This window comes from Leptosomus discolor, chromosome 2 (genome assembly GCF_034619465.1).
Source record: "Leptosomus discolor isolate bLepDis1 chromosome 2, bLepDis1.hap2, whole genome shotgun sequence".
In the NCBI taxonomy this organism is placed as follows: Eukaryota; Metazoa; Chordata; class Aves; order Leptosomiformes; family Leptosomidae; genus Leptosomus; species Leptosomus discolor.
Window position 1 is genome coordinate 27,892,810 of NC_141392.1, and position 143,214 is coordinate 28,036,023.

Here is a 143,214-nt window from a genome sequence, read left to right on the forward strand (position 1 = left end):
ATAAAACTGTTATTAAAAAAAACTAAAGTCTTTCTACATCATGGAAACTACTTGGTTTCTGCAAGCTGATGTATGAGAGTAGGCAAATCCTGCTGTGCAGTTTCTTTGGCTTGTTTTGCGCTCTGTTTTGAGAAACTGCTAGGAATCTCATCTGCACATTAATTGCCATGAGGACAGACTTTGTTCTCTTATCCTAATACTTGGGCCTTCCAGAGTTTCTTCTGCCTGAGAAGTTCAAAGCTTTTTGCAGATATTGTAGGAGTTTTCTGTGTCAAGACACAGGTCTTGTGAGAATGGTGTGGAAAGTGCTTTGCAGGTCTGAATGCTGGAAGGCCCTCTGTGTACCTGGACATTCCTCACTTGGGTTTCCTGCCCCTTCAGCTACCAGTGACAGGATGAGGCAACTCCATCCTGGAGAAAGGAGTTTTGAAGAAATTCATTTCACAGAAACATCTTCCAGGGTGGATTTTCTTTTCATTTAGTGTTAAATGGAGTGCATTTCACAGATAAACGGTGCAGAGCTCAGATGTGTGGCCTAAAATGGAGTTTGGCCCACATTTTAGAGTTGCTGGCTCTGCATTAGGGTAAGGACGGCAAACAGTAGACTTTGGTATTTTATTGTCTGTGAGGTGTCTAAGCTACCTGTTGAATAAACAGCAACTTTTTTCTAGTTACCTTTTAGACACAGTTGAGTAATACCCAGTATACTTACTGCCTCACCAGTGCTGACTGTGTCAATGACTATGGGTATTCTCTAGCTCATCCCATTTGGAATTAATGATGTCTCCAGCCAATGTGAAGTAGCTTAATTGTGCAATATCCCTTTGTAAATATAACTTCAGAAACATAACAAGCTTGGTGGATAGTGTTTTCTTTAATGTGTTAATGTATTACCACCTCTGTTTTGTAGATCAGCACAGAGAACAGGTGACTTCTGGAGAAGGTGGAAGAGCTACAGAAAGCCCTTGAGAAAGTCTCCCTTGTGTAGCTCACCTGTTCATTAGAGTGCAGTGAGGTTGCCAACTTCCCAGCGTAGTCCATTTGATGTTGGGTCAGATATGCATATAGGCACCATTGCGTTTGGAAACATGTGCCATCGCTGAGGTAGCTTCATTCTTCCCCAGACTCAAAACTGTTGGCATGTGATTGGTGAGTGTAGGCTTGTGAAAGCAGCAGTGCAACTTGGCTGTCTGTTTTAAACAGTTTCATTATTTTATGCATGCACTTCTATTATCCAGTGAGGAATGGGCGTACACAATAGCTCTAACTATTATGATCGATTAGAAAAGTTTAGATACTCCTTTCCGAAGCCTCTTAGCCCCATGAGTGAAGCTGCATGCCTGGTTTGAAGCTGAAGGCTATTTCTGTGCAACACTAAGCTGCCTTTCAGTGGCACCTGTGTGAACAGGAGGGCCTGCATGCTACAAGGGTAGCATGCTGGTTCTCATGGTTAGAAACAAGCTGGAGCAGGCAAACAAGTACCCAGCCAGCTACACAAGGAGAGTTAAGCTCACCCCCAGCTTGCAAGGCCTGAATGAAATCAGCATTAACAGAGTATGAGGGGGAAGGTAGGTTTCATCCAGGAAAAAACTATTGATGTAGTTAACAAGCAAGGGATATGGGAAATTTTCACCAAGGAAATGAAATGGAAAGGGGTTTGTGGGAAGTAAGTTTTCTCTAGCCTTCAAAGTGGGCAAATCTCCAGATTTATTTTCTGGTTTTCATTTTAAGTCTTGATTGCCTAATATCTCAGCTGTGACATTTCATGTGCTTCTTCTGGTCTGACTGCCTCAGGCAGTATCACAGTTTTGCAATATCATAAATTTTATGAAGCCATTGATAGGTGTTTCTTAATAATGGATGTTTTGCAGTGGTATGATAAGCAGGCCCTTTGTGTCAGTCAGATTAGCCGTAGCACTTTGTGCTGCTATTCTGCTGTGTAATATTTGGAGTTTCTGCTTTTTTTCTTAGCAAACTCTTTGAGTTCAAAACCCCAAATTGGTTAACGCATACCTAGCTGCTTGTGTGGCCCCTTCAGTATTAGATCTGAGAGCTCATTGCTTGACTAGCTGTGATGGTGCTCTTGGCAATTCCAGTACCTACAGGGATAAAGGCATTACTAGACTGAGCTCTCCAGAGCAAAACTTGATCAGAATGAGACACACAGATTAACAGCTCTGAGCTGATTTTTGTTTGTTTTTACTACTAATGACAAATGTAATTTGTGCGTCTTTTATTATTTTTAGAGAATGTAGGATGGCATGAAATATGCATTAAGAATATAGCAAGTTAACAGAAGCCCTTCATGAGAACCGTGTGTGTGTGTGTTTTAAGTGTGGAAGGCTGTGTTTGAAAACAGTGATGATCTGAATAACGTGGTAACAGGATGATTTGTAACAACTCACTAGGTTGGCAACTAGAATTTCCTAGCTATGGTTGGTAGTGTGGTCACTTATTATTAGTCAGTAACGTGCTTAATCTTGCTAGCCTTCTTATTGTTAACCTGTGTATCTATTGTTAGTAATTGGCTTATTGTTAGTAAGCCCTAACTATTAGTAGCAAGATTTGAGCTCTGCAAACGCAAATATGCTCGTTTTCCACCCTGTTAACAACTGGCTTCCACAGTACCATTTGTGCTCAAGACATTAAACGTGGTCTCATTTATGGTGCTCATTATCAGAAAAGAACCATATTTCCTGCATGTAAACATCTGTCGTCTTTGTACTACAGCTACTTAAGCACATGGGGGATTTTCTCATGTGGCTAATCCTGGGATGCAGTTCTGTGAGACGCTGATCATAACTGGCCAGCACTAAAAGGGTGAAATCCTGCTTGTCCCTGTCACCTCTGAACCTTACCCCCTCCTTTTGGCTGGGCTATTTTTGTGATCTAATCTGACTCAATGGAAGGGTCTGAAAAACAAGGAGGAAAAGAAAGGATAGGGGAGGACAGAGCTTGTGCTCTTTGGGCACAAGCAAGCTGTTTTATATGCTCAGCTGTCTGAAAGGATTTACTCTGTGAGTAAATATGATGTGCTTCCTGTGAAGTATGCAGAGATGCCCCCTAAGACTGACTGGGGATTTATTTCTATGTGTTTGTGCACATTTAGCACAGTGGAAGCCTCTTAATGCTGTTATTTCTTAATACAAAACTAGTATCTAAAGCAGTACATCAGGTCCTACAACTTTCTTTGTATCTGTGCAGTTTGCCTTGCTCATGTGATCCCTGATTTCTCTGCTGCTTCATCTGGCTGCTAGGGTTGTTTAGTATGCAGTAGGGATGGAATTTTTCTGATACTATTGTAAGTCTTAGTTCTGATCTGGCATTCCTCAGATACCTGGAATTCCTATTGAAGAAAGAAGCAATTTTGAGTTTGCTGTTGTGGTTTTTTTTTTTTTCCTAAAGCCAAGTAATTCTCAAAATATTATACAACCAGAGATGCAAGACTGAAATTCCACTGAAGGCTGACGATGACAGACCTTAAACTGTTTCTAATTTTATCTGCATGTTAACATTTGTAAGCATGCAGCTGCCATATCTTGTGATAATGGACTAGTTAGTATTCCTGGACAAACGGATTCTGCATACAAAACTGATGTTTGACTTCAATTTGTGGGCAACTATATAGACATACTTTTAGAAATAATTTTTAATATATGTTTTGATCTTTAGAGTGCCTATTATCTGCTAAGCTCAGGTAAATATTTTGCTTTCTGTCATTCCAGAAGCCTGAGGATTCTAAATGAGACTAATTAAATAATTTCAAAATACTGTTGACTTTAAACATTTTCTTCAAGAAGTTGAATTCTTTTGGTATTCCCTGCATTTGGAGCGGCTGTAAAACGTAATGATGTAATTATTTTTTCCTGTGAAAACAAAAGAGAATGTAACCTCCTGCTCGATGTTATGGTAATTATTTTCATGAGAAGATGGTTTCTAAAGTGGTATTGTAAAAGAACACTTGAGAAACACAGGGAAGTTTGGAAGGCGAACCGAAAGATAGGAGCACCCCCTGAAGAGAGGTGGTTGTCTGGCTAAAGCTCAAGATGTTGTTTAATAGTCCACAGTAGCAACTCTTCTTGCTCCTGTGGCCTCCCTGCAGTCCAGCCAGGTATCATGCTTCTGGAGCCTGTTTTTCAAAGCTGGATGCTTTGTTTTTAGAAGTGTTCAGCGGCACTGTTATATTAGCTTTCAAAATTGTTATTGACTTCCCTCAGGACAATACCACAGTGTTGCACTGCACCCCGAAAAAGCATGATATGCAAAACTTTTGGCTTTTTACTTCAGAACATAGAAATGTAAATAATTATCTATATATAAATAGGCTTTATGTACAAGTGGTCAATATTAACATTTTAGGAGTGTATTCAGTGCAAGTTAGATGGGTGTGGGTTCTGAAAGGTCACAGGAGATGCTGGCTGTAACTTAGTTTTTTATTTTTCTGTGGGCCTTGTACTTCTATTTGGTTTACTTGGCAGAGATTTCCTGTGGAACTTGCTACTGCTAAAACCATATAATTTCTGATGTGTCTAAACGTCAGTAAACGCAGCTGGCTTAGTACAGTGTAGGTCCTATGACGTTATGACCATTTTCAGTCTGGGCTCACCAGATATTAGACCCTTTCCATAGCAACTGCGCCGCCTGTGAGCACTAAACTTCCAGAATCTGTATCCTCTACAAATCACACACGCTTGCAAGCCAGTGCCTTGCAGCCAATAACGCTGATCCTTCAGACTGCCTGTAACATCAGCCTTCTCCAGCGTGGTGGATATGGCTACAACGTATCTCAGTGGGAGCCTGTGGCAGATGGGAGCAGACACACAGCCAGGAAGTTTAGTACAGAATTTCCAACCATTGCTCACATTCAGTACCATAGGAATCACTTAGAAACCTAGAATGGGATCTGTAGTGTTTGTGGACTTAAAAGTACCATTTTTCCAATCCTGCTGGAAATACTGTGCCTGGCACATCCTTTGATTCCATTGCACTTTTTTTATGATCACATTTTGCGGTTTACTATCTGTTGCTCAACAAGTCATCTGGCGCTCTCTCCTTACAGCTTCAGGTGATGAATTCCCATTAAAGAAATGTTATTCTGGCACTTTTAAATTCTTAATTTATGCTACAGTCTACATGCAAAGTTATCCTCTGCTCCCCATGTGGTATTTTTAATCCTTTCTTTGTATACACCTTTCTCATTTTCTTTGCAAATTTTTGAACATGTTTGTAATTTGTGCTTTTGCCATTGATTAAAATATTAAAGACAGAATATTCAATAATCTGTGAGAAACTTTTCTATTCATCTCCCTCCTGCTAGGTAGCTTCCCTGAAAACATAACTGATCATCATTTCTCCTTTAATGAGCTTCTTACATTAAAACGCTTCTATTATATAATCTTTTGTGAATCAGATTACTTTTTTTCCCCTCAACATTAATTGCATCAAAATGTTTTGAGTTCTGACAAAGTACTGCATATTCTATTCTCCTTTCCTATGGTACTACTCTGCAACTTTGTAATTTACCAAAACCTTTCACCTGGATTTGGATTTTCATGTTGAGGTCATTGGGTTTTTTCTTTAAATATAGTGATTTTCATTTCGGTGCCATCATCCCATTAGTTTCTTCCTGTTTCATCTACATTTTAAAATCATCTTCCTGACAAAAAAAAATGATTTACTAAAGAGTCAAATATCAGTAGTATGTGACTATGAATTCAATAACATTGTACAACTCCTCAGAATTACAGAATACTGACAAGCACAAGCAAACCAACCTTGAGTTTGTATTGTGGGGTTGTCGAGTATTACTGGAGATTGTAAACTGATTTTCCTTGTGAAGTAATGATTAATACTTTCAGGTATGATACATATAGACAATGGATATTTTATTTAAGTTAAAAAAAAAGCTTCAAATTCATATTAGATATGCTTACACTTAAAAAATAAATAATAGTAATAATGACAAAAATCTTCCAAACATTGCTGCATAGTTTCTCAAAGTCAGGAGGAAAAAATAGTAAGATTTAGTTAGTGCTCTTGCATGCAGTGTGGAAGAAAATAATAAAAAAATAAAAATCCTTATTGTTAATCATTTCAGATACTTTTGCAAACCTGGTAGTTTTACTATTCAATGAACTTAGAGCAGCTGTGCAATGCTGTGTTGTACTCCACCCAGACAAAGCTTGTTTGAAATCCTTGTTTGTGGTCTGTCATTATGTGGATGCATTCTTTTATTTGTTATCTCCCTTAACGTTGCATATGACAGGCTAGTGGGAAAGCTCGTAATAGCAGGAGAAGGTACTCCTGATATAAAGAAGTTCTTTGTATAGTAGCTGAGGTCCTGAGTAGCAAGTGTGTAAGAAAAGGTACTAAAGCACTTCTTTCCATACTTGCATGCACCTAGAGTTGCTGGGCTACATTTTTATCTGACGCAGTAAGAGTCTCTTTACAGTGTACGTTTACTGTCTCAGTAAAGAAATTTGAAGATAAATGTCAGCATTTGTTATTATGTTATCAAGAATGATTTTACATGATCACAGGAAGAGGTCTTCAAAACAAAACAGAGTTGAAAGAACAGTTTTGGGGCTTGGTTAGTAACACAGGATCTGCAGTGGAACATACTATTCTGCTGACTCTTCTACCTTACTTGTCTGTTAAGTGTTAAAAGTCTCTGTGAAAGCTTAAGTGGCTGCTCTAAGTGTATTCTAGGCATTTTCTCCTCTGTAGAGAGAGCCTTCAGTGACTGCAATACTGTTAATATTTTAGCTGGACAAAGTAGTTGAGTTCATATAACAGCTTGTTTCCTCCAAAAGTAGTAATCTTGTCTGGCCCTGGCACTCATTTGAGCCATCTCCGAGCCAGTTCAGCTCACTTAAGTGGGCAGAAGGCAAACCCCATGGGACAAGGAGGGAGGAACTGAACAGATTAATTTGGCCGTATTGTCTAACTGCACAACAAGTTGTCTTCCTAGCAGCTGCTCTGCTAAAAACAGAGGTCTTGCACAACAAACCCTGGTCTGTTCATTGCCATCCTAGAAGATACTGCAGGAAGAGACCCCAGAAGTACCGAAATGTTTGAGACTACTATAAAATCTTCCCTGGCTTTGCTAGCAAGCAGAAAGAGCTGGACATGTTAAGACCTCAGTACTTGGCAACACAACATGCAAGACATTATTATTCAACAGTGGTTGCAGTTCATTTTATGCACTAATGTCACAGAAGAGTAGAATAAAGAAGATTGATATAAAATTAAATTATTTTCTTGGTGGAAATTAGTAACTTGATCTTTCTTACTGGAAAATAGACAAAATTTATGCTTTGGAAAGACTGTTAAGCTGAGAGGTTTAAATTCACAGAATTTTGTATCAGTAGCAAAGCACCAAGTTTTTCTTTGCCTGTTTCACTGCCAGCAGTGAAATAGGTTCCTGAGCCCCAGGCCATCCTGTCTGCCTTCCTTTCAGTCAGCTTCATCATCGCTGGGTTTCTCTTCCGAGTCATCACTTTCATATTCCTCATCCTCATATCTGAAGGCACCCTCAGCTTCAGGGTCAGACTGACCTTCCTCTTCACTCTCATGGGACTGCTCAGATCGAGAGCTGGGTCTTGACTGATCATCCTCCTCCTCCTGGGAATGGCCAAGCAACAGGTCTGCCTTTGCTTCCTCTTCTTCCTCCTCCTCCTCATCTTCACGGTGCTGGTCAGACGTGGGGCTGGACCCAGCCTCCCCTGCATGGCAAGGCTGATGAGCATAAAGGCCAGCCTCCTTCTCATCCTCCAGCTCACTGGTCTGGCTGTTGTGGGTGGAGGTTTCGACACCTTTTCTCTTCTCTGCCGCCTCCTCCTCTTCACAGGATTGCTCAGATAGAGGACTGCTGTCAGCTGCTTCCTCAAAGGATTCCCTTTCTTTCACTTTATTCTTGATGACTCTGAAAAGAGAAGTTGCATGTATGATTTTATTTTCACGTAAGATGCTTTCCAGCAGGTTTTACACCACCTTCAGGTAATCTAGAATAAATCCTGGTAGACTTGGCTGGGGTGGAGCTGGAGAAGGAAAAGGGAATGGGGGACACTAGAGTCTCCTTTTATGCTAGAAAGTAACTCAACAGTATTGCTTATATATTTTAAATTTTTATTTCTGATTCCTTTTAAATCATAGCACCTAATGGATACTGAAAAGTGTTTTTTATAAGGCTTATTTTAAAAATTCAGTAAAGGTAACGCAGAATGAAGTGACTTACTAGCAACCTGCCAGAATTTTTGGTGAAAGGAACAAATGAAAAATGTTTTTCCTCATTTTTATTTGAAGTGCATTACTTAACATATCCAGTGCTTGCCTCTGTTTTAAGAAGTAACATTTAATTCAGGAAAAACAATAGAAAGTACATACTAATGCTAACATTAGTAAAGCTAACTACACAGTCAAATATTTACTTGGGAAATACTACAAATAATTAAAAAACAAAATAACAACCCACACCTACATGTCAAAAATTACTAATTACTAGGTATGTAGTGGCAAAAAAAAAAAAGCCTTCAGTAATCTCTACCTTCCTCTGGCATCAGTGGAGTTAAAATCTTCAGCACTGGAGCATTGTAGCAATTTAGTTGTCTGTCCTTTCTTTGAAACAAACTCTGGGCATATCCCCAGCGCTCTCAGTCTGTTAGAATAATGCTTTTCTGCAGCTATTCTGGCATTTTTCTGTAGGAAAACCACAATGGTTATATGTTACCTAAATGCATTAAATGCTTGTCTTTTGATACTTTTATTTATATTAGTACTCTGTTTCATTTCGTAACTGGATCTGACAAGTTGAATGATTATTCACTGCAGGTAAGAATGGCAAAACAATACTTGAAAACTTTACACCAGATTTTCCTTTTCTATACTAGTTTAAATCTGGTTTGTTTCCTGTGCTTACTGGCTAATGAAGAGATAGATAGTCTGTATATAGCTGTTGAAGGAGGAGAGGGAAGATGTGGATGTGTAGAAAAAAATGCCCTAAAAAAAGTACTATTGAATCACCTTCTTACAGTGCTATTTAACAAATGGCATAGAAGTGTATTTCTGCCTCTGAGGGTGTAAATTCTGTTCCTCCAGGTAGTATCTGAGTGAGGAGGACTTGTCCTCCAATCCACACAGATGCTCCTGCCCCGCAGCGATGGCAAACCAGGTAACACACACAGACAGAAGGGACAAGGGAAGCAGTGATCTATGACTTGCTGCCCGTCTGGGTTTGGAAACAGGTCAGGGACCACACTACCAGCACATGGTTGTACTGAAATGGAGAGATAAAAATATATGGCATCCAAGTGTTACAGTAGATGCGAAGAATACTTGAATTTTCTTATCACTTCTATCCCAACTTAAGACCTCTCACATTTTTGCTGTAATTTTTTGTTGTGTTTAGAGTTACTTACGTTGTAACTGAATCAGATGACACGTTTACAACAGCCATCTCAGTTCCCTATGCAAGCATGCCATGAATGCTTAGTCACAAAAATTAGTAATATTTATATGGAGATGGGGCAACAGAGATTAAAGAGACAAATACTGATATGAAAAGTATTTTTCAGGTATCTTATAAAAATGGTTGACTACAAATATCTTATGCAGTATCTGAAGATAAGATTAAGTAGTAATACAGAAGCAAGACAACCTGAGCGACTCTTTCAAAAAGCAATGGCCTTTGTTTTACTCTTTCTTCCATTTCTTGCAACTCTTGCAAATATTCCTGCATCCTCTGCTTCTCATAATTCCTAAGGGAAACAGAGTACGAGAGAAATATTATTAATTTATAATACAAGATGTAATTTTCTACAGCAGTTACATTGCTCAAAACCAACTTACTGTCCTACTTAAAGATACATAAAAAGTAAATTATTTAATGGTGGTTACAGGGTCTGAGGTATATTATCTCATTTTCACAGCAATTGCTTGCCTGTAAGTACTGAACAAAACTGTGTCTGAAGTAGTTGCTTTGGATAAGCAGAGAGAAGTCCTGGCTAGGGAGGTTAAGGAGAGGCTGTCTGAGTTTGGATTCTTAGGTGTTTTTTGGATACTTAGATTTTTAAAAAAAGTTAGATACTTAGGGGTTTTTAAATGCTGATTTCATACAGATATCCCATTTATTCTAAGCAAAATTAAACAGAATACACCATAGGAAATTAATATCATTAAATAAAACCCAGTACTTAAGGTAAAGTTTGACGATACAAATCTTGCTGCTTTGCCAGTGTATCTCACAAGAGGGGTGGCCACAGTCTGGATCATAGTACCCTTTTTTTCTTAGTTGGTTTGTCAAGGGTCCAGTCAATATAGCAGGATGATGAAACTGTTGATTCATCAGCTGAAATGGTATCTCAGATCTTATCAAGCACTAGATAATCCAGGTAGCATGGGTTGTAATCCTCGGTGTGCGACAAAGACACCTCTTTGTGATGTTGCCTCTGTACTGGGCCAGCTCTAGCATTACAAAGTCAGATGCTTACGGGCAAGTATGAGAGTTAGGGAGGCATTTTACACTTCTGTCTCCTCCTGCCTCCTTCCTTTACCATCCTCTGAATTTCTGCAATGTGGCTGTGCATTAAGGCAAGTTATTCACCATTTTGAGGGAGTGAACTTCATTGTTGCTACTTGCTTGTTCTCTCAGGCAGCTTTCTACAAACCTAATTAATGTAAGTGCTCTTCTAACAGATAATGTACCTTATTACCCAGCCTATGCTGAAATAAGCATTATCAAGTTAAGCACTTGTACCAGCCTTAATGCATCAGCACTAGGGAAGTAATCTTGCTTTGTAATAGCATAATTTTATGTCCAGACAAGAATTAAACATGAGTGTTTTACAATACTCCTGAAATCTGATTAAGTACTGTAATGTGAAGTTCATCGTTGAATGAACTCAAATCAAATCCATAAACACACCCGCTGTCTCTCTTAATTCTACACCCTGCAACTGTGACTCAAATTGTTTTCTGCTTCTGTCCTAGAGTCAGCAGATCATCTGCCCGAGGGCACTTACATTATAAAGCTCCTGTTATTGACGGTATCTGCTGCTCATGGTGCAAAAGCAATTGCACTTGAGCTCTGACTCTTAACAAAATCGTTAGAAGGGACTGCTCTCTTTGACCTGCACCTTGACCACTGCATCTCTGCTCTCTAGCACCCTGTGTAAGCCCTGCTTCTCCTAGACCACCGCTGTTTCCTATGTGTGCTTTGGCTTCAGCTGTCTTTGGGGGAGGGCATAGGTGGGCATAGATGCATGCTGGATAGTCAGTTGCCCACGTGGCCTAGCAAAATGCTTGCTGCAATGCTGCTTCTAGCATATGCTGTCTGAGCCACTGCACTTCATGCTTTCAGCATGTGAGAGTGCACATACTCCAGTTTCTGCTGCATTTTCTCTTTCTGGTCACAGTGAAGCAATGTTGGTGGTCAATAACCATCACAAAGTTTGCTGGTGGAACAATGTGCAGTATTGTTGCGCAGGTGGTGCTGCACTGTTTTAGCAAATTTGTTTGTAACAGACCAGAGTTTAAAGTCTATTAAGAATAAATCCACAGTTTATTTCAGCTATAATGAAAGAAGAGACCCATGTAAAGCAAAAAAAAGAATGAGGAAACCTTATTTGTTACCTTTCAACTCGCAGCCATAAAGACAGACCCAGCTTCCACCCTCATTTCGGAAAGATCTCTACCCTGGACCATATTCTAAGTGCCTTAAAGTTTAGCGTGGTAACTTAAAAGTTGCTAGTTCAAGCTATGAATCTTGTAATCAGGCATATCTCATGATCATTCACCCTTGTATTGTTTTGCCCTGCTGCTGGCAGTTACTGGCAATTTGCCTGGTAACTGGAAATTAGGATTCACAGTTGCTGCCCAAGAATCCTGCCTATGCATGAAGCAACAGGGGCAGAGCAGGCAGTAGGTCTCACCGTCTCCACGTAACAGTGCCTTGAATGGATGATACTGCTGTGGTGCCATCATGCCAAGACAGATTATAAACCTCGCTAAAGACTCATTCAAACAGGACTGACTTTTTTTTTTTTTCCATAGGATTCAAAAGAACAGGAAGCAGAAATGGTTAAAGTAGCCACAAACCCAAGGTCAAACAGCAATTCTGGACTTAGATCAGCATCAGAGAGCTAGAGCCATCTGGACTGCTACATAGAGCACACTGAGAAGGCCCTGAGGTTTTTCTCAGTGTACTACTTTTCTCAGTCATGTAGAAACAGTCTTTGAATTTGTAGCTCTGCTAAAGGTAACTTTGGATCCCCTTCCTCCTAAGCACCAGCAGCTTCCTGGTTAGCTGCTGATACGTGTGCTGAGTTAAAATAATATTCCTGCTCTAATTTTCCCTCAAGTGGGAACCTGCTGGGACAAAGAAATGAATTGTGACATGTTCCCTACTTTAGGAGACAGCTTATAAATACCAAAGTTGTACCAATGTCCATCAGTCCAGCAGTGCAAGGATATTCTGTCACTACACTATTCCTTTTCCTTTTGATATTTTGTAAACTTTTCCTCTTTAGTTGATGTGTCAATTGAGAAAACACAGGAGTCTCCTGTTAGCTAATCTATAATACTATATATGGTGGAACACACAGATCAAAGTCATTAAAAAAGGCAACAATTTCCCAGTTGAAATACTAAATTTGGCCATATTCTTTACTAGCTGCTTGTACAGTGTATAATTTATCAAATGAGTAATTATGTAAAATTAGACTATGCTATTTTTTACATTGTATGTTTAACATACAATGTAGAATGAGAGGTTCAGGATTCAGGGGAATGCAACAAAATACCTGAATGTTTTTAATTTAGATTTAGACATCTGAGCTAAGCTCTGATGTGGGTCACTGGCCTCAGCCCGAGCTGTTACAATTTTCTGGAGTTTTTTCGTTCTTTGTTTCTGCTTTGTTCTCTTCCTTTTTTGTTGTTCTTCAAGCTTTCTCTTTTCCTCAAGTGAATTCCTGGTGGAAAAATAAACTAAGGCTGAATTCATTCTAAATCAAGAGCAAGACTTCAAAGGAAGCTTTGGCAAAGGAGACTCAAAAGAGAAAAACGGGGTGAAAACAGGGTTGGCATAAGAGGACACAAGGTATGGGCCACTTTAAGGGATTCAGGCATATCCTGGGGAACAGCAGTCGTTTGTCCCGTTCCTATTGGACATTCTGAGAAAAATGCACTACTGTTTCTTTAACAATCAGAAATACTAATTAAGTCCTATATTTACATATTTTAAGTTTTATATTATAATTAAGCCCTTATATTAATGTATTAAGTCATATATTCACTGCATGGAAGAACTGAATACACAGGTAGAAATACAAAAGAAGTCTGCTCTTAAAGTATCTATAGAAGATAGAGCATCACTGAAGTCGTCACCTTATGGCTTGTAGCCGTCGTCTTGTGGATTCTGTGCTTTTTGGTGATTTAGATTCTCCAAATCCCGAGAGACGCAAATTTGCACTTAAATGTCTCATTTGAGGTTTACGTCTTGGAGAGGCATATGGCCAGCGTGTTTCTTTCAACTTTTCTTCATCCTCTTGAATGTCCTTCAAAATCTTCCCCTTGTTTGAGGGAATATATGGAGTCCGGAGATGGAAAGGCTCACAGACTGTAAGGTGTTTCAGTTGTTTTTGTTGCAGGAGCCGTTTCTGAAATTTCTGGTGTAGTAGGTCAAAATCTGGAACACTTGATTTGATCTTGGGTTTATGGTCTGTTTCCTTTGGTTCGGTGCACTTGTGTTTCTTCTTTTTATTGGTATTTGTTAAAGCCAGTCTGCTGTTGGGTAGAGATGAATTACGTAGCAACTCTTCGGCTCTCATTCTGATCCTGATTTCTCTGTAGAGCTCTTCCTCCTTTAGCTTGTCATTGACAGCTGGACTATAAACACATCTAGGAACTGGTTTGGCTTTGAACAGTTTTGTTTTCTTCTCAGGTGCAGAAAGGTCTCTTAATTGCATTTTCCTAATTTCACTCCTTTGCTTCTCTCGTTCAATGAATTTAAATGGCTTCTGAGAAGCCAAGAGCTTGAGCTTGCTTCTCTCTTTCACAGATCTCCTGCGCTCTTCGTTTCGTTGCACAATTTCATGGTAGAGTGGAAGGAAAACAGCAGCAGGCACTGGATTGGCTCGGAATTTTTTCTGACACTCTGCTTCTTCCTCTAGTTGCTTCTTCATTAAGTTATTTTCCATTTCAATCTGTGACTTTGATTTGACATTCTGTTCTTTTTTTCTGGCTTCTCTGATAGTCATCTGGAAAGGCTTGGGCACAGTAACTTTTGGTGACCATGCTTTCTGTTTCCTCTGTATCATTCTGAAGGCTGGTGAGCTTGGTAAGCTGTGTTTGGTGTGGGAGATGTAGTCTTCCACAGAGAACCCATCCCACATTTTTTCAATCCGTTGCTTAGCAAATGCAGATGATCCAGTTTCACTACCATTTTCTTCAAGCGCTAATTCTCTGTCAGACCCATCAGATACACTTGAGCCGAAGGGATCACTTAAGTCAGAATCGGAAAAGGATTTGTGCAAATTTAGAGGCCGATACGAGCTCTTCTGCCAGGTTGGCCTTTAAAAAAGGAAAAAAAAGTTGGTTTGAGTCCAGTCCCACATTGATGCAAAGCCAGTAACTTCCACTTTAAGATATCATCATGAGAAACAAAACCAAACAGTGCTAGTGGGGAAGAGGAGAGGGGAAGAGAAGTGAAGAGAGAAGCACATTGGGCACTTGCACCAGACCATAATTTTAAGTCAGTGTCGATCATGATCAAGTCAGCACTTCTTAAGGAAAGGCACTGTGCTTTACTAAACACGTTGCCCCATCTCTGCTGCACACACACTTGGAAATCTCGCAGTCTGTTAGCAAGGTGAATAAACATTTTTATTATTAAAACTAACTTTTCTGTGATTATCTGCCTGTGGGAAATGGGGAGAGTAATACTTTCCAGCCCCAGAAAAAAAAACAAACCCTGCTGTTTTACAGGTATCTGCAAAGCATTTGAGAATCTCCAGATAAAAGGTACCACCAAACTCACCTACAACACACATAAGAAGCAGTGTTTTTCTTGTCCAAGGGTTGTACTCCTTTTAAATACAGTTTATTCTGATACATACTTTCTAATTTTGCCATGGTCTCCAAGTGGGCATTCTTCAACTCTTCTAGTTTCAGGTAATATTCTTGATTTGAATTGCACATTTTGGAAAGGTCTATCCACTTGTCACAGTCTCCGTTTAGAGAAAGGGTCTGTTCTCTGTTGGTATTTGAATCCAAATCAAAACCATCCTAGAAGAGAGGTTTGTAAAGTTTTCTGATGGTTAGAAGAAAGGGGAACAAGGTTCTTAATATTGCTTTATCCTAATTAAGTCTAATGAACGGTAAGTAATACTCAATAGAGAGACCAATATACAAATGTTAATGCAGAGTTACATGGAACAATCTTACTGCATAATAGTTTATATCCTTAGGGCTCTATTTAGAGCATGTGAAATTCCTAAGTCTGTTGCCGTAATCAATATACTTATACCAGGAAATATGATCAAAAGGACTTACCGAAAGAAAAAATGTAACTATTTTGTAAAGTCCAATTTTTCCTTGATTACTGTGCAGCTCTAAAAAAGCCTTTATCTGAAAGCAGACAAACCCACAACAGAACCTTCTGTGCCTCCCATTTCCATATGCATTCTAAAATCAAGTCATAGCTATCTTGTGCATAAATGTTTACTCCCATTTCCATAGCTTACTGTGAAATGACAGGGATTCTGCACAGCTTATAGTTCCAATACTGTTTGGCAGCTTGAAGCTGTGTGCAGGTAGGCACATTCTTTGAAGCTTACACAAGTTAGAGAAGTTATTAAAACCAGGTTAGTCTGCATGACAGCAGCTTCCTTTATGTTATTTTTAAGCACCTTGTTTTAAAAAATTACAGGACAGATTCTTTATCCAAAAATTAGAGTAACACTTTTCCACACAGAGGTATTTTAATAAGCTTTGACACTCCAATGACCAGTCTTGTTTATGTAAAACTGTAAAAATATCTTAACTCCTTTTTTTCATGGCCTAGTGACTTAATGCAACAAGAAGGAAATTTAAAAAGCCGTTACCATGCCCAGCGAAAGGCACCATCCACCTCTTCCTGAGTCTGCCTCCTACACCTCAAACGTACAGCCCCCCTTTCAGCTCTTGGTCCGCAGAACCATCCACGGCTCTTCCCTGGACTCGGGCATCGCTGGTTCCTACATCTGCGCTTTAACCCCCGGCGCTTAACAAGCGCATTAAGAGCTCGGCGCTGCACCAGCTGTCAGGTTCTTCTCCATCGCGGTGTGTGCGCGCACTTGCACCACAGGTCGCTGCCCTGAGGCTCTGTGGGCTCCCGGTGCAGGAGGAGGGCGGCGGCCCCGCTCCAGGGCGGGCTGGCGGTGCAGGGACACGCACCGCTGCGGGGCAGGCAGGGCTAGGTTAGGGCGAGCCCCTCACCCAGCCTCCGGCCTCCCGCTTGCCCCACAACCCCTAACGCCGCTTCCTGCCCACCCCTAGACATGCGCTGGGGCCCAGGACACACCACACCACCCCCCCCCCCCCCCCCCCCAACCCGCCCTCCCCCTCCCCGGCCGTACCTGCGCGGCGGCGGGCGGCGGCCCCCGCTCGTACAGCGCGGCGGGCGCCCGGGTGCGCGGGTCGAGCGGGGTGCGGAGGCAGGAGGCGGCCAGCCGCGCCGCCCGGTGCGCCGCCTCCATGGCAGGCCGAGGAACCGAGCGGGGAGGCGAGCCGCGGCCGCGCCGTGGGGTGGCTGCCGCTCCGCCTCCGCGGCGTGGCCGGCCGGAGGCGGCCCGGCGGGCGGAAGGGGAGGGCTTTAGCCGCCGGCGGGGCCGGCCGGTGCTGCGCAGCGCAGCTCTGGGCTGGGCGCGGGCTCCTGCCCTGCCCCGAGCAGCGGCCGGGAACCAAGACGACCCGGCTGCCAACCGTCCTCGGGTGCCCGCAGGGAGGTGGCGGAGGCCTGGTCCGGGGCTGAGCTCCATCCCGCTCTGCTGTGCTCCTCTGCGTGCTGTCCGTACCCCTTTCTGGGTAACTTTTTGCATGATTTTGTTTGGAACTCTTAACTCGCTCCCTGACAAGCCCCCGTTTTTTACCCCCTTAAGTTATTGAAGAATCTTCTCCTATCTTGAAGATAAGCAATTACAGAATAAGGACAAACCGGGATCAGCAGAATATTCTTCTGCCTCTGTGGGGAGGTATTAATGATTGCTGGACCTGTTTATTGTAATGAATTACAAACATATTTCTTATATAAAGAAAGGGATGAAAAAGTTAAATCACAGGCAGTAGTTCTAAGTCGTCAAGAACTTTAAGTTTGTGATGATGGGGAAGGAAAGCTTTGATCAGTTCCTAACTAAACTAAGAGATCTTTGTTGGATGTAATCCTGTGGGTAAGGCAGCACTTGTGATTTTAAATAGCCAATAAATACTTAATGCAGAGCATTAATGTCTAAATTGTCTAATTTATTTATTTTTTAGTAGTTGAATTATTCTGAATGTTCTACTTAACTACGTCACAGGAAAGTATTTCAACAGCTAGTCAATGGAGTAGTGGAAGTTTACTCAAAAGCTACAGCTCTGACCAATCATAAATAGAAATGCAAGTTAGTCGTGAAAGAAACCCTCTCCTTTAAACAGCAAGAGGGATCTAGTTATCTCAGTAGAGCAATCATCTTCAGCTGAGCACCCCCGCATTACAGCTCACCCTAACACGGGGACTAGCTAATGCACTCAGAGGCAGCGATACCAACAAGGGGTACCATTTCCTCATGTGTTAACAGAGTGGAATGTATATTCTATGACTATCCCTATTAACACAGATAAGCCTAGTTAGAGTAGTAGTATCCTCACCTTTTTAGAGCTAGGTTTAGTTTTGACACCTGCATTTCACTGTTGGATGAAGTACAAAGAACTGCATATGAAGACCACCCTTTGTAATACTCTGCATCACGTGATGGCACCAGAAAGCGCTGCAGACTTCAGGAGACAAAACAGGAGGGGCTGTAACAGCACTCCTCAGTGCTCCCTGCAAAGAGACTCCCTCACTCTAGCCAGTCATAGTTAAGGGAAATAACACCACTCCATTATGGAAAACTTTGAGAGAAGCAGCTCTAAGGTAGCTTAGAGTGCAAATTCAAGGGTGTGTTTAGAATACATTACAAGAGCTGATTATTTACTGTTAAACTTTCCAGAGGTACACAGGAGCACGTAGCACAGAAAAGCAAATGTAACAGTTTCCTTATTTCTAGAAAAATGAGAGAGCAAAGACTGGGGTAGACTACTGCACTGTTTATTGATAAACAGCATTTCCTTTTTTGAAAACATTTTTTTTAAATTAATGTGCTAGAAGTACATAAGCCTTTGTGGACTTTAAGACAATTCACACAGGCGCTTTTGGTGAGGAACCCATATTCCAGACCGCAGGGGAGGAGCTCTAGGGCACAGTCCCCACCTTCTTTGTTCAGCTTACCGTGTGTTCACCTGCAAAGAAAGAGTTCACACAATCAGGGATAAGTTCACAGGACACTTAACAATTACTTCTCTGTTTAAAGAGCCACATTTTTTAATCACTTCACCTCCTTACTTTACAGTACAATATTTACAAAGCATTCCATTTGGTTCCAATTGCAGTTATTAGACCATTTGGCCTTCGAAGTAGTACGTAAACTGAGAGCACTACCTGGTAATTTTATTTTGAAGCACAGCAAATGATACGACAGTAACTACGCTGGAAAAAAGATAAACCACGATGCAAACACTACTTACCACATCATCAATCTTCAGAATACTACGCACAGTTTCTGTTGCGAGAGTCAACGCGCTCAGAGACACCAGCAGTGGCTGGACAACCAGCTCCTCCAAGATGTTGGAAATGCCGCCCTACGAGAACAAGTAGCTTTTACTTTGTGCAAGTCAGACTACAGTTAGACTTGGCAAGTTTTCTTTCAGCAGAATCCTGAGAAGGACAGTCAACTCTAAATTAAGACTATCAAAGGGCTTGTATTCTTCCATCCTCCACAGGAATATCATGCTATGCATCTTCTCCCCTCAAGCGCTGGACAGATCCAGTCAAAATTAGTCAAGAGAAAAGATAACTGTATTTATGCCCGTTTAAACATAGTGACAATTGAAAAGAAGCTAACCCACTGTGCTGCTCATAACATATGAGCACCTTCCACTGTGGGTAATACTGATGGATCTGTTTCTGTAGCTGAAACAGTGGTTTTGAACAGACACAGGAAGTTTCTTGTCCTGTGGGAATGGCATTTAAGCATCAACTATTATCAATACCCAGCATAAGCTGTTACCTGCCTACCTCAACGTAATTTTAGGGAGAACACCATTATGATACACACTTTCCCTCTCCTTAGTTTAGCTCTAATGCTAAGCACTTGCCCTTTAATACCCAAGTATTTTTTTTTAAGCTATGCTACACATATATGCTTCCTTGTTACCTTTCTGACGTTAATGCCAGCTGTTTTCTCTCCTTGAGCATGCCTGTTTCTCAGCTCTGTTACTGTTGAAATAGGATTGAGACCTGCGTTTTCAGCCAGCGTAGATGGTATGACTTCCAGCGCGTCTCCATACGCACGGACGCAGTACGAGTCCATCCCCCTCAAAGTGCGAGCGTACTCGTTCAAGCGCAGGGCCAACTCTATCTCAGGTGCTCCGCCTCCTGCAATTAAAGCTCTGAGGACAGAAATTACAATCAAACCTCATTTCACTTAAGTGCATAAATTAGCTTTCTGTATTATTAACATACTAAGTTAACCAAACCGAGACATTACCTTTTCTTAACTAAGCATCTTATGACACACAGAGCATCATGAATTGAACGCTCAGCTTCTTCTAGAACAAGTTTGTTGGATCCACGTACCACGATGCTGACAGTTTTTCCAGGGTTTGTGCAGCCCGTAATCTAGAACATAAAACCAAATACTAAGACTGAAAAAAAAAAAAAAAAAAAAAAAAAAAAGGGTTCTGGACAAAAAGAGACTTCAGTTGGTATTTCCAAGTTCTACAACAGTTCTGGTTAAGCAAGACCACACACTTGCCAAGCTGGTGGCTACTCAGGGATTACAAGTACGTACTTTAATTTTTTTTTTTTACTACTGACCTTATTACATTTCAGTTAGCAGTTGTTATTGAAATAACTGGCAGATGTTAAGTAGGTATTAACATTTTGTCACTCACTCACTCACTCACTTTTATTAGCTTCCCAGAACCGTTCAAGTTGACCTCCTCTGCCAGTTCAGCAGACCCCAGCATGTCAGGAGTAAACTGGTCAATATGAGCAACAGGCTTAGTTCCAATGGTCTGAAAAAATAATAGAAAATAAAGTAACAATCCAGAACCTGAAGTGCAGTGTCAGCAAGTATGCTGCTTAACGTTCTTCTAGAAATGTGACTGCACAACAGAACAGGAACATTTTTTAGGGAAACATCTGCTCTTACATTAGTCAGAACATGACACTTGTGAAAGTGTCATAATAAACAGGCACTGGCTGGGTACATAGTTTTGGGGTAGACTTTAAACATCACTGCTACTTTAACAGCCATTTATGTAACTCACTTTACCTTACATATAAACTCAATGTCATCTCTTTCAATGTCTTTCACCACCATGATCTTCACTTTGTTCAGAAAATGGAGGGCTAGGTCACTAAGAGCATCCCTAAAAACAAGAGGGAAGTAGTCAGTTCGCAGTGCTGCTACTTTAGTAACCGGGTCACGCTAGCCAGTGGCACACTTCTGCCAGCAGTGCTGTAGTTCTTCAGACTACGAAGCAGGGATGTCATTGAACTCAAAACACAGACACCACTAGTGCTTTCTAAAGGTACGGCCACTGTTACAGCCAGTCTGACACTCTGCCAAGTGTGACTGTTAGTATTTGCCTTCAATTTCTCCAGGTATTCCAAACAATTCCAATTATTCCCCCAAACACACAGAGCGAGCCAGCACATGGGTATTAACGTACCGCAGAATAGACTTCTGAATCAGCAGCACATTGCATCCAGCCTTCTTGATTTGCTTCACTAAATTTAAAATATAGGCTCTTTCTTCACGCAGTACTCTGTCCATCTGAGCATAATCAGAAACAACTATTTGGTTGTCCATCTATTAAAAAAAAAAAAAAAAAAAGAGAGAGAAAGAGAAAAGCAAGCATTACGAACAACTGCTGACTTTAAAAGCAGTCTCAAGATGTTTCACATCGTTAAACTTCAGAGCCTGTGATTCAAAGCATGACAGTAAAATATGTCTATTAGACACTGTTTAAACAATGAGAAATACTGGACTTCTGAACTATTCTCTTTCTTAAATCCAACTGTAAGTTCTTGAAGAGTTCCAAGTAGCTAAGCATTACCTAGCAGACCTTCATTAGAGCTGACATCACAACTTCTTAAAGAAACGTGTTATTGTTACATCTCCCAAGTACTACAGCAAAAGGTTCACTCATAGTTTAACTTACATCTGTCTTTGGAGCAGACAAGCAGAACTGAATGAGGCCAATTTTGGCTTTTTCCACTCTGGTTACACCAGTATTTGCCACCTTCTGAGTCAGGACTAGTCCTTCCACCAGTTCACAATCATCAATTGTGCCTCTGGAAACAAAACCAATCCATGACTCTAGCACTTTGGGAAGCTGACTTCACAAAGACAAAACTCTAGTTAAAAATTGTTTCTTACCCCAGCTTCTTAACAATTTTAATATCTCTAAGGTCCACGCTGCTAGCTGTAGTTGGGTCAATCACCTTCATCACTGCGTCCACACTCATTGGAGAAAGTAAACTAGAATACTGACACACAACCTGAGGGATTGAATAGCAAAGAAAAACAAATGGTGACAACAGTAATTTTAAAATGATAGTAATTGTATTTCAGTGTCTGACTTCCAAATTGTGAAAACAAAGCTTGTTTTCCAACCCTGTCTATCAACCAGATGTCTTAACGTGCTATTTTCTTAAGGGCTACTCCACTTAAAGGAACGAGCAGCTACGTTGGTGGGAAAACCTATGCTTAAGGACTTATGGGAAGAAACCTGAATTTCTCTAATTCTTAGTCTCTTAAAATAAGAGTTTTGAGAGCTTCCTAGGTTATTCCGCTGGAAGGGAAACCAGCACACTTCTCCAGATTTTGATGCTGTTTTAGGAGTTTCTGCCACAGGAATACGAAGTGCCTACACAAACCGCTGGCAAAAGCTCTCGGTATCCCACCTGATTTTTCTGTTGCTGTTTTCAGTTGAAGCTTGTTTTTACACTTACAGTCGACATCTAAGATCACTAAGTATTTCAGACTGCAATTCAGTTTGAGTGCTTCAATTTAACTGGAATCAACCACGGCTTTCTGAAAAGTCAGTCTAAGAGAAGGTAGCCAATGCCTGAAGACCAACTAGATTTGTGATGTGCAGGGTATTCTTAGTAAATGAGCAGCAGCACGAACTGGGAAAAGCTGAAAGGCTCAGCTAGTCTGGAGGCACATAGTTCAAGTATCAGTCACACCTTTGAATTCAGGGAAGTGGTTGCACTATTCAGCAAGGTTTCTCTGTCACTCAGTTCAACCGGCTGCGCCATGCTGGTCAACACTTCGATACCTTTATCCAAAGCTTTCTGGAATGACTCCGAAATGATGGTGGGGTGAATTCCTGTGCGTGGCATAAAAAGGCTGTTAGACAGTCGTGCTTTCAAACCTGTGTATTTTTTCCCACCCTCTCTTCCCATTTTAAGATTAATTTAGAGAGGCTCTCCTGTCAGAAAAAAATGAAGACACTTTAGCAAAATGTGTTCTTCGAGAGTAGATGACTTCCCTTACAACTTTCCACTGTTAAAGCTGAGGAAAAAAAGCTGTAATGTTCCTAACAATTTGTCCTCACAGACAAGCACAGCACGTTTCCCTGCAATGTCTGACATCCCAGAAACATGATTTCTCAAAGTTTTCTTTACCCTTGACATTTTCAAAGCTGCTGCTGTTCAGGTAATACCTGCAAGGGGCCTGACAAGTGATTTTATTTCAGATTTTCCAAGACTGGTTACCCACAGTTGTGTACAAAGTTCTCCTATTTCTCTGGAGTGTACAATACGTCCTTTATCTTTTCAAAGCAGGCAGCTTATGGGCAAACGTTAGACAGGCAACTTCTGACCACCCCTTATGGCAGACGATGCCAGGCTGCTGGACCAGCAGCACCACCAGTACCGCAAGAGGAAGTAAACATCAGTCAGCTGTTGGCAGGGGCCAGAAAAGAGGACAACGAGCAAAACTGTGTGTGTCGAGATGAGGCAAGTGCAGGTAAATCACCATCAAGCCCAGATCTGAGACAGAAGAGAACCCTGCAGGTCAGGTCCGATCATCCTCGCTCTATTGCCAGTGCACACAGAAGCCTAAGTGTAACCCGGCTGGAGAGCTAACAAAGCTCCTGAACTGCACGGAAGCTGATTACGAGAGAATGTCCAGAGCTAACGGAACAGGACCTACATTAACTACCGTGTTCCACAATCCATGTCTCTCCTGACCAGACTTTCTCAAAGTCCCTATATTGTACGTGATGAGAGGTGATAAATTTGCTGAGTATAAAAAAACCCATGTAGAATCACTGGTCCCAAATTGAATTTCTAACTTCTTATGCCATCTCTCTGTCCACAAGAGAGGTACAAGTATAATCGAGGTGGGTTTTTACAAGGCAGTATTTATCACACCATCTAGCCACTAGTTCCTGTATCAACAGTAAGGCATTCAATTAAAAATAAAAAGCTAAACAGATTTTTAACTGAAAGTGGGACACAAGTCACCTTCCATGTTTCAGTGGAAACAGCTACTTTAAGCTTCATTATACACATGCAAGCGGACAGAGAACTCAACTACCACCAGTCATGTTTTTATATTAAATATACAATTTACCTTTCTGAAGAAGTCTGGAACAGGCATCCAAAAGAGCTCCAGCAATGACAACAACAGATGTCGTACCATCACCAGCTTCAATATCTTGTGCTTTTGACAGCTCTACCAACTAAACGACAAATTACGGCAAAAGTTACACATAGCGCTACTTAACTGTGAGCACCGACAATTTAAAAAAAAAAAAAAAAAAAGAAAGAAGAGATACTCAAGAACGTAGCACTACTGAAATCAACCTTAGTATAGGGACGAATCATGCCTTTTCTAACTTAAAGTTGGTACCTCTTGCGCCTTGCTTCCCATACCTGTACAGCTATTTGCCTGAAACACAACTACAGTAAAACAGATCACTTACAGAAGCAAAGAAGCGTCTCTCCCAAGCTTAAAACTGATCACACCTATCTAACAGGTCTACCTTTGCTTTGCCTTTAGGAGGGTCACAGGAGCTCATTTCCATCTCCAACCACAATCAAATCTAAGAGGTCTATATTTAACTTCCCAAAAGACCAGGCTATTGTGTCCTCGGACCACCTGACCATCATGTAATTCATTCTTTTCTCTCATTCTCTTCTGCCCCGGCAGTTTAGGACATCACTGACCTACTTTCCTTAAAAGACAGAAGGTGATTTGGGCTAGATTCTTCAAACATGTCCAAAGGGATTGTGCATAAGGAATAGCAGGTAAGAAACACGGACTTAGAACTCTTCAGCACATCTTACCATCACAATAAATGTTCTGGAGCATGCTGCACTAAATTTCTTACTCCCCCACTAGTGGGTAATGCTCCTTAAATCCACACAAAATGTTACTTACTACGGTGCTTTGTCCCAGAAATTAAGTTCCAACACAAATCATTGTCCAAGCAACAGAAAAAAAGAAAAACCCTTACCATTTTGGCTGCAGGGTGCAGAACCTGCATTTGTTTCAGAATAGTAGCACCATCATTAGTGATTGTCACATCTCCTTTAGCATCCTGAATCTGAGAAGACAGAGAAACACAGTTCTGATCAGTAACAACAAATCTTTAATTTAATTTGATACTCAGTGTACAATGTTTTTCCTGACATTGTTTCTCAAACGAGATATGCATTTAGCTCACGTTCTCCCTCAAATAACTAAAACTTGGAAAAGACATACAAGGGAAAAGATGGCAACCTATATAAAACGTGTTGATTTCACAGTACCTCCAGGAAACTTAAAAGTTTTCAAAATTTAAGTACAAGGTTTACCATTTTATCCATTCCCTTTGGTCCGAGGCTTGTTCTAATTGCATCTGCAACAGCTAAGAAGAGAAAAAAAAAATGTTTGCAAGTTCATCTAAAGAGCTGCAAGCACTCACTCCATTCTAAACATTTCTTCGGAGAAAAAAGCGACTCCCAGTATTAAGCAGTTCCACGTTATCTTGCCAGCACTAAATCATCCTTAATACCAGAACGATATAAAATGCTTCAGTATCACTACCGATTTCCATACCTCTTTTTTTAACCAACTAACACCTCATCACTTCATTACAGCCACTTTAAAATTAAGTACTAACACAGAAATATCATATGCCAAGTAACCCGACCAAGGCTCGTGTCAAACGCCCAATACAGCACCCCACAACACGCACCGGGCCCCGGCCCCGGGGGTTTCCAGCCATAAACCCCGCACCACCACCTCCCGCTAACGCATAACCGCGCTCCTAGTGCAGGGGGGGACAAGGGGAACGTCCGCGTCTCAGCTGCGCTCCCAGACCAGGGCGAAGCACCTTCACCAGCACCCAAAGACCCCGTCCCTCGCCCCACCCAGACCGGTGCGGGCCCCCTCACAAAGCGGGGGGTGCGACCCCCTGCCGCCCTCCCCCCCCCCCCCCCGATGGCTGCTTCGGGGCGGGAAGGGCCGCCGGTCTCCGAGGGCTGCCGTCAGCTCCGGCCCCAAGCGGAGGCCGCTGGCCGCCTCCCCTCAACACAAAGCGGGTGCGGAGCGCTCCCGCCTCCCGCCGCGCCTCCCCTCACCTTTGCCGGCGGAGATGTTGCTGAAGCGGATCTGGGAGGGCTTGTCCCGGTCCTGGTAGGTGCCCTTGGCCCGGCTCCCCGCGCCGCCGTGGCCCTTGGCCCCTGTGTTCTCCGGCATCGCTGCCCGCCGCCGATGGACACGGATGGGCCCCGCGGTACCGGCCGCCGCGCCAGGAACCTTCCAGAACGCACCGCCGCCACCCGCAGGACGCGCCCGGGTCCTTCCGCCGGCGCCAGGCGTGACGTCATGAGAGGGAGCTGCCCAATGCGCGCCTGCTAACCGAGAAGGGAATCCCCTTCCTGCGGGGAACGGCAGGGACACCTAAAAGCACCGTCGCCGCCTTTAGAATGAGCGGCGCAGGGGTCCTCGCCGAAGTTTCCCGCTCCGCTCCGCGGGGCCGTGCTCCCGGGGCGGCGCAGCGCCAGTGGCGGGGCTGGGCCCGCCCCGCTCCGCCGCTGGGGGGCGGAGGGGCGCGGCGGGGATGAAGCGTGAAGGCGGGAAGCGGCGCTGTGGGTGACGGCCCGAGGGCGGGGCGGCTGGTGTCCGCCTGAGGCGCCGCAGTCCGGGTGGCCTCCCCTCCACCTGCCCCTCAGGGGGACTGCCGGGGCGCTGGGGAGCAGAGGGGTTTGGGGAGGGGTATGTGGGCTTTTCGGCTGTGAGGGGGCTGGTGGGAGGGTCCGGCTGGCACGGCAGGGCTCTGAGGGAAGGTGTTTCCTGAGGACGCCGGGGCTGTGAGAAGGGGCGGCTTTCCTGGCGTTAGGACTGTGAAATCACTCAGTTGGTCTTGCTGGTCGCTGCACGGCCTGTGTGAAGTTCAGCTGCGTTAGAAACGCTTGGCTGGTGACTGTTACACAGCAGTTAATTTTGGTGCTGCATAAACCACTAGCGGTGGATGGGAGCGTAGCCGTAACTGGCTGCCCTTTCTGGTCTGGCCCCGGGATAGGCAGGCCCTGGCTTTTGCCTCTGTTTGTCCTCGTGTGGCATCTTGCAGGTTTTCCCTGCTAAGCCCAAGACCTAGTAGGCCACCCTAGCTGTTTTAGATAGGTTTTGAGCACCTGTTTTCTTGTGTTTTGCAGAACCTCTTACCAAAAAGGTTTTTAAGCAGCAGCTTCCTCGTGAGTGGAGTTAGACCTGAATTGCAGGAAAAGCACAGAAACAATGTATATTTTCCTGTAACGCCCTGATCTTCCCATGTGTCAGGGACTCTTATTTCAGCTTGTATTACCATTGTAAAACGGTAGGCTTTATTACTAATAAAAATAACACTAGAGTTCAAAGATAGCTTATACCTGTTAGCTTGACCTGGCCTCAACTACCGTATTGCTATAAAAGCTTCTGTACACTTGTCTTTTGGGGGATTTTTGAATAGCTATTTAAATTATTTTCTTCACCTTGAACAGCATACAAACATAAGACAGTTTAGATGCAAAGCATATACTTGAATCCACAAAATGGATTAATTTTGTGCTGTGTTCAAAGGGAGACACAGCAGCTCAAAAGAGCTCTTGACTGAAACAAGAATGGCCAAATAATATCTTAAACCATACAATTTTTATGGCAACATCTTTTTCTAAGCGGGTGTGAAAAGTCAGGATTTATAATTGTCAAAGGTGAGCAATTTAGATCACTTAAAGAATCACTGTCAGATGTATTGGCAAAAGTGATTTTAATGCAACTTAATAAGGTTCTATGGCAACGTTTGCTCTATTACTTACTACATGGAAGAAACATGCAGAGGAAAATTGAGTTAGAATCAAGCTAGAATGATTTACACGGGTGCAAAAGGGTAAGGGAGACCCTCCTGTTGGGTCAAGAGGTTCAGAGTGGACCCCCTTGCTTTCTAAACTCCTGATGGAGCTTAAGTGCGGCTAGATCCAATCTGAGTCTCAGACTTGGTCAACGGTTTATGTCTAATGGAATTAATACAAAGGGTAAGGAAAGCTTCCTGTTGAGTCATGAGGTTCAGAGTGGACACCTTTGCTTTCTAAACTCCTCCTCAGAGAGGAGTCTAGGTGTGGCAGGATCCAGACTTAGTCCCAGACTTAGACAATGGTTTATGTCTAATGGAATTAGCTACATGGCTTTCCCTAGTATTGATTCAGCATGCTATCAGTCACTTACCGAGGGTCTGTTGTGAAGAAGGGGTCTCTCTGCCTTGGGTAAGGAAAGATCTCTTAGTCTTCGGTAAGGAATCTCGAAACTTGAGAGGCGTCCCTGCTCAAGGGGAGGTCACCGCCATGCAGCCCCGCTGCCTAGCAGGGAGAGGTCAAAGGAGGCTCACTTGGGCTGCCATATTTATGGGATAAAGTGGTTGGCTCGTAGTCAAATTGCATACAATGGGAAGGTATGCACGAGACTCCTTCTACCCTTTCTTTATTCCTTGATAAACGAGCCTTGGAAAAACCACTCTCAATTCATGTGTTAATTTGTGATCCAAGCTCATGTGCATCGATGCTCACTGGGGTCACTGCTCCTTTGTGGGGGTTTTAAAGGAGTTCTTGGCCTGGCTATGGCTCAGGCCTTTACCTCCTTTGGAGCCTCTACCAAACTACCGCGAGTTTGGTTAAGGGGGTCGAGTGCGTCCATCACAATAATGTGGCAGTGCCGGTAAAGTGCTCTCGTGCAGAGACAGTCATACAGCAAGAAATACGTCCCTGCACTAGTAAGGTGCTGCTGATGTGAGACAATACATTGTAAGAAACAGGCAAAGGATGCGAGCTCTTGAGCTTGTTTTCCATTTCCAAGTATCTGCATCAGTATCAGGAGCTCACTGCAAGTGAAATGTGTCCTCGTGGTGACCAATTTTCTAGTGCCAGCAGCAGGTTTGTATGGTGATACATAAAAATCAAGCGTTTGGACTGTTCTGTTGTCAGGAAAAAAAAATAGGAAAGGCGGCTCCACAGTCACATGCTTTCATCATCTCTCAACCATTTTTAACAGTTGCTTTTGTTTTTTTTCACTGGATTTACGCACCACTGAAACATAGATAACTGCTCTTTGTTGGAGGCTCTTTATAGAGAGAAGGTTTTGAAAGTGAATGCTCTGTGCCTTTTTATATTCAATTTTTAACAGGCAGAGAAGAGAACAGTTTTAAGTATAAAGGCAGAAATACGTCCAGGTCATAGACAGGGGAAAGGTCTACAAGTAAGAGCCTTGACCTGGGTTTGTATCACCTTCAAAATCATCAGAAACACATCCTAATTGACTGAGATCATTGGGGTCTCTGACCCTGATCTTAAAGTACATCAAGCAGCGATGTCAACAGTGCTAAATCCTGGATGTTTAACACTAATGCAGTGCTAAAGCTAGAATCAGTAGAAAGCCAAGCTTTTAATAGAGCTATTGAGGTATGTTTAGGCTGTCGTAGCTGGCCAGCTCCTTGTCGCCTCAGGTTAGGGATCATGTAGAGTTTGTTGTGGTATCACAGGAGGTTCCTGGTTTCTCCCGGGTATGTCTAGTAAGTGGTATAGCTACATTTAAGGGTATTGTGTCAATTTGGGCAGTGGCAGATGTTGCTTCACTGGTGCCAACCTGGGCTTTGGGTTTGGTCATGCTGTAGAGTGGCACAGAGGACCTGGTTTTCTGACAGGAAAGCACAGATAGATTGTGTGCTATTACCATCAGTGAGCACATGCTGCTCAATGTTGTACTAGGGTTAGGAGCAAGTTTTTTTCCAGGATTTTGAGGGAAACAAAAAGGTTAGATCTTATGCTATCAAAGCCACCTTGTTACACATAGCTCTGTGTCTGGCAAAACCAGCCCCTCTGGTGTTAAGAATCATTCAGAGTTGGAGTTTGTTCCATTGCTGGGTGGAGAGCCTGGATTTTTACTTGGTATGCAACAAGCTGCTGAGCTAAGTTTAGGGCTGCTGTGGTTAGCGGCTACCTTCTTACTAATAATTTTGGTCTGGCGGGGTTGATTCTCTGGAGCAGGGCTCCAGGGCAGAATTAGGATTAAAGGTTTTGTAAGCGTTAGTCTGTGCAATCAGGTTTGCACTGGATGTAAAAGGAGTTGGCTGGCTAATTTAAAGCTTGTCATCCACTGCCACCTCATCCAGAAACTCCTTGGGTAGGGTTTGGTTTGATCTTAGGTCACTGCAGGTTTTAAGGTGTCACTTGGGTGGAGACTGATGCGGTGTTTTGTGTCTACTATCTGTGTTTTAGATGGGCAGACATGTAGGGCTATCAAGCTGTTGGTTTTTGTTGAGGGCTTTGGCTACTACTCAGTTTTTTGCTTCATTCTATGTGAAATAGAGATTATTTTTTCTCTTTTTACTAGTGCTTATTTAGGGGCAGCCTTGTGGTTAGGCTTCCTCCTGCAATGTCCCATTGACCTGCATGTCAGTTGTTAATGTTGATCCAGACAGAAGGTTGTGGAGAGACATTTCTTAGGTATTCATAATTTAGTGTTGTTGGTGGGAGAATTATCTGGGGTGGCTTAACATCAATCAGACTTGCTGTTGAAATTCACCTCCATGTCAGGGTGGAGGCTGGTGTTTGTGGCAGCAGACCCAAAGGACCAAATTTGTTGTTACGTTCTGTTTAGTGCCAGTGCTCACAGAAGCCTTCCAGGCTTGTTTTAGAGCTGAGTTTAGACTCAGAGTTGCCTGCACATTATATTGTTTTTCTTACCCTCTTATCATCATTTCTGGGTGTTCTGACCTTTTCCAGCTTTTCCAAGGAGCAATGAGACGATAACAAATCGTACAGAAAACATCCACACGCACGATCCTGGGGTCATAATATTTTTTTTTTTAGCTTCGTTTCTTGAAAAAAATGAGATTTCTGTACTTACTACTCTGTCTTTCAAATAGGACTTGGACCTATAGCAAATTTTGGCTAAATCTAGTAGAAATTCTGTGTTTTCTGGCTTTGTGTAAATAGGCAGCTGCACCAAGAAGAGAGATTTTTAGTTAAAGGCACACTGAGGATGGAGCTCGGTCCTTCTGGGATGTTTGTTCGTGGCACAGTGTTTCTGTGGCTTTCAAAGTTTTATTTTACTCAGGCAGAGGCAATGAACTGCTATCAATGTGAAGCTTTTTTTGATAGTGACTGTTGTACAAGGTGGTTGTGATTCTGGGCAGATCACGTCACCTCTCTGTCTCTCAATTTTTCTTCCCAAGCTATTTCTAGGCTGATGCAGTCAGATGATAAACTTTTTTACTAGCTGATTGTGCAGCATCTTGTCAGATGGATTCCTAATATCAAGTAGACCTTGCTAGTTCTACTGCTATATGAACAGCATGAACGACCTTCACACCATAATTATTGTCAGTGGACACTTAATTGTGTGATTAGGACAAAATGGGGCTTCTGGGAATATTTGCATCTCTGTCCTTTTTACAAGGTGAAGAATGCCCGGGATGTGCATCTTTACTACTTACTGCACTTAGGTCGGGTTAGATACAAACGTTAGTCTCACTCAGGGTCTTTTTTTCTTTTTTCCTGGAGATGACTTGCTGAATATTCTCAAGGCAGTAGTGATGACAGCATAACGAACGATTGCCAAAGAGAGGTGACATCATTTCACCTAATGGCCTGAGATAAGTTATTAAGTACCATTACTTGATCATGCTCTGATAAAAGCAAGTAGCTTCTAAACATTTAATAGATGTAATACTACTGCCTCCCCAGCACAAAATATTTTACACAGCAGGTAGATTTTTGTTTTTCAAAGAAGATGAAAGTCTCTACCTAGTGCTGAGTGTATGATTTTTTTTTTTCTCTTCTATTTGGAGTTTCACCCCAGAAGTTATCGCTCTTGGTGTCTGAGCACTGTGCCCTGGTTAGAGCCCAGCAGGAGCTGCCAGCCCTGTGCCCGCCCGCATGGCAGGGATAGCTGCAGCACTGCTTCTGGAGGAGACCGTGAACGAGGCAGCCTGGGTTTTAGGGATTTTTCTTGGGATTCTTTTACTTGATTTCTTTCGATTTTCTTTGGTTCTCTCTTGCTCTGGGTATATGCAATGGGATATGTATTGTGAAGACACTTTGACCCTTTTCCCACACTCCATTTCTTGTAGTATTTTCTGAGTCTTCAGAGGTACTATATCTGGGGCATGCAAAAACCTATATTTTGCATACAGGCAGATCAATTATATGTGTCAGTGGGCCCAGAGCACCGATCTGCTTGTGTGCCGAGTAACCAGAGGCTGCAGAGGCACCGTGTCTGGCTGGACATACTGCCCAGGTACGGAGGAACGGCTCAGTGCGTGCTCCGTTTGTCTGCCCAGGGCTATAAAAGTTGCTGCTGCACCCTGGACCTACAAAATCCATAAGCATCTGTTGAATCATCGGTGTTTTTTGAAGCAGATAAGAGTTACTTAGAAGATTTCCATCCAATTATTGTAGCAGTCAACAGTAATATTATATGCAAAATGAAATTCAAGATTTTTTCTCATTTACCCAGACAGTAATCCCCTCCTTGCTCTTAAGAAAAATTTTATAATTTTTCCTTATCAGTGTCAAGTTGGCAAAGAAATTCCTGGGCATAAGGCTACAAAAAGAATTAGAGACAGGGACAGATGGGGCTGTGACTGTTGCTACTGTTAATTCTTAGCACTTCTGCTTTCTTTCCCCTCAAATGTTAATAGGTAAAGATATACAGATGTACACAGGCAAGCTCATGGGTAGTGTAAATTAGTGAGCCTTGGTCTGTAGGGTGCAGGCTGAAGTTCTTTGGTGAAAGAATGAGTATTTCCATGTGGAGAATACCTGGAGAGATGATTCTACCCTCTCCCTCTAGGTGACAGCAGAACACTAGCCTTGTTGTAAGGGATTGTTTCCTGAATATATTTCAAAAGAATGTTGTTATTTATTGTCCTTCTTGATTACTTTTTTAAAGAGGTTGGAATTACTGTTGTAATATATTGCACTGCTTCAGAATGTACTCTGCGTACTTTGGACAGCTGATAAAAAGAAAAAGCACTAGGCGTTTAAACATGTTCTTTTATGAATATCTGTTTCCACAAACACAAAACATGTTCTCGCCTGTGATAAATATCTCTGTAATTCACAGGTAAAGCACAAATCAGATGCTTCTTGACAAGCAAGATCCTGAACCCTCAGAGGCAGCCTCACACCACGTGAATGCGTTTTTCTGGAGATCATTGCGGAGGAGTACGTCTGTGCTGGTGCAGTGCTTGCCGAGTGAGCACGGTGGTTTGATTTTTGCATCCTTCCACGAAGAGGCTGATAAAGGCAGTGGTATGCTGTGAGGTCCCTGCCTTGGGCTGTGTCGTCTCCCAGCTAGCCCCTTAAATGCCTCTCATGCCTCTGGCCAGGGACAACTCTCAAAAGCAGGCTCCCTTCTGTCTCCGAGGCAGATCAGGGTGAAGCACCTCATCCTGCTGCTTTGGATTTCCCACCCACCTGCTTCTGCTGCCCAGGACAGGGCTGTTGGTGACAGCTTCTCTAAATGGCATTTGTTGCACCGAGGCCAAGGTGGTCCCTCTCTGTTCCCTCACAGCCAACAAGGCCTTTGTCTGTGTGGGTTCTGGCCCTTAGGCAGCTGCTTTTTTTCCTGTATGGAGGCCCTTTCAGGGATCAACTCCTTTTCCCAGAGTGTTTCTGCTGGGAGACTCCATAAGACACAGTGACTGATTTTCAAACGCTAAGTTAAGAGACGGGGCAGCATTCACTTCTGCCATGACACCCAGGGGATGCACCCATATGCACCACTGCCTATTTTGGACTTCTCTTGCTTGAACTTGGTCCTGCAGAAAGAAGAAGAACATTGACAAGAGAATGGAGAAGGTTCTTAGGAATGCAGATGACAAATTCTTCTTAGGAAGAAAAGCTGGGGAAAAAAAAGACACAAACTCTTCAAAAAATATATTTAAATGCTGTCTGCACTTCCCTCAAGTCATCTTCCTCTCACAGGGAAAGAGGACAAGTTGAACTGTGAAACAGTAAGTGGATTATTAGTTGTTTGGTTTTTTAATGGATTTGCTTTTAAAATTGTTTCAGAGATGTGTGGGTATCCCAGTCATGCTGCCAAGGGTTCATGTCTTTGGAGTTCTAGGTACAAACAGGATTTGCTGTTGGGTGCAAGCAGGAAGAACAACCAGGCAGAGCAGAGCTAGGCAACTTTCTAACATGGCTTCACGTGTGGGTGGGAAAGTTTCTGTTTAGCTCCCTGGCTGCTCTCCTTACTGCCGCACTCCCAAGCAGCACTATGAGAGCTGGCTCCACTGCTTGTGTCGATCCACGGTAATGAAAATATAGAAAACGCCCAAACTGGTTGTTAGTTGTGTTTACAAGAATGACAGCTCTGGGTTTTGAGGTCGGGGAATGGAGATGACATTAACTTTTTTTTGCAGTTATCTTGCATTTCTATTATGTAGAAGCCAGAAAGTGGGCTTCAAGATAACTTTACCCTATTGATTAAAATACTGCTTGCTTTTTTAGGGTTTTCTTTCTAAATCAGTAGATGCAGCTACAATAAAAAATCTAGAGGGGACAATGTGGTGATTCAGCTTTTCTGGAAGTACACATCAGTTTTAAGAAGTACCAATGGGCTGTGCTTTCAATGAAAAGTTTTATACTTGAGTATTTACTTTGAAAATATTGTGACTTACTCAAATGAGAGTTGTCCTTTTGAATAATTGTCATTTTACCTGCTCTCAGGCTGCACTAGCTATTTACAAGACACAAGAGTTCTGGGTGGGAATACAGGGAGGGACTTTTTATCCAAGCTGGAATTTTTGAGGTATGGCAGAATAAAGCCATTAGCTTTTGTAAACTGAAAATTGTTTCAGAGTGTGTAAATAATATAACCAAGGAAGAATAGTTGTAGCTTAGCATAAATATCATGAAAAGGTGAAGTAGGAGAAGCACTGATTCAAACAGAGGAAAAAAAGATAACAGAGTGGAGTTGGTCATTACTAAAATCAACTCTGGTGAAACTGTAAAGTGGTAGTGGGGGGAAAAAAAACACTTCTGCACCTGAAGCACTGAAACTTACCATAGGTGTCAATAAATAAAAAATCCCATGTTTTGAATCCTGCTGCCAAATCTCTTACATCCCACGTATGAAAGGGTAGTGTGTGATCGGGCAAGACAGAGGCACTACCCGTGGCTGGGGGCTCTGTGCTTCAGGGCAGTTCATCAGCCCCCATCAGTTGAAACTAGGCTGTTCAGGGTTACTTAAAATTGGAGCAAGTGGAGGATGTGGGAGTGGGACTTGTATATTCGTTTGGCTCCCAAGGGCAGTTTTAAAGAATGGGAGGCTCTGGTATGTTACCTTGGCTCGAAGGCAGTGAAGACCTGTGAAAAGTCAGGAGAGACTGGAGTGAGAACTGGTTGGAGAAATCAGTTGTGATAAGCCTGCATGTCACAGTGGGGAAAGGTGCGAGAGACTGATGTTGATACAAAGTTGTGCTCCTGGGTAGTGTCCCCTGGTCACTCACCCTCAGGGAAGTCAAACCCTGTTACTGGCAGGTTTTCTGCTGAGCTTTGTGGCTTTCTAGTTGCGTGTTGCAGTGACTGAGTTGCAGTGTTATAAAGGGTAGTTAAAGGTATCCTCTCAAATACTGATTTTAAATGATGTCCTGTTGCTTTGGACTAACTCACAGTTAAGCTGGAACAATCTTTATTTTCAGTTACAGTATCTTTTTTGTCCTCCTCTAGAGCTAATCTTCCAAGACTATTTAAATTGCTATCCACAAATCTCTTATTTTGCTCCACTTTGTTTGTTTCTGGCAATACCAAAGACCCCAGTCAAGGTCTCTTAGGGCTATGTGGTATAAACAGAAGGGAGTATATGATCTCTGCCACAGTTTGAATACTGATAAAGACTGAAGGTTCCTGCTCACTTCAAATGAAGTTAAAGTATCATCTGCGCCTGTTCACTAGACCTTCCAGAAAATGCAGGAAATAAACATGAAAAACTAAGTCCAAACAAGGAAAGGTCTGAAATACCAGAATGTGAAAATGAAAGAGATTTTCGAGTGAAAGGTGATGCCATCCTGGCTTTTCCATTTGCATTTCAGTTCTATTGTGAGTTTGAGTCATGGGGCTCAGCCAAGCTCAGCAGCTCAGGACAGACACGGCAGGAATTTGCAATGAGCGTCTGTCCAGTAACGGTGTCATTCCCAGCGCTGGTGGAGGAGAAAGGACAAACTTGCAGGAAAGGGCTGCAAGCCCGCAGTGGTGAGGGTGGCACAGGCCACCTTGTGCACATACAAAATGACAGTTCTTGTAACACAAATTTACTGTAACAAAAGCATTGCTTTACTATATGCTGGAAGTCTGTTCCAAAACAACAAAGTGTTTAATTTCTCAGCCTAAATGAGAAAGATCTAAGATCTAGGTCTTAACAAAGAACCAGAACTCAACTCTGTAGCTTTTATTTCCATTAATACTGGAAGCATTAAAAAAAAAAAAAAAAAAAAAAAAAAAAAGAAAAGAACCAAACAGAGACTTTTTTACACTGTATAGCAGCTTTCACTCTCTGAGACCTGGGGGGATTTTACATATTGTGTCTATACAGCAGCAGAAACACACAGCTACAGGAATAGGAAATATTTGATTGGGACAAATGCCTCCCCTTACAAAACATCTCCTTGAATTTTAATAGCAAGCTCGAAACTGCTGAAGAACTGTGATTGTCAGCATCTCTTATTATTTTTGTAGCAGAAATCAGCACTGAAAAGCACGCTTGGAAAATGTCCACGACTGTCTGCTGCTAGTGGATGGGATTTCAGATTCTCAAGTCTCAGCAACATACGCATTATATTGTTTCATTACTTGGCTCTTTGCCTCTGTGTGAGGTAAATCATTGGCCTGCTAAATCTGTAGATGGGACTGAGCAATCATCTCTGCTTACAACCAATTGTGAAGCAAATGCTGATGTGCTCCCTGGTCTGTGGGTTACCGCTGTACTGCAAACTCCTCACTGCCTGTGTAATTGGTGTTTGTGAGTCTCAGTTGTGGAAAACAGCATACAAAGTCAGAACAAAACAGTTATCCCTGCCCTAAGGATCCCACAATGTCCTTTTTTACAATTACTCTTCATGTTTCTTTTTCCCGATGTGAAGCTGGGCTGAGCAGTTGCAGTCACTGGAGTTATTTAATGGATTTTGGTCTGCACAGCACCTTGCTACTGAGACCTTTTTGTCACTCCTTCCAGTAATACTGCTTTTTGGATAATACCTTTGTATGGACATTAGAAGAAATTGAAAACCCAACTTCACTTATGCAAATAAAAGCAGCGTCTACCTTGCTTAGCTAGATGCATCTTGGAACATGGCTCCCAGCAGACTGTACCTGTCAGAGATACCAGAGGCAGACAGCTGGCAAGGCAGCCCCTCACTGTGTGAAATGTCTGCTAGTGTATTTGCAGGTGCTTATAAAAACAGCTTTTCAAGGTTGGTGTCCAGGTTTGCTGCTGCTTAGCACATGAACAAGGGTCCAAGGCCTTTTTTCTGTTTGACTACCTTCATTATTAGTTTTTCTTTGTGTTTTTCTCTCCCTTGGAAACATAAGGGCTCTGAAGTTTCATAGTTTTGCTGAAGGACATTTTAAGAGTCTCATGAAAACATACCAAGGTGATAGAGACAGTGAGCTTTGAATGTGTAGAACAATCACCTAGAGCTAATTAGTGGTTTGTAGTTTTAAAGGATAATCAAATGCTGGGTTCTTGTAAGAGACTAAGTGTGTACCATATTGCTCGCTCTGAGGCTTTTTACATGCCTTACAGAGACATACAGACAAAATGATGGTGGAAATGAGAAAGAGTCCACTTGCTGCAGACAGAGCAGCAAAGACAGACTTGTAGCTGAGTTTTGTTTTAAATCTGGTGCACGAACTACCTGGTATTCCCTGACTTGCTGTCTGGCTTGACCCTGCTTTGTTTGAAGCAGTCACACAAATGTGGTAAGTGGTGTACGGTAATAGATTATACAGAGTGTGCTGCCTTGCTGTGGAATAAATATTGTCCAGGACAAACCGTCTCTCCTCGTTGCCTTGAGCATGAAGCATCAGCTCATAGGTGTGAACAACTGAATTGGGGGCACACCAGCGTATCTGAGCAGAGCTGTCTGTAACCTCAGACACCTCTCTGAGCCTTGGAGGATCTGGAACCTCGTCTTCCCTCGACATGCCAGGACATAAACATCGGGATTCACTCTGAAGTTCACTGCACGGCTTCTGAAGGTGCCTGCAAGGATTGTAGTCACAGGAGGTATAGGCCAGTTGCACTGGGGTTCTCGTTGACAGTTCATCGTAATCGTAGTCATCTACATAATGTATCAGTGATTTGGTGGATGCAGGCTCTGACTGAGCATTTGTCCTTGTGGAGTTCCGCTGTGGCAGGCTCGTTTGTGGTGTGCCTTCCCCAGCGTGAGTGGCAAAGGAGTGAATAGAATGGTCAGTGGCACTGGGGTTTCCTGTTGCTTTAGTAGAATAATCACTGGTGGGCTGGTTCGACGGGCCTTCCTGGTGAAATGTTGCATCAGTTGTTCTGAGCTCTCTCTTTAGCTGATCTGTTTCAGTTTGACTCGTGGAGCTATAATCTGAGGACTGACTATAGAGCTCCTTGAGAAAAGCCGGGGAGGTGGTTACGGATGCGAAGAAAAGAGGACTGTTCGTGGATTCAGAAACTGCCTCCTCCTCATGGGAGGAACTGTTGGCCTTTGTGAGCATCGGCTCAGCTGGGCTGGCTGCCATTGTGCTCATTACGTTGCTCTGATTTCGGGAGCTGGTATAGGTGTCTTTGGTTAGTGGAGCAGAGTCTGTTGTTACTACAGTAGGGGCATCATAACTGGTAAGGCTGAAAGCATCGTGTTCGGGAGAGAGGGTGCTTGAATCAGGCAGCGTAACGTTTCTCTCAGACTGGCATTTATCATAGAGCTCTAGCAGTGAAAAAGATGTTGAAGGTCGGCCCCAATCTTCCTGGGATGTGTTGCAAAAAGTCTCTGAAGCCCTGCAGAGGAGACAGGTTAGAATAGATTGGACCTACAAGAGCATTACTGGCTCCTGTAAAGCTGTTTGGAATAGTCTTTATACTAAAGTAGACATGAAACCTAGAAAAAGCTAGGTTGTCTTAACAATAGTCCTGTGCTTGGCAGATGGCTTTCCACACCACTGGGAACTTAGCTCACTGGCTTTTTGTTTTTGTACGGTGCAGGAATATCTTTGTCTGAGAGGAAGCAGCCTTTGGTACAAGGACTGTGAACCTTAGCAAGAGTGTCAGGGTTCAAGGCAACTTGTCGTAAAGGGTCTGACTTTAATGCCATACTAAGAGGGGAAGACATGCAGAGAGATGCAACAGGGTTCCCAAGATCCTTAAGCCAGCTGGTTTAGGCAGCTGGAGTGGTGGTGCTGTCACGGGATGTGCTTTTAAATGACTAAGCTCGAGTTCTTTCTTTACTCAGACATTGCATGTTTTTGTAAAGAATGCAACTGCTAAGCCCATCCTGATGAGAAACAATCTAGTTTTAACAACCTACTTCCCCCACTCTCTCAGCCGGGGATGGCCAGGGATGACAAATCTTTTTGGTGGCCTTTCAAAAGGAAAAGAGATCACACATATGCAAAGTACTACTTTTAACTAAGGCTTATTGTAATTAGTCTGTAAACCTGTAGGAGAGCATGAAAACAACAGGTGACAAGTGGTGCTATTTGCAAGGGGTTTTATTGACTGCCTGTGCTAATGTGGGCTTTGGGAATGCAAGGGCAAGGAGGAAATAATCTGCCAAATTCTTGCAAAGTCTTCCAGTTCCTGCTCCCAGTGCTGGCCCATCAAGGTTACCTAGCCAGTTCATTTTTTATCTCCCACTAATAGAGTAATATGAACCAAAATAGAGAAAAAATAATCTGTTCTCATCTTAAATTAGAATCCACAGCTAATAATGCTTTATACTGTTCTACATGTGCCCTTTTATACTGTTCTACATGTGTCCACATTCAAGTATAATTCATTCATGCTTTGTCCCTGAAGGTGACTTTATTTTGTATTTCCCTCTTGTGGAAGGGAAGAACATAGGAGGAATTTGAATAACTTAGATGGTAGTGAATGTTTGGTCCCCAAATAACTTACATGTTTAAGTTGTGTCTGAAAAGCATTACTTTTTCTCCGTGAACTCACTTACTTTTGCAGAACAACTTTCTTGGGCTTGGAGAGCAGCCAGGAGAGCTGGCAGTCGCATAACAGAGGATTTCCGTACAAGCTGATGATGATGCTATCTGATGAATTGGTATTCCAAGGATTAAAGGAACTCAGGTTACAGCTACAAGACGACAAATGCAATAATTAGCAAATGCTGAGCTACCTTCCAAGGACTGGAGTGTGCTTAGTATCCCAGCATGTGTAAGACCCAAAGCAATATTCCCAGTTCCCTTGGCAGTAGCCAGTTATCCACACCACCATTCTGCACTTTAAAGTCCAGGCTAATACCTGCCCATCTCTCCAGTTTGCACAGCGTAGCTGCTGTGTGTCAAAGCATAACAAAAGCATCATAAGGGGATAGGACCTTTAGAGATGGCAATTGGAAGGGAAAGGACCTAGCAAGGGTCTTCTGTGAAAGATTCTCTCCTCTCTGCCATCATACATTCAGCCACACTTTTTACTCCACTATTTGTCTAGCTGCTTTCTCAGTCTGCTTGTAATGGCTTGACTTTCTCTATGCCAAGCATCCTCTTCATGTTAATTGTCTCTCATAATAAAGATTCTTACCTACTAAAGTCAAACGACTAGTACAGGAAGACCTTGCTTGCCTTTGCTGTTAAGCTGGCCTAGCTGCAGAAAGAGCATGAGCTCCCTGCAGTCTGAGTGCTCAGAAGATGCTCTCTTTTGTCTCTGACTTGAACTGCCACTCCTTTGTTTTTTGTTTGGGTCATGATTTTTAGCACTTGGAACTGGTATTCCTGCAGGTATTGTAAAGTGCTGTGTAAATTCAGTCTCAGTCTAGTGGGGGATGGAATCTGTGAGGGTTTTTTTGCTTAAATGAGTTTATTTTCCTGAACTGGTTCCTAGAGCACAGCCAGTGCTTTAGTGTTTGTTTTGTGATATGCTATATCTGGGCCTATATTACAGAAATCTTTTAAGGTGCTCTCCAGATCTTTTTCTTTATGCTGACTGGTCTCTGTGCAGTTTACCTACTCTTATTTTGATACATCACTTTCAGACTTTTGTTTCCCTTAGTATTTCAACAGGTGTGTGACATACCTCGTAAATCACACTGGGGCGTTACCTCTAGAATAAGGACTAAACCATTGGTTTTACTAATCTGACCAAGGAACTATATTAATCTCTCGCACTAGAAGTAGGAGGGACAGGATTTTTGACTGCTTCCAAGGTGCAGATGTTAGGAAACTGTCAGCATTCATCCTTTGTAGAGCAAGGAATCCTCAGTGACCAGCTTCTTGTCTGGTGAGGCATCTGGGAGATAAGGCAGAAGAGTGGGAGCACAATGGATGCGATCTCAAGCAACCAGTAACTGTGCTATGAGTCTCATGCCATTTATTTGGGCTGTATCAGCTCTTCTGCTGCATCAGATGGTCTACATCACAGGCTTTACATGGCAGATCTGAGTACAAGACAGTCTGTTTCTTCATGGCATGCAAGCCCATACCATACCTCCTGCCTAAATATTTGATAACAAGAAAACTCTGCATAAAAATCATCTCCCAGGCACCGTGGTGCTATGAGGCAAAGGCAATATTATGTAGGGAAGAACAGAAAAGAAAACAACTCACTTCTCAAATGAGAGATGGCTCAAATGAGGAGCACTGTCAAACATCTCTGTCCTCACAAAACCCAGTGAGCGGGAGTCTTGACAGTTCAGCTCTCTGAGACCTGGCATGGACTTGAAGAAGTCAGTATCGAGGCTTCTTAATCGTGACATCTTTCTCAGGTGAAGTGATCTGAGGTTAGGCAAGTCTCTGGTCCACTCTGGTTGAACTGAAGCAGAAAAAAAGATTTATATTCATTGCCTAAATAGAGAATTCCTGTGGATTTCTGCCTAGAAGAAAGTTTTGAATTCATACAGGTATAAAATATCTCTGTGGTCTTCTGCAGTATCCTCTTTGGGAAAGGAATAGAACAAAAATCAATACACCAGTGTATAAACACTCATGCAATCAAATATTACCTGCAGGTCATGCTGTCGTAGGGCAGAGTAAAAGAGGGAAAGATAGAAGGGCAATAAAGCTGGTAAGAGATAAGGAATAGCTTTCCTATTAGGTGAGATTAAATGAACAAGGATTTCTCTGCTCAGAGAAGTGGTGAGTGGGGGGAGATTAGAGAGGTCTACAAAGTCCTGACCTGTGTGAGAAAGACAAGTAACTTCTATTTCTCTTAGCACGGGAAAAAGAGCTGAGAGGCATGAAACTGAAGGAATAGGTCTTACACAAAAGTGCCTTTCCATCCCATGACTGAATCATGTAACTCACTACCACAAGAGGGATTCAGGCAAATTCATGGAGAAAATTTGGTGGCATATCTGTTAAATGTGAGTAGAGGTGAAACCTCTAGCTTGAGGAGTCCCTAAGGTCCTGGCTTTGCCCCAGGCTGAAAGCAGCTGGGCAAGGCATCTAACATCTGTCCGCCTCAGCACCTCAGTTATAAACTGAGGCTAGCAGGGGAGGCAGACAAAAGAAAAAAAATCATGCTGTAAATTGCTCAGGGCAGGGATTGTCTCCCTGTGCGGAAGTATTTGGCCGGTTGTGGTCGACACAAAAAGCCTTTCTCTGTGCTACTTCAATACAGCGGTATAAAGCCGAGTGTAACTGTGGCCATAGACAAAGAAAGATTTCAGCAGTGTGTCTGGAAAGAGAAAGGAATTTCCTCCTGCATGTCCCAAAGCTAATTTCAGGGCTGACAGTGGAATTAGGACAGAGGTGGGGGACTACAGTGGGACGAGTAATCCTGCTTGGTGGTGTCCGTCCTCCGCCTTTTGAGAGGCTAGTCCCCCCAGCAGTTGCATCATAGCTGGAGAGTGCATTGCATGCTTGGACCAGCTGTTTGCAGCTTTCAGCACCCCAGGCTCGGACAGGATGGGAGACATCGTCCCAGCAAGGCTTCTGCGCTCCCCGGCCTGACCAAGCCCCATATTTACAGTGGGAAATCCAGAAACTTACTTTTCTCAAGAAAGGTCCCGCTCAGATCGAGCATGTTGATGGTGTTTCCAGGCCCATTTGTGGCCTCACTGGGAGATGTGCTGATGGCAAAAGCAGACTCCCTAATTCCTCTGCTGTCATCGTGCCCAAGCAGCGTTGCAGAGAGGTTCAAAAACTGTAGTTGAGGGTAACAGGAAAAAGCCAGTGGCTGGATTTCAATCAGTGGATTTCCAGCCAGGGACAACCACCTCAAGTTAGGCAGGGCAGAGCTGTGGCATGGTGGCACAGACGACAGCTTATTAAAGCTTAAGTCCAGGGAGAGGAGGCTGCTGAGGGCTTCATGTCCCCATCTGACTGACCAGAGATGGTTCTGCCTCAGCGAGAGGACGCGCAGCTGCGGGAGGTTTGCTATCTCCGTGCCGTTCACCTCTTCTAAGAGGTTGCTGCTGAGATCCAAGGTCTCCAGGGCCTCCGGAAGGCAGATTGGAAAAGCTGTCAGGCTGCTGTTGGTCAGCTGTAGGGTGATCCAAGTCCTGTTCTTCCGATCCTCACAGGACATGCTGGTGAGATTAACGTTCTCCCAAGAGTCTTCCTGAGCCAGCTGGAAAAAGGTGGTGACGTCCCTGGATGCCGCAGGCTCTGCTCTGCTCACCGGGCCCGAAGCTGTGTTCCCCACCAGCAGAGAGAGGATGAGCAAGTGTGAAAACATCCTTCTCCTTGCAACTAATTTGCAAAGTGGCTTGCAATTAATTTTCACGATCTGTTTATTTTGTGTTTCAGGGAGAGGAAAACAAAATGTCAGCATTAAGAGCTAAATTAAAATCCCTCCAGGCAGCTACAAGCTATTTAAAAGTGAAACATTTCTAAGTCCTTTCCTATTGCATCCGGGACAGTGGAAGTGATAATTAATGTCTCTTCTGTGATTAAGCCTAAGTGAACATGAACCCTTGGGGACAGAAGTATCATTTGATCTTAGTCTAAGTGTACCTTCAGGCAGAAACCAACCAAGTTTTATCACATGCCTAGTTCCCACCCCAGTACCCTCAGTACCAGTCTGGCACCCAGAACAGCAGCAGCATAGGAGGTGGGCTCCCCAGCAGCACAAGGGTATGAGGGAATGCCAGTGCTACTCCAGTATAAAAGTAGCAGTTGGTACTATATTGGACAAGCCGCAGGAGAGCTGCACTTTGAGACTTGTCCTCCTCCTCTGCTCCTGACCCGCTGGCAGTGCCTGGGAGCCTGTCTGCCAGGCAGTGGCAGGGCTGGGGCCCTGCTGTAGGTGAATGCCACAGACATGCTACACACTCCAGCTCCTGGGGAAAGGATGTCCTGAAAATGCAGCTCCTGAACCACATTTCAGTGAAAGTGGTCAGAAACTAAGAGTATGCTCCTGGATCAGGGCCCCAAAGGCCTGGCTATCAAAAGGCATGTTATTTCAGTGTTACAGTTCCCGCTGTGCTCCTTCCTCATCCCACCCCAGCTTTGACTTTATCATTAAAAAAAAAAAAAAAAAAGTCCTAAATGATTTGTCCAAGGCTGTCCAGGTAATCTGTGTCAGAGGAGGGAATTAACCACAGGCCAAAACTAGTGCATTTCTTAACTGAGGTGTCTTTTGTGCTGCCAGGCATCATCATGATCATTCCTCATCCAAAAATATATTACAGTGTAGGGATGTGACTGAAGCCCCATGAAATATCTCAGACTTATTCCAAACCTTAATGGCTACTTGCTGTTCCCTGAATGGTGCTAGGTCTTGCCCAGACCATCATCTGTTGCTGCCGTCCCATGTTTGAAGTAGGAACCAGCAAACCAGTATAATTTGGTTGCCTGTGTCCTTTTTGTCATCTGGAACTGGGCAAGAGACGAGCAGCCTTAGGGCTTCCTGGTCACTGGAGCTGTTGGATTCCCAGCACATGGCAGGGAGAGGATGGGAGGAATGGGACTGCTGGATCCCGATCTTAGATTTAATCTTAGTCCCTGGCTCTAAACCGCAACCGCTGGCACGTACCTGCCCAGAAGTCCTGATGCCTTGTGCCTCCGCTCTGCGTGGCTCCGACTGCCTGGCCTTGATTTTATACACTTCGGTGACTCAGCCGGGAGTGTGAAATGCCTCTTCTCTGTTCCCAGCTTTCCCTGCTCGCGGCTCTGCCCACAAGCGCAGGCGAGGTTTGTTCCAAGCTGGCTCCCCCGCATCCAGCTTTCCCCTGCCTGGAGAGGGGGTGGCTCCAGGCAGCTTTCCCGCTCCCTTGGCCCTAGCAGGAGGTGGGTGGGAGGGCTCTTGTTTCCCAACGCTCAGGCAGGGCTGTTCTGTCTGTCTAAGCAGAGGGGGGGAAAGGGAAAGGATCAGTATGTTTAGTCCCAGCTCTCACGTCTTCCACTGACAGGGGGGAAGGGAGAGGAATTAATGTGTTTCTTTGCTGACAGGTCATGATGATGTAAAGTTAAGGCTCTGTCTGTTGACATGGGCTTTGGTCACTTTCTAGGCGCCAATAAAAGGCCTCAAGTGTTTATATTTCTCTCTAAAACTCTTGCACGTGGGAATAAGTCTTGGAAATGTTCATGCAGGACAAATGACTTTTCTAAGGGGGGCCTTGGGAAGTGTCAAAAGCGAAACTCTCACCTGCTGCTCCTGCAGAGAGGGATTCTCTTGGTGGATGGAGAGGGCCTGCAGCATCTCACACTGCGTGACAGACTTGGGAGACCTCTCCTGGTCCAGCTATGCGTGGGTTGTGTTTTCTGTTCTGCATCTACTGTACTGTGTGGCTTGGGAGTATTCCCTTCCTGCTCCTTCTCCTTTGCTGGGTAAGTAAGACTGACAATCTCCCACCAAGGGACCTGCCCCGTGCTGGGTTTCTCAGCATTCCCGACATTCAAATAAGAATTAGGCTGGTCAAGGGCTGAGAATAAAGCTAGAAACTGGAAAGGGATGAATCGATAGAGAAAAGTAAAAGCAAAGGGGTGGTTGTTTGGTTGCTGCTATAAGACAATTAATGATTAAAGTTTCTGGGGAGAACAGTAGTCAGTGCTTTTCTTTTGTCAGGACAACAAAACAGTTCCATGACATGAAGGCAACACAGACCTGTATGCTTTGGTGCTAAAGTGCAGATAAAGGTCTTGCTTTCCCAAAAACCTTGAGTCTGCGTGTACGCAGACCTTATCTATCAACCGTGTCATTTATTATCTGCAGGGGGGAGAGCCTTGAAAAACACCAGAACATCCAGAGAACAAGATACGGTCTTTTAGTAGGACTCTCTGGAGCCATTGCGGTTCCCTTGGAGGCTGGGCAAGATGTACATATTGTTCCTGTGTGGAATGGCTCTAAGGCAAGACAAATGGTTTCCTAAATGAGGGACTAATCCCCCAGATTATCCCTGGTGGAGCAGCTCACAGGCCTGCTCTTAGGGCAGTGTGCAGGCCGGGCACGTGCGCACCACCAGGTACCTTCAGACATCTGCACTCTCTTAGGTTCAGAGGGCAAATTGGAGCAGGTTAAAAAAATCTGAAGAATTTGGTATAATAGGAGGAAAGTCCATCCCCTGCTAGGTCGGTGGAAACTTTGCCTTCCCTTTCTCTTTGCAGACCTGCTGGCTGCAAAGCTGCTCTTTGAGAAGCTGGGGAGCAGGGAGGTGGCCTCGCTTTCCTTGGGCTATTAAGTATCCATGTTGTGTTTGCTGCTGTTAGCTCAGTATTTACAGACAGTTAATTTTCATTGGTTATTTTATTGGTTTTAATCTCCTGAAAAACTACCCCATGAAACCTGGTGAGCCAAACGCTGCCTTGCTTTTAGTGTTCAACCTTACTGACTTTATTTTGGAGGCTGAGACAAGCAGTCAGCAAGCAGAAGGCAGAAGGGAAGTGGAGTCTTTGCCCAGAGGCACTTGATTTCTGAGTGATAGAGAACCTGTTGCAAGAAGAAGAGCACCCTTGGAAAATGAGCTTTTGTTATTTTTATTTTACACCTTTGTCTCTGCTTTTTGGATGCCCAGTTTTTGAGGTAGGCGTATTTTCCCAGCTCTTTGCCTAGCTGCAATCTCTAATCATCAGGAATATTACTGCTATGGTACTACATCTCAAACAGCTGCTCAAGTGCTGGTGAAGATTTCCCAGAGCATCCCTCTTCACCAGTTTCTTTGAAATCCTCTGATAGCAGCAAGCAGAGATTTCCCCTTTGTGAGTCAATTTGGCCTGTTCTCACGTCACTGTATTTCTTCAGTTTGTTCTTCTCCTTTTTTCTGCTTTTCTAAGAGTTTCAGTGGCAACCTGAGAGAACACTTAGTAAAGACAGGCATTTTTGTCAGCCTTTTCACATGGGTGATGCACAAAGAGCTGAACCAGATGCCCCCTCCCCGGGGCTGATTCAGTGCTGCACAAAACCCCTCTGCCTGCAGGAATGCTAGGGGTGAGCCCTGCATTCCTTAGTGACACCGAGACAAGCAGAGCACAGGGAGAGCAGGAGAAGGCGAGGATGGTACCAAGCTGTAAAGTTTAAGAGATGAATGTTTCTCACTGGCTGTAATCCAAGTGATTGTTAGGAATGAAAATATCCCGAAAAAATTTGGAGAATGGCTTTTAAAGCCAACAAAAGAAAAGAAGTATTTTGCAGGTCAGTTAACAGAGCAAGCACAAGCAAGACATTTTCCTACAGAGAACAGGGAGAGGATGCAAGAACAGGATTACTTAGCCTGGAGTTTCAGAAAAAAACTAGGAGGGGCGGTGTGTGTTGTCTGCTGCAGTAACATGCTGAAGGCAGCGGTGAAATCCCCTATGGAATTTGTTCTAAGAACAGACAGCAGCCATCTGACATCCGTAGTATTTTACCCTCACCTGACTTTGGTTTAATTAAGCACAATGGACAGAATAGGGTTGCAGCTGAGCCAAGGTATAAGTTTCCTAAAGGTTTTTGTTTTCATCTAAACAACATTCCTGCCCTGGATTTTGTCTGCCTTGCGAAATTTCAGGAGACGCCCTTGTCCTGCTTTCGCTCTCTGTAAAGCCTCTCGCACATCTGGCACCGTGCAATTCATAACTTGGTTACTGCAGGCCACTGAGCCTGTGGTCTTTAATGCTATGTGTAAATCAGGTGGTACGAACAAGCAAAAGCCAAGTCTAATCAGGTTATTGCATGAGTGAGGGTAGGCATGGTACCCCATGTGCCTTAAGGGGAGCGTCTGGAATCTGGCTGGGCTGGGATGGAAGATGACCCGATGCTGTGGCTGGCCCCGAGCTGGGCTGGTGCAGGTGCAGGCAGAGTAGGCTGGTGCAGGCCTCCTCTGAGGAGCTGCCGACTGTATCCAGCCTGGAATTACAGAGGTGCAGGAGTGCCCTGGGTCATGCCTTCCTGCTCTGACCTCTCCAGGGGCTGCTTGTAGGAAGCGGAGGTACAGTCACATGTAGCACTGAAAGCAGACGGATAAAAACAGATTCCTTTCCTAAGTGTTCCTCACCTAGATGGAAAAAAGCCTTGCAAGGTGGATGGAGCAAGGAGAAAAGACAGCTGATGATCTAAAGAAGCATGGAGAGAGGACAGAAGTGAGGGATCGTTCCCTTAAAGCTAAAATGACAGAGTGCCAAAGGGTGGGATTTCCAGCCAGCTGGGATGAGCTGGCAGAGCTCCTCTGTGCAGAGCAGCAGGAGGACTTTACTTGGAAGCCAGTGACACATGGAGTGAGACTGAGGGAGGGGCAGGAAAGGGAAATATTTGGTAGTTCCTCTTGAATCCCAGTCCAGAAAATTTGGACTGCAAGTAGGTGTTTTTGCTTAGCAGTAAAATGAGCTGCATGCTCTGCTAATGAGAACTACATTTGAAGTTCCTGTGTCTCTGCCTTCATGTCTTCAGATAATTTAGAAAACAGGTGGCAACTACAGAGCTTCCTTGCAACAGTCATGTGATGAGCTCTGCTCCCAGTGTGGCAAGCAGGGGGCCGTGCTTCCTGATGAAGTTTATGGGAGTCCATCATTGCTGAATGAGGGGCTGTAGCGTAGGCACGGTCACCATTCTGACTGCAAAGCCCAAGTCGAGGCTGAGTCCAGAAGTCGGCTGGCTGTGGAAGAAGTGCTGGCACTAAAGTGTGCATTCAGTTCTCCCACGGCACCCTTGGCCAGGTTTTAAATATTGCAAGTGCTTGGACTTGGACTATCCGTTATAGGTGGTTCTCACACTACAAGGAAAATACTTGGCCTGCATCAAGCAAGTGAGAAGTGGGTAAGTCCTCTACTGAAGGAAAACTGGATGGTCCCTCAGCCCCTGTGTAGGAAGTGCTGAGGAGAGGGAAGTACTGAGGCCTGGGAGGCAGGCTGTATTGGCTCTTTCTTTTGCAAAGTGTAAAGCTATAGTTTGTTTAAACTGGCACAAATTGGGAGTGATTCCACTGCAGCCTACTGACAGGCACTGGAGAAAAGCAAAGGATGCGACAGAAAAATCAGGGCTATCCAGTCCCAGTGATGGTTAGGAATTATGCAGTGATTTCTGCAAATCTCTTGGTGATATGACAACACTTGTCTGTTGTATTTCTTTAGCTATGTGAAACCAGTTTTGGTTTGTCCAGCAGTTTCACGAATCCTCGCTTCATTCTCTCCTTCTTTTACTGATCACTATGCATTGCAGGGCAGAACTGGATTTCTTTCAACTCGGTGGATGTGCAGCAGGCACATCCCTCCAGCAGGCAGAGCTGGCTGCTACAGACCTGGTTCCTCAGGCACAGTATCACCGAGTAATCTCATTGTATTCTGCACTACATACATCAGTAAGATCATTTCTACAGGCATTTCAGCTCCTTACTCAACTTAGGAACAAGTTTAGTTCAAAGTTAGATGTCACAGTGAAACAGAGTAACAGGGACAGAATAGAAAGGCCTACGCTCAGTGGCCTTTTTAACAAGCAAGTAATTTTAAATAGTACCTAAAGCATTTTTTTCAACCTGGAATTAACAAAGTTCCTTGAAAGATCCACATTTTTAATCCAGTTTTGCAAAGTTTAATGCTTTGGTTTAGGTGCCTGATAGCTTCTCTGGCTTTAAGGGAACTACTAAGTGCATGAAGGTAGACACGGGTGCTACATTTTTGAACAACTGTGTAATCAGTACTTGGGTTGTGATAGCTCAGTCTGCAGGACTTTGGAACACCAACAGAATGTTTTCTGTTTCCAGTGCAAGTGTTAGACAAGTAATGTAGCTTTAAAATATGTATTTATTCAGCTTTAGTTCTGTTGAATGCTGGCCTTTTTAACAATGGTCAGTTTAACAGTGGGAGTTGCACAGCTGTAACAGAGAAGAAAATTTGGTGTACAATATCCTCAAGATACTTGTCCTGGGTGCTGAAACAGATTGTTGCAATTAAAAATACTAGATTCAAAAATGCCCAGTGGCTGGACCCTGTTTAAAAACTTCAGGCTGTACAAAAGGAAAACAAAGACAATTTAATTTTACTAGTGTTGATGATGGAGCTGCCATACTGCATCCAGAGACTTTGGCTTCAATATTTAACAAAAACTGTAAATAGTCCAGTCATATTACAAGATGGATTGATGTGTACAAGATTTATTAGTCAGCAATTAACAGTCAGAGAGATTTTTGTTTAATCTCTGGTGGTCTTAGCTGTGGGGAGAAGCAGGCAGAGGGAAGAGAGTTTACTTCACTTCACTCCTGACCTCCAGTTAATTTATGGAACAGATCTTCGTCCAGCGTTTCATTCTGGTCTTTGGAGCGGGTTGACAAGAAGATGTAGCCCCCAATATACTCATGGATGATTTTGCAGTCTGCACTTAGACATGTGAAAGCGATAGATACATTCTCATCAAACTCGATTGCAACCTAAAGAAAATACAATTGGCAAAATCAGGAACAGAGATAAGCTGGGAAAAAAGAGCAAGTGTGAGAGCACAGCTGGATCACAAATATTGCGATAAAGCAGTACCTGTCTCTGCTAACCAAGATTTATGGGTCTGCTGGATGTTGAGGGCGTTTGGCTGCTTGTTTCTTCATTTTTTGCTATGGCAGGGCCCTCTTGTGGTCAAAATCTTTTGCTTGTTCCGGCAGGCAACAAACCCATGCTTTTAACTAGATTTTTTTTCCTAATGGCGTATTTAAAGTGAGCAGGAATGGCACTCCTGACTCTTTGTACAATTAACCAATAATGTTTAATGCTGTCCATTGTTATGTGCTGACCTTAAATCTGCTTCTGGGGTCCAGGTTTCGATTTCCAACTACTGTCAGTTCTAAAATCTAGCAAACTGAGCTTAGTGGCTAGCTGTGGATTCTGCCTTTTTTTGAGAGGGATTTAAAGCAAATCTGGCAGCTTTACCAGAATTACAGGCTCTGGCACAAGGATTACTACAGGAGAGCAATAGGGGTTGTATCTGATCTCTCCTGGCTCCTGCAGATGGATGCAGAAAACTGCATATGCAGGAACAGTTTCCAGGCTGCTTGAACTTACATCAGGTCATGCTAGTTCCACCCCAGAAATCTACAATTCACAGAGCTGGCTTCAAGCTTCCAGACCCAAACTGGACTGCTGGGCAACAGCTGGCCCCTCTGAGCAGCCTCCATCAAGGTCCAGAGCACCCCTGTATAAATCACACAACAGAGCTGCTTTCTCAGGACTGGGTACTGACACAGTCCTCTGTCCCCAACCTTGCAATCTCAGTTTGGGATTTGAAAGACAAACTGTGTTCCTGTATCTTCAGCCTGTAATAGAGACTGAATCATTGCAATTGAGAGGATGATGTGTGAGCTAGACTATACAGAGAGTTAAAATGAGATTTTTACTGTGACAGAGCAGTAAACATAGGTTGGAATTTACCTTTGAGTCTCTGTATTTCACCCCATCAAAATCAAGGGCAACTTATAAAGAATAAGCTTGGTAGGAACCTTTTAAACTGGAGATCTTTTAGTTTCTGACTTTTGACTACAGACTCCATTAAGAAAAATTTTAGACAGCTTATTTAATAACATGTCACAACACATTCAAAATCTTTTCACTCTGACATTTAAAAAAGATTTTCTGAAAGCATCCTCCAGTCTCTGAAATGCAATGACAGAATGCAGAGTGCCGTTCCAGTTTTACCTGGCGTATTTCCCAGTTCACATTCCACTGCTTCATGTTGGAGAACCTCCATGTTGTGATAGGATCTCCTGTGGCTATATCTATTCGTATCAGCCTGTTGTAGGACACCCCAAGCACATCATCCTTTTTGCTTCCTTTAAACCTGAAAAAAAAACCAAAACAAAACCTTTGAGCAGATCTTGCTTGCAATTATTTCTGTCTAGAGAAATATTTCACCTGCCCGCCTCTGAAAGTGCAAAAAATGTGGGAAAAGTCACAACAGCCTGGGATTGAGGAGAGCTTGGACCCTTCTTTAGAACAGTATTTGTTATAAAGCAAAAACGTAGGCTGGTGAACCATGGTATAAGATGGAAGATAATCAGGCAGGTAGATCTGGCTGAAATCTTTCTAATTCATTGTTTTCTGCTAAAAAATATCGCCCTGCCAAAATGCACAGATTTGATTATATTTTTACCAGAAAAATGTCAATAATAATTTTCCTTGCTTCTTTTCACTAATGTTAAAACACATTCTTCTAGTTATATTCACCTGAATTACACAAGCATATCAAAATAGATTTACTATTTTATATTATATGTCACCATTAACTTATCAAAATAACTGTTAGCAATATATGCTTGTTTCTGAGTATAAATTAGATTACAAAAATAGAGACATTTTAACATTTCAACTTCCTTCTGATTAGAGATGAAAAATAAATACAGAAGTATCAGAACTTTGGGGAACAGAAATTTCTGAGTTGGGAATAGCTAGGAAAAGATTACTCTGGTAAAGAAAATACTTTCCTCTACCTTAATGCTGAAAGCTGGAAGAATTCTCATCTGTCTGCCGTTAATATTTTCAATATTTTTGATCCTGTTTCTGCGCCTTTTCTCCTTAGATGAAGCTGTCCCTTAGGGAAAAAAGGTGGCCTGGACCACAGTTTGTGCCTTACTTAACACCCCCATGGAGATACTGCCCATCAGTTTGTAGAAATTCACCACAAGGTGTCTTGCTCATGCTACAAAATGCTATTTAGGTGTTGGGTTTGTTTGTTTAATGGAATTAGTGGAGACAGATAGGGCAAAACATCTATATCTATGTTAGTGAATTAAATAGTGACAGGGAACATTCCTGGGCACTGAAGTCATGTTCTGTTCAATTGCTAGAAGAGTCCCAGGCAGAATTCTGGCTGCAACCAAGCAGCGTGCTCTCAAATGACTCCCAGGTACGGCTGAGGAGCTGAACATCCAAGGACCAACACGATCTGGTAGTTCACATGAGGCTACTGGGCTTTGGGAAATATTCCAGATGTGGGCTGTTCTATGCTAGCTGGCCTCTGTGCCAGAGAACAGTTCCCAGCTGGTTCAATCTATACTGCAGATGATTCCTAACTAGCCCTGGAAGAGGTGTTAGACACAAGTTAAGGAAGGTGCCTCCAAGTATGGTTATGTCCATACTTTTCAGGTTTTTTTGGTGTTTTGTCAAGAAGGAAGACAGCAGGTGAGAACCCTGCCACATTCAAGGTAAATGTCCAGGGAAACTGCTGTGAACACAACAGGACCTTTCTTGTGCTGACTGCTCTTCCAGAGTCACCTAAAAAAGGGATGAATAGTGTTTGCTGTTTTCTTAATGAAATGCCAAAGAAATTAGAAAAAAGCATTTTGTCATAAAATCTGATGCAATTTATCATAAAATGTATCATAACATCTGATCCAAAAGGAAAAAACTCTGCTCATAAAATCAGATCAATCCAGTGAGCGAGAATTGGAACAAACAAATATATTGCAAACCCGAGAACACCAACAAGACATGCATTTTTTACATTTTCGTGAGTTTATGTCAATAAGGCTTTAATCCTAGTGATATGTCACTTCAGGCAAAACCCAACAGGTCTGTATGAAGGCAGACATAATGGAGGGTCTCACTCCAGGAATGGAGCTACTGAGTGCTAATGCTATAGAAGAAACTAACGGTATGAAAGTTACTTGAATTAAAAAAGGTCTGTAGGGGAAAAAACAGGGAACGTTTCCAAAACAGGGAGTCAAAGAACTTCCTGCAAACCACCAAGCATGAACATGTGATGGCAGCTTGACATCGCTGTAACAGTGTGATTACCTTACAATGTAGTAGGACAAGCCAAACTCAGGGAGGGACTGCCATGCTTGAATAAAACGCAGCTTGGCCTCCACTAGGGGCATCTGGGATACATTTTGGTGGGCTTCCAGAATACGAGCAACCAACTGGGAAACATAGGAAGAGAGAAAAGTTTCAGTTGACTGGAGAGCAAAAATAACTGTGCTTTCACTAAATCAAACATCATTAGCTCTGATGCCATGTTCAGACACTTAAGTCATCACCATCCATGCAGATGTACTACAGAGAGCATCTGGGAACAGATCCTGAGCTACACAGGCAGAACAGCGCGGTAGGGTCTCAGGTCCAGGTTTGTGCTGCACTGGGTCTAGCTCCAGCACGCTGCTCTGGAGACTGCGTCCTGAGGACAGGTAGGCTGAACGCTTTCGCAGCAAAAGCAGTGGGCAAGGAATTAGGTAGAGAGGAAGGAGAGCCACCCAGGCCCAGAGGACAGGAAGACACTGTTGTTGAAGATGCAGCCAATAACTTCCTGTCCTTAAACACCTTCCTTTCCTATTCTGAAGAGAATTTCAGGAACAGTGTTATCAGGAGGAGAATATGATGAGTGACTTAGGAGGCAGTGTGGATGTAGGAGGAATACTTAGAAGTGCCGGGAGAGCTGTCCCTGTGTTCAGTTTAAAGAAAAGGCCTCCTGCAAAGGGACAAGTAAGTATTGCAAGATGATTCTATTGTATGGTTTCCAAATGCTGCTTCGATCCAGCCTCACCCCTAAGCAATCATTGGCACCACTCATACCCAACCATCACGCCATGCTCTGGATACCTGCTTGGACTTGTATTTTTTGGTATAACGTAGTGAGACAAAGCATTCTGGTTTCATATCTATGCTTTCTGGATCAGAGACAGCCTGGGGAGACATGGTCCAGTTCTTCATCTTGAGAAATGAAAGGATCTTGTGCACCTCGGGATGGTAAGAGCTATCAGCCATTGTTTTGCCTTTTGAGGCTAAAACACAAGCAGCCATCCACCGAGCGTATTGATTCTCCTGCAACACAGACAATTGTTTGATATTTTTGGACAAACCATTCATGAGGATGGCTACTGCTCACATGTCTTTTGCTGCACAATAAAACCACTCTGGAGTTATTTGGTTTAATTTGCCTGAATGCGTAGTTACCATAGTACTGTTGTTCTTCCCTGATTGGGCTAGTTCCACCTACAGGACTGCCTTTGCAGAATAATTAGGTTTTAAATTTTCAAAGAAATCAAATACTTTAGAACAGATTCTCTTGGAAATTTTATTGCATGACTATTTTCCACCTAATGTACATTTTTACACAATTTGGATTGATACATTTCAATACAAATGAAATAAACTGAAATTGAAAACTAATGTAAGATCCTTATCACGCTATGCTCATCTGAATGGGAGAAGTTCTAAGAAAAAAGAGAACAAAACCCAAACCTCAGTCCTCTGAAATCACTGGAACAAAATATTGCAACTTCTTTTTACTTTCTTGACAGTTTATTCTTTTTTTTTCTTTCGAGCAGCTTTACTTGGAAACTGGTGATCAAGAGGGAATTATTGTCCTTTGGTCCCCCCAACCATTAAATATTTGCTAGACCACCACATCATTCTTTTTTTTTTAGATTTTACTAAACATGCAGATAATGAAGTCTCTGCAGCACACTTATTTTTCTATACAAATTCTAGAAAACAGCAATGGGCCTTCTAGACAATCTGCCAATCAATCTGGAATACAAACTTTCCCTTGTCTTATTACTCACGTTATCGCATCTTAAGTATACTTCATTCATGCCATCAGCAACGGGAATTAGTAATTTGATTCCAAACTTCCTTGCTGCAACATTTACATCTGGTACAACTTCACATCCTATATCACAGAAAATCAGAAAGAAATTAATTTATTTAATTACTACATCACTAACTTTAGGTACTGATTAATACTAAAGAACAGTACTTAATCGTTGGTTTTGTTTGAGATCAAGGGCCAAGACTTTCAAAGCTTAGGCCTAATGAAAGGTTTCTGTTCTAGTTCCCTGCCTGGTCTGGTCTGCCAGGGTGATGAATGCTCTGAGCTCAAAGAGCATGTTACTCGACCTGTAAGAGAAAGGATGGAAGTGCTCTCAAAACCTCAGCCTGATCTTAGGAAACGCTCAACACTTAAAATGGAGAGGAACTGATGAGATAGGGTAAAATTTTCAAAAGCACCTAAGTGACTTGAAAGCCTGGACTCCATTTTCAGAAGCAACTTAGTACTGACAATGGGATGTAGGTGACATCTACAACAGAGCTGGCCAATTCATGGATCCCAGGGAACTCTGGAGACCTGCTATTTCATGTCGGTGGTGCTACCATAGGCCTTCTGGATTCAGCTGGAGTCGAGGATGCCTACACATCCCCTTTGTGTCCAGGGACACCAAGGCTGTGGGCTACTTGGTGAGGTTCCAGCCACCCTGGCTAGTTTTGCCATGAGTTTATCTGACCTACTGAGGACATGCAGATGGTATGCAGAGCCATTTGTTCACAGGGGTTAATCTTCTTTCTATTTCAAAGGTTTCTTCTAGGATGAATCCTGGGCATCACTGGTTCCCTGATGCTGAACAAATGATGTCCCTGCAGGAGCAGATGTAGATGGAGGCTATATATGGTGCTGGTGTTTGTCGTGTGTACACCCCTGGTGTTTCTCCTCCAGAACTACCTAAAGCTGGTTGTAGCTATGGACATCCCCATGCATGAAACAAAAAGGCCCAGAGAAGGTCTTGGAGCCATCCCTGCACAGCAGTATATAGGTGCAATCTATGGCATTCTTGACCTCTGCATCAGCCATAATCCTCTACTATCAGTGTACGTTTCCTAAGGACAGAGGTGAGTACTATCATCCAACATAAAGTAAAAGTATTTGGAAATAAAAGTGTCACCCAGGTCACATTCTCTAGCTGACTCTTAAAGAGTTCAGCAGTACACGGCATTTTACAACCCAGGTCCAGATAATCTTGGTTTGTGCTAAGCAATTGAATCCTTTTTGTTTAGTCCTCTTCTGAGATGTGGTCTGCCTGCTTAGGAGTCTCAATAACTGAAAAAGTTCCAAGACTAAATGCTACTGTGCTTGCATCCCTGAGTCTCGCAGGGATTTCTTCATTTATTCAGTTCACAAATGCAGTAGAAAAAGGAAAGAAAGGAAGAGAAAACTCCTACCTTTTAGGTTCAGTTTCTCAATAGGTTCTCCCTGTGCAGATTCCTTGTTTTTAAAATAAGATACTGAAGTGTCTTTAAAGACAAACCAATATGGCTTGATAGCTTTGAGTGACAGCTTCCGGGGCCTAAAAGAAAAAAGAAATCACATTTGTTTATATTGAAATGTGCACATTGCTAAGTCACTCACAAATATTACTGTGGATCTCATACACATGGCTTCAGTTGGGTTACTCATACTTGTGTCAATGAAGGGGGTGGCAAACGCCTGGAACCAACGCCGCATGCAAGTTAACCTGGGTATGGGTGTGTTTGTTAGCCCAGATTCTAGCTGAATCCCATCTATGATTTCTCTTGGGTTTATGTTTTTGTTTTTTTTTTTTTCTTTTCTTTCTTTCTCATTTGTGTGGTCTTACTTTTTTTTTCCCTTTCCATTCCTCATCAAAGCCATGCCCTTCTAACAGCCTCATTCTGTTGGGTTTTTTTTGCGTGAACTCAGTAACACTAATGTAATAACCCACTAGGTTATTCACATGCACTAGAATTAGCTTCATCTTTCACAGCTCCTTATCTAGGAGATTTGCACCCATAAAACTAACTTGTAGTCATTGAATTGTAAGGGAGTAGAGACAATCTTTTTGGCTTTATATGAATAATATTTAACATAGCAAAATTCTATTCCTTCCCTAAGTTTATAGAGGTTCTGTAGCACTCCAAGAAAAGATAATAGTTTAAAACATCTCCGTCCACTAGGGCAGTGTTACTTCAGCTCCTCACATATTTATATAGATGGATATAATCCTAATTTAAATTATTTTAATTAATTTCAATACTTTGCTAATGGAAACGGATTTCTTTCATAGAGTAAATTTAAAAATATCTACTTTGGAATTGAGAATTAACTGACAGATCCTAATGGTCAAATATAATTACTGTGCCAGCCCCACCTCTCTTCAGTAAGAGATAAAAATCATAATTAATTCTACTAAGAATACAATAACGAAGACAGGGGAGGGGGGTGGGGAAATAAAATCCCAGGTTCAATATATTTCAGGAGAGAAAACCAGAGGTATTAGCACTATTTTAGTAGAAAAATACTTCATAACTAGCTACAAAGCTCAACAATGAAGTTAAAAAGAAGAAAAAAGAAAAAAAATTCCACTGTCTATTTAGTACTTCCCTTTGAACCTGAGATGACAGTACAGAGTATACAGCTAACTGGAAAACAGTGATTTATTATACCCATTCTTGCCTTCTCCAGAGCCCTTCTAGAAGTCCTAGTTTAGGACCTTTCTAGAAAATGGTGCTTTTTATGTTTAAATTAAAAAAAAAAAACCTTGGATTTTCAAAACTGAGAAATATTTAGGCTTTTAATTTTCCAGTACAATGACATTCTTCAATAATAATGGACTATAAGTTTTTTTAGACTAAGGAAAATATTTTTCTATCAAAAAAAGTTGCTGCAAACTTTTTTGAAAGCTTTTTGTTGTTGCTGTTGTTTTTGAAAAAAAATACTGTAATTCTCTACAATATTGCCACCTACCTGAAAGCAATGGTGCTAATTTGGTGCACACTGTGAATAAATGTGAATAAAAGTTCACTATATGAATAGTCAGCAGTATGACATGCAGAGCCTTGCATGTAGGTTTACAATTAAGCAAATCATTATAGTAACAGAAAGCTGTTGTTCCTTTAAAGAAATGTTTTATACCTTACCTAGTTTCTACAGTGTCTTAGGGTTTAGGTAAGTGATTTATCATGTATATAGGAATTTTTTCATGATGAAAAATAACCACTGAATGCTTTTCAAAGCAAACTGCTCTACTGCTAGGGAAAAATAAACAAACCATTGTTAGAGGCGAGTAACTGACAGAACTTAAAAGGCTTAAGTTCCCTTTCATCTTAAGCCACCTTAGTAATTTGATTGTCAAATAAAATTCCTAATTGGAAATTAATAATTAACAATTCTTAACAGTTAACAACAGTTAAAAATTTTCAGGTGCAAGTTTTCAGTTCATTGACTACAAATGTGATTTATCAACAGGATGAATCTGATAAATATTTGTGCAATAGAAATCTTTATCTTCCTAAACCACAAAGACTGTTTTGTGATAAAAGGCATTACAGACTTGAGGTCACTGCAGTCACTTCAATAACCCATAAATCAAGATATTACAGTGGGATCACAGAAGCTCATTTTGATATTAGAAAAAAACAGACTCCATGTTTGGTTAGAAAGGGGTAATTTATTTCTTTCTTTTGTTTTAAGAAATAAATAAACCCCCTGGGTTGCTTTCAGAAATTCTTCTCAGGGAGAGCTGAAAGTTTTTTCTATTTTTATTGGCAAAAAGCAGTAAAATGTGATTGAAACCAAAACTGTAGACTCTTTTGTTTAGAGATGATGATTGATGAGCACTAGGAAATATAAAGAGCCTGGTCTTTTAATAAGCATAAGTATAGCTACCCCAGCATGCCAAGAGCTAGAAAGATTTGCTGAGAATCTTGCTCAGAAGCAGTAAGAGAAAGATTTGAAGAGGATGATATTAGGCTAGTTAGGCCTATCTGGTGTATTTGTTAATTTGTAACAGTAGGCTCTAGCATTAGATTAGAATGAAAAACTGAAGAGATCTCTTGTATGGTTAAGCTTTTTGTTCTGTGTGTTTTCTTATTAGTTTTAATAACTCACCTAACTAGCCTGAGATTATCAGCAAGTTTCGGGATGTCTGTGATGTCCTCCTATCAGGAATAATCAGGAACAATTTTAGTACAATGCACTTTGTAACTATCTGTTAACTCTTGTTAAAAAATCAGGAACCAGGTAGGCTCATGAGAGTCAATGCATTTGACACAGTGAAAGCAGTTCCGGGATCCGAAAGGACATACCAAAATGTTACTTGCGTTTCCACCTTCCAGTGTCACTTCCAGATTAGAAAGTGCAGCTTCTACTTCATCTACTTCTGATTCACAGGTGAAATCTTGTGCCTCTGATGATAATGATAACTTGCTTACATGATACTAAAATAAAAGAGCAATGTCAAATAGTCAATATACCAATTAGCAACACACAATCACAGCATATGAAAATAGGCCACTTGGTCTTCTAGGTCTTGGACAGCTCCGTAAGGTTCTGCAGCATGGAACCATGTTTTTTTTTTTTTTCCACAAGGAAACAGGCATGTCCACTGTGATCTCCAGTGCAATTATAGGTAACAGTTTCCTATTTTAATTGCCAGTGTTTGTAGTCCTTCACTGTATAATTGTCCCTGTTCTGTAAGGCTGACTCAGTGCTCATGCTTGCATCCCTGGTACTGTCACCTGTAGGTGCCATCCATACCAGGGGGAAACTTGGCAGCAAGGTTCTGTGGTGTTCCGCAGTGGCAGGCTGTGAATTTTTTGGCAGCTCTGTTTACGTTTAAAAGAAAGGAATTTATTCCTAGTAACCATTTGTGCCTTATTACCTACAGTCAGGGACTAAGCCACACTAGGTCATATTATATTTCTTGTACTCTGTAGCGTCCCTGTCTTCACATTGTGCTATAGCATTTTTTAGTCTGTTGTGAACACAGGTACTTACATATTAGAGAAACTTTCAGGAAGAATGTGTGAGAGGATGGTAGCTAGTATGGGAAGGAACACTTCATAGTAATCCCCTTCAGAATAGGCTGATATCAAAGTTACATCCTGGGTATGGTTTGTTTTAGATAATGTTAGTAAATGGTTCCATAACTGTATATGTCAGTTTGAATAATGGTGTGCTGCTACTGAATTTAGCTGGTTTAGTTGATGGATGCTGCTTATTGTTTCTCACTCAAATAGCAGACCCCCCAGTCCAAGCAGAGATACTGGCCTAGTCTTGTCCTAGCTTGTGCCTGCCTCTTGAGGGAACAGGTTTTGCAGCTTGGATCAAGTACGTGCCTGTAGTGCAGCGAAGATCAGCATTTCTTCCTCCGTGCAATCAATTTCTTCTAACAGGATGGCCCAACGGGCTTGTTCATATATTTGGTTTATTCGCACTGCATCATACTGTAGCAAAAAAGAACAACATTGGTCATTAATGACCACCAAGATATAGATTCACGATCAGCTGCAGCTGATCTAACACTGGGCTGAAGCCATAAAGGTTGTTTCCTTCCTCCCCCCACCTCTGCCCTGCGGTACGTTCCCATCCTTCTCTTGTAGTAGCTCGTGTGACTGTGTGTAGGGTCACAGTGGCTTGCTGACCCAACAGAAAATTAATCAAGAGTCCTTGGCTGAAGCAGAAGGGGAGATTAAGACATCCCCTTTTGTGGTAGTAGGTTTTGGACTGGCTTAACCGAAATGTGAAACCACACTATGAGAGTGAAAATAACGTGACATGGCTGATATGAATTTGACATTCCACAGCTTGCTACTGCCAAAAGACAGAAGCTTTTATTCCTCACTTCCCCTCTTCTGCTCGTGGCTTTTTCGGTTCTGGCTCTATCTTTGCACTGGCTTGACATTTGTCAGATCCTGCTGTGAACTACTTTAATTCACTCTCCATTTTTTGGATAGTGATTGTTTCTTATTATCTACTTGGTTAATAAGGCAAAGTGACTCACAGAAATATTCAAGCCCCAGAGCTGGTAAGAAGTAGGTGATGGGAGGGTAAACCTCAGAGTGTGACCTCTCCCACTAGTGGTGAGCTATTAGGTTGCCTGAAGCTGTTTTGGGTTATTTCATCCTATGGCTCCATGGCTGGCTGGGGCAAAGAAGGGAAACATTTGGGCTGCTGTTGAGACAGGTACTTGAAAATTCCTTTAGTCCCCATTTTAGTGGGGATTGCATTGCACCTCAAAACATGCCACCTGAACTAGAAAGTGCCCTTCTCTTTATATGACATGCCTGAAATTAAAAAGTTTTACAGAATTTACAGAAAATAACCATGTGAAGGCCAAGTCCTCTAAAATTCAGATTTGAACTCTTGTTGATTTCCACTGGTCAATGATCATGCTGTAATCTCACTAAATGTATCACCCAAGCCTTAAAAGCATTGCCTTAACACAACTGCCATGACTGACTGTTAGTGGAAATAAAAGCAAATGAGAGGCAACTTGAGAAAAACATTTAAGTGATTTTTGAAGACTAAGTCTTGTTTTCAAATGGGACTTAGAAACACTTTTGCTGAACTTTCCAAAGGTATTTAATCACCCAGTCACATTGAAACAAATTTGTTTTAAGTACCTGAGTGCTTCTGAGGGCTTCAGCCCAGAAAAGCTGAATATTCAAGTGAAGGGCAGTGGGACAGAAATGTCATTTTTAAGTCCTTTTTCAAAAATAGGGCTTATACCTTTACATCATTTAGGACACTGTTTGTTTAGTTTTCCCCTTAATTTTTCTTTTTAAAAGAGAGGCAGAAAGTAAACCAGCCCCTCTGGAAATCTGGATACTATTTATTTCTGGTGCTCTTCAGATCTCATCTTTACACTTAAGATCTTATTTCAGGTGAGGAACGGTGATTCAGTGTCCAGAGGGGAAAAGTGCAGCCTTAGCTGAGGGGAAGAAGTTGAATTTGATCTCTGAAGGGCCTGTAACAAATCCTAGTTAAAATGCAGTATCCTTGTGCTATAGCTCCTTGACATGAAAGCAGGCAAACAGTGAATAGCAATAAAAACAAAGCTCTTACTTTTGGATTCAAATCAAAGAAAGTGTAATATTTAAAGCGTAAAAGAAGTTGATCGTCCTCCAGAATGCCTTGTTCCATAAGTGATCGAGATGAATCTAGCCAGCTGCGGAAGAAAACAACTCACAGATTCATCTGTACAGGAAAAACTATCACACCTGCAGAGCTCCAATGTAATTGTGAAACAAAAGTGGGCACAAACAGCTCTAATTCCTCCAAGTCTGGGGAAAATTCACATAACTCAAGATGGGGGAACGTTCATATGGATTTCCAACTGTCTTGTATAAACACAATACTTACAATCTTCCTGTTTTTTTTTTTCTCCAGCACTATTCAAAACATCAGGAGTAGATGCCAGAAACAGAGCAGTAACTAGTTGTGGGGTGACCTATGCCAATAAGATTTTTTCTTCTTGAGCTCCAGAAATGGGACATTCATTTAAGCCAGGGCAAAAGCCTGCCTGTAATATTTAGAATTCCTGCTTTTCATTTCAGTATTTGCTGTTTTATAATTCTAGCTACTTTTGTTCTCCAGTAAAATCCAATGAAAAGATCGAAGTCACTGTTAAATGCTCCACAGATCTAAAAATGACAATTCATAGTTTAATGCTAGAGACAAGCCTCTCCAACACTTGCACTGCTAACCCCCTAGCGCTCTGTCTTCCTCTGTGGTGTACAATAAGCAATGTTTGCTTGCGCGTAATGCAGTAGGTCACCTATTTGTAATGTACTAGAGCTTTATTGAATTTAGCCACGTGTGTATTTCCACTGTCCATTTAAAGCCTTTAGTTTGCTATCCAAACCGTCCCTTAGTGCAGTGCCCGCAGTGCTAAACTGGATTTGCCTTCATCTAACAAGAGCCTACACAATTACATCATTCATCACTTTAAAACAAATTTGCTTAAGCAAGAATGTTGAATAAGGAAAAAGAGATTAAAAACCTTAAGTATTTCTGAAACAAAACCTAGTTAGTGTTTTGAAGTATCAATATAACCATATATCAGGGGTTTGTTTTCAAATTCTGCTTTACACTTAAAAGCTGGATTAATGCTACCCTTGTTAAGCCAGCTAACAAAGATCTCATGGAGAGGCATCTTACCCTGCATTGAGTTTGGCTTTGTCAGCTAAAGTCCGAGGCTGGTACATCTCTGCTAATGTTTCTGGAGAACAGATGGGATGACTGAAGGCGAGGATGCTGCAATTCTGCTCAGTCAAGGGACTGTCGCTGAACCAAGTAATTGTAGAAGAAGCTGGTGTCCCACTGACAGGATCATAAATGGGTGTCATGGTTTTACTATATAAACCTGGACTTCCTGCAAGTTAAGAGAGTAATTTATTATTCCAGGGAAAACTGCCTTCAGACTTAGGTAGTCCACAACTTCCCATCATAACAGACTAACCCTTTTCTGTCAAGACAGTCTCCTATCTCTGCTGTTTACAGCAGGCCTTGTCCTTTCACAGGTGAAGTGACCGCAGGGACAGAAGTGCTCTTTCTTGCTCTGTGAGGTATGTCAGTTGTATTGGAGATAGGAAACACATACTTTCAAGCCTTTATTTCTCGTTTTCCTTGCAGGTTGTCAAACTTGTTGGATATTTTAAAAGTGGTCTCACATCCTGTGTGTGGGGCCACAGCTGATCACCTGTTTTCTGATATGGCCTTTCTCGTATCAACGAAAATGTAAACATTTAAAAAAGGCAACAGAAAAATATTGATATATTGGGGATTTCAGTAACTTCTTGAAGCCACTAATTTCAGGCCAACTGTGTCTGTCTTACTACCATCCTACATTAAACTGTCTACCTGGTTTTAACTGTGTAACAAAGAATTTCTTCCTCTTTTTGACTTCCAGGCAGACGAATAAAATTGTATTGATTTTTTATTACCTGATAATCCAGAACTCACTGGAGAGTTGCACAGGTTTAAAATATCTTCTGTAAGTGGTTCTTTGCTGTTCTTGTCTTTTTTCTTTTTCTTTTTCAGTGTGTCTTCCGATTGCTTCAACAAAGAGAGTTCTTCTGACCGTCTAATATCTACAATGGCAATTTGGGAAGTGAAGCAAGATGAAACATTTTAAATTTAGCAGATTACATCCAAAAAAAGCCTATGGTTGGTAACAGCATTTGGGGAAGCTCCATGTTGCATTCTGAATTTTATTTTTAGCAGGCTGAAAGCAGTAGCCATGGAAAATCCAGTAATTCCACAACAAGGCCAAAGACTTTGGGCTGTGGGAGTGAGTTTCAACAGCATTTAAGTCTGCTTTTTGTAGCAAGTATAACCGCATTTTAGAACACCAGGGAAAAACTCTTTCTCCCTAATGGCTCTGCAACCACCTTTGAGCGTAACAACCCCAATGAAATGTCTGACAAGAACAAGCAAGAACAGAAATGGAACCACTGTATTTGAAGTTCATGCTTTTTATTATTCACTGTATTTCACGTACAAGATTCTGTCCTGGCTACACGCTATTCCTTAATGCACTACTAATTGTCAGTTGCAAACCTGGCACTTTGTTTCTGAAAAACACTGTTATCCTGGGGTAAGCAAAGATGTTTTTGACAGTATTCACTCATGAGAACAGCTACAGGGTTCCTGTACTGACTCAATCTAGAAGAAAAATGTGGGTAGAAATACTTAATTCTGCCAAATGTCAGTTGAACAGTTATGGCATCATTTTATCAAAGCTGGTAGGTATAATAAAGACATACTCTACCTTTCACCATCCACTGCTAGAAGATGAAATTGAAAGCTGCATTTTGGTCAATATGAGACGGTAAATTCCTTCTGAAGATGAATGTGTTAATGGGCTAAGCTTTAAAGATCTAAATTAAAATAAGGATTTTAATCCCCATTTTACCCTAAAACTAAGGGATTCTGAAGACTGTTTGCAGACTCATTCCTGTTGATTACAGGCACACAGGTCTGGCATGCTTCAAAACCTCATCTCTACTTGGACGCACTCCATTATTGGAAAGAGTAGAGACTTGGGGACACAGTGCTGTAACACATTCATGGGCTTGTGTGGGGTAGTTAAGTATGCCCTGACCCAAAGAGGTTTGGGCATATAAAAGTTTTGAACTTTTAAAATGTGCTCCTTCTGAAGTGAATACATATAGCCAATAGGCCAAGCTGAGTATCATTAGTGCTGGTGAAAACAGGTGATAAATCAGCTGACACCAGTAAAATTGCCTATGGTGAAAGCTGGTGTAGGAGATTCATAATCTTAAGCTCTTAATCAATGGCACAGAATAAGCAGGACTGAGTCTCGCTCAAGGAAGACAAGGATCCCTACAAAACCATCAACAGGATTTTGACTATCCAGTGCTCCTGCAGCTCATGGGACACATTGCTGACACTGTTTGCACCAGTTATCACAAAGACTGAGAACCACTGACATGCACTGGATTCTAAAAACCAAAAAATCTGGCCTTTGATCTTGGGTCAACTCAACTCAAATTTCTCTTGAGCTAAACAGTTTTGTAAGGACTTCCAAAAAAGTCACCTAATAAAATGCTCCAACTTAGTTGCCAGAGGGGATTTAGCTTTACTTACTGAGAATTTTGCAGATGTCACTGACAGCTTTGAATACCATAGAAGAGAAGCTGACTTTCAGTCTCACAGTCTTCATGTTTGGCAAGCGAAGCCGCAGCATTTTGTGCTGAGTAGTAAAGAACAGCTTAGCATCTGCCTGCACTCCGCATTTATCGAGTGTCCAGTGGGTTTTCAGAAGCCAACATTTTTTTTGCTCCCACCAAAGAGCATAGTCTGACCAATCTTGTGATATTTCTAGGAAAATACAAAATGGGTATTAATAAACTATGGAGCAAATATACAAAAATCTTGGTTTGGAAACAATGCTCTGCAAACAGGAGAATTTATTTACATTAAAGCAGCAACTACAGTTCCTGAGACCTACACCCCATTTGCTGAATACTTGTGGCAGTCACTGGGAACTAACTGTGTTCTCCCTGAAGACTTAACCTAGGTGCTGTCTGTGGCACTGCTTTAATTTTGCAGATATCCACAGGGAAAGTGCATCTCCTGAATCTGGTGCTATATGTGCTCCAATGCTGCTTAGATTGTGCTGGCATACGGACTAATAACAACGGCACACACTTTGCAACTTGACGGTGCATGCTGAAAATCCTTCCACAAAACCTTATGTGGTCCCAGGGGGGCACAATCTCCCGGGAAGCACCATTGAACAGCTCATCTCTGTAGTGTTAAGAACAGCAATGAGTCCCTTGAAGTCTTGGTGACACCCAGCTAAGGGCTGTTCTTAGCTCTCCTCTGTGGCTGCACAGATAAGCTGAACAAGGATGTTCACCTGAGTACAGCCCACTTAGGACAACTTCACAGTGGCAACGTTCTTTAAATAATCAAGGAAAATAATTATTATTTTGAAAGTAAGCCTTGTGACAATCAGAAAAGAGTTAACAAATAAGATGACCTTCTCTACCACACAGAATGCAGAAACTTGTGAGAGAAGTAGAAACTTGTAAGGGAGGTAGAACGGGCATGATGCGATATAGTACAGTTAAATCTTTTACTATTCTGTGCAGGAGGGCAGGCTGGTGTGACTGACCAGGGACTGACAAGGTTTGCCTACAAAGCTGCTCAGAGAAGACAGGCCTGCCAAGAGATGACTGTCTTGTTTCACTAATATGGACTTGCCTGTGTTTTACTTAAGTAAAAAATGTTTGTGTATTTTGTACTTTGAAAACATACAGCTAAAGTAAGGCTTGCCGAATCAAGAACAAATAGCAGAAGAACACTTTGTTCATGACTTATATTAAGAGTTTTAGAGGCGGAGAACAGTGGCTTTTCTCTGATTACTCTTGAGCAGTAAGCTTTCCTGACCTGAAAGGTGTCAAAACCTTGACTAGATCAGCATAAGAAGCACATACATAAGGAAAGAGATAAAGCATTGCTGCTCTCAGTTCCATGGGGAATTCCAAGACTGGGTGACTTCCCAGATGCCAGTGATGTGTCGTAGCAGGTAAAGTTTGTGTGATCTTGGTCAAATTATATCAAACTTCTGCTCTTGTTCCTTCTCACCAGCTCTGCCAGGTAGAGGCTATTCCTCAGCGTGTCTGTAACACAGTACAGCCCTTTCCTCTTTCGGAGTTTCTTGGAAAAAATTGTGTCTCAAGAGAGCTGCACACACAAATCACTTAGTTAAAGATTTGCTTTAAATATTATTTAATATAGAAAGATTTTTGCACTAGTTGAATACTAGTTATAAAAGTACTGTGAAAAATGTTGTTCCAACCCAGTGAGAACTCCGGCTACCATTGGCTTGCTGGCTGAATTGTGTGTGTAAGGATGCAGAGAAGTTGGTAAAAATATATGACAGAGTTGCTACCTGCTTTAATGCTAGAAAAGAAGTTCCTTGATAAAATCACTGTCTCCAAGTAGAGCTTTTCCATCACAAAAGGTGCTTGCGTAAAAATGGCTTTCTATTGAAAGGGAGCCTTCTGGAAAGAACATCTTGTGCAGCTCCCTTTTGTTTCTTTCAAAAACCGTGTTTGAAAACAAAATCTTTCACTTGGCAATAAGAACTCTGAAATTATTAAGCTGCTGATTTTAAATTTCTTGATGTTATTTTGCTGAAGGGTTTGTTATAGTTCAGTTTTTCTCTGCTCGTTTGTCTGAAGTCAAGCTATGCAAAAAAGATTAACATTTCAAGGTTGGGTTTTTTTTACATTTTTTTTTTATTCCCCCAAATCCTGTATTTCTAGAGCAATGTATAGAAATGCAAAGCTCACGGTATTCCCACTTGGCGAGTCTAATCTAGCAGACAGGTTCCTTTCTGTGTGAAGTTGGTGACTGAAGAATTCTAGATTTAAGAATTCCAGGAAAAAGAACAATACTTGGAAGAATGAGTTGCATGTGAAAACCCTGTGGCATTGATACAATAACCAAATACCATACTATCTTGTTGGTATCTATCATTCTACAGCCTCAGAGTACAGATGATTATTTTGGAAGGCAGCTCCATTTGATGGCTTTGAGCTAAAGAAACCTAGATTCTCTTACTGCCTGTAGTGCTGACTTGCTGTGACTGTACACAAGGTATTTTACCTTTCATTTCCGACCTTTGACTTGGCCAGTCTCTCTGCTCTTCACAGCTGTTCCCTACTGATATATGCAATGGATAACATGGCTCACATTTTGGCTAGAATGCCACTATAACACAGGAGACAGTAACTTCTCAAGTGCCTTTGTAACAACTGATCCTGTCTCTTTGACTGCTACAGGTGGATAAACATGGTATCAGCTACCTTTATTGCCCCTCAAACTAGCCACCTATAAAGTCTATCTGGACAGGGAGCTGAATACTCAGTCTAGTCCAATTATATTGCTCTAACTGGAAGACTAAAACAAAGTAAAGTTTTGCTTGCACTGTGATAGTACGGGGGCTCTAGTCACAGACAAGGAGGGGTTCTGGCCACATAAAAGCCCTGAGGCTGCAGCACATACATGCTCAGTGTACCATTACAAAGAAGTAAGTGAGGCAGAGCCATTTCAAAATGCACAGGAGCCTCTTTTTGTAGAGAGAAAGCTGCATGTATTATTTTAATAACACTGTGTAAATTAAACAGGTCTTTACTCACTGATTTGTTCTACTAATTTCAGCATCACTCCTCCAATATGAAGGTCCCCTGTGACCCGTAGTAAAAATTCCTTTTGTACCTCTTCATGCTGATGATCAACTGTCACCAAGAGCTCCCAGGAGTGAGACCCATATTCATTTGAGGAAAGCATTTTGGAAAGGTCTATGTAAGCTCTGCAAAAACAAAACAAACAAACAAAAAGGATATTTTTTCTTCTACTCTGAAACAAATGCATTTCTCCATAATCTCAAAATACTTCTGTGCTGCCAAGACTTCGCAGTGGCCTTGGCTGGAAGAACTTCAGATGTGTTATCTTGTTACCTCTGAACTAGACTCTGTTCTTGTGATTACTCTTGCAAGATAGGCATATGGGAGTTTTTGTTTTTATTCTGATTTCACCACCCCACCCCCAACTCAAGCATCTCCAGCTGGTAATGATAGCCCAGTTTTACCCAGGTTTCCCCACTATACGGTGCTAATCTGCCAGTCTGGACACCATAAAGCCTACAGTTGTGGGTGGGATCTGTTTTGGTAATCTGTCCAGTGAACAAAGGAATTCCGTTAACTTGTACACTTACAGCTGTAATTTCCACTGCAAATGAAAGTTTACACTTTCAGTTCTGCCAGATTGGTCCCATGGGAGAGTAGTTTCACCTATTTGGGTAGATGGGAGGGGAGACAAATAACTTGAATGGCTCTCTGCCAGCAATATCCATGCCATTTGTCCGCTTGCACAGAGATGTAGGCATGTATCCTGTCTCAGCAGGGTGAAACGTCTGAGATCCCACCACGCTTCTGCCAGGACAGGTAAACAGTAACCATTCCAAGCCAAACTAGAGAAGATGCTCAAAGTAGAAGCTTTGGTTATCATTTGTAGAGTTCTGCTAATTACTGAAGAAAGACCTCGTAGGTATAAGGTGACTGATGCTGCAGGAAGGATTTGTGATATTTAGAGAGAAGATACCAGATTAGTACTCAGTGTCCTGTTGAACTGAACCCTAAGAAACAAGCCTTTGCCATTGAAGCTTAGGCACTAAAGTGGATGACTTCCATTTATTGCAGACTTTCAGCAATACCTGAGAACCCAAGTCACAGATTCTGTTAAAGGTACTGTACACAGACTGCTTCTAACATAAAAAATAACTAGTTGTTGTTTACAAAGAAGGCTAGGGGGGATGTAACAACATTAAAAGACCTTTGTAGATCTTTTTAAAAAGAAGTACTTAGTGATTTAAAACCTTTAGCCTGAAAGTTAGGTCAAAACCAGAAAAATCAAGGACACTTGTCACAGGTGAGGAGTGAGGAAAAGAATGACCTTTTCTAGGACTGACTGCAGGACAAGATCAGACTAGCTTAGGTTACATTAATGTAAAATGAAGCTAAAGGTTAAATATAGCATGCCTGGAAATAGGGTGAAATATTTAAGTACGCCTATTTACCGAATTTATAATAATGAAGCTTTACATTACTGATTAGATAATAAAAGAGGTTTTTAGTGCCAAAAGATACTACTCCTGGGCAGAGCTCAATTCAATGTTCATTCTGAGGTTCCTTTCCAGAGGCACAAGGAGGCTCCTGCACCTAAACAGCCAGGCTGTTACAGCTTAATCTTCCCCAGACTTTCAGGTGTTATTCATGTTTCTTAACGTCTTATAGTTTAAGTATTTCAACAGCAAGACTTTTGATATTTTGTTAAATTACGTATCATGTGGTATTTGTATGATGGAGTACAATGTTAATCAAAGTCATCTAACTGTTTCAGTGAAGTTCTTTTAAAATCTGGTCTCACAATACTGATGTTGTAGACTTGGTTCCTCGAGCTCCTTTGGGCCTAGGCCACGCCTGGTGTCAACCCTACTGATGTAAAATTCGGTATCAAAGGGATAATAGAAATATGGTGGTAATGACAAATTCTATTAATAAGGAAAAGTGATTCCAAAGGTAAAGGCAATGAAAGTGTATCTGTTAAAGGTTAGACTGATCCCCCAGTAAATGAATGATAATATAAATGAAACCACCTGTCCAGCTCAAAGCCATCCTTTTAGGGGGAAATCACCTTACCAAGGAATTTCACTAGAACAGTGCTGGGAGTCTGCCCTGAAATTCTAACATCATGATGACTTATAGACAGCAGTTTTCTACTGCAGCTTCATAATCATATGACTCCAAGAGGCTAATTTACACTGAGGAACAAATGCTATTGTTATTTAGGTTCTTGGATGTGCCAGCCTACACCTCTTCACCAAACAGTTACTAAACCAACAAGGGTTGATACTTATCCAAGAAGTTTGTTTGGTTTGCCTTAGTAAATAAAGACATTGTGTTGGACACTGGAAAACACTATAGCTAGCTCTCCTGCCTCCGGGATAGAGCTGGGATTTTGTATTTGTGCTGCTGTGTGCCATGTGGATTTACTAGCTTAGGTATGCATTAGACCAGGGGGTACCTTGCGGAGGGAAGGGCTGTGCTGTGCCCCTCCTGATGGCACAGTGTCCAAGGCACAGCTCCTGAGATGGCGTTCCAGGCAGATGAGGCTTTCAGCATAAGGGCAGTACAAGGTGTAAGGAACAGTTATTGTTGCACTGTATTCATAGCAAAACAAAAATTCTGACTTTAGAGAAGTCAAAATGCCATTAGTCATGCTCCTAAGCATCAATAACCGCTTTAAAAATAAATCAATCTACAGCTGGCCTAAGCATGAGAACTATGTGATTTCATTTCAGAGCATGGGTATGAAATCTGGCAGAGGAACTATACTTTTCCCTACGCTTAGTCCACTAGTCCACTATAAGACAGTATTGTTACAGAAAAGCAGTAGTCTCACCTGCCCTCTTGTGCCAACGGAAACATCTGGGAGCTGATCTGAACTTTTTTTCCTTTTAAAATTTGGCTTAGCTTCCCAGGCTTATTCTGCATACAAATGCTTGTGCTGACATGGGTGAAAATGAGCAGCCCAAGGGGTGGGTGAGACTCTTTCTTTCATTCACGCTGGCTTGGAAAACTATTGCCTCAGTGCAGCTAATCCTGGCGCTCCATCATTCCCTAAAGCTGCTCTCTTTCCTGCTTCCTCTTCAAACCAGGAGGTTTTAGTTTGATGATAAGAAAACACAAACACTAGTAAATCTATCAGAGTACGCAGCACAAACAAAGGCTAGTCTCGAAAAAGAGGCAAGCTAAGCAACAAGGACAACTAACTATGGCCTATTAAAAACCAAACTAACCCATGGAGCTGTGCATGCTCCGTGTCTTACAACCTTCAGGTCACGACTGGATCTGCTCTGGGAACGTGCCCCAGTTCCTGGCTCCACGTGGGTTGCAGCTGTATGGCCTGGCACAGGTAGACCAAAAAGGCCCAAAACATGTCTTCATGCTACTGCTGACTCTAGTCAGTATTTCCACAGAGCATTTTAGCCAACACAGCTACAAAAAAAGAAGGCAGCAATTACTCTACAGATTGAGCTCTCCACAAATTTTAGCCTTTACAGCCCCGAACTTCAAACTTTGTGTGAAATACAGGAGGATGGTACTCGTACTAGAGCAGGACTAGATCCACTTTAAGGTAAAGGGGGGGAAAAGCGGAGCGTGATGTTTCCCTGAATGTTTCTAAGACAGGTAGTGCCCTGCCACCTCTCGGACGGTAACTGCTGGGAGACAAGGGGCAAATGCGGCCCCAGCCCGTGCTCCCTCCTGCGCGGCTCCGAGGGCAGAGCGGCCTTTGAGGAAGTGCCAGGCTGCCGCCGCTGGAGTCACCCCGGGGAGCGGAGCTTCCCCGCGGGGGGGCGGGATCGGATCAAACCTCGAAAACAATTAAAATTTTTTTTTAAAAAAAGTAAAATCTGGTTGCCCGGCGTTCCTCCTCCGGCCGCCCCGCGGGCCCCCGCAAGCCGGGCGCCGCGGGCCGGACAGCAGGGCCTGCGCCGGGCTGGGGGACACACGCTCCCGCCCCGCCCCGCGCCTCCCGCCGGCGGCCAACAGCCCTTCCCGCCCGCTCACTCACTTGCCGTCTCCGATGGCAGCGCCGTCCCTCGCCTCCCCGCCCGGCTCCCGCTCCCTTCGCCTCCACCTGGCGTCTGAGAGACGGGGAGGGGAGGAGCGGCACCCTGCCCGGCCCTGCCGCCGGCACCCCCGAGGTAGGCGGCCCTTTCCTTCCCTCCGCCCCGCTCCGCTCCGCTCAGCGGGCACCGCGGTGCCGGCAGGTGGGGAGAAGCCGGCGGGGAGCGATGCCCTTCCCAGCCCTCCTGGCCGGCGGCTGCTGTGGAGGGCCCCCCGCCAGCGTCCTTCCCCACGGTTTCTCTGCAGCAGGTGTGGCAAAGCTTTGGTAACTCGCCAGAAGCGTTCGCTCACCGTAGTGGCTCCCGCAGACCTAGGGGCTGCTCGTGGGGTTGGAGCAGCTGGTGAAAAGCAGTGGAGTGAAAAAGCTCTTTCTGGCCCACGAGTGAAGGCTGCCGGGAAGTAGGTAGCTGCCCTCAAGAACAAAGAGTGGCAAAGCTGTGTCTGAAATACTTCCATATCTCCCTTTCAGGAAGTGAGAACTGGTGCAAAGATACCACAAATATGACTTAAAGTTAAATATTAACTTTGGGGTAAGTTTCAAATATCTATTAGTCTACTTTAAGACCGATTAGTGTTTGGAAACGGAGCTAGGTAGATAGAAGCCACTCTGTAGTGACCACAGCTAGAAGGTTTTCTCCTTCTGTCCTGAAAGCCTTCCTGTCTGGTGTTGGATGTTGGCTGTGAAACTGATGGAAGTGACAGTGAAACGCCCACCCCAGCTGTGCTCAGGCATGCTGTAGCAAGGAGATCTTGTTGGGGGACTCTACCACATTTATGTTTAACTGCAATGCCATAACTCCGAGGTCATTGAGTCATGTTGGGTGTATATGGGGTTGCTGCTTTTAGGCTGCAGTTGTTGAGAGATTCGAGACTAGTGGGAGAAAATAAGTTCAGACCTGAGGGTGCGATGCCAAAGGATAGAAAGGCATATTTATGATGTAGGGATGTGTTACGATGTGCAGAATAAAAGTGGGTTGAATTGACTGGAGCTGGTCAAGTGGTTCTCCAAGAGGCGGATTCCTGCAGAAAGTCTTTCTTGCCTTAAACTTTCAACATACTTGGTGGTATAGCAACTAGATAAAACAGTGGGTGGGGAAAAACAATACCCAAACCCAACCACAAGAAGAAAGAGAAATAGAGAAAATAAAGGAAAAATTTCTTTCAGATTAAACTCATATCCTGGAAAAAGAACCTCCAGAGGCTGTAGAGGTATAGAGGATGCATCTTTGACATCCATGGGCAACAGTTACTTTCATTAGGACAGAGCAGATGTAAACTTGCTGAACCACAGATAAAATCATAGGATATTTGCTTCCCTTATTGCTGTCCTAGACTCAGTCACTGAGCCGCTCTGGCCACAGTCATCTCTTCAGATTGTCTGTGCGTGCATCAAGATTGTATAAGTATCAGACATCCTTTGAGACAGGGACTTGAGAGCTTGTATCCTTCAGGGCTCTCAGTCACCTGAGGGCACAGATAGGCCTTTTATTGCCCCAACCAGACTGACCTGGGACCAATTCCAGGTGCTCTAGCTAAGCTCAGTCTGGGTGTTCAGTCCTTGGCTGAATGATGTTGTGGGTGTGCTGGTTGGTGGGAGCACTGAAGGGGTCACCCTCCAGTCCTGGCTCATCCCTCCATATGGAGCACTTCTGTGTTTGCAGCCTCTTGGCAGTTCCTTAATGGCTTTTGGATCTTCATAGGACAGTTTGGTAAACCACTTTTTTTAAAATACAAGGACGTATGCAGGTGAACAAATAACTTGTCATAGAAGAGGCCATGGGGTAACATGAAATTCAGGTCTGAGTTACTTTCAATAGTTGGAAAAGCAAGTAGAAAAACTTAAAAGTTTGTTCTTGGGCCAGAATATTCTGATGTGTGCTTTTCCTGGCTATGTGAGTTCATTTTGTTTTACCTACATGGCTAGGGCACAGAACTAAGAAGCTTTTCCTGGTGCTCCATTCAGCCTAAGCGGAGAGATCATGCAGAGGTCCAGGGAAGCTTGTAAACAGCCAAGTCTGCTGCTGCTCAGTTCAGACACAAATCCTTGTGTTTTGTTGTTCAAGTAAATAAAAATCTCTCCTGTAGGCAAAACTGCAGGCCCTTGATTAAATCGAGCAAAAAAGATGCTCAGGAGATAATAGATATAAGCAAAGGCAGCTGCCAAGCCTGAAGTATTAATAAAGATTGACTTTCATCTCAGGGTTGGTCCAAGTCTTGATGTCTTCTAAGTGCAAGCACTGTATTTTTTTTTTTTTTTTTTTACCCCCAGTTGCCTGTGGATGACTAACTTGAGGGAAGAGACTGTAGAGTTTGATGTCAGTCTTGTTCTGCTGTGCCAGGAGGGCTATGGCGCATGTTCCTTCTGAACTCCTCTGGGACTGCTGGAGGAAACTTTTGAGAGGGAAATGCACTCACTATATGCTGGAGGAGCTGGATAAAGAGGAAAAGATCTGGAAAAAAGCCAGAAGACAAAGAAATTTGGGTAAGTTCTCTTTCAATCTAGCAGAAACTATTACAAGGTGTAGGTGTCAGGACATGGGGGGATTTTCAGTCAGCAGCATTAAAGGCAGTGATGGTTTACTTCTGAAGAGTTGCAAAGTTAAGGTATGTTTTGGAGGCAACATGCTCATTTTCAGCCGTTGCGCGGGAGGTTGAGGAAACTGGAGTTGGAGACCTGTAATTCTCTCATCCTTTGAGATGGTGAGTGGGGAAAACTGTAATTGAGCAACAACTTTTCTCTGCCAGAGTTGCTGTAGAAAAGGACAGGAAACCTCCATTTGCACCTTCTTAATCAGTTTATATGCTAAACCCCTCCTCTAGTCCAGAATGAGCCTTACTGGGTATGGGTAACACATGGCTTCATGTTCGGAGTTAGTCAGCTAAGACTCAGCATGGTCTATTTAGAGTTCGATTCCTTTTCCTGTAAGGTCTACTAAATGCCTATAGCTAACAGTCTCTTAATAGACAAATGTGTATTTTGAAAACATGGAAATGTAACATGAGAAAGAATAATAAATATTCCAATTCTTGTGAAGCGTGTATTTCTTCTTCCAGTACACATTTTATAGCTCCTCTGTATGTTTTTCAGGCCAGTCTTTTAAATTACCCTCAAGTGGGCATGTGAGACTGGGTCTATTGTTTCTTGTGTTTATGCCCCTATTAACAAACAGAAGGTGTGGAGTAAGTGTCTTTTCTTGGGGGGCCCTCTGTTCATTAACTATGATCTTGCCTTAACTATGGGGGAAAAAAATTGCTTAGTATTAAACTTCAAGTGCTGTTGGGGTCACTTCAGTTCATGGATGCATCTCTTCTCCAAATTTCCATTCCTATCCAGCCTTACTTAGATTCTCTTCACATCCTCCATGTAATAGGCGTAGTACTTCCTCCTTCTCTGCAAGCAGACTTTCCCACTTGGGGTGTGTCAGTCTGTGTCAAAAGCGGATCCAGAACAGAGTTGCAGGGGGGTAGAGACAGTAGCAACTTGTTGTGAGTGCTGTGTTTCCCCCAAGTCTCTTTAGATGCTTACTCACTTCAGCTTTTCCAAGTAACTACTCATGAGAGCGTCCTGAGTTTGGAGGGCAGTAGGCAAGCTCTGAAGGTAGCCTTTGAGGCGAAAGTTACATAAAGACATTTGTAAAGTACTTACAGATGCCCTTGTAAGTATCTGTCACTTTTGAATTTACTAAAGCTTTGATGAAGGTAAGAAGCTATTGTCACTGTGCTGAGTGTCTTGGCTCAGATTCCAGGTGAAGACTCTGACAACGCTGAGAAGAGAACCTCAGTGTCGTGTCCTGTAGCTGGTCATTGAAGGCCTGTTCTCCATGTAATGGCATCAAAACCAAAGAGCGGAGATGTAAAAGAGTGGTGCCCACTCTCCCTGTGGAGAATTTGTGCTAATTTGTGATGTGATTTCTGAAGTCTGCCTTTGAGACACGCTAGGCAGGCAAGTGATTTATGTTACACTAAGTAAAAATATTTTTCATTTGCTGTAGGCGAGAAACTAATGCATGTATGTCTTGTACCCCCCGCCTCATTACTGACCAAAAAAAAAAAAAAAAAAAATCAGTGTGAATCCTGGAATGAGTACCAGGCAATACTGGCAAAGCTGTTGAGAAAAAGCTGATCTTTACCACAGTGGATCTGTAGGCCTCCATGTTTAAAATCTACTCTGTAATAAATGACCAAGATGAGAGGTGGTAATGCTTTGTCTTTTGGGATCTCTTGCCTATACTGCCAGTTGATGAAACTAGTAGCTATGGTCTAAATATCTGAAACTCTGGAAAAATTCAGCTCTGAACCTAAGTCCTGAAAGTGATACTCCAGTTAATAGGAACAATAAATAGATCCCTCAGTCTTACTCTTTGTTTAGGAGAGTTCAAGCTTCTATTGCAGATCTGACCTGGGGCCTGAGGTTGATGTGGCTGGGTTTCCCTTGGTGCAGAGCAGACAGAATGATCCACCATAAGTCAAGCTGCCAAAGAGTGTATCTACCCTCTGGGCGTGGGTGCTTCTGAAGGCTTTTCAATATTGACCCTCTGTCTCTGGCTGTCTCATGCTTGAAAAGTAACTCATGATGAAACACTGACATGCCTAGAGCAAAATCTGAGTCATTTAACAGTGTTACCAGAAACCTCTTCGATGTGAGGAACAGAGAAGGGTGAGTGGGAGGAGCCTTGTTACACAGAACAGACAATAATGGCTAAACCAGACCATAACAACACGTAAGTTCCCCAGACAGCTGATTTGATGACTCAGACCTCCATCATACTGCTTTCAGCTGAAGCGATGAAGCTCTGCAAAGCTTTAGTTGCAAGTAGAACTGCTTTTTCAAGACTGAGGGTGAACTCATCCTCATTCAGCCTTTTACCTTAATTCAGCCCAGTGATTGCAAAATAAAGCGAAAAATAGTGGTTTGGACTGTCAGGCTTTTTTTTTTTTTTTTTTTTTTTTAAAAAAATTAGTAGCTTGGTTGTCAAATGTGCTAGATGGTGTAAGACTTTCAGAAATTCTTGGTGTTACTTTTTCTGTGTTCCTGTCACAAGTGAGGGCTACAAGGAGGTGGTACCAAGTGAATGTTGGCCAATTTTGAAAATTCTGCCCTTAAACACGTATCTACATGGTTAATTAAAAGAAATATCTTTTCCTTTTCCACTCTTAGAGTCTGAACACCTGCTGTGGAGTTGTAAAAGTCATGAATTAAAAGTTATTATGCCTGACTGTGTACATAGAAGTTACAGGCTACAAGATATAGCATTGTACAAAATGTTGGCCAGTGGATTTAGTCTGCACTCCTATTGTGTGTGTTTCTCATAGATCCCAAGTCAAATTTTAACATGTTCATGACAGCTTTGTTGAAGATGTGAGAAAAGAAGTATCAGTTCTCATTCTGCAAGTAGGAAATATGAGGATTGGAGTGGCTACAGGTCAGTGTAATGTTATACACCTTTCAGAGGATGGAACTAAGGCTAAAATCCTGATGTCAAGTCTGGAGCTTTAGCTGGAAGCCATGCACATCGTACCTTGTACGTAAAACTAGTACTTGGGCGTCTATTGTTTGTAACAGCCTTTTGGTAATAGGATGAGTTATTAGCCATAAATGCAGAACTGTGTGGCGGTTTGGTTTACACATGCTGATCTGGAGTCTGCTGCTTACCAAACAAATAACTGAGCCTCTGTTCTCCATCCTGCAAATTTTGGTAGTAGTGTTCCTTTAGGTTTAAAAACTTATTCTAAGCTCTTGGGGTGAGTAAAAGTGTATAGTATTATCCTGTGGTCTGTTGGACTCCATCTGTTATTAAGGTACTGTATCATGTCTGATGGGGCTGTCTTGCAGTTGTAGTCTTAGATGTAGGAACAGGTGAAGAAAAAGTCCTAAAGGCAAACATAGGATTTGGTACTCTTCCTTCCAAAACTGGAATGCGAAAGACTGGGTTCAAAATAATTGTTTGATTACATGCTCTTATTATAACTGTTTTCCTTAGGATACTATTTCTCAGTTGGAGTGACATTCTGAGATATTATCTGAAGCTGGATTGGGGCTATTTGGATGGAAGCTTTTAAGATAAATAGGGTCACCTTTGTTTGACCTTTTCAGTTTAGAATTGTTCGTATTAATACTACCCTAAGTCATTCTTCATCCTTTGTAGGCACGTTAAATATTACAGCTGTACTTACAAGATCTAAATGAAACTAGATGTTATATGTCTGTGCAGATTGACTAAAGACAGTCTTTTGCCCCAAGGAGACGAGCTGCAACAGGGGGACCTCTCAGGGTGAAAGTGGCCTTATTCCATTTGCACAAAAAGTAGAATGACTGGAGGTTGCAAGTGGCTCAGTTGTAAATCAGGTGTTTCTGAGTTGCAGGTGGTAGAGGCAGAGCTGTACAGGTGTTCCCCCACTCCAGTTTGGGAGGTCTTGCAGAGCCCCCGGCTCTGAGTCAGGCTGATAGGAGCCAAGTGCTGCTGCCTCAGGGCAGAGTTTGGGCATACAGCCCTCAGGCTCACAGAGGACTTGTGGAGGTGGTAGTATCTGTGCTGGCTTCCAAGGAGCTCCTGCCCTGGGAGCTGTCTCTGCCCCTTTCCTGGCCTTTAGGCCACAGCCCTGGGAGAGCAGAGTTACAACTCTGCCTCTGAGGGGGCCACATAAGTGTGCCCTGTGGCTGGGTTAGGCTTGTGGGCTGACATTAGAAGACTTCAAGTGAAGAGATCTTCCCTGGTCCACACAACTTGGTGTGGAATAGCAGGCTGCATCTGTCTATGAAGCAATGTATTAGCAGAATTTTTTTTTTTTTTAAATGGTGTTTCTGCAAAAGTAGGTTGTGGAGCTGTCCTGAATGAATAATTTCGATGAAAGCAATGTGAATGCTGTGTTGCTAAACTTGGTTTTCCCACCCAAACATGCAACTTTTTTTTTTTTTTTTTAATGCTAGACCCAGCCTGTTAAAAGTAGAAACTTTAGGTAAGAGTTTCCTGTCTCTAGTCCGGCACCTAAATTGGTGTCAGCCTTTTCCAAAGGCCTGAGCAGCACCAGAGCTCCCCATACGAGTTGTGACTGACCAGAAAAAGCTGTAGCAGAGTTAACAATCTGAAAATCGTGTTGCAGATTCATGTGCCTAAGGGTAGGTTTTTATTTTGTGCGTTTTTTTTTTTCCTTTTTTTTTTTTTTTCCTTTTTTTTCCCCAGTCACTGGCTGGATTACCAACTCTTATGATTTTATTGCTACCCTCATGCTAATTGATGTTTTTTCAGAGCTTCAACTCTGAGAGCAAGGCTCGACTTTGAGAACAGTGAAGAAAATTTGAAAATACGATTCAAGTGTGTTCTAAACCGAATAGCAAGTATTGTATTGCTTATTTTAAAACTAATTTAAGGAAAAAAAAAATCTCATTAAGGCATGACTCTTCAAAAACTGTCAAAGTTTTCAAGCATTGAAGTGCTGCTTTAAATATTTCTTTAAAAAGGAGTCATCTTTGAAGATGACTAAAACAGCAGTTGTCATAATAATGGCGTTACTTGCATGTCTCTTGTTTTCTGGCCTTGACCCAATGTTGGGCTTCTTGCCTGTGCTTGCACTTGTGGTTGGACCAGTTAATTATGTTATTCCCTGTGACAGAAGAAAACTGATTTCTTTCTTAGATCAAGTGAGTGGTGGAATTTCCACAAACTGAGAGCTGTAATACTATGCTTAACTGCATTCTTCAAACTTGGCCCTCCTTTAGTTTTGCTTTGTAGTTAGAGCTGAGCACCGATAAAAGAGAGACTCACTGATGGCAAACTACTCTCTTGCACTGGCAGACATGTACACAAGTCTCATTTAGTCATTCATGCCAGCCTGAGTTCAGCTTTTTTTCTCTCTACCTGTAACTGAATTACATCTTGTCTCTCTCATGCAGATCTTTCTGAGTACCTGAAGAAATAAAAATATTGCAAGATGTGGTAAACAGCAATACCAAGGGAGGTCCAAATGTCCCAGCTCAGTGACTGGAAATAATTGGCCTTGAAGGCCTTCTCAGAAGCCCAGCTAATCCAGGCAAAAAATGGCACTGACTTTTGTTGTACTACTTGTAGGATACAGACCAACTATGGGTTGTTTGGAGTGATACATTCAGATCCTGAGATTTTTACTTATCTCTTCATTGGTGGCAGACAGCTGTAATATCTGTTGCTGTAACATCTCCAAAGCAACTTGACATCAACAATAATAAATGACAAATATAAGGAATAGCAGTGGAGAAAAAAAATTGTGCAAGAAGCCTGAAAAGCTCTTCTGTTACGTGAGAAACTTCTGAAGCTGACAAAAATGCTGCTTGCCTCACTGGGCTGTGACCAGTAGATGCCACTGCAGCCTTCTTAACAGGGACCACTGCAACATGGCTATAACTGAATCTAACTGCAGCATAGGAAAGGGACATCTGGTGGCCTTCTCAGTCATGTTGCGTGATGATAGCATGTGCCACACCACCTGCTGCTAGGGGTGTACAGGATAGACGTGGGGTAAAACTGTCTTATGTACACATCTGCATGATTCATTCTTGGGGTAGATGATCCACTTCCTATTTAGGACTCTGTGGAAAGTTTGTTTTCCTGTCCAAGATTCCTGCTTGCCTTTTCCTTACAATGGAACTGAGATCTATGATGGTATCTCTGCGCCCGCATCAAGGAGTGCACTTTATATTTCTTTCCAGGTTACTATTAGTTTGGGCTCAGCAAGCCCTGAAGGTTTCTGCCATGGTACATATGCTTGGCATCACATTCAGGATTTGATAAACACTGGCTATTGCATGTTCATGAAATAGTGTGAGCAACCTGTGGGTATAAAGTTGATATTTTTGGAGAAAAGATCTTACACTGAAATTTTATTTAATAAAAAACCAGGTTGTGATAATTTTTTATATACGTGTTTTCTTTTATTTTTTGTAAAGGAAAGCAAATAGTGGAAGCCATACAGCTGCTTCTGTAGTTCTAATTTTTATATGTATATCAATGTATATTTTTAACCCACCTGACGATGAAGTCTGGCTGGAGCATTATCTATTTAAAAAGTACCTCTTAAGCCAACGTGTAGAACTTGTTGCTCATACAAAACATATCCCTATAAGAGGCCTCCTTGCTAGGAGAAGACTCCGCGGTAAGAGCATCTGGGATTAGAACCAGTGCTGTACAGACAGGGAAACTTGAGGATTTGGTGGTGTTGGGTCTAGGTGATGGAAAGTGCCTCATTCCTGTCACATCTTGTCTCTACCAGGCAGGTGTGCGCTGGGGTTTTGTGGCTGCTTGTGGAGAAGCTCTGCTCTGAGCACCTGTAATGTGTTTGAGTAGACCTCAAGGAGCACACCCGTCCGTGGATTCTCTTTTCCTAGCCTGAGCTCCTCTTAATGTGAACCCTTTTCCCTAAGGGTAAGATTATGTATTCTGGATCAGTTCTGCAAAGCACTTCAAAAAGATGCTTAACTTATGGAGATGAATGGTCCTGTTGAAGGTGTTCCTTTGGCCTGGTATGAACTCTTTGCTGGACCTTCATAGATCAAACCATGAGTGGCCTTTATTGTGGCTGACACGGGAAAGGTGGGCTATTGTTTTGGCTAAAGAATACTGCAGTTCAAGCAGTGCAGATCCCTTGTGATTTGATATAGATGCACGCTCATCCTAACAAATACACTTTCTTTTGAAGTGATTAGGCAAGCTCCCATTATCAAGCCTTGAAGATCTCAAGTTGCAAGCTGCACCTTCCCCAAAATTAAGTTGTACACCAATATTTTGGCTTTAGCAAACTAGCTCTGCCCAGTTTCATGATTTTATTTGTCACTTTGGTTTTTATTTGTCATTCTGAGCCCTTGTGATGCATGCAAGTCATATTGATGATTTTTACTGCGCAGCTGAAAGGAAAGGAGATACATCTTGATAAAGTAGAAGGTGGGATTCATGAGTAATTGCATGAATAGAAGAAAGAAATAAGAAAGAAATAATCTTAAGAATTCAAAATATCTGAAGAATTTGATCAGAAGTTGTGGTAGTCTTTCAAGGATTTGATTAAACTGAATTGGAGTTGGGGTCTTCCTGCCTCTAAAAGAAAGCACATGAATGCATTTAATAAAGGAAGAATAAAGCAGTTTAAATAGAGCTTCTTTTTTGTATAGATGGATCTTGAAAAATCCTTTGTCTCTGTATGTGGGTTCTTCTAAACTGATTACGCTAATGTGGTTGTTTCTGTAATTTAATTATAGCTGCACTCAGTGAAAACAAGCTAATTAAAAGTCTCTTCTTTTGTTGGCTGAAACGTATTAGTTTTTCCTACATGGATCTTCATGGCTTTTGTTTGCTTCTCTTGTCATAGGCTGTTTTTGTTCAGTGCAGCTGTGCTTTCTATTGCATAACAACTCAATATAGCTGGCTTTATAGCTTTTCCTTTTTATAGGCTAGGCAAAATTACCTCCAGGGATTTGCAAATGTAGGTCAGTAGTGTAAAAACACTAGTCCCACTCCTATATTAAAGTTTGCTCCTAAGTGGCCAATCGGTTTTTCTTCCAGTCCCTTCGGCAGGTTGTATGGCAGGCACTTTGATGTTAGAAGGCTAAATGTATGTGCAGGGAAAGTGCTGGGCTTTCAAGCATGGTCTGGGTAGCCCGGGTTTGGAAATCCTGTTTTGTTTACAACCAGAAAGGCTTTTATTTTAGAAAGCTTTTGGGAGATGAGCTTAACCTTGGGCTACGGTAATGTCAGGACTGAACAGGGCTGGGCATAGTTTGTATTTAGATTGGCGACAGCCGATCCTTTGGAGCTGTGTGACTCAGTAGCTGACACACTTCCTTCTGGGTATGAATGCCACAGCACGTTGGTAGGAGGTACTGCACTGCTCCATGAGTCATTAAATCCAAAGCACTGCATTTTTCCTGGTCATTAAAGATCGCTTGCCTCTCTTAATACGGGCAGGCTTGGCCTGGCTATTCTGACTAACCCCTGACTCCGGTAAGCTCCCTCCCCATTCAGTCCCCTCCTTGGCAGTCCGGTTTCGTCGTTTGCTCTTTGTGTTCCTGCTAAAGGGCTGCGGATTCATGACAGTATGGAATAGCTGGTCCTTTTTAGTACCGGGGAGATCCATGTATTTTTACAGCTGTGAAACTAGAAGGCTACATGATCAGATAATGTAAACTGGGTAATTTCTTTTGATTGTCAGCATACACAGGCCAGGGATCTTGTGCCTTCTGTGAGCTTCTTTTCCCTTCCTAAGAAAAAATCCTTGGAGGGAAATCCACCAACCAGAAACTTGAGTGTTTCTTGTCCCTTTCAGGAGCAAGGAGGCGCTTCCCCTTCCCGGCAGCAGGGCGTGGGGGGCCTTTGAGCTTTGTGGGTTGGCAAGGACCTGCTCAGTCTTGTGATAGTGGTAGGTATGTTTATGTCTCCTTGTGTCCCTGTTTCACAGAGTGACCTTCTCTTTGAGTCCCAGCTCATGGCGAGTGGTATCCTGCCATGAAAAGGGTGAAACGTTTGCATTATAGCTGGCAGGCTACCCATGTGCCGAGGCTGCCATGACTTGAGGATGTTTTAGCAGCTTTGTGCTGCAATGCTATTTATGCACACCTGCTTTAAGCTTGACTAGAGATGTTGGTGGTTGGTTTACGCTATGGAGCAGCCAGCTCTCCTTTCTGGCCTACACAGGCCAATGGAACTTCCATAGTTTTAGAAATTGCAGGTTCTGAACTGATGAGCATGAAAGAGGAGAACACAGAAATGAAAAATGGGTAGTCATGCTCCCAGGACTCTGGATAGCTTTCTAGATCTGCATCTGCTATTATTTACCTTCTGTAAGGATTCATGGTGGCTTTTGGAGATGTCCTTTCCAGTAAGATTCATGTGTTAATCATGAAGCTTTTAAACAAAATTTCTTACTCATTGCGTGTCATAACCTGCCAGCTCTGACCCATGTTTGATCTGGAATTGGTTTAGGAATATCCAAGTATGAAGGAAATGCCTGTCCTTTAGGCAGAAGTAGAGGCTTCATTTCTGGATAAATATTCCACAATCTTTACAAATAACTTATTTTGATAATGCGTTTTTAAAGTTACTTTTCCAAGAGCCCTAGTTCTTTGTTTATTGGCATCTTAGCTTGTTGAGTTGATGGCCCATTTTACCTGGTGTATCAGGTAGGGTTCTTGGACAGGTTTCCAGCCCAGTTAAATGGGAACTTTTCTTTTAGATCTGCTTTTCCAACTTTAGTTCCAAACCCAAACACTTAGCTGCAAAGGAAAGGCCTACATGGAAAAAGTGAACCGTAGAGCTTTAGCTATCTTAATCCTTCCCTAGAATTTATCTGGAAATTAAGGTGACTGTCATTTCAGTGTTTGAAATCTTCTAGCATTTTGTAATCATTCTTAACATGGTTTGAGTAGCCATCATGTTATTTGGTAGCCATCCAGTATATACATGTTTAATCAGAGTTTTTAAAGGCTCAGTTACATTTCTAAGACGAGAGGTTAGCAGTTAATAAGTCTTTGACAGCAACAGGAGTCTTGTCTTAACCCACTTACTAGTTCAATACCTGGAAAACTCCTCAAAGGTCTCAGATTCAGTATTGCTTTTAAGTGGATACTTGTAATAATATTTGTAGCTCACACCGCGATACCATGCTGTGCTTGTTCTGACCTCCCTTTAAGGACCTGATCCAAAACCAATTTTGAAATAAGCGGAAAGTCTTCCATTGATGTTGTGCTTTAGAACAGATCCTAGAAGAAACTGTAGAGGAAGCGATAACATAGTGGTGGGTCATGTGTCTTGTGTCTGCAGTACTGGGGAGCTGATGTCATGTTTATTAGAAGCCAAGATCAGAGTTCACAGGCTCAGGAAATGTCTGCAGAGTTTAGGAATGGTTTGTAACTTCTATCCCAATGACAGGTTTATTTGGCACTTTTTGATAAGTGGCCTGTTTGAAATTTCCTCTCCAAGTAAGCAATTTGTAATTCCCACTTGAAAGGGCTACTGTGGGGGATGGTGATGGGGCCATATTTGAAAACCATTTATGGTTACTAACATCCTGGCATCTGTCATCCAGGAGTCCTGTGCCTTTATTGTTTTGATCTGTCCAAAATGACTTCTTTATATAGAAACTGGAAAACTCTCTTTGTGTCCTGAGTGCAGATAAAAATATTTATGGTCACTTAAAAACATATAAATAGAATTGGTGACTAAGCTAAAGCATCATTAGAAATAGTTGTGCTTTTTTTCTGTGATTAAATTTGCTCGCTTTATTTTGAGCACCTTGTCTCATACAACCTTACAGTGTGGTTTTCACTGTTCCTCGCCAAGATACCATCATTGTGATGCTTAAAATCTGCCAATTCTGAGCTGTTGCACTGGTTTACAATCCTCTTATGCTGAGCCCAGCTTCTGCTTTCTTAAGCAATAATGTAGTCATTTTGCAGGTGTTGGAGGTTTCTTCCACTAACAACTTCTATTGGCTGCTGAAGAATTTTAGAAAAACTGTTGTAGTGGTGGTGTAACTGCACTCTAAGGATATCAAGGAAACAAAATTTATTGGGAGAGGTAACGGCTTTTCATAGACCAGCTTGTGTAGCTGGAACGAGCAAACAGAACCTCAAGGGATCTGACAAAGTGAATCTGAGCTGCAAAGTTTGTTTGGTCTTTCTAAATATGTTGGATAATTCCTGTTTACCTTCCTGAATTTCAACAGAATTGTCAAGCTCTGTGGCTGGGAAAAGCATGTCATTATGTGCTTTTAGGATTATGGTTAGATCCTAGAATGAACTAGAACTATAACAATGCTTGGTTTTGATGATAATTTGGATTCATGAGCTTTTTTTCATGTATGATTGTGTGCCTGCCCCTTGAGGTATAGAAGGAATATGAGGAACACTGGGCAGCTGCCTGCCAAGAATGAAAATGGAGAATTTCCCTTTGGCTTGTTTTTTTCTCTGTTTCCAGAAGCAATCTCGTGTGGTAGATTTAAACTTGGGTTTCAGCTACACTGGTTTTTATTTTGAGAATTGGAGCAGGTGTTTAGGGAAGTGTTACTAAAACATAGGCACTTCAGAATCAGCACTTAGGGATGTGGAGGACCTCAACAAAGCAGCTGTCAACTCCACTGTGTTTAAAGAGGATTAACAAGAGTTAGGTTGTTACCAGAGTTCCTGGGAGCACCTGGGTCAGGTAATGGCCTGTATGCCTCTCTTGGAACCTGAGTGCTCTGAAAATGGAGTCTTTAGTATGTGTGTAACACTTGTAAATAAATCCCGGCTCCCGTGTCGTTTGTGTGCTCTTGAAAGTACCTCAGCTTCTTTTTGTAGTAAGGTCTAGTTGGACAAATAATGTCTTTGCTTTTCTGATGCTTTCAAAATCTAAATAGATAGAAGAAACCTGAAGTGCTTGAAGACACGCAGGGATGAGTGGTAAGGTTGAGAGGAGAATCTGGATGCCATGTCTATGTTGCTCCCCTGTTCACTGGGGCCTCAAGTCAAATAGGCTAATCTTGAATCTTATTCAAATTTATTTTCTGTCATCAGAGGTGTATGTGTCGAATATACCCTGACCTCTGTCCTCATCTGAGGTCAGACAAGAGCATCCAAGTAGCACTTCATCATAGTGTTGATTTTATCCTATTCTTGGCATCCTGTTCAGGCCATTTCATGACGTATTCACGGTGATGACTCCAGAATCACAGGGAAGGTACTGCAATTCAGCATTACGAGTTAAGTCTAGTTTCTGCCAGCAGAGGACATTGTTGTTCAATAAATTTCTCCAGAAGGCTGTCTTAGCATTTGCTGTGGGTCTTTAGCTTGATGGTTTATAGAGTTTTGGAAAATTTACACTTACAAAAGAGCCTATTTTTGTGGAAGAGTGAAAACAACTGAGATTTTAGAAAACTAATTGCAACTGAATTATCTCCCAGATCCTGGAAGCACAATGCTTTTTGTCATACCATTTTTCAGCCAGTAAAGCACTGCTTATAGAAGTGCCGTTGATTGCAAAGACTGTGTGTCAGATAAGTAATCAGCAGGAGGAATTGAAAACTAGGGAAACTTTATACATCTATTATTAGTGAAACTGGTACCTGCACATGAGGGATAAGCAGGCGCCATGGCAGAAGCTGGTTTTAAAACTGATGGCTTTGAGAAAAGTGGATTTGTAAGTGCCTTGTGCAAGAGTACCTCTCGATGGCAGCAGTGGGCTAATGCTGCCACAAAAGTTCAGAGGGGAAAGAATTGTGTTTGTTCAGCCATTCCCTGACACCTGGTGTGAAGGTGGGAGCTGAGAAACAATTAAAAAATAATCAGCTTATTTATATAATGGAATCTTTATTGGACCAACAAAAGAAATGGGAGTCCTTACAGACACAGAGCAGCCTTGAGTCGTGTACACAACAGGGCAGGTGCTCTGAGGTGTTGCTGAACCTGGAAAGCAGTCCTCGTTTATGTGTAATTAGCTGTACCCTGAACTGAGAGCATATGTCCAGTCAAGTGTCTTCTGTAGGATGTGGGCACCATAATTTAGAGGACTCTTGAAGGGCATAAATATCTTGTCTGCTAAAACCAAACGAGCCAACCCAAAAAAATCCCACCTCCCCTCTGAAGGTAAAAATAGAGATTTAGAATTTTTTTTGAGAATTCACCTCAATTTTGTTAAATTATTTGCTAAATAAAAGTAATGTGAAAGCTAAATGCTTGATGCTTTAAAAATATTTCTGTTGTTCGCTTTAGTAAAACAATAATTTAATTCACTGTTAAGTTTTGAAGTTAAGATGGGAGGGAAGGTTTTGAGCTGACTTCAGTTGAAATGTTTTTTGACTTCGGAGACTGCTGGGCCAACAGGGAGGATTCAACTCTTTGATAGTGAGCCAATGAACATATTCTTTGTCCTGCTTCTCCTTCAGCACTCCTAATGCTTACCATTGTCCATTACTTTGTTTCTAATGAGTACTTCAATGAAAACGCCCTGATGCCACTGCAAGCCCCAAACTGTGGCCTCCTGTCACAAGCACGCAAACAGAGGAATACTGTTCCCTTCTCTGGTGCATTAGGAAAGTTATTCTGCCTCAACTATGTTAAAAAGGGTTACAGCAGGACTGGGATGTGTTTGACAGGCCTTGCTCTGTGAGCTTCAGTCGTGCCATATTTATATTAGCTGAGGACATGGCTTTGGATATTGATTTCAGTTGCTGTTTAAGTCAGGAAACCTAAGTTTCTCAGCTGTGATGCCATTTTTTTTATTTGCGTGGGAACACTTTTAAATGAGTGTAACTGACTGAATGTTGCAATGTTTCTCTTCTGATGGATTAGTTCTGTTTTGGGTGTTTTGGGATTTCATGGGCAGATGCCTCCTGAATGCTGCCAAAGCCAATTGTTTGCCTTTTTTTTTTTTTTTTAAGTAGTAGTTGATCTCCGCAGAATGATGCGTTAGTTTCTCGGTGGAGATTGATCTTCCCCTCACCCTGCCAAGCATGGAGGCAGGCACACTGGGGCTTATTGTTGGTATAGCCTAGTAGGACTGATATCAGGGACACTGACAGTTTGCAGCAGTTTAGGGCTTGGCCTCAAAAGTGTATCTAGACCAAGTGTTGGAGACAGGTCTTTAAGCAGAAAAATATAATGGCTAAAAAGAAAAAACCCTGAATCTCCTTTCACAGGGGAAAAGAAAATCACAGGCTTATAAGGAAAGATGTGGTGAGCTTCATTCTTTGTAGCTTCCCTTTCCTACTCTCCTCCTCAAGAAGTTCAAGAGGTCTTCAAAACCTCAGGTTCCACAAAATATGACTATCCCTAATTATAAAGTATTAATATTGCATATAGCAACAGGAAGTGTGAGGAGGAAGCACTACCCCCTTTGCTGAACACCCCCTTTTCAATAGAAATAGCAAAATCAAAGTTTATATTAGGAAATGTGAAAGTCCCATGAGTCTCAGCATCCTCCGAAGTAATTTCTTCCACTGCTAGGTACAGTCAGCTTCCTATTTATTCAGAAACACTGTAACGTCTGTGGGAGAGAGAAAGGCATGCTAGCATGTGTGGCCTCCTCAGCTGAACCTCAGGGCTTGGCTGGTGGGGGGGGAAAAAGCGACGTGTTCCCTAGCACTGTTTTTTCAGGTTTGCTTGTAACACTTGCACAAACCTGGCGATGCCAAAGGAAGAAAGAGGGCAGTCTAGACTGCTTAAAGTGAAGAGTTGGCAGCTGTTGTGCTGGATTTAGGGTGGGAGCCACGGGCTTTGTGACCTCTTGCGTTCTACAGGTAGCAGGGCTCATCTGGCAAATCTCTCTTGGGCAAAGCCCCAGTTAAAGTCAGCAGGTCTCAGCTGATTAGGGACAAGTTTTGAGAGGTTGAAATGGATGTTACAGTTCAGTGATGGAGAAGAATTAAAACTTCCGAGACTAATTTACTTGGTGAACTTTATTATGTCACAGAGACTGGGTTGTGTCCATCCTTGCATGGTTAAGAAGAAGGGAGGACGCAAGAGGTTTTGCAATCCCAGTGTCCTCGAGCTTTCCTGGCTGAGTGGTTTAATGAGTGGCCAAAGGCACAGGCTAGCTCTTTCTTTCAGTGCTGGTTGGAAGTGGCAAGTTACAGGTGAGAGACATTTCTTGTAAGGGTTGATGGTATTGGTGTGCTCTCCTTGTTCACTGGAAGGGGATAGGAGGCATGTTGGTACCTGATTGAGCTTAAGACACTGGTTTATATATGACCAATAGGTACTTTACACCCTTAACTATGCAAATATCAACGACATTACCTTTTGGATGTATAAAACCAGCTGGGGTGGTGTTTTGATTTTGATATGTCAGAGGAGGCAGGAAAAGTATTTGTCCCTTCCGTTTTCCTAAAGCAGAGTCTTTACCCCAAAGTAATGGCCCATGATTGAAACATTCAGTTGCTTAATAATTTTATTTAGCTTTGTCTTGCAGGTCTGTCTAGTCTCTTTCTTTCTATGTGAGACCCACACATCTGGCTCCTCTGTCCTGCTCTCCCATAGTACCACTGACAGCACGTACATTTTAAGGGTCTCTGCTTTCCTCTGAATTCCCCAGCTGCCTCTGCTTCCAACCATCCACATCTGGCATTTGCTAATGACAATCTGTGGCATCACAGATCTCTGGCTGTCCACAAATGCAGTCCTGTGCTATGACTGTGTCCTGTTGTGTGACTTGTCTTGTAGGACACATCCTGCTCATGATCTGAGGTGGTGGATCCTGATGCAAAAATTGCAGTCCCCTTCTTGTGTCTTAAACTGATTTTTATTTGAGGTATGAGATAAACCAGACAAATGGAAGCTTAAAAATAACATTATCAATGGTTTTAAATTCTTTTTCATAAATTAGCTTTAGTAAGCTAGAATTTTTGAAGCTGGGTCCTTAAAATGGCAGATGGAAAAAATTTAAGTGGGGCCTAACCTGAGTGATTTGTTTTCAAAAGTGAAGGATGATTATTAGCTCTCCTCAGCTCAGTTAAGGTTAGGGAGGGCCCATCACTGTTGAGAAATGGGCTGGGTTTTGTCTCCAGTTCATCAAAGTCTTTTAAGTACACGCTTGTCTTTAATCCTGCAGTAACGCTATGTGATGGTCAAATACAAGTTAAGAAGCTTCAGTTTTAACATTAAGCTTCAGTTTTTCAAATGATGGTCTATCTCTGCATTATGTACAGGTGACTTCATACACTTGTGTGACCGTTGTGCCTGAGATGATTCAATTTTGGAGTTACGTATTTGCTCACGCAGAGAAGTCACTCTGTTGCCTGTTCATGTACCAGCGCTGTCAGTCTGCAAAAGTAAGAGAGACTTTGTGCAAATTCAGGAGTCTTCAGTTGAAAGTCGGCCCCTTTGTGTGAACTGCTGGGGAATTCACTTTGGGAAGTGAGTGGAAGTAGCCTCATCTCTAGTATTGCTTAACTTCAGTCTTCTGAGGACAGCCTCTTCTGATGTGATTGTCTTTTATTTATACAGCAAGGTTAACGTATTTGCTCTTGTTCTTTAATATAGAATAATAGAATTATTTTGGTATTAGTGCATATGTGTAGTTAAAAATGGATGTCTGCATATAATGTGGATGTGTGTGTATGTATGTGTCAGTTTTTAGAAGATTATTGGAAGCAGCTGTGGGTGGAAGAGAAACAAAGCCATGGGTTTGCGAGCCAAACAATTAACATAGGAGTGGAATACTGTAGTTACATCAGTCTTTCTTTAAAAAGCCAGAATTTCTCCCTTATTCCCAAACGTACATTATTAATTCTCTTGGCATGTAACATAGCAAAATGACTGCGTTTATGAACTTGACTACTTCTTTTAACAAGTTCCAATAACTGCTTCCTAAACCTTGTGTTTTTATATCAATTACATACAGTAAGCATTGAAATCAACCAAAGAGAACTGCTGAGGCCAAGAAGGGTTATTTATGTTAAATGAGGATTGCCAACTGCCAAAAGTAAAATGTGGATATAATTTTATAACACCATTTTATAATTAAAGTCATAAGTGAGGTTTCCTGCTATTGTTTAAAAATGTGTCACGATAAATTTAAATCAAAGATGAAGGCACAGAATGGGCTACTAAAGAACATATCAATACAACAAAGATGGTACGGCGAACATGTCTGTTGCAAAAGAAAAAACATGTGCTAACAATTTCAGTGAAATAATTATATTTATTGCATATAGATTCTGTTTTAGGAACTATAACCACTTAGAAACTGTTTTCATTCATGTCAGATTGAGGTTAATTTGTTGTTACTGTATGTCTATAGATAGATTTTACTGTCAGAGAAATTTAATATGTTGGCTTAACGATAAGGCAGTCTTCTAGCCAGACTAGATTTTTTTAAAAGGCCAAGAAATCCAGAAAAAGTTAATAATTTTGGCTAATATTTATGTGTCCACAGCATTTTGGAATTAATATTGTATCAAGAAAATAAAACTTTGGCAACTAAGTACCCACTGGCCAGATTCACGAAAGTATTTAAGCACATGCTTAACTTTAACAATTTCAGTGGGATGTTAATTTTAATAGGAGTTAAGCATATGCCTAAGGACTTTTATAGGGATTCTTTTTTCAATCACGGCCTAAATTTAAAGAAGAAATAAACTCAATTTGTCAAATTGAACAGGAATAATAATAGTCCTTCGTTTTATTTACTCATTGTCTGAATACATAATTTTGCTGCTGTACTGTCAAAGCCATTTACTTCAGAAGATTTTTAGGGCTGACCCACTACAGCCTATTGGTAGTTGATAACGCTACCCTTTTCCCAGAAAGTAGTGGTTTAATTCACATTCATTTGTAAGAGTTAATCGCTAGAACATTCCTGACTTTGGTAAGTCATGTTCATGGAATAGGTAAATAATTTCCAATGTATCATTTCATACATCGCTTTGCTAATATAATCCATGTGTTTCATATCAGCACCGAAAGGACATTAATCAGTACACACCACTTCTGCCAGACATATTCTGTGCAAAGTCCCTGGTTACATCTCAAATGTCAATATGTGGAAAAAGATGAATAATAAAATGCAATAGATATCATTTGTTACACATGCCATTTGTAAGTTCCTTGTAAAATAGATCCCATAGAAAGAGCTGATGGTAATGCAACATTAAAGTTGTACTGTTAAGCTCTTGGAGGTAAGAAATGCCACAGTTGGGTATATAGTCGTAATTCTGCTGCCTTGTGCACATGCGTTATTATCCTATAGACTTTAACTGTAGGATCACAGGTTATTTCTGCAGTGACACAATAGTTTTTCCAAACTGGAAAAAGCTTGAAAGCTGCACAATGCAGGAGCCATTGATGTCCCTACAAATTCTACTTCATGTCTAGAAAATATCAGCCAAAATTTATACATTTTTAAGTTATTTTTGACTCTTGAAATTAGGGATGCTGATGTGGAAGCAACTGTATAATCCTCGCATAAGAAGTCACTGTAGCCACTGTCTGATAAATCCTGAAAAATGTTCTCATTAGTGACACTAATTCTAATTTAATTTGTTAGTCATTTGAGGCAGAATTCTTCAAAGTGTGATTTCTCCCTCCCCGTCCCTCAGGGAAAAGGTGAAGAAGTGGTGCAAGGAAGAGGTTGTGAGGCAAGGAGAAGTTAAATGGGATGTCAGGGACAAGGAGGGGCAAGAGGAGGTGCTGGGACAGAAGGGAGCTACTGGGGGCTGGAAGATGTACCTCTAATCAAGTAAATAATTAGCCTAAACCACAGTGGCATGTTCTAGAAATCTGTGACAGGTGGTGTCATAATCTCTCCAAGCAACTATTACTTAACTTTTAAAAATCTTTTTGACCTCTTGACTGATGCATACCAATTAATGCAATCCCGATGCATCCCGATGAAGAGGAACTCAGGCAAAATCGCCAGGAGGCCTGTGTGGATGAATAAAGAGCTCCTGGACAAACTCAAACAAAAAAAAGGAAGTCTATAGAGGGTGGAAGCAAGGACAAGTAGCCTGGGAGGAATACAGAGAAACTGCCCGGGAGGCCAGGGATCCAGTTAGGAAAGCCAAGGCCATGATAGAATTAAATCTGGCCAGGGACATCAAGGGCTACAAGAAAAACTTCTGTAGGTACGTTAGTGGCAAAAGGAAGACGAGAGGTAACATGAGCCCTCTCTGGAAGGAAATGGGAGACCTGGTTATGTGGGGTATGGAGAAGACTGAGATACCCAATGACTTTTTTGCCTCAGTCTTCCCTGGCTAGTGCTCCAGCCACACTGCCCAAGTTGCAGAAGGCAAAGGCAGGGGCTGGCAGAATGAAGAACCACCCACTGTAGGAGAGGATAAGGTTCAAGATGATCTAAGGAACCTGAAGGGCACAAGTCCATGGGACCTGATGAGATGCATCCATGGGTGCTGAGGGAACTGGTGGATGAAGTGGCTAAGCCGCTCTCCATCATATTTGAGAAGTGGCAGTCCGGCAAAGGTCCCACTGACTGGAAAAGGGGAAACATTACTCTCATACTTAAAAAGGAAAAGAAAAAGGAAGACCCGGGGGATTTCAGGCCAGTCAGTCTCACCTCTGTGCCCGGCAAGATCATGGAGTGGATCCTCCTAGAAACTCTGCTAGGGCACATGGAAAATAAGGAGGTGACTGGTGACTGCCAACATGACTTCACTAAGGGCAAATCGTGCCTGACAAATTTGATAGCCTTCTACGATGGGCGTATGGCATTGGTGGATAAGGGAAGAGCAACCAATGTAATCTACCTGGACATATGCAAAGCATTCAGCACTGTCCTGCACGACATCCTTGTCTCTGAACTGGAGAGACATGGATTTGTTGGATGGATCACTTGGTGGATCAGGAATTGGCTAGATGGTTGCACTCAAAGAGTCATGGTCAATGGCTTGATGTCTGAGTGGAGGCCAGTGATGAGTGTTGTTCCTCAGGGTCGGTATTGGGACTGGGGGTATCTAACATCTTTGTCGGCAACATGGATGGTGGGATTGAGTGCAGCCTCAGCAAGTTTGCCAGTGACACCAAGCTGTGTGGTGTGGTCGACACGCTGGAGGGAAAGGATGCCATCCAGAGGGACCTTGACAGGCTGGAGAGATGGGCCCCTGCAACAAGGCCAAGTGCAACGTCCTGCACCTGGGTCAGGGCAATTCCAAGCACAGATACAGGCTGGGTAATAAGTAGATAGGGAGCAGCCCTGCGGAGAAGGACTTGGGGGTGCTGGTAGATGAAAAACTGGATGTGAGCCAGCAATGTGCACTTGCAGCCTAGAAAGCCAGTCACATCCTGGGCTGCATCAAAAGCAGCGTGGCCACCAGGTTGAGGGAGGTAGTTCTCCCCCTCTGCTCTGCTCTGGTGAGACCCCGCCTGGAGTGCTTGTCTTGTCCACAGGAGAGGAAGAGAACAAATAATTGACTGCCCCCACCAAAGTTGGTGTCCTGCAAGATGTTCCCTCCTTTTCCCTCTCCTTACTCTCTGAATCTTCTGATTTGCTAAAATTTGCTGTTATTCCTGTTGATTTACTGTTTTCCAAAAGTGTCTTAACAGGTGCTTAACAGGTGCCTAAACTTTTTTTTCTGCTTGCTTCTCCAGCTGACCAATGTAACTTTCAATTCTGATTTTGTCCTCAAAAGAGCTTGCACTCTTTCCTGGCTTGGTATCACCCAATTGTGGGTTTGTTTTGGTGGTGGGGTTGGGTTTTTTTTTTTCAATTAAAAAAAAAAAGTCTCTCTCAAAAGCACTTCAAAGACTTTTGAATACTATTGCACCCTGATAGATGTGTGTAGGATGAAGACCCTAGTGAACGCATTCTTTCCGTCTCCCGGTGAATGGTTAACAATGACTCATTGAATGCAACTTTTCAACCACTTGTTTTGCTACTTTGTAAGCGTTTCACAGACCATGTTTTTCCTTGTTTTCTTAGAGGAGCTTTGTTGTGAGGGCTATACTCAAAGTCTTGCTTGCTTCTGTATAACCTCTTTAGGTACTGTAGGCCAGTTATCTTCTAAAGTGTGAAATTTTCGTTTGTCCTGTTGCGTGTATACAAGGTATTTCTTACTGTCTTATTTGTATGGTAGGGGTTATAATCAGGTATGTAGACTGGGCTAAATGTTCCCAAACTGTTCCCATTCTCTTGAAAATCAATAAAATTATGCTTTCTGGTTTCCTGGAGTTCCATAGATGTCTTCAGTGACCACTCTACAGATAACGAGGAATGGCTCAGGGGTCCTTCATTTAGCTTCTTAAGTGCTCTGAATTTATCATGTGTGACTGATCTGGATATATTTAACTATTCAAAATATTTTTTAACATTTTTTTTCTTCACTCGTCTGGACTGTGCGCTTACTTTGTTGCTATTAAGTTCGGCTTTAAGTATCTGATCTCAATTAACCTCCTTTAAAAACTGTATCAGGAAAGGCTGTGTTTAAGCCTTCTAGATGTTATCGATAATCAGGAAAAAGCATCACAGATGCCCTCTCCTATTAAGCAGTTTGCCTTCTCAGACTATTGATAGTAAACATGGAAATGTCTCAGACCATTTAGAGAAAAGGACTCTGCTACTGTGTGTGTGTGTGGGGTTATGCTGCCAGAAAGCTCAAATATTTGTGGGCTACCCAATGTGAGAGCAGATGACTGAGCTGAAATCACAGCCTCCTGCATTTAACAGCAGCAGGAAGCATTTTGTTGTGCTACTTCCCTGGGTGCTCTCTAATGACAAAAAAATTGCACATTTCTGTCTAGTGAAATTCAGTCAGAATCCTTGGTAGCTGGACAGAAATCAGGGTAGACGTAGCTGCTTAACATGGTTTGCATTACATATTAGCTGCAGATACTGCCTTGAGGAGAGTATGCACATGGAATATTTTGTCTTAATTGACTCCAGTCTGTGTCACCAAGAGGTCTCTAATCTTTGTCCTCTAAGTTAATATGTTAAAAAGAACATGAGGCTTCTCTCTTTCACATATCTTTTCTTGTATAGATACAGAAGAATTTTGAGAAACAAGTAAAGAAAATACAGATTACAGTGTTTAAACTGAAGTAAAAGAGAATGTAAGATCAGTTGTGAGTTGGCTGGTGAGGAGGAACCGGAATTTGGTGGAGCTGCCACTTCTGTAACCGAAAGAATAAATGCAGTTGCTGTTAGAAGCTGCAGCAAGTTTGTATTTTTACACCAGGCAGTTGTGACTGAGTAGCAGTTCTTTAGCACGTCTGCTGCTAAACAGACCTGTCCAAGCTCTGTTGTGGAAGAATCTGCATCTGAATTCTTCAGTTCAATTAGAAATAAAAATGATTGTTCTTTCATTGCTCAGAGATAACTGCCATATGCTGATGCATATGCTGGATTTCAAAAGGAACATAAAACTATTATCACTCTGCTTATGCTTAGCAACCTTCTAGGATGGAGGACAGATATAAACTAAAACCTGGCTTCAAATTGGTTAAGCCTTCAACTTCACCCAGTGAGCAGTAGTATGTTTTGATAGTATTGGTGGGACTCATTGTGAGTTTTATACCTTCTTGGTAACATACACAAAAGTATTCATGTTCCTGGTCCTTGTTACAGCTAAACACTGGAAAGTCTTTAAAGCTTCTATCTTTACATGACTTCCATGAGGTAGAAAGTCTCAGTTGCTTGGAAAATGAGGAGATAGAGCACAGAGAAACTAACTTGTGTAGGAACACTGTGACAGAGCAAAACACAGATCCTAGATTTCAGCGGCTGAATTGTTTTCTGTAGCTTTTAATCTTTCTAAAAAAAGTGAGCTTAAAAGCCACTTCAGGAACATGCCAAAGAATACATGGCAATTTGGAGTCCTTCTCTCTGTCCAGAAATTGTATCCTGGGTCCAAGTGCATCATGGTTAGTATTGATGAATCAGCATTTTACAACAAAACTCTGTTGAAAAAGAAAAAAAAAAAAGTAGTTCTTATTTGTTAGAGGAGATCAATATTGCTCTGAACAGTACTTATCTTGCTCTCTGACTGGCCCTTGGAGCTCTAGCCTACAAGATGGCAAATAATTTCTGATCTCCCTGGGCCTGCTGTATATTCTAATACAGTTGTCATAGCTTTCCTCAACAGCTTGTACAGCTCTCCCATGGGTCTTGTGCGTCATGAGATTGGTGGCAACATTGTTAGGTGATGTGGAGCTAGAATTAAAAAAAGCATTCTCAAAAAGCTCCTATGAAACTTGCCTGGTTTCATGGTTCATTAGAAACTTTAAACTCGTGCCATGCATGTTGAAAGATTTGCTTAAGTCAATGAAGTCTTTCGAGTGAACCTCATCAGGCAAAATTGGTGGTTCCACTGAGAATCCAGAAGATTATTACCAATTTCGAACAGCTTTTGCTCTGAGATTTCTTTGATTCATTTGGAGCTGACACAGTAGAGCTGTGGAGCAACTTGAGACAAAATACTTAAATGATCTACAAAGCAAAACCGCAGAGTTTTGTGAAGTTATCATTAGAGCTGTGTTGAAAACTAGATGATTTTTTGAAATGAGTGGGGAAACAGGAAACTAAGGTCTTCAAAATTGCGTTACTATGATTGCCATAGTAAGAAGCTTAAACCCTGGATACTTCAGCAACTGCTAAGCTTCATCAGAGCACTCAGCCTAGCCATCATTACTACAGCAACATGTACAACCTCCCAGTTGAAACCCTCTTTGCTGAGCTGGACCCTATCTGAAGAAATAAATGATAGATTAGTTCTCATCTTGGAAGGCTGAACAGGCACAGAAGAGCTTTTCAAGTCAGCTTGAAGGATCTTTGTTACGTAAACTTTATTGGAACTCATTCATAATTTTAAGCTGCTTTGAAAATCTTAGCTGCAGGAGTCTGATAACATCTAATAAATAAAAATGAGAGAAAGTGGTCTGAGAAACTGGGGCTCAAAATGTACTTTAGCTACAAATGGACATCCTCGGGCATTTGCTTTAGACCCTACCTTCTAAGCTGTGCCTGAAATACTCTTAACGCTGTATTTTCATTATATTTCAGTCACAGCCTTCTGAAGCGTTTCCATAGATGCTAACACTGTTACTTCTATATTATTTTGATTTTACTAACCTGCTTAAGTACCTCAAAAGCCTGCTTCAGTGCCCATGTGATCCCACTGAGCAGGCTTGCCTAAGCAGATGTGCATAGTGAACCATAAGTGAACTTGAAGATTCCCAAGATGCCTGTGCCATTCTTTTCCTTGGGAGGAGACAGCGGTACATATTGAGAGCTTTCGTCAACTGGAGATAGCTGCCTATAGAAGAGTAATGGAATGTGGGGCAAGTGAATTATGATACCTGTGATACTGGAGTGGCATTTTCATATGGGTTCTCTGCTGGCTTTGGCTTTTTTTTTTTTTTTTCCTTCTCCAGAAGAAAATTATTTTTCTGCAGAGAAAGCCCATCTTTCAGCTTGCTGCACCCCAATAGGTACATTGCTTTGGGAGTGATTCTTACCTGCAAGATGGTGGCAGCTTGCTTCTGTTTGTTTCCTTTTCTTCTCAGAATTGTCTGGTGTCACCCCTTTCCTTCAGCGTCTGAAACCAAGAAGAGCAGCTTGTGAAAATTCCTGCTGTTTTCTGTCTTTATAAGGGAAACCAGGAAAGGGGAAACTACACCACTTAGGATCCCATTTAGAATCTGGATTCCACAGGCTTTAACTCTCATCTGGCCGATTTCCCCCTTGAATTATTACCCCCCACCCAGGGAAGTAAATCAAGGCATGTCTTGGCTCAGCGTATCTTACTCTATGCTCAGAGTACTCCGTTTCCACAATAGCTAGGCATTGCAGAAGCTCAACTTCTAAATATAAGGTCCTTTCTGATACCACTGCAGCAAGGGGAACACAGCCTTAAAATCCATATTAAATGAACCTAATTTCCTCTGAGATGTTAACGTGCTGTGCTGATTTCAAGTTAATCAAAACAGATGTTTTCTAAATGCATCAAACAGGATGTAGAAAATTTGGCTATTTAATGCAGATTCAAAGGCAAATTCCTTATAACCACCACGGAAACCATGGCTGTTTGCTAAGTACTGTGAATTGATGCTGTGCTTTTTAAGTGCCACTTGCTGACTTCTGCACGCTGTTGCCTACATACTGCAGACTTATTTAAAGATTAGTTATACAGAGGCACTAAAGATAGTTGGCCAAACCTAGTTCTTGGGGACATAATTAATATATCCTGCCAATTTCTTAAATAGATGCAGGACCAGGTCTAGTTCCTGTGCAGGAGTAAGACGTACATTTTACGTACATTGTATGTTCTATTCTGGAAGCTTTGCTATTACATTCAGGCATTTTGCACAAATGAATGATACAAATGGAATTAAAGTCAAGAGTTCATGTGAGTATTTGATGTTTCTTTTAATTGGAGGTTCTTTGAATCTGTATTTGATCAGACCCATTTCTAACCCTTAAATTCAGTCCTAATTGAAATGAAAAAAGAGTTGTCTTATTCCTTCCAATTCAAGCACAGATGTAAAAGCAAGTCTTTTATCCCACGATATCTGTTTGTATGTGTACCTGCCATTGAAGTAGGTGAATAAGTCCAGTTTATGCGATAACATTTTAGTTAGGTTTAGTCAGTCCGAATCCCCCTCTTAAAGTTTCTCCTATATGTGCTAAGGGATCAGACAGAGAACAGTCTTATATAGACAAACAGTCACAGTACTTCAGCATGTATTACATCTGGTCTGCTGTTTTGCATTTTTGTTGATCTTTATTGCAGTTTAGTGATTCTGACATGACCTAATTGAGTAGAATTTGATCTCTATCAGCACTTTTAAAAGCACCAAGGAAAACTAAGTAGTTTTGGGAATTCTGATTTCATGAATGGAGACTCCACAATCTCTGTGGACAACCTCCTCCAGTGTTTGAGCACTCTCACAGTAAAAAACCCTATTTTTCTTATGGTCAGATGAAGTTTCCTGTGTTTCAGTTTGTGCCTGTTGCCTCTTGTCCTGTCACTGGTACCAGGGAGGAGTCTGGATCCCTCTTCTTCATTCTCTCTCAGGTATTTATACCAGGTGATAAGATCTCCCAGATCCCTCTCTTTTCTAGGCTGAACAGTCCCAGTTCTCTCTGTCTCTCCTCATGTGAAAGATGCTGCAGTCCCTTAATCATCTTTGTGGCACTTCATTGGACTCACAGCAGTAAATCTGTGGTTTTGGTATGCTGGGGAGCCCAGGACTGGCCTTGCCAGTGCTGAGTAAAGGGGAAGTGTTCCTGAGGATTCTTTTACGCTGTCTTCCTTCCATTACAGTTAAGGTCTTTTGTCCTAAGTCTTCTCTTATACGGATCTGATATTCTTCACTTTCTGTTCAAAGCTGCGTTGCTTTGGGACACCATCAAAAGCTTGGCACTGCTGAAGCAGGCTTTTTTTTTTTTTTTTTTTGCCTTTTTTTTTTTTTTTTTTTTTTTTTTTTAGGGCAGGCCAAATTGCAGGAGTTTTTGGAAGGACAGACTGTGAAAGGTGATATATTTTCCTATTGCTGTATTCCACCAAAATGTTGCTCTAAGTAGTGTGACAGTATTCAACATTTAACTAAGATCCATGTAGAATTTCTTGTAGCTAAGACGAAAGGTGAAAACTTCTTATTTGCCATGGAACGAAATACCTTTAATCTGTGTAGAAGGACTTTTGCATTTGGCACACAAGGGTTTCAGGTCAGTTTTTACAGGGTACAGATACAATATAATCAAACATAACTAGTGAGTTTCTGTAAACCAGCTATTAAAGTCCCCTCTAGTGGGTTTAACCCTTCTTCAGTGAACAGTGTACAATGGCTGTTGTAAGCTTTCTGAACATCTCAGGACTATTTAATTTGTCTTGTTGCTCCAGATGACTGAGAACTCTTAAATTTATGAGACTGAGACTGTGGTGAACTTGGCGTCCCTGAGCTTTGTCAATAAATCTGTAGTTTGGAAGCTTGTACAAGACCCTAGGTCCTGCCTCCCCTGAGGTATGTAGGAGCTCCAGCTGATTTCAGTGGCAGTTTCTCACCTAAATACTTTTGAAGAGGTGGACTGAAGTCTCCTAGGATCTGTAGGTGTGAACCAGTCTTAGTATGAACTCTGTCTAGTCCTGGTATAAATGGAAAGTGATGTTCCAGGGCACGATACTCTACATTGTGCCTACTTGCATGTGCTTGAATGATAGAGCAGTTGAGGTTGGAAGAGATCTCTGGAGGTTGTCTAGTCCAACCTTTAACCTCATCTTTGTAGAGGAAGGAAAGTCACTTGTTTAAACTTTCAGCAATAACCACTTGCAGTTGTTTAACTATATATGCCTCTGGGCACCCGTATTTAAATGTTTAATGTGCGCACTTGCTGTATCAGTTCCTTAATGGCAAATTAAGGACCAAGTGAATGGATTCCAAACCAAACACAAAACAGACCAGACACACACACAACCAAGCATCTACAATGCCTGTATAATCCAGACCACATTTATGAATAAATTGATATGTTCTCTTTGGTGATTTTGATAATATGTTGTACTGAGTAGTAAATCCTAATTACGGTTCTTTGATACTCTGGTAGCTGGGGGAAAAAAGCAACCTTCCCCTTGCATTTTTGCATGTTTTGTTTTCTGCTTTGTAATTCATAATCCAAAAGGAGTATGGAATCATCTATGTTTTGTGAATTTGTGGTTAGGAAAATTGAAATGTATTCAGGGAACAGTCATATATTTGACTGGGCAGTTCAAAATAAACACGAAGGGGCTTTACTTTTGTATTTCTTGGGTTTGTTTTTTTTTTTTTTTTTAATTCTGTGGAAATGGCTAAGAAGCTGTGAACCTAGTGAAAGTTTATACAGTAATGACTGACCAGCAGACTGGAGGACAGGAAATTGTTCTCTGTCTTTTGTAGCAGGAAGGCTTATAATTACATTAAAAGGTTAAATTATGCAAAAAAAAAATTTCAAATAATTAAAAAAATCCATGAACCACACTTTCATACAACGTAACTTTGAAATATCTTTTGGAGTATCTTTGGAGCTTACTGCTGCTGATCTGTGGTGAAGTTGAAGAGGTATTAAAGAGTCCAAATCAACTTTAGTATTCATGTGCATAACAAGAATACTCAGCATGATTATAACAAAAATTAACAGTGCTTTTTCAAGGGCTGTCACGCTTTGTGCTTTGGGCTGCAAAGCTCACAAGTGGGATTAGCTCTTACGTTGTCTGTGGCAGCGTTCTTGCACCTTCTAGTGAGGAATCTGGTGTTGGGTGGTTGTTGGTCTGGGTAACTGTCTGAGCTTGAGTCTGCTCCAGGGTGGCACTTTTTTTATCTCTGGGTTTTTTTTGGTTTGTTTTTTTTTTTTTTTTTCAAATCAGAAGTTAAAATCTGGAGTAAAGCAGTAGGTGGCACTACAGACTCTCTGTTCTTTAGGTAACTTTCCACAGTAATTCTTCCTTGCCAGCTTGCCCTGAACAAGTGTATGTGTTTCCAAAAATAACAAAGTTGTTTCCAAGTTTTCTTGAAATATATGCACGGCTGGTTAGTCATTCATAATCACTTCTTTGCAAACACTGCGGATATTTCACATAAGAGCAGCACGTCAGAAATGGGAGTTTTGCAGGAATTCCCAATATCGTGGAAAGGAGTCCCTGAAATGGTTCTTTCTGTCAGCAGGGGTGGTGGATTTACCTACGTCAGTGACAAAGCTGCAGTAGTTTCCCTGCTTTCCTCTCTAAGCCCTTTCTGGGGTTACAGACTGTGGGCACTGTTTGTCCAGGTGAAGAGGATGGGTAGAGACTTGCTGGAAGACTGTGCTTGTTGTCTGGAGCGTTCTTGTGTCAGCTGAAGTTGTCTTGCTCCCTTCTGCACAGCCAACCCCTTATATACGAGGAGAGCGTAGACGGGAGGAACAGCTGTTGTGAATTGATATCCACTGACTCGTTGGCTTTTGCTAATACTGTATGTGAAATCAAAATTGGGCCCTTGAACCCACATGCCATTACTGCCATCTTAACTTGCGTTTCTATTTTATTCTACTAGAACTGCAAGATTTGATTATACAACAGATACCTAGGCCAGAACCAGTGTGATGGAGCTGTATATTGTTCAATGAGTGGAAAAACTTCCATGGGTTCTTCAAGGTGAATGACGTGGGATATAGGAAGCAAGATATCATTCTTAGAACTATGTATGAGAGCTTGGTGCCTGCCTGGCTCTGTGGGACTGTCCTGAAGTGCCTCAGCTGGAAGCAATAAAAAGCTCACAAATTGATTAAGAGGGTTTTGGAGTAATTATCATCTTTCCCAGAGACTTGTGAGGATAGCTGGTTACATCTAAGGAAGCTATACACCCTCAAGTACCAGGTGTCCTTAGTACCTCCTGGTCGTCCTTGCTGCCTTTACTGATGCAAGCCTGTGAGCAAGAGGTCAGTATTAGCGTGGTCTTGGTCTTGGGGACTGGACCCAAGTTGTATGAAAGCTTGTGGCAGAGAACAAACTTGAACCAAGGGTTGCCACACGTTCTTGCTCCGACTACACCAATGCTTTTGCTCAGGTCCTGCAGACTGGAATACTTCCCTTGCTGAAAACTTACATCCAAACATGTTGTAGTTTGGATTTGCCGCTACTGAGGACTGTCTGTTGGAGTCTCCCATGTGATGAGTTTATACTGAATCTTCCTATGACTTTGAACTCTTGTTCTCTCTTCCTCTCTCCCTTCTCCACCAACCTGTCCCATCCACCTATCATATCTTGACTCTTGCACACAGATTCACAAACCCCATGTTATATCTGTTGTTCAGGGAAGTAAATGAGCACCTGCTTTTGGCAAGTGATTAAAAGCAGCTGGTAATAAAGGAATTAGTGGGATGTGCATATGCTTAAAGCTTCAGCATGTGAAGATACTGGCCAGGTATGCTTTCCATGTGCTTGTGATAGCTGTTTCCTTTTCATTCAGAGGGTGCTGGCATAACAGGGCTATGAGCTACTTGATACCTGAAGTGAAGCCACAGTATAAATAACAATGTTGATTATTTTAGCTGACTACAGTGCTACAGATGTGATTGCCATTTTTAATTTGATTTCCCTGACAACCTTTGTTCTTGAAGACAGGGACTGGTTTTCTTTGCTATCCAAGAACCCATGGTGTGAAGGAAGAAAAATACATGAATATGGGAGCAGCATGGGAAAGCTACAGTGCGAGACAGAGCAATGTTCATGATTTTTATTTTTTTCCCTGCTGAAAAAACAAGCATTTGATTATGCTTCTCTTTGTTTAAACTCTGTATTGAGACATCAGTCTAAGAAAGCCTGAATCAATTAGAAAACAAAGAAATGTTGTCAAAATGTTGTCAAAGGTTGTATAATGAATTTCAGTTTGGAATAGACCCACTACAAATGGATTGCTTTCAGCCTGGATCTACAAGGGGTGCAGCCCCTGCCTCTCAGGTGCTTATGTCTGGTCTCTACGCTCACTGTATCATCAGTGGAGAGCTGAAGGCTCCAGCTCTGGATCTTCAGAGGACCCTCCCCTCCTCTCTCCATGGACTGCCACGGACCCTGTGGAGATGAGCTTCCATAAGGTGCTAAACTGCAGTATTTTAAATACTTCTACTTCCTCTCTACTAAAAAAGAGACTAGTTTGTTTAGCTTTTTGGAATGGATTTGGGATTTTAAGCTCTTATTTTTCCATTTTCTAAACTTGCCACGCAGACAAGAGGCTCCTTAGCTTGTGTACTGTCATCCTGTTTCCTTTCAGCACATCAGTCATGATAAATAATAGGAGGTAGCGAGGATTGTCTGGTCACGGACAAATGCTGGCTTTCCAGAACATGTCCTACTCCTATGTGAAAGCTTCCTTGTAGAGAGCTGAGATTTAGGTGCAAAATCAAACACACACTTATGAAGCAAAAGACAAAAGTCACTTACCCCTTGGGTGTGCTTTAGAAGGGAACTTAAATTCCTGCAACTGGATTTTGCATATGGGGGTTAAAGTATCTCTCTAAAGGCCACTGCATCATGCAATGTATATACCATCCCCTCTAGCATACTTTCCCTTTTAGGCTATAATGTAAATACAGCTGCTGTCACAGGTCAATTCTGCCTGTCAGATCTTTGTTACTGTAAAACTATAGTTGTCCCACATGAGGGTAATGGTCTTTTTCTTTTCCATGCACTTGTGTGCATGTTCTCTTTCTCTTCCCCTCTCAAAAAGAAGAAAAAAAGAAGAATTTGGGTGGTCTTAAGCCTATATTCATATAATTCTAAAGACCAATAGCTAGGAGGCCCTGGGAATCTTTAATCTACAGCTGTGCTGTCACAAAGGCATTACCTTCCTTGAACTTACAAACTTAAGGGACTTTAAATAGAGGTTTCAGGAACTTCTTGAAATTGTTATTTATTTCTTGACTTTTGTCATGAAAATACTTGTTCAGCAAAGACAACAGTTGCTTTAGAACTGCTACGCAGAGACATGTTGGGCTGATGGTTGCTGTGCCTAAAGGTAGCAGATGATACGGTCTGGGAGCATCTTTGATTTATTGAACTGAATTTTGGGGAAGTATGGAAAAGAAGGTGCAGTGTGATTATGTTGGGTTAGTGAAGCTGGGGCATGGCAGGCTCTGGACATATGTGGTAATTAGTTTACTTTCCCAATTATCAGCTTGGCTAAGGTTACAGTCTGGGGTCAGTTAAGCCAGGGAAAAAAAATCAGTCCTTTCTAATGCTCCCCTTTTGAAAATACACCCTCCCTCCACCAAAGCTTTTGCACATCTCTAAAGGCCAAGCTGAAACTGAAGGCTTTTGGGTTTTTTAGAAAGTTTATATAAAAAGCAATCTATATTCCATGTATAGAAACTACCTAGTCATGAGTTTGTTCAGCGTGTGTATCAAGAAAACCCCACTTTATAGGGGATTACCCCTACAAAAAACACTGAAAGCCTAGGAAATTTGAGATAATGATGTCCTGGAAAAAACCCTCTTGGCATGGTAATATAAGCAATTGCAGAATCTAAATGATTTTAACTCTACATAGGAGGTGACCCTTTATTATGATTTTTAGAGCTGTTGAGCACCTTTAATTCTAAGTGAAGTCAGTGGAAACTCTGGATATGCAGTACTCCTGAAACTCAGGCTCAACAAGTCTTGTTTGTTCCCCTGTGGTCACTGTTTCTTCCACAGAAGAGATATTAGTACAGTAGCTCAGCAGGGAAAACCTGGGGTTATGATGAGGTTATCTTGTAACCTCTTTGGATTCACCTCTGTTTAGGGGTTAGGAGAGTTAAAACTTGCCAGCCTATGGGGAATGTATTTCATCATGCCCCAGGGTAATTCCCAAGAGGGTTTGGTAGTTTCTGAGCCAGGACACAGACGCATGGCATTGCAGAATTTAAGGGGACATCAGTTTCTGTGAACAGGAAAAGTGCCTGGATTTTGAAGCAGGGGTATAAACATCAGATCTCACATTCACAATCAGATTTTCACAGTGCTTAGCATTCAGTAGTTGTTAGAGAAAAGACTGTGAGATGATGTTCAAAAGCCTCCTTCACCCTCTGTGCTGGGCTTTTCTGTGAATCCGACTCTGTGCATACACAGAGACAGAGCTCAGCACAGCAATGAGTGGTTTCACAATCCTGCCTTTATTTGCTGTGCAATGAGCAAGGAATTTTCTTTTCATTACTACATCATTCATGACCTGATGTGGTGGCTCCAAGAATCACATAACCTTATCCTGCACTCACGTTAGCATGAATAGTTTAAATCAACATTTCTGTTGGGGGAAATTGTTGTTTGGGAAATGGGGAGCATCCAGTAGGCGTGTCTGTTGGTGTGTTTTTACTTCAGAGTCTCTCCGTGGACTCAAATACCTGTCTAAATACAGCTCCCTAACACTAGCTGTGCTGTTTCATTGAGGTGGGCAGTGAGCTCAGATCACTACATCACGAGATACAGTACCAACCTTATGTTGTGCTGCAGACTTCTTCAGCAGGAGAGCTCTTGTACACGTGCACAGTGGTACCACTTTCACGAAAGGTGAGATTTAATTCAAACTAGGATAAAGGCTTGGTTTTTAGTGGGAATGACGTTCCTAAATCTACAAGAAGCTGGGCCTTAGTCTCTGTCTCCAACGTGGAGCTCCTTACTGCCTCACTGGCTGCTCTGCAGGACACCAGGGATGTTACAAGGAGTGAGGCTGTGAGAGAAGTAATGTTCGTGGTGCAGTAGTTCAAAAGAGGAATTTTTTTTTTTTTTTTTTTTTTTTTTGTACATAAGAAACAGCATTTGTAAGTGTAGTTTTGTGGAGACATCAGTATACAGAAGGCATTCTATTCTGGGATATTGAGATGATAAAGATGCTTAGGCTGTCTAGTGAAGTGTTGTCAGTGTGTAACACTGACAACTGCTGTTTGTGAGATGAGGATAATAAAGATAACTGTCTTTTGGGTAAATCTGTCTTGGAATTTGACTGATAAAGCTGCATCACTAAGCTCACATCAGGCAGTAATATTGACAGTGGTAAAATTTGATTTTTCAAATATCAACCTTTGCCTACTAGCAACATGCTAAGGAAAATGGATCATTTTGATCATTCTAAGTGCAATTTGTTCAGTTCTTTTCAAGCATATAATCCCGATACAAAGCAAGGATTTTTGTTAGGGCATTTTTCAATTCAAATGGAACAAAAGCACAGACCACTTGGAGGTTGAATTATCACTTGCAGCTGCACTGATAAAAGAGCAAACACTAAATGCCTCTACAGTTCTGAATGCTTTAGAAGCAATGAAGTTTCTTTAAAGCAGCTGCTTTCTTCACTGTTATCTGCTTTCTCATTGAAAGCAGTATCTCCCTCCTTCCTAGGGCATTCCTACATCTGTCTTACGCACGTAACACAGGCAAGTATCAACAATGAGGAGAAGATCAGTTTAGTAGTCTGGTATCTGTTTCCAGAGAGATGTCACGCCAGTATCATTAAGCTGTAGCTTCTGGCTCAAGTGTATTCAAAACAAATTATCAGTTGTGATTTGTTACATTGTCTAGGGTTATGGACTTTCAGTCTCTTCATTCTGAATAGTAAATACAGAATATGTCTGTACATAGTAAGTGTACTTGGTCTTCTGGAAGAAGAGACAAATTGCATGGAGAAAATGGGGAACTTCCCTGCTTTCATTGATACCTGGAATGCATATCATAGCTCCAGCCTCTGTGGTGTTTCTGAGATCCACCTGAAGTCTTGTTATGAAATCCATGAGTTTTTATTTACTATTGACCAATATTATTATTTTTTGCTGTGGCTATCAACACAGACAGAGATAATGAACTGAAAAAGCATGTGTGAACTCAGCTTCCTGGACCCTCTGTAGTGAAGATCTTGATGTTCAGAGAGAATCAGAAGAGAGAGGACTCCTCAGCAATCTCAGATGTAGTGTTTTCCTAAAAGAAGCAGTAAGGTCTCTGCTTCCGTTCCACTCCCATTCATTTTCACCTCACTGCTGACAGTCGCTATCTACAGCCTGGAGGTAAGCCAACACCAGTGCCACTTTGTGAGTCAAGTGTCAGGACATGGCATGGAGTGATAGTGCCTGAAATCTTCCTGGGTCCTTAGAGATAACAAAGCCAGGTGCTCCTGAGAGCTGAAGTTCAATTCCCATCACCTTCCGTCAGGCCTGGAATCTCAAAAGGGCAAGCAGTGAGGCAGCGTGTGTTGACAAGTCAGAGGAGGGGTTTGCTCTGAACATTGACTTTCTGAGGAGTGGGAGAAGGTTGGCTGTATACACACACTTGCTAGATACTATTCTTACATATGTTACTGGTTTGAAGGGTCCACTTCTGCAGTATCTGGGCACTGTAACCGATAGTCGTAACAGATAGCGAGGACCTGGAGCCAGGGTCCCTACTGATGTAAATCAGCGCAAAGGTGGGCTGAGTGGCACCCTGGGCTGTGGCATGCACTGTAGGGAGAAGCACAAGTACAACAGCATGGAGGGGTTAATAAGCATTTAGACCTCTCATTAGTACCAGTCCCTACGCACTCCCATATGGGCAAGGCCCTTGTCAAAGCAAGGCAGTGTCCATCATGTCTTCACATATGTTATGTTTTATCAGCTATTGACAAAAAGTTTATAGTGAAATTTGCAATATTATTTTTACAGATAGGCAAAGAAAAGATTTATTTGCTGAAAAATCAGACTCAGTTCAGCTGAGACTGTTTGCATTCAACCTTGTCGAACTTGGCAAACAATTTCAGCCAAACTTTCCCACCCTGGAAAAAATGAGTGAAGTGAAAGCTGTCGCTTGAGCATTTTTTACATGAAATGTTTAGGCTTTGTTTTGAAATGGGGTTCCAAGATCAGGTTCAATTAAACTTAATAAAAAAAAAATTTCTAAAAGTAAGGAAGTGCCCTCAAACAGAAAAAAACCCACTTGCCGGTTATGAATGTAATGAAACATTTCTTTCAGTCTGAAATGCATTTTCTTCCAAGTTCACCTTTTGACAAGAAAACAGGGACATTTTGTTTTTAGAGTGACCCTAAACAATGAGAATGAATAACGTGGAGCAATATTCCCATGATCATTCCCTGGTCCAAGCTCTGGTAGATTGTGCGTATGTGCTGGTGCTAATGGATGAGGTTCTGCAGGGGCTTACTTTGCGCTGAGGAAGCAATGTTGTCTAGTCCTAACTATCTCAGTGTCACCAGTTTAGTGCTGTAAATCACCCTCAGGACTCAAACTGGTTGTAATGGCAATGCTGGGATAGTGATGTGGTGGTGCATTTTCTTGATGTCCCATTTGTTTATATTTTGCATGAGGGAGTGAGGGTGACCACAGCATTTTTATCAGATAATGCCATGAAACGGGATAAATGAGGGCAAATGGAAGAAAGAAACATTTACAGCCCATCACCACAGGAGAAATTTGCCTCAGTGAAAATGAGACTCGAGAGACACATATAAAAATAACTTAGGATATGTTTAGTTAAAATAAGACTAAATCGCAGCATTTTGGCTAAGCTAAGTGGAAGAATGAGATACTAACTGTACATCTGCAGCCAGAAATATTTTGGACATGGACCTGTTAAATGATCAAATGCGTGTTATGTGTGGAACCTTGTTTAAATCTGAATGTTAATACCACTCAGAAGATTTACAGAAACTGTTTGATTCTTAATACCTCCTCTAAAGATATATCTCTACAATCCAAGTGTGTTTATTGCTCAATAATAAACAGTGTTGACAGGAAACTCATACAGAGTAAACACGATCCTTATGTTTTACTTCTGCGTTTTCATAAGAGGTCAATGGCCTACTATAGCTTTTTTTCTCCAAATTCTTAGTAGTTCAGTTTAGATGTTTCTGCAATGATACATGTCATCAAAGAGTAGAAAGAGCTTAATTTAGTAATACACTTTTTAGGCCTGTGAAATATTTAACTGGTAAATAAGTCTGTAGAAATACCTTCTATAAACAGGCATTTTTTTTTTTTTAAATTTTTTATTTTTTTTTTTCCTGAAATAGCTAGTGCTAGTTTAATTCCACTGACACTAATAATTCTTGTACAAAGTGTTTACTTCTAATACATTAAGCATTATGTTAACTAAGGTTAGATAAGACATAATTTAATGTTGTCAGTGTATCTGGTTCACATTTCCCATTCAAAACACTTGTGATGAAAGACAGCCTTCTTACTAGATTAGAAACAACACTTTTTGCTTTTTCATTAAAAATAGAAATGTTGATTGTGTGAAATTTTGGTATTTTAGTTCTACCTCTTTTACGTATTTATTGACACTGGATGCAATTGAACAAGGACATTAAAAACTTTCAGAAAACAAAAGAAAGCCTAGAAAAGTTAAAAAAAGTCATTAAAAAAAGCTGAAAAAGAAAAAGAAAACAGAAAACGTAGAGTCAGCAACAGTGATATTAGACGATAAGAAAGGATGAAAAAGTAATAACCTTCCACTTTTTCAAAAATATGATTTTTAAAAATTGTAAGTGTTTTATATTAACATTTAATTTTTGTAAGAAATGATGTTTTGTAAATCTTTTAAACACTAATTAATTCCATTATGGAATAAAGATTACTTCAAAATCCTCTGCCTCTATCTAGAATTTCTGTTTACTGTAGATTTCCAACAGCTTTTAGTCAGGACTCGAAAGATCAGTGTTTAACTAGGGAGAGTGTCTCACCCTTACAGCTTTTTTTTGGTTAACCAAAATTTTTTTCTTTTCCATTTTTCATCGTAGCATTATAAATTTTGTAGGTTCTGTGAATTTTTGGAACCAAACAAGCCTTATTTCTACCTCATGCCCTGCTGGAGTTCTTTGAACCCTGATGAACCAGTTGTAGGAACCACTTTGTAAAATCCACAACTTGGGACCTTCTATATCTGTAGGTTTCATTTTCTTGTGTATCTGAACTTTGAGAAACAGAAGATTCCTGACTTTTTTTTGGTTTGTTTTGCTTTTTAGAAGATGAGATGAATGAATGTGTATCAAAATAATCACATTTACAAACTTCCATCTTTTCAGCTTTACAGAGTTTAAGTTTGTGCAGACTTAGTTGGACATCAGTAGAGCCAGTTACAAGACTGTTTAAAGAAGAAAAACTCAAATTAAATAGAATATCAGAATTTTGGCTTATAAAAATCACTATGTAAATTTACATCAGGAAGAGGGTCTTGCTCTATTTATTATTTAGTGCTTAAATTATAGCACAGTTGTCTCTTAGCCTTAACAGTTATGCCTGCATTAACGGATGCACTGCAGTAGGAGTGCATCTGTAGGCAAACTGATGCTGAAGAACAGATGTTTCACTGCAGATGTAGTATGGACCCATAGACTTAATGTCCTTTAATAGTCGGACCATGTCTTCTGGTTTAATTTTGTGCGAAAGAACTCAGTTCTTCCGCCCTGAGTCTGCTGTGTGATGGGAACCAAAGCACAGCAAATGAAGATGATGGAAAGATTTGTTTCAGAAAGATATGTGCTGATTAGCATTGAAGTTCTAGCACAGAGACACGCAAATTAGTTGCGAAACAGCAAAGAAACTTCCTTTCAGTCGTCTCTAATTAAGTAGGTTCCTTTCAACTGCAGACTGTGGGTTTTAGGGTAAAATTGAAACTACATAGGCTGAGAATTTTTTTTCTCTGGTGTTCTTTGCTGAGCTTTCTTGAATTTGGAAGCTGGTGGTCTGTCTTTCCACTGCCAGAGCTGTTGACTGATTGCTGAGGAGCAAGCTATGGGGGGCTGAGAAAGATGAGAGAAACAGGAAACAACCAGACGCAAGATCTGAACCTTCCTGTGCTGGATTTGTCCCTTTGCTGAAACCTACCCATAATATCTGAGCTGCTCTGCGGCTGAGATTCTCTATTGCAGTCAAAGGTGTCAAAGTTTTATTATCATGTCCTCTCCACTGAGCCTTTAATTTTTCCTCTCAGTCCTTTGACTGATGTGAGGGGGTGATTCTGAGCAACTTCTTTGGTTTCTGCATACCTTTGAAGCAGCAAAACTGTCTTTTCTCCATGAACACAACAGCCAGAGCCTACTTCTTATGAGCTTTTTCTTCTGCTGATAGGGAATAATTGTGTTAGTGCCACGTGCAGGGTGTTTGGGTGCCGCTGAAGGTAAAGGCTGCAGGCAGCTATCTTCTTGGGAGGTGTTATGGCCCGAGCTTCAGAAAACACAAAAAACTTTGTGCAGGTATTAAAATCTCATGCTTTGTCAGTGCCATTTGTGATTTTTTTTTTTTTTTAAGTTAAAACAGCTGTAGGAACTCGAGAGTCAGTGGTGTGAGTACAAGTGCTCTTGCGAGTGACTGGGAGCTTGTGCTGCCTGTAATATGGCCTCACTGAATGAGTTTTTAAAGAGTCAACTGGATTGTACTTAGGGGAGTGTAATAGATATTTTTTCAGATGTGAGCCAGAGAGTGGTGAATTCTTACATGGATTTATTCACTAAACTGCTATTGTGTTGCAGTTAAGACCTTTTGTCTGTGTGGTTTTTAGTAGCATGTTTTCCTAGTTTTTGAAGAAGGGATGTGTATAAATTTTTGTCCATCTCATTTGCTCATTTGCCAATAAATGGAGTACTAAGTCATCACAGCTCTTAAATGTTAAAAGTCAGAGAAAATTTTATACTAATCTGGTGTAGAATAGCTGTAATCTGGGGCCTTGTAAGTCTGCTCCCAAGTGAAGGGAGATCACTGGTAGACATACCAGCCAGATGGAGGGTGTATAGCTCTTGCGTCATGGGATCTGCTACATATTTTTATTTTAATCAGCAACTGTTTGGGCTTAGGGAGAGGAGGGGGGGCTGCAGTTCCTTTAGTTTCTCTGAGTCAATGAAATAGGATGTGTATTTAGAAATACTTGTTTATTTGTATACTCACATGTACCAATTAAACTCATGCATGGCACTGAGATGGTCAGACAAGACATAGGCAAAACCCTCTTTCAGCACTACCAATATAGCTCCAGCACTGCTTTCCCGATAACTGCCTCTAAAACTGAGTTTAAAGGGCTGTGCTTAGAGAGGAAAGCTAGTCCTGCCACTACTTTAAACAGTTTAAACAAGGAGAAGCAAAAAGGAAGTGGAAACAGTTTGCCCGAAGTCATACAGCCAGGCTGTGCCCTGGTATACACCTGTGACTGCTGTGTTCACTCTACACTGTTTGACCCGTCTTGAATGCCAAGGCTAAATTCAGCTCTAAATTTTTAACACTTTTCATTGAGAAGGTGGGTTTGAAGGTAACAGCTGGTTGTCAGCATTTATAGCTGGTCACCTGGCTTTTCCTGAAGAATGACTAATTATCCCTGTGTGTCCAAAGAAGCACATAGCTCAGTCTGTAAAACCTTGCACTGGGTGATTTCCTGAATCACTAAATCCCAGTGGAAAATACTGCTCAGAAGACTAGTTCCATCTCCTTTGTCATTGTCTCTGCAGACCAAACACAAACTCTTCCCTTCTGTCTTTTTTTTTTTTTTTTTTTTTTCCCTGATCAGTATTTTTATTCTACAACTCTGCATCTTTCTGATTCCTTTCCTGACATATGAGAAACTCGAGGGGTCATGCCTCTGCCTGATCCTGCCTTTCCTAGAGATCACTAGAGGCAGCATTTCCAGGAGCTTGGATCCTCTTGCTCCTTCTACTAACAGAATGGCGCTTTGCAGGGCTCTCATAGAGTGCTTTTTCATCTTGGCATTCATTGGGCATTACCCAGGCACATCCTAGCTTTCTGCTGTTAGTCAAAGAGTGTTCAGCAGAGGTGGTCTTTCCTTTGAAGAATAAAGAAATCCTTGTTCTTGGTTATGGGTGTGAAATTAAGGACATTAAGTGTTGAGCATGGCACTTGTCTACCCCAAAAGATTGTTTCCAGCAGGGTGTTGTGGCATAAAGCCTCAGCACAACATATGTTGTGGCATCACATGGAAGGAGAGCTTGTGAGACTGGTCTTTAAAGGATTTTCAAAAGAAAAATAAAGGCATATTTAAATTTACCATGCAGTCAATATTGCCTTTACTTTGTTTATTTTGGGGTTCAATGCATACTTGTGAAGATTTTTAGTTGCTTAAACAATTATTTGCTGGTTACCTTTAACATACTTACTGTTCTTTTGCGCTTGAGAGGCTAAATATCATTACCTTTCACTGGTACATATTTTTTTTTCCCCACGTGAAATGCTAAAAACATTTCTACAAAAGCACGTCTGGGAACACTTAAAGGCATTTATTATTCAGATCTATTTTTAACAAACTCTAATACCTTTACAAAAAATGAACTCTTTTTCTAACCATCCATCTTGAAAGAACTTAATATTTTACATTGTGTATTAAATTTATTCTGGGAAAAGTTGTGACAACTTCTGGACAGCCTACCGTGCAATTACCTAATCCTTGAGCTAAGGCAGGTGCAGTTTCCAACATAGTCATCTTCTCTGATAATATGGTTTCTACTTGAGAGTTAACTGGTTCAAATTTACTATATTTTGCAAGGGATTTGAGATCTGGCATGTTTCTTCTATTCTGGTCAGTAAGTTTATCAATATGAATGTATCATGACAGAGTTAAATAAATTGAAGTTGTCCTCACTGAGAAACCATGAAGTTTCAAAAGTGGCGAAGCTGAAACCCCCTCATCCTTCTGTGTGAAACACAGAGCCTTGTGCTGGAGCTCAGAGTGCTGAGGTCAATCCTGGCCTTACTAAAGCCAGCGGCAACGTTCCCATTGACTTCAGCAGAGCCAGAATTTCACCATTTATTTTTATAATTCCTTAAGGAGGTCATTGGGGAGAGGAGGCAGGAAAGTATGGCTTTAATGCTTGCAAAAGGAGCCTGGATTCATGTGTAGGGCTCAGCAGATGATGGAATTCTGGCCCATTCAAAATGGTGTCTGAGGGTAGGGCATGGAGTCAAATTACTTGCTGATGGGGCTCTGTGCAGAAAGTTGTCAGAGCGGAATGGCTTGAGGATGACAGGACAGTCAAGGAGGTGGTAACACCATATTCAGAACATAAGGGTTTTGGTGTAGATTATAGGAATAAGGGGTCATCGAACACAAAATAACAGAAACCCCATAATGGTCTAAAAAGGAACAGAAACTTGGAGTGGATGTAACACTGGTTATAGCTCTGTTCATTAAAAGTTACTTCAGAAGTGCAAGGAAAATGTAAAAATAAGTAAGTACAGATGAAACTGTAGTACAGGGCTGTGGAAGAGAGCTTGCAACTCGATGCTGCTCAGAGGTGTGCAGATCATGCTGTGGAATCAGTCTGCTTGATATTTAGAAATGTCTGGGCTGAAATTATCAAAATACAGAATAATATGCAAATCCATTATGTGACTTACTTATCCTTGCCAGGTAGTGCAATGTGCCGATCTCAGTACGAAGCCTTTTTATTCTCTGAAATTCAAGACTGGACTATACAAACATATAAATGGGATTAATGAATGCAGCTCATTACTGGCTCTTGATTGAGACCACACATGATGATAATCAATCACTTAGGAGCGCTAATGGCTTTGGGTGACTGACCCCTAACCTAGTCTTTGATGGCCATCTTGTCAGGGACACTGAGCAGAGAGCTCTGGACAGTGTCCACTGCTCTGTAAAGCAGTCCAAGAAATCCTGGCCAGATGCATGCGTTGACTAGAGAAATGATGTATGCTCTGCAGTACAAATTGCCTCTACATTGAGCTTTTTCTTCCTGCTGCGATGGAAGACCAACTTGGGTTGTGCCAAGGAGATTTTGATGAGGAGGTCCTGTGAAGAAAGAGATAGGAATTGCGTAAAGGAAGGGGTGTTAGGGTAAAAGTCCAGCTGAATTTCCCTCAGCAGCAGGGTCTGACAGAGGTGTTAGTGAATTACTTCAGATGGCAGTTCTCTGGTGTCACACTGAGGAAGGATGGCAGACAAAACTACTGGGTGCTATAGGCCGGTCTTCCAGGGTGCCAGTGTGTGTATGTCCTGGGGTGGCTGAGTGGTGCGAGAGCTGTGTGTAGGGAAGCACCGAGAGGTGCCACAGATTTGTCCATCTTTGCTGAAGAGTCAGCCTGACTGCTTGGCAGTGTCTGGTCTGTCTGCAGGCATGGTTGGGTCACACTGTCTCCATCTTCAGTAGGCTTCTACGAGCATGGCATACATTTCCATGTTATCCTGACACCATATATCCTACTTCCTGAGGAGAATTAATTTTTAATTACATCAAGACTGAAAATATCTGTTCGCTTTAGGTTTGATAAATCCTAATGACTGGTTTCAATTGTCTGTAATAAAAATTGGGAGATTATCTAAGATAATTTAGGTGGCACCTCATCTGAAACAGAATAGTCCTGGACTCTGAGAGACAGGAAAAAAGAACTGTGGAGAAAGATTTGCAATGGAAGCCTATGGTGGACCCTCTCATCCAGGGAATGAGGTTGTACAGCAGCTACTGAAGGGGATTCAGGCCTTGCTTCTCAGCTGAGGTTCCTTGTTTCCTGCTGAACGTTAACCCTGACTTCTGTGCTGGTCAATTCTTCAGTAGCTGAGTGTAAGCCAGATTTCCCCTCCTCCCTTCACCCTGGCCCCAAAATATAGAGCCTTTTGTTTGGACTAAAAATTATAAATTCAAGTGGTTCATTTCTGAATAGTGAGATATATTAAAACCAGCTGGTCCTGGAATGGCTGAAACGAGTCAGGTTCCTAGAGCATTTGTATTCATGGCTGAAAGTAGGTTTTTGGAGAGTCCTCTGAATGCAGGTCTGTTGCATCGCAGAAGGTAGGTTGTTCGGGGTAACAGCCAGTGTTTTGTAGCAGTTACCTGTTCCCTGCTGAGACATTGCTATCGTTTAGTTGTATCGCTTACGTCTGGCTATCTGTCCATTCGCCTCTATTTGTTGCTTTGTCAGAAATAATAAGGATCACAAGGAACTGGAGAACAGACTGGACTGGAGTACGTAGGCACGTCAATGTAGGGAGACATGAACCTTGCCCTGGGAGTTTTGAGTCAGATGGTGTGATTGCAGGAAAGCCTGTTTTGTACAGAACTCCAGGCTAAACATGAATTCACCTTTTGATGTGTGCTAATCCCCAGAATTAAATGCAACTCTGCTCACTTGACGCCATTTTCTGATGATATCTGATTTGCATTGGCATCAGTCTTCGGGGAGAGATTTACTGTGGGTGAGGAGAATGGTGCCTCAGATTTTGGATCTTTGCAGAATGGAACATTTACCAGTGAGGGACAGGTTGAAGCCCAGCAGCTGCTCTGGACTCTGAGAGCAACACAGGCGACGAGGGTGTCTATTTTTGGAGAGCTGACAGCAGCGGACCCTGAATCTGGTTCCCACAGCAGATGATTTGTCTCTGCACTTAAAGCGTCAATGGTACTGGCACCATGTCACAAAAGTGTAGAAATTCAGACCACTATGCCCACAAACCCTGCTGCTTTTCCCTCATGCTGCTCTTCTAACGAACCCACCTTGTCTACCTTCCGTAGCGCTCTCCCATCTCTGGATGTTCCTTCAGAGCTGTTTATACTACTGATTCACTCTAGATACCAAATCCAGGTGCCCTGTGATTGCCAGGGGCTGGATATGTTGGCTCACAGCTTAGAAAATGGGCTTATGCTGCTAGGAATAGTTATACTTAGTGTGGACTATGAACCACTGGTCTGGAAGGGTTAGGAGCTAGACATTGATATCCTCGCTCACGTTCAATTATATGAAATAATTTTGGTGGGTGGAGGTTGTGGCTATAACGTAGAGAGGCAAAAGCAGGATTGATGGAAGAACTGCTCTGTCTTAATATTGGCAATTCTCTCTTTGGTCTCTCCTGTAATATTTTGACATTTTGGATCAGTTTTAGTCCATTAAGAGATGTCCGAAAGGGGACGCTGAGGTTGTATGTTCAAGGCAGTAAGTATTGTGATATCATGGTTAGGTCAGAACAGGAACTAGTGTGTCTGCAGATAATTATGAAGCAGTATAGAGCGTGCAGTGCAGAAAAGGCTATTCCCAAAACAACTATATTACTTATATCTCATGGATTTTGTGCCTTTGATATTGCTTTGGCTATCTCTTATTATGGGTTTCCTTCAGCAATAGGGTTGGATGTTCAGTTTTGACAAGCGGCCAGACGTTTTCAGTTCTCTCAGAAAGGTCACTGAAAGTTGGTCTGGCTATCTAACTGGAAATCTCACGACTAGGTCTTCTCAGGAGATTTCTTATTCTTCAGGTTTTCACTTGGCCGGTTGGAAATGTTAACAGCTGCCTTTGTTTCACTACTTCTGGACCTAGACCAGACATAGAAACAGAGGCGTGTGTGCTGCAGAAGACTGTAATAGTGGTGTATGATCCATAGAGTGAATTTGAATGAGAAAGGGATTGTAGTTTGCCAATTTTGTCTCATAATATTAGGCACTTTAGTAGGAGTTGCAACTGCAAAGGACTCATGAAAGTGAGAAAACTTCAGCATCTGTTAAGGAAGAAAAAGTGAGACAGGTTGTTCACAGTCCACCGCTAAAGAGGAAAGAATTAAAATATGTGTGTAAAGCAAAGAAAAAAACCCAACCCCCCACCTTGAGAGTCTTCTTCTAAAATAAAATCTGTTAGCAAAAGACTTTAAAGCAATTAAAAGTACAATCACCAGCTTATAGTTACGATGTGAAAAGATCTCTATTGCTACTATGCATTGATGCCTTTATCAATTAGGTATTGCAGACTAATCCATCAGTAATATATTGATTTGAAGAACAGAAAGTCAAGACACAGGCTGAAAGTCGAGCTTTATGTATGGATTTTTAAATTTTATTTTTAATTGCAAGCAGGACAAAAGAGGAAAAAGCTTTAAATACCAGTGAATTTTTCAGCAATATCTTGTTTTACACCTGGAATGAGAATTGAAGGTGGGGATTAGAGAAGGCTTCACTGCACACGCCTGTTAAAATACCATCACAAATGTAAGTGTGTGAGATTTTGGTTAGGTTCTTTTGCTGCCTTGGTTGTCTGTGAAGACCGTACATTTTTGTAGTTGCAAATTTCATTGAAAAAGGGAAGAATGGAATCAGGCAAGAATCTCCTTGTGACTGCTGAAACCTGAAAAATGTTCCCAGCTTCCTGGATTGAGTGAAAGTTTTCAGTGGAAACAAGGTTTTTCAGCAAAAATTTGCAGATGTAGCTATGGTAATTGTTTCACAAATATATGTCACTTTTGCTACATTGTTCTATTAAAAACAAAAAACCCCACCCAAATCAGGTGGATTTTGAAATCTAACAATTCCAGGGGGGTTTGTGTTTCAAAATTGCCTCCTTAAGACACTTCAAAATTGAAATAAAGTAATCCCTTCAGATCAGCTGATGTTTAGTTTGGATCCAAACTAAGTAATTAGAATTTTCTACTTTGCTGAAATTCTTGAAAGACATTTGGACTGGATAGCTCCAAAGCAGTGCACTCCAGTTTTTAGAGACTGCTGCAAAGTCAAAATCAGTTATTTACATAGTTCAGCTTCTGAATATGATCCTGGTCTTATTTAAGACAACAGAAATCCTTTATCTGACACAAGGTGATGGAAGTCCTCTGTGCTTTTTCTGCCACCACAGATGATTTTTTGCATAAGTGGGACATCTTCCCTGTTGCCAGCAGTCAGAGCCATGAAGTGGCATGCCAGCTCTTCCAGTTTGTTGGGAATGTCCTTTCTTTATTTCATTAGATTAATAAATCTTTATCTAGCTCTGTGGTTCTGATATGTTTTCTGATACTCACAAATATTTCTCATTCAAGAAGACCAGTGCTTGTGATGTCCAAAATAGTCATGTATATATATTTGTGCTCTCTATGTTTATGTTCCTTAGTTGGGTACCAGCCAGTATTGATTTAAATTTGCAGTTTGCCATTGAGATCAGCAGAGTAAGGACTGGTTTGCGTATAACTCTAGCCATCCTGCTGGCTTGCAGAGAATACCATTTGGTTGTTACTTAAGCAGGTTCCACCCTTAAGGGATAGCAAATTCATAAACCTCTTTTGCCTCAATTCAAGTATCTGCCATGGTGCTTGGAGGGGTCTGCAGGGGCCTTCTGGAGGCATGAGATACCATAGGGAGCAGTTGTGGATACTTGCAATTTCTGCCTTACTTGTCTTGCCAGTAAATGTCATTAAGACTTTTTTATGAAACAAGTTTAATTAATTCACTTGAATTTAATGGCCACATTGCGATAGTCTGTCACCCATTTACAGCATTATTTTTTGAATGTACACAGCCCTTTTAAAAGATGAGAGCTGGCTTTGCTAGATCAAGTTGTCATTACGTTTAACTAGGTCTTTAATTATAACCAGATGGATGAATTATTTTAATCGCTGCTATATATCTTAACAGTAGTTTGTACATTGGCACAAAGTTGAGAACATCAAACAGAAATTAAATGCTAGAGCAGGAAGGCTGCCAACCTCTAAGGGAAGCAGTTGATCAGAACCTGTCATCTTGAAAGGCTCAAAGAATGCAAAACAAACATTCAGGATTAGTATACTAAATATGGCTTATCAGCCCCACTCTCTTCTCTGATAATTCATCTATATCATTTATTTTAATACTTTACCGTACGTATCTCAGACTCTGTAATTAGAGAGCTTCAGGTATTCACTTCTTCCTGCCTTTGAAATAGTTTGCTTTGAGGCTTCTCAGAGGAAAAGATACAAGGCTATTTGATGCACAATACAAAAGAGTTTTCACATGGAACTGTCCCTTTGTGTATAACAATTGACTGGAGTTCATACTGGCACCCACCATGATTTCTGCTTTTCTGGGCAGCCTGAGGGAAACTGAGGAAAGGGCTTCTAGGCTGAGACTGTGTTGATCTCAAGACTAAGAGACCATGGATAAAAGCTGTCTCTACACAAGCATTTCGCTGCCTACTAGTGTTTTATTTAAAGACAGAGGGAAGGAACAGTTAGAGTGCTGGTAAAGCTTTTGCATACCATGTGTCGCAAAAAACTTGGTTGTGCTGAGTCTCACACTGAGATCACGTGGTGTTGGAGAAGATGCTAGAAAGCCTGAGCTTCCATACCATGAATGCAGGAGAATATGCCTCATCCAGTTGGGAAAAGGCTTAGATCATTTTTCCCTCATTAGCCCCTCTTTTCTGCTTCTCAGTACAGGGCTGCAGTCTGCCCGTGTCTAAGTCTGGGGTGTGGGGTTGAGAAGTGAAGATGGGCAGTGGTGCTAAGCTGGGAGCCTGTGCATTTCTGGCACTGTGGCAGGGAGCAGTGATGTGCTGTGGTCATGCCACGCACCAACACCAGTTCACAGGTCAGAAGCTGTCTGACTCTGGATTTCTACATCTCCCCTCTTGCTGTAAGGAAAGAATTAGGAAGGGGGCTCAGGAAGTCTCAGTACTGTCACCTTGTGAGTAAAGCCTCCAAAGGCAGTAGAAATAAACTGACACCAACTGATTTTGTTAGAAACACCCAAGGTGATTTTGTCTGTTTGATGTCTGATTATACAGCAATTACTTTCTAATTATGGTGTTGATTTGAATGAGATTATTGTGCTCTTGATCAAATGCAAGTGCTGTGATAAAACTGCTGCACTTACTTGTTTTCTTGCCAGGTAATAATGATATATTAAATAGGATTATATTATCTTTTGGGAACATTTTGCCTTTATCAGCTATGGTCCAACGATGGCCTTTATTGTTTAAAACAGTGAGCAGGTATCTGTGAAAATTAGTTAAGTTATAACATTCCAGTTTCACTTTCTCTTGATTTTGAATTGTCTTACTCTGCTAAATAAAAGCAATAATTTATACTTTACATAAGGCAATATTTTATATGTAAAAAAGCCCTCAACTGTAATATGCTTTTCACTCAGTTAGAATGCTTTCTGTCCACTCAGAGCCAAAATGACCCTTGCTGCAGGAGTGCTGTCGAGTTATTTTCAAAACTAGATTTTTTTTCTTGCAAACATTTTTCTTCTAGAAATTTGGGAAGTTCAGAAAATGTTAGTACTTAGGAGCTTCTTTACCTGCCCTGTAACAAAATTCCTCTAGGATACTGGATGAATCTGTGAAAGTTAGTTCCAAAGGGCATTCCAGGGACTATAAATACCTTTCGGATCTGCTGGTTAGCCTCTCTGTGCCTGACTTCACTGACTCGATAATGAGGTGATCAGATAGCATAAGTTTTGCATATCATAATTATTTCTGAGATAGGTAAAATGCGCTTTTTACTTCACTTTCTTGCTGTTTCCAGACTTTAACAGTGGCAATGATGGCTATAGTGGTATTTAGGAGGTACCAAGAGGGATGCTCTGTTGTGCGAGTCACTGTGAAAAACACCAGCAGAGCTTGCCTGAGAGAACAGCAGCACATCCAGGCAGAGGCAGACGGTCCAACGTGGGGTGAGAGGAGGGGTGGAACACCCAAGCAGAATGACCATTATGAACCTACCAAATGTCAGGTTAGTTATCTAAGAACTCATCTCTCTAATGGATAGTTTAAAAGAGCCCAGAGCCCAGCATGCAGGAACTTGCATCTTTGACAACTAACTCTTGAAAACAGAGCTGCTTGCCACCTGGACGCTTGCCTTTCCAAAGGATATCACAAATGTTTTCTCTCATTCAGTTCTCCTTTTTCTTTTCTTGTAGTTTGTCCGCACTTCAAAGCAGAATAGGCTCAGGCTTCCTTGCTTAATACTGAAACAGTGAAGCAAGTAGCAGGTAACTAGTGCATATCTGAAAAGGAGCAGAGAGCTTAATATGCTTTTACCTGCTGCCTCCCAGAAACCAGCAGGAGAGATAAATAGAAACTGGAATTTCCATTCAGGAATACATTTCAGTGTTTCCTTTGACATTTACCTTTGCAGAAGCGAAGACTGATGCAGGTTGGAAGCAGCCTCTGCATGTCATTGGTTTCACCCCTGTGCTCAGAGGAGGGCCTCTTTCACGGTTAGATCTTTTTTGTTCTGAGTCAGAGTAAAGAGGTAAAGTTTATATAGCTTTAAATCTGATGGTTTGTATTTAGGGAAGGGAATAAAAAGTTCAGAAAAAAAACTTTGATCAGGGAATGATGAAATATTCTTGATCAAAGGAGAATATTGTTGACATTCTTAAATTGAGACACTTCATTAGAATCTGTTTGACAATAAAATGCATCTGCTTGTGATACCATGGCCTCTTATCACAGTTGTAGTTACAGCTGCTGATGCTTTGTTTTTCCTGGTGTGCCATGCTTCACGAGTTATACTTCTGATGATGTTCCTTCTTCTCCTCATGTCTTGCAATCATAGCTATACTATTTTTCTAAAATTAAAGATGTGCGTTTGCCAGTCTCTATTTTAATCTTTGAGTTTTGTAGCTCTTCTAAAACCACACAGGAGCTCCACAGTCTCTTTCCTGCGTGTGTATTGGCCATTCTGGAGAATCAAGGACTTGCCCTTTTCCTGAAGACATGATTACTGTTTTAGATAGACTTTTCTGTTCAAAGCCAGAGATATTCATAAGCCATTCCTACATCTTCTGTTGGATAGTTGTGGTGGATGGAAAGTGTTGAGGAGTTAGCCCTTTGTCTTTCCTGAGAAGGTGGATTGTTTAAGTGCTCATTGTACCCACAAGGATCTCCAACAACAGGGAGTGCCTGGGTTAGACACCTTCTGTCAGGAACCAGTATGGAAACGGACCAGGTGCAGAGATTTTCCATGTCAGACATGGAAGCTAGTTTCATCCATGATGTTACTGATGCCACTGTTAAATAAAAGCAGCTTTGAGAATCCCTGTTTTCACAGGCATTTATACTTGCTGTGATGAAGTCCTTGCTGGAATTGCCCAAAGGGAAAAAGGAGAGCTCTGTCTTTTTTACACTGCTTCATGTATGGTGGTCAGTGTATTATAGTGCCTCAAAGGGCAGACTCTGTGTTAGCTCACCTGTGGAGTAGCATGTGAATTTACACCTCCAGGCCTCAGTGTGCCTGTTGAATGATGATGGCTTCTTTATGTCTTCTGTCCTGATTTTCGTTTAGCCATTCCTGGAACTGGCCAGATTTGCACACTCACAAGATACATTAGGGCAGTGGGACAAAGGAGCTCCTCCTGTGAGCTGGGCCAAAAAAAGAAAGTCAAATAAAACCTCCATTCATGGGATGAAGGACGATGAAAGGCAAAGGGGAAAGATGACACAAAGCTGACAGCTGTGGCACACGTCTCCTCTCTTAGCCAGGAAAGCTGACAAGTAGATTGCTCAGGACAGGCACTTACAGGTTACCCTGTCAGCTACTTGAATGCCTTGTCTTTTATCTGCCACCTTCATAGGAAAGAACAGAGAGCGCTTGTGCCCATCTGATGAGCTGGTTCATACTGGCACATCATCAGCTTTAGCAACACATGAACACAATATAGTCCAAATGCTGCAGTTGGGTTACTGAAATCTTTCTCTTCTCTTTTCTTGCATATATGCATGCATGAAGACACGTACCTGCCCAAGCAGCTGTATGCCCTTGAAAAGTCCTATTCATAGAAGTAAAATTCTCTCTCCTGTCAGAATTGGTCTTTTTTTGTCTTGTAAAGCCTCACTCCATTAGTCACTGCATAATAGTGTGACTATATTTGTGTAGGGTAACTCCTGAGATGTACAGTGCTTATTTCTGTTCTTTTGCCTTGCTTCTGTCTCCACTGAAGAGAAGGACAGCGAGTACTGTGACTTCTTTCTCTTAACATTTGCTTTGAGTTTCATGTAAAAGGAAGAATTTATTTGTGTCTAATCCAAGAATGAGGGAGAAAGACATGAAACTTCCTTTTGTCTATAGCTGGTGCAGCAGCACAGGGGCAGGGGGAAGTGTGTGATCTTCTCATAAATTGCATCCTGGTGAAAACTGACAATGCAGCTAAACAGAACTTGCCCAAACAACACGAATTCCAGCATTTCCTAACTTCAATTGTTTGATGTTGCCATCTCAAATGTTGACTTAAGATGGGGTATATGTTGGGCGTGACATAGATACCCTAAAATTTAATTTCAAACTGTAATAAATGTCATCTTTTGTAACTCAGCCACATTGAAATTTCCCTAGTCCTTTGCACAGTTTCAAGTTATTTCTGACCATGACCATGATAGTTATTTGATCTGGCAGCACATTCTCTATCCTTATTTACAGAAATGACTTAATGATCTCTCTGAAAAATGCAGCCTGAGATCAATATAAAACTTGAAAGTGATCAGCCTTAACAGTTGCAGCTGTTTCAGTCATACTCTGTTCTAAACAAGGATGCGCCAGGTAATGTTACCTACTGTAACCTTTAAAATTAAAGGCTTATTCCATTTCCTGTTAATGTCAGCAGTAGAGATATCACTTCTTGTAATGAGAGCAAATAGAATTTTAAGACTCTGCTCAAGAAAAAAAAAACACTTAAGTACATGTTATTTTGAGTAGAGGCAGGATTCAGTGATGCATGAGCCTGAAATGTTTTGCCCGAGTGCAATCTAGTAAGGTTGACAATGACTGTGACTGTAGGTATTATGTTAAAGCACTATCTAGAACTTGACCATAAATCAGGATTTTTAGCTGTATGAATAGAACTAAGATAGATCCCTGTTGACTCTCGGGATTCTACAGATGTTAATAAAAATAAATGCTAAGTAGCGAGTCTTTCAGCAAATGTAGTAATTTCTTTAACACATCATCCCCTCCTCCCTTTCTTCTCCAGAACTGCGTAGTCAGTGTTTATAGAAGACTAAACATGCTGCATGGTACAAGAGCTTAAAGATTAATTAGTAAACAATTATGATACACTTTGAAGAGGAGAAGGGTTGAGTATGATTATGATAGAGATACATTTGTGGGCCATGGGCCATTCAGAGTATTGCCAGTAATTAAAGATATGTTCTCTACCGCTTCAGTAGCTCTCTTTTAATTAGCTTGTATAAATGTATATATCTGCGGTATCATCAAGCAATTTTCTTGAGCATGTAGGTTTTGTTGTTATAGATTATTTGAGATGATTGCATACAATGTTTTTTGTGGTTGCTTATTAAATGAATTTAACTGCCTAGATTCTCAATCAGTGTCACTCCAGGCCAGGGAACTGTGCTGATTCACACCAGGGAAAGCTGCATTCAGTGGGGTTTTCTGGATGTTGTGATCTTTTATTATCAGTCAATGGAGTGTGGTCAGGCCAAGAGACTGTGCCCCTCGGCACTTGAGAATGGAAAGGAAGAGGCAATTATTTACTTGGGGTCTCAGTGCTATGTGCTTTCCAGGTGTCAATCATACTGATGAGGAATAACATTCATTTACTCATTAAAACATTCAAAAGCAAAATAGATGGTCTGTGGCTGAGGAAATCTTGGATTCACCTCCATCCCTTTTATTGCCCTGCTTGAGGAACTCCTTCACAGCACAGGAAAAACGATTTGCATGTGGAGTGCTTTAGTTGGTCAGGAGTGCTGATAAATAGTCACAACAAAGCTGTGCTGCTTGAGGAAAACAATGTAGGGACACAACAAGGTAAAACAGATAAAGTGAACTTTTATCGGAAAGTCAAGGCTTCTGCTGGCAGGACAACACTTTTGAGAAGCCTGGCTTTACTGGTTGAGGTCTGTGGGGTAGATGCAACCTGTTTAAGGAGAGAAAAGCAAGATCCATTTGTGAAAGCATTTAGCAGGAAAAATGTGAATCTCTGCCAAGGGGCAAGAATTTAAATGACCTTGGCTGCAATAAGAATATATTGTTCCCATTCAACAGAGAACAGAAACAAGGAGCTATGCTCACTCCAATGTCAGAAAAAAAATGTTTGTGTTCGGTACGTTGGAGAAATGTCCAGAAATAGTTCACCTTAGTGAAAATATTACTTCTGGAATATTACCAAGGTCAGCAAGACCCCAACTTATCAATTCTGTTAATGTTCACATAAATTCAAGCTGTCAAATGTTAACTTGTCCAACCAAGATATTATAAAAACTTTCATCTATGTTTCCCTCCTCTGTATTTCTTTCCTTTCTTGTAGACTTCCATCCCTCTCCCATTGCAATTTAGAGGTTCAGCCTGTGGTAAGGCAGGAATTCAAGGCTTTAGATTTTCTAGACTTTAAACAAGGCAGAAAAGCTAGATGCTGCAACGTCTTAAAATAATATGTGCTTCTCCAAATGCTCTCTGAGTGTAGCCATGTCTGTGAGCAGGGTATCAGTGTCTTAACAAGGAACTGTTGGATAAAGTGCTGCTGTAGCTATGGTAGTGAGTAGCGGTGATGGATATGGGATGTAATGTTCAGCATATGGCATGTAATTCTCTGTTAGAGTTAGGTTCTGCAAGGGGCTGAACAGCTTGGCTCTGAATTAGCAAAGCAAGTTAATGCTTATTTAAATTGAGATGTACAATGTGTATAACCTGTGCAGATAAAAGAAACTCTTTGTAGGATCAAAGATGCTGAGTTTGGTCGGAATAGCTGGCGAGAATGCACTCAGGACAACTCTGTTGCTGTTTCCCAGTGTACTTGTTTACATCTCTGTGAGGCGCATCACCAGCCCACTAACTCCCCTCGCGCCTGGCTTGCTCCTTGCACCTGACAAATGCCCTTTATACCACCAAGGGCAGAACAGCCAAGGTTGTCTCTGTTCCTGTACGTGCTATTAGGCAGTCCGAATGTTGCTTTACACTAGAGCACCCTCGAGACTGCTCTAAATTATGTCAGCGATGATGCTTGTTTAAGCACGTTGGCATCAGTTTAGGACTGTGGCCCTTGACCCCTTGGTCTAGGTGCCAGTCCCACCGCAGAAGGAGTCTTCAGCTGCCTGTTTGCAAAGAGATTGAACAGGCTGCAGGAGAGAAAACGTTGCAGTTGAAAGTTCCCTATAAAAATATAGTGCACAAATGCAATACAGGCTCTTCTTTTCTTAAAGGTTCATTAACTGATTTGTCATTTATTGAAGAGACAATAAACAACTTGCACTTTTCTTTCTTTGTTTCTCTCTCTCTGTTTCTTACCGCTTAAAAACAACAGCTACATGCATCTGAAAGACTGATAAGAAATGAGAAGCCTGGGGGTACTGGTGACATTTCACAGGATGAAGTTAAGAGATAGCTGACCTAATGTGACAAGTGTCTTTTTTTCAAGGCTTTGCTAATAGCAGTAACCACTTAGACCCCTTAGGTGTGTGTCAAATGCCGTGGGCAGTCAACTGAATCATGTCAAAAGGCTGCCTCTCATGACTAAATAGTCTCATATCAGCACAAAGCCCTGTAAATCCACCAGGTGGACTTTAATCATTTTGCTTTCAATGGATTTTGGTTAGCAAGAAGTGACCGGGAGGCTAATATTTCATCCACTGTGGCTCTGAGTTTTTCATTACTACGCAATGATGCTTACTCTCCTTTTAGCTGTATAGTGTGGTTTGGTTTTCTGTTGTTTGTCCTTTGAGGACTGAGCTGATAACAAAGCTGGGTGAATTTTCTATTAATTTTCACAGGACTTCAGTCATTCTTGACCAACACTAATTTTTGAATCACTTTGTAGTTGAAATCCTGCTTGGAAGAGTCTAGGGGTGAAGTTTTCAAACATAGTGCTCGGATTTACCATAGAGTATAGCTGAGATCCTGCATTTGTGCTAATGTATTGACCTTGCAGTGACAGAGTGCTTAATGAGTGGCACTAATGAATTTATGCTCGTATATCAATAACTCTCCAGGATGTTAAGCACGAGAGGTAAACTTGAGGCAGAACAGCAGGCAATTTGTGCCAGAGTGTGATGGGAAAGTATTGTATTGTCATTCTTTTATTTTCTGCACTCAGATTCAATTAGACCGTCCTAGACCAGGCTTCCATTTTTCTTGGAAAAGAAGAGTCCAAAGAGATTCTGGTCTATTTGTGTTAACAAGAAATACATATGAGAGACAGGTGTTGTTCTAGGAGCAGAAAGGAACTAGCATTTAAAAAAGGGACTGTAGAGTGAAGTTTCAGGTTGCCATGTGGGATTATGCTTAAAAATGAATACAGCAAATGGTAGTGAAAAGTTGGAAATATCTTTAAAGAATTCTGCAGCATAAACATTCATGTGTCTCAGCTATGAATGTAACTGTTATGGAAAATCATTCCTTTACTGCTTCCCCTTTCTTCTCTCCCAGTTTCCAGTCTTTCACCTATTGCCCTCCAGTCCTTGCAACTTCCCCTAGAAAAGGAATGATGCTAGCTCTTTCCGATAATGTCTAAAGCAGGAAAACCCTGAGTTGTTTTTGGCTGTTCCCCAGAAGACAGTAAGTCACAAAACATGGCAAGAAAAGTCAGCATGAGTTCCTCTGTTTGAACACTGGTGTACCTTCTCTTATCCTGGAGGCATTCTTACACAGTGACACTCGCTTTTTCATTTCTCCTAGAGTTGGTACTTTATCACTTGGCCTCCAGGCTGTCCGTAACTGTAAGTAGATGCTCCTTTCAATATTCAGTTGTGCTGCAGTAGAAGTCACTGCTCACAGCCTGTCCCAGTTTCTGATCCCTGCCTCTCTGCTTGAGCTACTGAGCCACAGCAGAGGAAGAGCTGCTCATGTGAGCAATCCCTAATCTGGCTCAATCCACATGAGCCAGTTTAGTTTGTCTTCGCTAATCTGGTTCATTTTGGATGTAGTGGTTTAAGAAGTGTTTATGTAAGCAACATCACTGTGGAGGTCGCAACTTTTAGCCGGAATGGTGGTCGACACTCAAGAGGAAGGGATGATCACCATCTTCTGCTGTTTGCCAAACCCATGTCTCTCTTCATTCCAAAGGTCTGCCAAGTGCTCCCTCCTACAATTTGGGGCCATAAACTGCCTGGTCAAAGTCAAGTGTTTCTGTAGTCACTGGAGCAGAAGAGAGCTAAAAGGGAAGGGATTTGAAAGCTGATAGTAGAATGGATTTGTCTTGTTTACAATGAATCCCTTCCATGCTTGAGAAGCACTTTGCAAGAAAGCATGAAGGTGCTCATTTGGAGCAGTTGTAAGTGGGCATGAGGCTGTTTCCCGCTGACAGCTGGAAACTGTCTCTAAGTCTGTGATATATGGTAATGCAGGCAAGAATAGGCCAAGAGGAACCCGAAAATGAAGATAAATAGTCTCATGCAGTGTAAGAGGAGGAAACAAGAATTTGTCCATGATGACCATTTCGTTATTTTCTGTTCTTGGTGCAAATGTTTGGGATTTCAGGCACTCATGTGCTAAATTTTGGTCAATGCAGGCTTTTTTAATGACCATCGCTTTTAGTCTACTTAGTCCACTCTCTTTCTTTCTTTTTCCTTTTTTAAAGACTCATCGTTAGAAAAACTTAACTACACGAACAGGAAAAAAAAAACCTTTCCTTTGACAAATTGGAAATCTCCAAAGACTTATAAGCCAGTATGAAAGATTGACTTAATGGAGCAGTATATTTTTGATACAGCAAGGAGCCTCCCAATCCTCTGATTAGACTGATATAGATTTTCTAGAGATTAGCAAAATCTGAAATGCATTAAAAAAAATCCAGTGTGACAAAACAGTTTTGACAGCATAAATGAAACCTAAAGCAATGTGAAATGCAATTACTGCAGCTATCCCTGTGACCTGTCAGTATACACTGCCTTGCTTTGGCCTCAAGAGAGCTGGGCTTATTTTCCACCTATTTATTTTTCTGCATGTTTGGCAAGAATATTTTTAGTCTATTCATTTGCTTTTCTTTAGTACCCCTTTTCTGGTTCCTCTGTATTCCAACATAGGTTTTGGTGAAAAGATTTAAAAAAAAAATAAATAAGGGATTGGAAGGTTATGATGAGGGTACAGGAAGTTCAAAGACAAACCGGAATCAATCCCTTACTGCCTTTTCACGTGCTTTGGTGCTAGGGCTGTATGATTACTTTATTTAACTTAACTTGCAGAGTTCCAGGAGAAGTGCTGGGTTTTGTTTGCATTCCAGTGGAATAGGGAGGCCCTCACTGGTATCAGGAATTCATAGTGCTAGGGCCTGTGAGTCTACGTAGTGACAGACTACTTTGAAGAAACCAAGTGACCATGAGACAGGAGTGGAGGAAAAAGGCTTGGAAGTCCCAGGGTCACCCAGAAGGTATAAGGGTGCTGGACCAGTGCTTTACCCTCCAAATAGCACACAACATGAGGTGACCTGGCATCAGCCACACAAGCATTGGGAGTGCTGACAGTACTTTCTTCTGAAAAGCCTCTTCAGAACTGATTTATTTTTTTGCCAGTCCACACAGTGGATCTACTGAATATTGTATTTTATGTGTCATATTTATAGACAAAGAAGCAGTGCTGATTTGCTTCTCTGCATGCTGTCATGGTAAGGGAAAGATAATTGAAGACTTAGTTTGATGGAAAGAGAGCTTGAATACAAAAGTCTCTCTGTGTGTGGTTTTTTAATATTTTTTTTTTTTTCTGATGCAAGCTAACATGTAGTTGTGATGTGACTGGAGGTGGTGCATTTTACCTTAGGGATGATACAAAGATCAGAAACTTGCTAAGAGGTAACTACCTTGCATCAGCGAGGGGAGTGAGGTTTTGATCCTTGAGTCACCTTGTCTTCCTAGCCATTGTCACAGCCAAAAATGCTAACTAAATCAGTCAGCAGATAGCTCTAGATGCAAAACCATATCTTTTAAAAATAAACCCAGGGTCTGTTGTTTGGTGTTTTGGGGAGGGATCATAGATGGAAATGTTATCTGGCTCTTGGACAGCATCTATCTGAGGTATTTGCGTGGCTGCCATTACCACGAGGTCTGGGCAACCTTGTAACCATCAGTATGCTTACACCGAGGGTGCTGCTGGGAGGAGGCAGAGTGCTGCTGGTGGTGTCAGTCGGAGTGAGCCACTGCCCTCTTTGCCCAAAGTCATACAGGAGGTCTGTCACAGAGCCCAACAGCCCAACTCTGGTTTGTGGTCAAGGTATAGAAGCATCCTCTGGCAAGGCAGCCAGCACAGCCTGCATCTGTTTACATGGGCTGCTGATCTTCTTGGCTATGTTTGATACCAAGCCTTAAGAAAGCCTCCAATTGCTCTAGTGGTATTAGCTGGAAACTAAAACACAGGTTCCCCAGATGTTTTTGACCTCCAGAAAGCTGGCAGCCCTCCAGTTTTCATGGGCCTTGCTTCCACTTCCATCCCCTTGTCATCATAACTTTTGATTAAAACTGCTATTCTGTGTGGCTTGGTAATGGCACATACAAAATTTGGTGCTGGTAATGTATCCTGCGATTTTTTTTAATGAATTGCTTCTTGTGGCTCTAGCTCACTTATAACTTCTGATGGGAATTTTGTGGGAAAGGGAACTCTCTTTGTGTCGGTAAATGGCTAGCACGATGGGTTTCTGGTACTGATGTCGATAGGTTTATGATCATTTCTGTAAGTGCTTTTACTGTAAAATGTAATTATAACAACTACAGTAAAGTAAGTGCCATATCTGTTCTATGCAAAATCATGAATTTAATTGAGAACCCAAAGATAATCAGAGCTCACAGTAACTGGCAACACTAGCTACATTTTGCGTAGTTTTACATTTATGTATGTTAATACAGTCAGAATGGTTTTGTTGCGCTGGAATTTAATGCATTTTAGATTTGCTAATCTCTCTAAAATCTATACACCAGTTTAGTCAAAGGATTAAGGTTTTTTAGTAAATCAAAAATATACTGCTCAATTAAGTCAATCTTTCACATCAGCTTATAACTCTTTGGAGATTTTTAACTTGTAAAAGGAGATTTTTCAAGTAGGATTTACACTTTTATAACAATGCGAGAAAACAGAAATAAATACAACATAAATAGACATTAGAATTAAGGAAAGCCCATGGAGAGAGGTGTGTTCTTTTTGCCAAAATGTGTAACGTTGTAGATGCTGATGCTATAGGTGAGGTACAATGAATTCACAAGGACTCGTGAAACTTTATCTTTAAATTTCTACTGCGTAGATTCAGAATAGTGAGGTCTGAGACCAAATTAACCCCAAAGTTGATATATTCCTGCAAAAATTTTCATTATCTATGATAGGTTGTTATATCTGATACTTTTATGAATCATCAGTAATGATGTTAAAAGCAGGTAAAAACCCTGTCAGGTTTTGAAAGATGTAGAAATCATCATGCTTCAGGGCACAAACTCAGTATCTGAATAACAGGGACCGGGCAGCAATTTTCTGTTGGCAACTGTAATTCCACGGTCACCAGTGGTGGGTTTTATTCATATGAGGCTTCATGAGAGCTCATGGCTGTCAGTTTATTTTTTTCCCCCAAACCTTTCAGAGGTAGGACAAGTATGATTTCTTAACTTTGCAGGTAGAGGACTAAGGCACAGATCCCCATACATTTGTGGGTCCCCAAATACTTCAAAGCTTTCCAGCAGAAGTGACTTCCCCAAGGTCACATAGGAATATGGTAAAGTGGAGAACTGAACAGAGCTTTTCTGAGCCCCCATGTAGCACCCAGACTTCTGGACCACCCATCGCACCTTCCTCTGAAACAGCGGTTGTAGACTGCTCCTAGATGCTAGAAGTTCTTGCACAAAGCGGCTGAAGTCGGTGGGGATCCTTTTCAGGGATGTCTGTAGTCTATATGTCAGTGGCTGCTGTGCACCTTTAACCAAGGTCATCTTTGAGCAGCATTGCCACAATTCACCGTGTTGTTGGTATACATCCCTGTTGTTTTTTTGTGGTTGTGGTGCAAAACAGATAATGCCTATTAGAAAGAGCAAAGCTTCTGTAAACTGCCTTAGAGCTAAATTTTTTATTTCACATGTGTCTGGGAAGGAGAACAAAGAGCTAAGCCCAATGCATAGCCACCCATTTATTTGTGTTGTGTGCCAAAACAGTGCTGTGTGAGATGGGGATGAGGTGGCAATCTGTAAGTCAGCGCACACAAACACAGTGTTGCTAAGTTTGACTGTAATGCCTTAGGAAAATTAATTTGCTGTGCAGCCCCTTTGTAAAAATTATTATAGTAGTTGCAATAGCAAACGCAGTTGTTAAGGCTGAGTTCTAATCCCCGCTCTTGGCTAATAACTTTTTGCTAATAACTTTCTCAAATTCTTTTTGCTCTGAAATTTTCCATGCTTGGTGCTAGCCTTAAGGTGAATTTTTTGGAAAGTCTGAGAGGATTTTGAAGTATGAGAGCATGAATAAAATACATTTTCCCTCCTTGTGTTTTAATGAAACTTTTGCATCCTGAAAAGCCTCTGAAGCTAGAAACTTCAGATTTGTTTTGTAGCCCTGAGTAAGGAAAGAAAGCAGCATAATTGATGTCTGCAAAATACCCTGGTTCACAGAACTGCAAGAGTTGTGGTGACTGTGTGTGGTCACAGCAACTTTAAAGATGAAGGATGACATTCTCTAAAGTATCTAGTGATTTAGGTGCATTTCAAAAGCAACATTGACATTTAGGAGATTAAATGTCATAGAATCTCGTGGGATCAAGGCACCTGCATGCCTGCTGCTGTTGAAAGTAAAAGTCCGTTTTAAAATAGCTGGGCTTCTTTTCATGAAGCATGGGGTTATTTTGATCCCCAGGTTGGATCAGGAACCCACTAATACACTGCAGTTACACAACTCCATGTGCCACACAGTCAAGTCATATAGAAGACCACATTGGAATGCTGGAAATGTGTAATGAGGGATTTCCTCTCTGTGCAAGGATGGGAGTCCTCAGCTACAGTTCCTGATGAGGGTCTGTGTGCTGAGGGTCTGTAAGGTTGAGTAGACTCAGTTTGAAATATTTTGTATTCCTTAGAAAAAATTGAGCTGCATTGGTCCAGTCTATACCTCTGAGTCAGAAGTTTGAAACATTAATCCTAAATGTGATGAGTAAGTAAAACAAAATACTTGTAAGCAAATCTTTACATGGTATAGTGTTACAATTGATATTTAACTTTAGTCTGTGTATACCCTTAAACACAGGTTGTTTTTAATTTCAATGATATCTTAAAGGGCTTCAGCTGAACCCCACTTGAGCTTGTCTGTTAAAACCCTTAGATGCCACCAATAGCAGAAGCAGAAAGTGCTGTTTCGGTGGCTTCTGTGGACTTTCTGTGGCTGTTGGCATGATCTGAAGAGTCTTTTCCATGTTACAGGGACAAATTCATGACCAAGTAGTTTTACTTGCCTGCACCTTCTTCTGTCTTTCACTATCCTGTTTTCATTTTGTGTAAGTGCTTTTCCAGTAGGGGTGTATTGGTGAATGTGCTTAGAGGAGCTGGATTTCCACCAAGGAACTTGGCTAGCAAATACAAGATGCCTTGGTCTGTTAATGATGCCCAGGTGAAGGCTGCTGGAGTTAGAAATGTTTCATTTACTGGTGCCTCCCTCAGAGCTGCATTAGGTGCTGATTCCTAAAACATTGTACCTTTACAATGAATGAAAGAAATCATTGAGATTTTGCAGTTCTTGGAAGGCCCCCTGTGCTTTTAAATATTTGCAAAAATCGATGCTAGAATAATGTGGAAGCTGAGGAGTCTGAAGGAGTGCCTGAACTATGTGGTTTGTATCACTAACTCAGCTATGGTACACATATGCAGAGTGAGACTAGAAGGCATTTTCCAGTTCAGTTTTCCTTGTTAAATGTAATGTGCTACTATTTACTATTTAATCTATGCTTTACAATACACAGGATGTATGATGTGGCTGAGTTAATACTGTGTGTGGCTGGAAAGTTCATTTTTGGATTTTTTTTTCACTTTTGGCCTTTTTTTTTTTTTTTTTTTTTTTTTTTTTAACCTGGATTTAGTGACACCTTTTACATTTTCATCTGTATCATATGCGGAAGAATTGAATGGCTTGAATGCATGCCAGAGTGCCTCCCTGGGACCAGCAGGAAGTAATTCTCCTCTTGAAGCCCCCCCAAACTGCTGCTCCCAACAGAATTAACTCAATGAGCCTTTGACTGTATTCGATTCTTTTGTTTTCTCCCTCATTTGCCTGGTGGTGAAGCTCAGCTTCATTTTACTTGCTGTAAGGAAGTTAAACATGATGGCTTCATTGATTCTGGCTGCCCTAATCCAGACAAATGTTAATGCACATCTCTCTTAAATTGGTTTGGTGTCCACCGAATGCATGATGGAAAGTTTCCTGGCAGCTTTGGTGGGATTTGTTCAAACCTTTCATTTGGATCAGTTTAGGGACAGTTAGAAAAATGATCAGAAAGATCAGTTTTGGGAAGGGACTCCCACATTAATTGATTAACTCTGTGTGTATGATACAAGGAAAATATATCTTATGTGAAATTTTGTGGCAATAACAATTAAGTGATTTAGGAAAAAATCTTATAAATAAAGGATGCACAAATGTCAACCACTGAGACGCTCGAAACACACAGTGAACATGTGGACTATTTTTTTTTTTTTTAACCAATGCCTATGTTGCTTCCTTCTCAGCAGATCTGTTCTTCTAAAATTTTAATACATAACACCTTCCTTTGCTTGCATTTCTAGGACCCTGTATGTCATGCATGTTTGGGCTTTGAAATCCTGGGAAGTTTTATTTTTCTTAGGACAATTTTCTCCAAAATCTTCCCAATGAATGTGGTATGCATCATAGCTGCCATGTGCTAAGCAGCTAAATTGCATTACCAGTTGGAAGAATAATTATCAGCCTCAGATTATGGCATTATTAACGCCTTAATACTGATAACTTTTAGCAGTTCACAAGACCATCAAATGTTTTCTTTTTTATACTGTCACAGATTTTTCAGCGAGCACTGAAGATAACATGACAGCCCAATAGAGTTTGATGTATGTGTCTGGAGAGGGGGAAGAAAAGAAAAAGTTGAGATCCTCCAGTCAAACCAATGTCTTTAATGGCTTCCCTAGATTAAAATAATCCCTATGGGAAATCCTCTATGACAACAGTTCTTATACAGATTTTCCGATTTTCCAGTCACTGCTTCTGTGCCACAACCATTCTTTGAAACTGTTTATGTTAGTGAAAGGCCACATTCTCAGAGATGACTTTTTTTTTTTTTTTTTAAAGAATGTGTTTTAACTCCATTAAGAAGAGTTTGAAGTTCTCACTTTCTTCCTTGGGCATTAGTGTGCCTATTAGTCCTGTATCTTCTGAATGTTTGACAATGTGAAGAAATGTAGAGGTCAGCTCTGACTCTCGTATTAAAGGTCATCCTAGTGTTTTCACTTAAGTACAGTATTTATAACATGGGTGATTTCATGCACCAGCCCTTTAGGGGTTTGAAGAATTAGGCTGAATGACAGAAGGCCAGGCAGTAACAATGCTAAAACACTGACTAGTGTTGTTTTAAAATCAAAATGAGAGAACAGATTTGCAGTCTTGACATCACGCACATTTATTCCTGTTTAGATGGAACTGCAATACAAATCTAGCATTGAACAGGCTCTTTTCGAAACCAAGACCCAAGGCCAGATTCTTAAAATGGGGAGAATTTTTAAAGAGCCCAGAGTAATTCAGCAGTTCCTTGTTGCAGGAAAAGTTTTCATTTTTGCTAATTACAGGAATTTAAAGCTACTGGGGAAGCTCCAAACTACTGGAGGCAGGGGAAATCCGTGAGAGAGAGTGAGTAAAAGACTGGAGTATTTCTGTGGGTGTCCACTGAGATCCAAGATCATATGTTTGCAGCATCATTGCACTTAACCTTTGTACCTTTACTTCGGGTTGTGTGATCAGCCAGAAAGCTGTGAACGTGAAGAAGGTCATACTGTTATTTGCGTCTCTGCCACTAAGATACTGTTGGAACACATTGCCATGGCCACAGGTCATAGACTGTCAAGTGAAAAAGGAAGATTTGACTTTTCCTGCTCGCTACTGGTTGCATGGGGCTTTTGGCTGTTAGATGGCCACTTAAGTAACAGCTTTCTTGTTCCCAGTTTGATTTGGTGATTGCAGCAATCAGGTTGATTCATTTGCGTTCAAGATCTGTGTTTCTGTATAGCAAGTAGCTCTGAAGCACTTTACAGTATTTCTGTAGTGTATGTTGTTATTGTAGCACCCTCCGCTGGCTTGTCTACCTACTTTAACTCTCTGAAAGATTAATCCTTAGGTATGTCATATGAAAAGCATCGATTTATTCCAAATTTAGAGTGGTATCTTGGGCACCATGCAAATGTTAGTGTCATATTGAGGTTTAGCTAGCAAAATGTAATTCAACACACTATTAAAAATAGTAAAGATTTGAGACCCAAATTCATGATCGAAGGCAACGTCGTAATGAGTTGCTTTAGATATTTAGTAAAAAAATAGGTCAACCTGAAGGAACAGAGAGGTGGTGGTGATTGGTGCGGGACCATAAGGGCTGCCCCAAACTGAGAACAGTGCCATGTTATCCCTAACCAGCACTCAAAGGTGTTATTCAAAAAGATAGAGTAGCAGCATGGTAGATTGTGATTAAAGTCTGCTCCTTGGAAATGTGGCTAATGACTGTCTTTTATTTATACGCTGTATTCTGGTACTTTTGAGTCTTGATGCTAGTAGTGGGCATTGATGGTGCTGCCAAGGCTGAACAGCAGCATCTCTTCATGGCTTTGCAGATCAGCTTTCCAGGCAGAGTATGGTCATGTTTTCTGCATCAAGCTCACTTACTAGGCGTGTATCTCTCATCTTCCTAATGAGCTTTACGTGACAGACCAGGGCCTCCTTACAGCTTGCACATTGCTAGGAACCAGGTCTGCCGGCAGCCAGGAGCAGAGCTTCCTGGTGACATCTGCCCCGTCACTGTCTGCCACAGTGGGGTGGATATGCAAATTGGAGGGTCTCACTTAGTCCTGTGTTACTGTCCTCTTGTAGTCAAAATGCTGCCCTCAGTTAGTGATTTGCTGGCAGAGTCCTGTTGCTGGTAGATATGTGAAATCAAACCACCTTCGAGGGGTTAAGCTGTGGTTTGTTGTAACGCTTTGGAAGGAGAAAGTCAAAGTTACCAAAACAGTTTTCAATCAGAGTACCGGACAGGGTCAGCTCTGGGTGTGGTGACCTTTCTGCTCCAACCACTACCCAGCTTGAAGTTCAACTCTATTGATATAATCTCTGGAGTGTTTACATGATAGGCTATAAAAACAATGTTGCTCCAGCAAATTTTCACACTTCAATTCATTTTAAGAGCTAGAAAAAAATCAACATTTCGTAAATTCTTTTTTCTCACAAACAGGTCTGCCTGAATGAAACAAGCAGTCCCACAACTTTATTTTAAGCTGCTTTTCCTGTTTCCCACACATTGCAGTCAGCAACCTTTGCCCAGGGCAGGATGACCGTTGATTAATATGGAGACCCGAGTCCTGCCTGTAGCGGTAGGGATGCTCCAGCAAATAGAATGTTTGTTCCACTTGCAGGCCAAGGAGAAAGGAATTTCTGGAATGATCTGGGTAAGAAATAATTGTTTCTTTTGGCAATCTCGCTTGGACAGTCCTTGAGCTGTTGTGTGGTGGTTCTATTTACACCAAGAAAATTCAAGCAAACAGGCTGCCCTGGGCTATCAGGATGGCTTAAGTTTCCAACATATTTTTTCTGCATATCAAAAGTTTGGATCTTTGCCATGCGATCTTTTCACAGAACCATGAGTGGAAAGCACTCCAGTTGTGGTCAGTCTGTTTTTTAAGTTCTCCAACTACTGCTTTTCCAGGAATGGTCAGTGTAGCCCCCCATCAAATGAATTACCTCTAAATTTGTCCTTTCTTGATCTAATTCTTTACAAACAGCTACCCCTTCTGAGCTGTTTTTAGTACTTATGATGCTATTATATTAATTGAATCCTTGCCACCTTTCATCTGTGTAATTATATAGCAATGACAAGGCTGTATACCACAGTGGTACTAGCAGTTGTCATTGCCCTGCATGTCGTTCAGCAGAGATGCATGAGTCCTGCCATGCAATTCCTCCAGCACCTCGGTATCACTGTCTGCCCACCTGGTTAATGCCTAGTGGTTTGGTGACTCATTCTGGATTTATGAATTCTGGAGCAAATTTCTTGAATAACAACATCCACATGGTTGTGAATGGTCATTGAGAATACTACAGTGTTTTCTTCCCTGTAAAATGCATTATTCCCAGGAGGATGACAGGGATTGAGAAAAAGTAGCTTTGACTGAATTGGATGAAGTTGAAATAAAAGTGGGAGAAAAGCAGAGTGCTAGGAAGAGATCTTCTATCTGCTGTAACCCAGCTGATGGAAGCTGAAATCTGCAGCTTGCTTTGTCTCTTACCATTAGACATAGACCCAGACTGGCAAAACGAAAAAGAAAGCAAATTTCTGTCAATATTATAGGACCAAATAGTGCTGGTTGTATGTACAGTGGCCCGTGTCTTGGAGAGTTTACTTACTTATAAGCAAGGTTGTGTACTGTGTCTGTATATCTCACCCACTCTATCCCCACGCATGCTATGGCTTCAATACCGGTATCTCAAGCCTGTGCTTGGGATAAAGTCTTTCGGTTGTCTTTGACGTTGTGCCTGTGCTGTTGAAATATTTTCACAGCTTTTCAGGCTTTCTTTTTGTTTCTGCTGCTATGTTAAAATTAAAGGCCTCTTTCCAGCGTATTCAGATGTGGCATTTTATATAGGTTGCCCTGAGCAAGTCCTCTCTCTCTGCTCTTCTCCAGCCCTGTGTGTTCTTTCATGGCTAATGGGGCTCTTCAAGGTTTCTATTTTAATTTCTTGTACTGAGCTGATCAAAATTCCTGTCTGTGACCCTCTGTATGTTGAAGTTAGGGTGCTACTATTGGCTGAAGAGGGAAGAAATGATTAAAAAGAAAACAACCTAGTAGCTAGTTTCCATGGGAAA

General features: G+C 41.7%; 4 protein-coding genes across 5 annotated transcripts; all 4 read right to left on the reverse strand.

Annotated features, from left to right (window-relative positions):
• Positions 1 to 5,934: 5,934 nt before the first annotated feature.
• Positions 5,935 to 16,730, reverse strand: FAM161A (FAM161 centrosomal protein A). 2 transcript variants are annotated; one of them, XM_086460812.1, is made up of 7 exons: positions 16,611 to 16,730; positions 15,032 to 15,279; positions 13,381 to 14,565; positions 9,656 to 9,755; positions 8,546 to 8,697; positions 7,657 to 7,924; positions 5,935 to 7,605 (listed from the first exon to the last, which is right to left on the reverse strand). In XM_086460812.1, exons 1-7 carry the CDS (start codon positions 16,728 to 16,730, stop codon positions 7,456 to 7,458), a joined length of 2,223 nt encoding a protein of 740 aa, XP_086316938.1. In that variant the 3' UTR covers positions 5,935 to 7,455. The 2 variants fall into 2 exon arrangements, with proteins under 2 accessions (XP_086316938.1, XP_086316936.1); XM_086460810.1 differs by adding an exon at positions 12,798 to 12,965 and having other exon boundaries at positions 5,935 to 7,924.
• A 1,573-nt stretch (positions 16,731 to 18,303) lies between these two features.
• CCT4 (chaperonin containing TCP1 subunit 4) lies at positions 18,304 to 26,044 on the reverse strand. The gene is made up of 14 exons (XM_086482285.1): positions 25,916 to 26,044; positions 25,148 to 25,200; positions 24,808 to 24,897; positions 23,922 to 24,030; positions 22,529 to 22,671; positions 21,717 to 21,838; positions 21,499 to 21,631; positions 21,007 to 21,146; positions 20,607 to 20,703; positions 20,236 to 20,346; positions 19,818 to 19,948; positions 19,485 to 19,719; positions 18,796 to 18,909; positions 18,304 to 18,510 (listed from the first exon to the last, which is right to left on the reverse strand). Exons 1-14 carry the CDS (start codon positions 26,031 to 26,033, stop codon positions 18,496 to 18,498), a joined length of 1,611 nt encoding a protein of 536 aa, XP_086338411.1. The 5' UTR covers positions 26,034 to 26,044; the 3' UTR covers positions 18,304 to 18,495.
• An 11,463-nt stretch (positions 26,045 to 37,507) lies between these two features.
• LRRN4 (leucine rich repeat neuronal 4) lies at positions 37,508 to 45,166 on the reverse strand. Its single transcript, XM_009953090.2, has 5 exons — positions 44,978 to 45,166; positions 42,995 to 43,733; positions 41,612 to 41,816; positions 40,006 to 40,143; positions 37,508 to 38,837 (listed from the first exon to the last, which is right to left on the reverse strand). Exons 1-5 carry the CDS (start codon positions 45,164 to 45,166, stop codon positions 37,508 to 37,510), a joined length of 2,601 nt encoding a protein of 866 aa, XP_009951392.2.
• Positions 45,167 to 50,607: 5,441 nt separating this feature from the next.
• On the reverse strand, positions 50,608 to 69,731 carry FERMT1 (FERM domain containing kindlin 1). The gene is made up of 14 exons (XM_009953091.2): positions 69,581 to 69,731; positions 66,516 to 66,749; positions 64,850 to 64,996; positions 64,065 to 64,278; positions 62,970 to 63,072; positions 61,241 to 61,348; positions 60,209 to 60,340; positions 60,012 to 60,061; positions 57,329 to 57,453; positions 55,897 to 56,003; positions 54,932 to 55,153; positions 54,131 to 54,255; positions 52,034 to 52,175; positions 50,608 to 50,781 (listed from the first exon to the last, which is right to left on the reverse strand). The coding sequence occupies exons 1-14, from the start codon at positions 69,729 to 69,731 to the stop codon at positions 50,608 to 50,610; spliced, it is 2,034 nt and encodes a 677-aa protein (XP_009951393.1).
• Positions 69,732 to 143,214: the final 73,483 nt, after the last annotated feature.

Coding starts and splice junctions, on each gene's coding strand:
- FAM161A (XM_086460810.1), bottom strand. CDS start 16,730: ATGGAGGCGGCGCACCGGGCGGCGCGGCTGGCCGCCTCCTGCCTCCGC. Junction 9,756..12,797: donor TCTAAATTAAAAACATTCAG/GTATTTTGTTGC, acceptor TGTTTCCCTTAG/GAATTATGAGAAGCAGAGGA. Junction 8,698..9,655: donor TTTTTGAAAGAGTCGCTCAG/GTTGTCTTGCTT, acceptor GTTTTCCTACAG/AAAAATGCCAGAATAGCTGC.
- CCT4 (XM_086482285.1), bottom strand. CDS start 26,033: ATGCCGGAGAACACAGGGGCCAAGGGCCACGGCGGCGCGGGGAGCCGG. Junction 24,898..25,147: donor CAAAGGGAATGGATAAAATG/GTAAACCTTGTA, acceptor CTGTCTTCTCAG/ATTCAGGATGCTAAAGGAGA. Junction 19,949..20,235: donor GTTCTGGGAAGCTAATAAAA/GTGAGTGAGTGA, acceptor TTTATGTTCTAG/ATTACGGGCTGCACAAACCC.
- LRRN4 (XM_009953090.2), bottom strand. CDS start 45,166: ATGCGGGGGAGCCAGCTTGGAACAAACCTCGCCTGCGCTTGTGGGCAG. Junction 43,734..44,977: donor CAGGACTTCTGGGCAGGTAC/GTGCCAGCGGTT, acceptor CAAAATAAACAG/ATCGTGAAAATTAATTGCAA. Junction 41,817..42,994: donor CGGGACCTTTCTTGAGAAAA/GTAAGTTTCTGG, acceptor TTTCTGCTTCAG/TTCAACCAGAGTGGACCAGA.
- FERMT1 (XM_009953091.2), bottom strand. CDS start 69,731: ATGCTTTCCTCAAATGAATATGGGTCTCACTCCTGGGAGCTCTTGGTG. Junction 63,073..64,064: donor AAAGCCAAACTCAATGCAGG/GTAAGATGCCTC, acceptor TTTCTTCCGCAG/CTGGCTAGATTCATCTCGAT. Junction 50,782..52,033: donor TGAACTGGGAAATACGCCAG/GTAAAACTGGAA, acceptor TATTTTCTTTAG/GTTGCAATCGAGTTTGATGA.